Source organism: Eublepharis macularius, chromosome 7 (assembly GCF_028583425.1).
Source record: "Eublepharis macularius isolate TG4126 chromosome 7, MPM_Emac_v1.0, whole genome shotgun sequence".
Classification (NCBI taxonomy): Eukaryota; Metazoa; Chordata; class Lepidosauria; order Squamata; family Eublepharidae; genus Eublepharis; species Eublepharis macularius.
Window position 1 is genome coordinate 1,997,365 of NC_072796.1, and position 142,909 is coordinate 2,140,273.

Below are 142,909 nucleotides of genomic sequence, written 5' to 3' on the forward strand. Positions count from 1 at the left end.
CTGAGCCTGCAGTCATGGGGAGGGTGGAATACAAATCTAATAAATTAAATTAGACAAAAACTGACCCATTGTCATGCCAGGAGAGATTTAGGCAGGTCTTCACAGAAGAAAATGAATTGATTCCACATTAAACTAGCTTCTTTCTGTGGCACTGGCTGCTTTGGGCGCGGTTACAGCTAGTAAAGTCCACTGCTCAGTGGTCAGGAAACAGAATTTCACATTTAGATGTGTTTCAGTTACATCAAGTGTCTCTTTTGGTCCAAAAGCAAGTGAGGAGGGAAGGTCTTGTAAGATCTTGTAACTAAGCAGGGTCAGCACTTGAAGGGGGACTGCCAAGAAAGACCCTGCCGAGGAAGGCACGGGCAAGCCGCCTCTGCCACTCACCTGCCTTGAAAGCCCCTTGCTGGACTTGGCTGTCTTGACGGCACTTCTGTTGCAGACGTAAGAACAAGGCAAGGTCTAAACAACCTTTTCCCCTTTTACAAGTGGGCAAGTAGACGTCCCCAGAAACAGGAGACACGGGCAGTTACTGGAATGTGCGTCATTCCATGCAGGTTCCACTCCTGAGTTCCAGGGGCTTCCATGGCTCAGACTGCGCCCCCCTGCACAAGGAATGTGCAAGGGAATCAGTCAAAGCCCCCCCCCCCGGTCAGGTTGAGAATGAAGTCCCCACCCCAGGGCAGGCCAGGGAGCTTGACGGTGACTTCACAACAGCAGAGCAACACAGGAGCTGGTGAACGGGCTGGCAGTGGCAGGCAAGCAGAGCGCTCTCGGCTGCAGTTCCATACGACTGCAGCTCTCGGCTGCAGTTCCAACGCACCAAAGAGGGGGGCGCAGAAAGCCAATCAGATCCTTGTGGCAACAGAAGACTGGCTTCACAAGGGGGGATTATTATGGTTGTTGTCGTTCATTTACAGTCCACCTTTTTGGCTGAGATTCGAGGCAGGTTACACACTTTAAGTAAATACAATATAATCAATAGCTACAACATCCACAGAGCAAAAATACAACGTGATCAACAGTTGCAGCATTCAGAGAAAACAGATACGGATAGGGAGTGGTAGCAACAAATTTGAAAACTAGCATAAAGTCAAACATATGGATGAAACTTTTCTGAATTAAAGTCTAAGTAATTAAGATGACATCTTTAGCGATGCGGAACTACCCAGAGGAGCACAGACAGTAGCCAATAGCCTGGCCTACAGTCCTTGACCCTTACCAAGGTACCGCTTGGAGCTGTTTATTATGACACAGCCCTACAATCCGAGAAGAAAGCCACCCAAGGATGGCTTGTTAAGCAGTGGGAAGACTGCCTCTTTGAGGGGCCAAGAGTAGGTTCCTTCAGTTAGTGACTGATTTGTGATGGACATCAAGGCCACCTAGTACAACAGGACAAGAAAAGAGCAGGCAGCCCCCCCTCCTTTCCCATGGCTCCGTGCATTGCTCCAGGCCTGTTTAGAGGAGGGGGCCCTGCTCAGCTGATGGGGCCAGCGTGGCCCTGGCTACCTGCCTCCCTGCCGTCCAGGTGACAGGGCTGGCTCACACTCGGCCCATCCTCCAGACTACCCAACAGCCTCTGTTGAGCCTTCAAAGGTTGCTGCCAGCTGGGACTTGCTCATTAACAAGCCTTTGTTTGATTCACAGATTATGAAGTAATCCCTTCAAACACTGGAAAAATGGGAGGGGGGGTTTGGAACACTTCAGATCCTTCTGCACTGTTTTGCACACCCGCCTTCTCCAACTGCATTCACATCACTGTCTCTGTTCCTCTCCCCAACCCATTCACCTCCCACCCCCACCCCCCCCCAAGAAAAAGCTATGAACTTACAGAAGGGATGCTCTTCTTGGTTGACCTGAACCTTTTGGTGTGCATATGTGAAGGACAGCTGTGTGTTTTGCCTCCCTAAAATTGCTGCCTGGCCATTGTGTCGGCCTGATAGCCAAAGCTGAGCTTATGTTTGTATTTATCAAAGTGCTCTAAATTGACTTGCAAATACTTTGGTACTCTTACACTGCTGCCTGGGAACTGTAGTTTTGATCCTTAACACTCACTCACCAATTTCTCACTCTCTCTCTCTCTCACACACACATGCAAACGCATAAACACACAGGCACACACATAGAAAAAGAGAGAGATCCCTCTCGGAACAATGTGCAAATGTGTTCCTATGATGACTACAGGTGATGACTGCACTCAGCTGTGCAGATGCAAAGCAGCGAAGGCAGTCCAGAACCCGCGACGGCCTCATGGCCATGATATCAGAGGACATGGCAACCGTGGCTGCCCAGCCAGCTGCCACAGCGCAAATACCCGCGTAGGTGGAATCCTTCCTGTTGATGGTGGTGCTTCCCCCCCGACAACCAAAACGGCCTTCTGCAGCAAGAGACTCTTCTACAGTGGAAAGCTCTATGTGTAGTAAGAAAGAGTGGCAGTTAGCAGAACAGGTCCACAGGATCTGACTCGCTGTTCACGTGAAGTGCTCAGTTCAAGAGGAAATGGCCAATTTTTGAACACCTTCTCTGTCCTGAGCCAGCTATCCGCTCTGAGCTTGCGGGGAGAGTAGGCTGTCAATCGAATCAGACAAATAAATAAATAAATTGCAAAAAATCAAAGCATCCCTCATCAAAAGGAAAAACGGTCATGTCTATGAAGACCCGTGAGCACTCCTGTAGAATGATAAGAATGATTAAGTAGTATTGTCGTCGTTAACAATCACTGGAACTCTGCATAATTTCCTGGCAAAGAATTTGACTAGTATTGGGTTCAATGCACAACTAACATTCCAACTTGAAGTTTCCTGTGGCCTAGAGGTCTGGACTTTAGAAGGATAAAATAAATCACTGAGCAATATTAGTACAGAGTTGTCAACGAACGGCTCTGTACTGGCACTTTGGCAGAAGTGGGTGGGATCCAGGATTCGGCTGAAATTGTTGCTGTAGAAAGCTACTAAGCTCCATGCAATCTGCTCCTCTGAGTCACCCTCAGCCTGAATTTACCATCTGTAAAATGGAAATAACAGTTAATCAGTCTCACGAGGTTGTTACGAGGTAAGTCACAGTAATAAAATACTAAATAAATGTTAAAGAGTAGATTGCCACACACATGCCCAGGCAAAAAGTGAAAAAAAATCAGCGGTGAAATAATTGATCAGTGGAGTGACAAAGTACTCCAGACGGGGGTCACAGGGGACGGGAAACAGCACGGCGGGCAGGGCTCGGCTTCCGTTGTCCGCAGAATCAGACGGCTGCATTTTACCCCATCTCAAAACTCTTGCCCATGGTGGGCATTGCTTAGCTTCCCGAGCTAGGGTCCTCCGAGGTCTTCCCTGCTGCTCCACCCACAATGCCCTGCTGGCTGCCTCCACCTGGAGATCAGGGGGCGGGGCCACCAGCCATGTGACCATTTTCTCCCGAGGGCAACCCACTGAGTTCCACCTCCTCTTTTCCCAGAAAAAAAGCCCTGGGAACAACCTTCACGCACTTGAACCATCAAAGCTGTCCTTTGGTGTCTCTGGAAGGCATGTGAGTCATCTTTCAAAACCAGCCAGTTTGGCTTTTAAAGAGGTTGGGGCTCTCCGGACCTTCACCTCGGAAATTAGTTCCATTACAATCACTTGCATTTATAGCCAAGAAAATGTATTCCAACTTGAGTTTTGTATACAGTATAGCCAGAGCTCTACAGTATTGACACCTGGGGCAGCCCTGAGTGGGCAAGACCTGAAGAGGCCGAGGCTCCACTCCACCACGGACTCCTTGGGGTTTCAGACAAGCCCCCTCTCAAATTCAGCCCCCCACGAGCAACATAGGGACTGGGAGGCTGCCCGTTTGGCTTGCCCGGGGGGGGGCATCCAAAATGAGTGCTTGCCACCCCCACCAGCAGCCTTTTCTCTGAGGGAGAAGGTGGGGCTACATCTGAGGTATCTGAGCACCTCTGAGGCCCAGCACGACTGTGGGCCCCCACTCTCTGCTCCAGCGCGGGGAGGCCCCCACGCTTCTATGGGCTGAAGGGGTTCGTGGAGACAAAGATTTACAGCACATTTACAGAACCTTCATATGGACAGCAACTTATAGGATTGTTGCAAGGATTCTACACAATAATCATTTAGCACTTGGAAAATTCTAAAGGGCTGCACAATTATTTTTTTTTAAAAAAAATAGTATTATCATACTTGATTAATTCAATTTTGTTGCTGCCCCCAATGAAATAACATTTGTTGTGTGTTTCATCTGTTCTTTTGCCAAGTTGGTCTGGCTGAAAGAGTAGGGAAGAAGAGTAAAACTCCAGAGGAGAGGGAGGGGCCTCCCCCGAGTCACTGGGGCTGAAGCACATTCCCCCCCCCCTCCAGTGCTTGCCAGTCTGCAGGGACAATAAATTAGGTTCGGCCAGAAGGTTTTCACACTTTTATTGTAAAGCTTTGGGAGGGTTAATTACAGTGGAATTCATCATCTGACAGCTCAGCAAACCAACAGAAGGGAAGAGAACGGAACAGGGCTCACGAGGCGTCATGCTCACGGCTCCAAACAGAAAGGATTACAAGGGAATCAATCATTTGTGCTCCTGGGCCCCTGGGAAGGGCCAACCCCACCCCACCCCACCCCACCCCACCCCAGGGCCCAAAGCCTTCCCAGTGGAGAGCAATACAACCATAGTGAGAGAGAGAGAGAGAGAGAGAGAGAGAGAGAGAGAGGCAGCAGCGCCTACACACAGGTCACCATCTGAAAAATAGTTGGGTACTTTGTACTCTGCCGTAGGATTTCTCCTTTTAGAAAAAGCTACACCTGCATGTACATAAAACTGTACAAAAAACAAGGCATCACAAGCAAGGAACTGAAATCTTGTATAAATAGAACCAACACGAAGAGCTACAAAGGGGTTGCTCGGCTCTGTCCCCACACGCAGCTGGCCTTTGGTTTTACCCCGGCTTGTCCTAGTGCAGCACTCAGGTGCCCGTCCGTGTGCTTGTCTAGGCAGGACCCTTCCAGCAGCCCTCCCCCCCACCCCACCCCCACCCCTGTGCATGTAGGATCTCTCCTTCTGGCTTTGAATTGTGCAAAACGAGGCTTCTCTGGGTGGGACCTTGGCCTTTGACGAATGCCCCCCAACCCACCCCATGGCAAAATAGCGGGGGCACCACTGCCACCCACTTCAGAAACCTCTCTTCAGTGGCGTTCTCCCCTCTTTTCTCATACACAGGGGCTGCAATAGCCTGACACACTCTCCTCTGACGAAGCAAGTGCTACAGCCCCTTTCCTCCTTCCAACCACCTTGCTTCTACTCCCGTGGAGCGAGGCTAAATCCAGGGGAAAGTTCCTGAAAGTTTCCTCTCTTTCCTGGGATAGCAGCTAGTATCCAGTACCCTGTGGCTTAACCCAACCTGTCACCCCCTCTCACACCGAGCTTCGCTGGCTGGCTGTGGACTAGCTAGCAGGGGAAGAAGTGTGCCTCACCTGCCTGGGCAACTGCATGGAGGGATGCCCCCCTCCAGGTGGGGTCTGGAGTTCTCCCCGAAATATAACTGATCTCCCAATTATAAAGATCTTTTTCCCGAAGGGAAGGGCAGCTTTAGAGGACAGACTCTGTGGAATCACATCTCTACCTCCCCCCCGCCCCCGGCATTTCCCAAGTCAGAATTGGCAACCTTCCCTGCATGCCCTGTCCCAAGGGGTGTTGGGGCCAAGGCCACCCTCACAGTGCCCAGAGCGATGGGCACGGCTGGGCTGGGCTGGGCCGGGCCTGCCTGGCTGCCACCAGCCCTGTGGCCAACAGGCTTGTGTTAACGCCATCTTTCTTAGGCCTATTCTATGAAACACAAAAGGCTGTGATCCTACCTGGGGTTCAGTTTTGGCCTTTGTCTGCCTTCCTGGCCTTCCGCAGCAGGGAAGGAGCAACAGGCCGGAGGGTCCTGCCCCCCCACCTCACAGTGGCACTTCGAAGTGTCTACATCAGACAGTGTATGACATAGTTTGTAGCCTTATTCCTTAATGGCAGAGCGGATGGAAGCCCCTGACCATCAGGCCAAAGCGTCCACCCCAAAATGAGTGTGGGAAGCACCGGCCGTTAGGAGGCGAGTCCTCCGCAGCTGGCGCGTGCTCACTGGGCTTGCCACCCCCCCCACCCCCCCAAGCTGCAGAGAGTGTCACGGGCAGGAGAGGAAAGCCCTTTGCTCTCACGCACAGTGCAAGACACCGAGGGGGAGACAACTGGGACAGGGATCTGGGCCCTTGATCCTCTGTACCACCGTGGGCACCTGTGCCACCTGTTCTCTGCTGCACCCCAGACCACCCCAGCTGAGAGGGTGCACGGCAGGGGCAGGGGCCGCCAAGTGACAAAACGGGCACGGAGCTTCCAACTCTTGCCTTGGTCTTCTGCAGTTGCTCTGGGATGAGTTGAGCTGTTCCTGGACAGCTCGCCCTCATCCTCCCTCCCCTCCCTCCCCTCCCCTCCCCTCCTGTTTTGCCCACCAGCTGGACTCCAGACCCCCAACACATACTGACACAACTGTATTGCAAGAGGCAAGCAGGAGCACACCTGTTGATACAATGCGCTACGCCCCCTCCCCTCTTCATCAGACCCATGCAACAGAGAAAGCTGAACAGAGACACCGCAGGAAAGCTGATGGCCAACTGCCGGGAAGACCCATGGCAACATAGGGGAAAGGGGCCAGGCCCTACGGGCATCGGAAGAACCAGAGCCAGGGTCTGCTGGCACCTGGAGAAACAGGCTGAGCCTTACCAGCATCAGTTGTCCAGGTGGGTAGAGAGCAGAGCCCTCAGGCTGGAGAGGGTACCAATGGGTCCTGGGGGCGGTGGGAGAGAAATCTGCCTTTTCCAGGGCCACAGGGAATTGGAATGAGGCCCCACAGCACCGCTGGGCAAGGAGGGCAGGCTGCAAGGAAGGGGCCACCACGGGCGCTGGGAGCATGGCATCAGGACAGCTAAGAGTGACGCAAGAAGTAGCTCACTGGGCTGGCCCATCACCGGCCAAAGGAGAAGGAGCCCTGCTGTGCCCGACTTGAGCTGATCACGCCAAGTGCTGCTCTCTTGTTCTCGGGGGCCCTGCTGGAACTGCGACACCCAAAGGCAGCTCCGGAAGTCTGGTACTCTGGCACTGGAAGAGAGTTACTGGAGCCCTTGAGGCTGGCCCTGGCCTCTTCTGGGGGAGGGAGGGAGGGAGGGGGGTGACTCCAGCATACAGAGGCCCTGGGGCCCCAGTGCAACCCTGAGTCAAAGCTCCATTTCACAAAGGCAATGGTGGCTTACAGGCAGACAAATCAAAGGCCAGAATCATGGCACTGGGGCCCAGAGAGGCCCTGGGCATGCCCTGCCCCAGGTGAGATGCCAGGGCTACTGGGGAGCAGGGGGCCGTCTCCTCCCTCTTTCCGACTGACCCAGTTCCACCACCTACGGGGCAGAGGCTCACGAGGACCAGCTGAAAGCCGCCGCAACCCGCTCTAGGGCTCCCCTACACCAGACAAAGAAGAGTTGCTGCAGTCCGGAAAGAGCTCGGGGCTCCCAAGCTCCCGAAGGCCCCCAGTCCCCCCCAGCCAGCGCCCCTTCTCTATTTACACTGTGGAAGGCGAGGGGCGGGGCTGGCTGGCAGCACAGGCTCCCATGTGCTCTTCTGTGTGGCAAACGCTTCCAACTGGAATTGCTCCCTGTGGTTTTTCTTTTGTTTGTTTCAATGTCTTTTTGTTCTCAAGGACGGTAAAAGTTTTGATCAGGCAGGACGCAAACGTCATTCCTAAGTTTCGTATTTACAGGAGTCTACAGTAACGACAGAGGCAGCCCCCCTCCCCCTGTGCCAGGTGCCCCCAGCCCTGCGCCCGACGGACTCCACCCAGCAGTCTGCATGGACCTTTGGTAACTAAGCCCTTCCCCCCCACCCCTGCCCTGAAGCCACGGGCTGCGCCCTCCGCACTCGGGTCCCCCGTTCCAGAGCCGGCTCTTTCGGGATGCTGCCAGTTCTCTTGTCCCAGGAGCAATGTCCTGCCAAGGGGGTCTCTGTGACCAGCGACTGGGCAAGGCCTTCTCACCCAGTAGGCTCAGAACTGCTGACACAAACGATAAAGCATCACAGTTTGACAAATCCCTTCATCTTCCAGACACTGGCCTCAGCGGTATGTTTTGCAGACACCTTTCTTGCCCCACCCCCCCAGTCTCACAGATAGATCTCCCGCTTGACGGTTTGGGAGGAGGGTGTGGTGGCTGCCTGGAAGTCTGAGGTCTGGGTGAGAGGGATTTCCTCCAGCGGGGAGTCCTTGCAGGGCTCATGGCTACTGTTGGAGAAGGCACTGTATGTGGGGAGCAGACGGAGGTTAGCCATTTTGGTGCTGCGCTCTTCTGAGAGTCTGGGGCTGCCGTTCCCGACTTGCTCTTGACTCCCTCGGTCTTGATAAGGCACAAATGTGGAGAGTTTGAGGGCGTTCTTGGGCCTCCGGTTCGGAGAGGACTGTCCTGGCATCCAGCAGGTGTCAGAGTGGCCAAACTCTGTGCATTCCCGCGTGCAGGTTCCTGTCATGGCTACGTCAGGCAAAGGCCGGAGATCTACACATGGCAAAAAGAGGGAAGGGGGAAAGGAGAGCGGTTAAGACACATTGGCACAGGCCGCGGGCATCGACAGTAACTAGGCTAAGCTGGGGGGGGGGGGGTGCTCAAAGCAAAGCATGCTGGGAGAACACACCCTGACAAACTCCCTCGATCTTTCCCCTCTTTGTACTATGGCCAGGCTGCCTTTCCCAACGGAGAGGGACCACGACTGGGCACTAGAGAGACACACAATGCACTAGTCCACAAGAGCAAGGCTGATCTCTGCTGCCCAGTGAAAGAACGGTAGCATAAATAATCCGGTAGGAATGAGGTGCTCGAAGCCTGAGGTGACGGAGTGGACTACAGATGAGGGAACACGTTTTGGAAAACATTCTTCTATGTAAAAACACATCCACAGGCACGGAGCGACCTGGGCGAGAACCCTTCCCCCTCACATGGCCATTTTCCAACGTGTGTGGGGTGGCATTTACGGAGAGGGAACATCACCTCTCTCGGCCTCCCTCTAAACTGGCACCCTCCACTCGGCCACTTCCGGGGCCTGCTGCTTCGTTCTCCTGCATGTGTGAACAGGCCCGAAGCCCAGCCGGGACGACAGAAGCCTGCCTGCCTGTCTTGCTGTGCACAGCAGCTCAGTGCCAACTCTTGCCAGCCTGGAGAGGGCTGCCGTCTCCTGAAACAGACCCGAGCTGGAGAGCCTCAGAGCTCAGGGCAGGGGGCAGGGCCTGGAGCCGCTGGGTCCCGTTCATTTCAGAGCTGCTAAAAAAAAGAAGGGATCTCAACCACCTTTGCAGAGCAAAATGGATGCCCTCTTTCCTGCGTCTTTGCAAAGAGAGTTGTTATGCTTTGGTTGCTATCTCACTCTAAGAGCCAAGCTACAAGTGACACCTGACACAGGTTGGACACTTGTCAGCTTCCCTCAAGTTTTGATGGGAAATGTAGGCATCCTGGTCTTACAGCTGTAATGGAGAGCCAAGCTGTAAAACCAGGACGCCTACATTTCCCATCATAACTTGAGGGAAGCTGACAAGTGTCCAACCTGTGTCAGGCGTCACTTGTAGCTTGGCTCTTGCTTTTCCTCACAGAGAGTGGATAAGACTGAACACGCCTGAAAGAGACTGAAAGGGGTGTCGGTCACTCCTGTGAATGAGGGCTCGGAAGGGGCCCTGCTGGGTTGCCCCTCCTTGCTTCTGGCTGCTCCCCCTGAGACTTAACACTTCCCCCCCCCCGCCCCAAGACCTGAAGATTTTCTGCCCCCAAACTGAGCCAGACCTTGCAGCACCTCCAGTCACACCCTCTGCACTGCCACAGCTCAGGCGAGAGATGCTGTGCGTGGAGGGGAGGGCAGTTTATTAGATTCAGTGTCTGGAATGTCTTCCCTCAGTCCAAGACTTTGAACATATTTACTGCATAATGTCCTCTCTCTCTCTCTCTCTTTAAAAAAACCACAACAGAAAGGTATCACGCAAAAAACCTGACGGATGAGGACATGACAGTGGCAAAGCCAGCGGAAGCCGTTCTTCTGCGTCCTTCCTGGACAAACGCTCTGGCCGCAATGCTATGCCTCCTTCCCGAAATCCTCAGAGGTCAGTTCAGACCTACTGGCAAACTTGGCCTGGCCGCATTATAAGGGGTGAAACCACCAAGAAAAGAAAAGCTTGTCTTTGCCTACCCCAGAGCACCGGGAGCCCAGCCCTCCTGCTTCCATAAATGGGGCTGCTAAGCTGGATTCCGAGCCCGGACTGGGGTGACGGCTGAGAGTACGTGGGAAGGATGCCTCGAGGAACCTGCCCACCACGCACCGTGCTTCTGAGGGGGTGTCTGTGTGCATGGGCGGGGGGTGCCACTTCTTTCGGCTAGTCCTTCCATACCAGGACCCTGCCGGCTCTCAGACTCTGCCTTCCTCTATCTTCATCCCACCAAATTAGCATTTGAGGCACCCCAGACGAATGGGGAGGGGCTTGGGTCCTTTTCACCGATACAGCAGAGTCCTTATCCCCACCCATTTTGCACAGGGGCATCCAAGTTGCTGGGGGAGGGGGCTTGGATTTTCAAGGCCCGTCACATTTCCCACAGCGTCTTTTAGAACTAAGATAGAATCGCCACTGCAGTGATCCTTGATCACCCAACGGACCCTTTACAGGTTTTTAGGCTTAAAAGCAATTGGGGGCGGAAAAATGACACCAAGAAAAGGGTTGATGCCATTTAACCCCTTCCCTCATGTTGTCCACTGTACTTGGAACTGCTCACGTGAACGGCAAAAGGCAGTGGGGTGGTGGTGGTGGTGGTTACCACTGGGAAACCAGCAAGGAGCCGGCTTTAACCTGTCCCCCTACAGCTTAACCCCAGTTTGAATCCCACAGTTGCTTTTAACCAGTCTCCAACCCCAGCGGAGATCCAGGGATAGGCCTGCCGCCATCATGACTAGACAGGTTGTGTGGCCCCGCCGGCCACATAAAAGATCTGCCCACCACCCTATACATGGGCCAGGTCGAAAAGCAGCATTTTATTGTCATTTTATAGTCGCCATCTAAAGAGAATGTTTTATTGTAGAATGTGTTTTAATGTATTATTTATATAACGTTAAGTGTTTAAATTGTATTGTATGTAAATGGAAATGTTGTATTCCGTCCTGAGCCCGCCTGGTGGGGAGGGCAGACTAAAAATCTAATATATAAATAAAAATAAATAAGTAAATGGAACAGGACCAGCTTTCCACCGGAGAACAGCGTCTCCTCCAGATCAAAAGGCAGGAAGGCACCTGAGCAGGAGGCTGCCGAGGTCTTGCCACCCTGTTTCTCACAGCCTGCCTCAGCCACGTCGCTTCTGCTGGCTTTGGAGGGCTGGGGAAGGCAGCCCTGCTGCAGAGGAGAAAGCAGGGCCTGCAAGAGGGAATCCTTGCAAGAGCCAAACTAAGAGCAGCCGTGGCCAGGGATCCACCCTGTGGTGCTGTCGCCATTTTAGAAGGATCTGTGGGTCTCTTAAAGCTCCCGCAAGGCTCGGATCTGGGGCGCCTGAGCTGTGGCCCCAGGAGTCCTTGATTCTCCCCCCCCTGGACATTTTCAGGTGTTTGAACAGCAATGGGGGGGGGGCTGATGGGGGCACTGAAAAGGCATGGGGGCGGGAAGAGCTCTTGGGGCCACTGCACCTGGCACCCGCTCCGGATCAGGGCCTTGCAGCAATTTTAAAAGAACTACAAATGCTTCTCAAATGGCCTCAGTAGCCTAAGATGGACCAGCGGCCCTGTCACTTGAAGTTTGGCTCTAGGAAGAATCGGGTTAGACAAATGCTCTAGTGAAGGAGAAGGAAAATGCAGAACTGAAGAACCCAGTTCAATTAAATGTTCATAAAATGACAGGGTGGCCCAGCCAAGGGCTTTGTGACAAAACCTGCTAAAATCACTCACATTGACTGAGTTATGAAAATGTGCAGAAAACTCGTGGCGAAACACCAAAAGCCAGAAGCGTGGCTGATTTAGGGCCAAGCCAGACTAGACACTGGAAGATCTGGAACCAGATCTCTGCTGTGGTTTTCATTTCTGTAAACAGCATTCCCAGAAGGACCGGCTTGGACCTGGGCTTTCGTGACCGCAAGGCAGTTTTAGGCCTCTCCCGATCCACTGGCACCAAAATGTGTGTTAAAGAAAATGGTGCGCATGTGTGGAAGGGGAAGAGTTAAACTCCCAATTCCTTCACGTGAGGGTCCTGACCTGAGTTAGGGCCTCCTGTACCTAAAACTGTACCTGAAGTTTACCAAAGAAATCGCCGTGGAGAAGCAATCCTGGAGAACGTGTGAGGTTTGGCCCAAAGGGTTCCAACAGCCAAGGCTGGAGCTTCAGTGCCCAAAGACCTCCTTGCTTCCTCCCATCACCCGAGGATGTAGAATTAAGCAAAATAGATGTTTAATTGTTATAAGCTAAAAAATAAACAGATCGGAGTACCCCCTCCCCATTCTGTCAAGTGTGGTCTACACATATTCTCAGGGTAGCCTTATTGGGCAGGGCCTTTTTGTGCTGGACTATAAAACAGGGAGCGTGCAAGCAAGTATGTAAAATGGTCGTAATAAAATAAACCACAAGTCGTTCGGGGGGAGGGGGGGAAGCATTCAGCATGGATCCCTGTTGCACTCCATTCATCTCGAGCAGCTCTTAAAAGAGGGCTTGGCCCCTTGCAAAGCCACTTTTTATGGCCATGAGGGGTGGGTGGGAAGAGCCGCATTTTCCCAGATACAAAAGACGGCTGAGGAACTGCCGCATCTTCAGCAAAGAGGTCCCATCCTGAGGAAAGCCTAAGGGACGGTGCGCATCAGGAGCCAAAGACATGCGCATGTACGCTTCAGGGATGCATCTTCTGCCCCCAAGCAAGCACCAAGTGAAGCCATGTGCAGAACACACAGTTTGGAAACTCATTCTGGCCCCAGATGGGCCTTGGGGCAGGTCAAACTCTCTCCTCCATTGCTGAAACGCGCCCTGTGCTCATTTTCTTTATTCCTCCCCTGCTCTCAAGTCTCTGCCGCACTCCAAGCTCTCACCCCACAGACACCCCATAGACACGGTCTCTGTTTGCGATGAATCCCCAAGTGCCACTCTGGGAAACATCCAGTGGCTCTATTACGCCCCAAAGGTTTGCTCACAAGCGGTGGCAGTTATGCGTACCCTTTTGGAATGCCCAGCTCTGCATGGTCACAGATTCTGTGACCAAGAGGAGCATTATGCCCTCCTGGGCTCAGCCACTGCCTGGGCCTCTCGCTGCCTCTCTTCTGCAGAAGTTTGTTTCAGGACAGAGACTTCCCAACCAAGGGCAAAGGAGCCAATGCCAGGCATGGAGGTAGCAGGGAATAATCAGCCACTCTCTAATTTTCCTTGCAGCACCAGCTCTGCCAGTGTGCATGAACTCCCAAGCTCTCCATGCAGCAATGAAAGCATCTGGATGAGTCTGAGCAGGAGCACCCGCCCCTTGCACGCACTCCCCACCCTTCTCATTAGCTCACCTTCTCACCTGCTCCCAATTTCTCCTGCAATGCTTGACCCCCCACCCATTGCACTCCCCATGCTGCTCAACTGGGGCTCCACCTCCTGAGTCCTCCCTTGCTGCCCCCCCCCAGCCTCCCCCTGTGGGGGAGCTCCTCAGCCCCTGCAGTCCCCTGGGAAGCCGCGCACACATACCTGAGTGCAGAGCCCCCATTCACAGTCTGCTCCGCTCAGGGGACACTAATGAGGAGCAGAAAAAGGAGGAGAGGGTCACTCAGCATGCAGCCCCCCCCAGCCCCCTCGGGGTTCCGTCCACCCATGTCATCCCATCAGGTACCCCGATCCACCCAGCTGTCCCCAAGATCTTGGGCACCACAAGGCCACACAGCAAGGAAAGGGGCTATCCCCTCCCCCCAGATCATCTCTTGGCTGTTCCCAGCAATGCTGACTCCCCACCCCACCCCCTGGCCAGGGGTGCACTGGGACATTCTGGCCTCCGTCTGCCTTTGATAGGTTTCCTTTCCCCTTCACATTCCCTACCGAGGTTTCTCCTCCTCCTTACGCAGCCATCTCTGGACTGGGGAAAGTGGGCTTGAGTTACACAAAAAGTGCCCTAAGAGGCTGGCTCAATTGAAGCTACGAGACAGGAAGAGCCGTGTTCAAAACGTGTCTTTGCTATGATCTCCTGGGGTGGGGGGCGGGGGGGGGCAAGTCATTCTCTCTCCACTTCTGCACCACTCCTGCCAGATGGGGATAGCCACCCTAGCTTCCACTACATCAACACTAAGCACTATTATAATAGACACATCTGCACAGCAGACACCTGGCTTACAAATTGTCCTTTGCCTGGTTGCTAAACCAACTGAGAGAATCACGGAAATAAATCACAGAAGAATTATTTGTTTTGGTTGGGTATACTGCTCTGCTCCTTTAAATGTGTGCAGTAGGGTTTTCCCCACAGCTGGTTTTCTTTAAATTCTGATCACTACTGCTATACTTTGTCAGAAACGCTGCCAGCATATCTGGCATGGGTTATGGATTTCTTGCTGCAGAGTGTAGTGTTCCTCTGAGAACATGCAGAGGGAACCTGTTTTGCTGACTGGTTGTTAGCTGCTTATCTTGCAGGTGTTTTGGTTACCATTTCCTGGGCGGCCTGTGAACACGGCCTTGAAGTTCCTGCAGAGACTGCACCAACCTCCTAAGAGATTGAGCAGAGCTCATCCTTTCCCTCCTCCCCTCTCTCCTGGCTCCCTGGATCAGTGCACCAAAACCCTAATCGACTTTCTTTCCCACTGGGTGGGGCAGGGACTTTGTCCTATAATTAACCTTGCTTTGCTGCCTTGAGTCACTTCAGCCACTTATCCTGTCTGACCATCCTGATACTAGTATTCTTCTTCAATAAAGTAACTTTAACTCATACACATGAGTGATGCAGTGAAGGGCTTGGGGAGAAATACCTGGCAAGACCTGTCATTTTGGCTGAAGTACTAAAAGTAACCTTGGAACCAGAGTCCTGACCTTCACTACCTATGCCATGCCAGATGAAGTGGATAAGGGAGCTCATGAGATGCCAGAGGGACTACCACCCAGCCCAGTGCAACCACGGGGCTCCGGAGGCAAAGTGCCAAAAGGGTTAGGGGCACGTGCCAAGTCGGGGGCCAAATACCTGAACTGGCTGACTACTACCCCCTGGGAATGGGCACTGCTGGGGCCTGACAGCTGCTGAAGCCGAGAGAAGAAAGTGAGGTGAAGGGGTAAGCTGTTCGAACTGAGTGTGAGCAACCCCGCTACCATGCTGGAGGAGGCGCAGACCACCCCAGGAGACGATGAGCTGGGAGGAGACGGTGCTGGCTCAACAAAAGGGGAGCCTGAAGATCTGGATAAGCCTGAGGGCCCCCCCCCCAAGATATTACCAAGGAGATGCGTGCCCTCTTGGGGGAGATAGATGACATTTAAGAAGGACTGGGAGAACTACTGGACGGCTTCCAGGAGATAATGCAAATCCTGCTGCAACCTGGGCTACCTGCGGGACCCCTTCCCGACGGCAGCGTGCCAGGTCCAGTCCCAGGACAACGAGACGTGCCAGTGGCACATGCACCTCAGCCACAGGGGTAGCGTAAGCTGGATGCCTGGTTTCAGGGGGATCCTGAGGAACTAGGTTTCTTCCTAGTCCAGGCAATGGAATTCTTCCGAGAGTGGGGCCCGACCTTCCCCAATGAAGCTAGCTGAGTGAGTTACTTGGGCTTGCGGTTGGGGGGCCCAGCGGCAAAGTGGTATGTGACCCTGTATGGGGCCCGCACCCCAGAACTGTGGAGCTTGGAGGTGCTCATCCGAGCCTTAAGAGAGCAGTTCAAAGACCCACTTGAGGAGAAGAGGGTGAGGACCGAGCAGAAACGGATGTGAGAGGGCACCCGTCCCATGCGAGAATAAGCCATGTAATTCTGACAATATGCAGCCAAAGTGAGAGACTGGACTGAGGGAGGAAATATCGCATTCTTCTGGGCGGGCCTGAATTCAGACTTGGTGGCCAAGGCGTTTGTACAAGATAACCCCTGGACCCTGCTGGGATGGATTCAACTCGATAATCGGGACCAGGTGGTCAAGCTACTGCGGATGCAGCACCAAGTGGGTCAGCGCAGACCCCCCCCCCTCAGATGCTAGGGCACGAGAGAGGAAGCACTCCAGAAGCCTTCTCCCAGCGGCGCTTGAAACGGAGCCTCTGCTTGCAGTTTGCAGGGTCGGGCCATTTTGCCGCTGACTGCCCGGGGCCAAGAGCAGAAGCTCCAGAGAGAGGGCGCAAGGCTCAGAGGAGCCCAGCAGAAGCTTCAAAGGCCCCTAAGACATTTTATGGCTGACAAGATGCTTGCTTGAGATGGACTGGGAACGCTCTTCATTTCTGAATTGTGATTTCTGATGCAAGTCTTTGTAATTTACTTATAGTGGATTTACATTATATTATTGTTTTTTCATATGAATTATTTCTTGTAGTGCAGTAATTGCCAAGAAGAAGGATTACAGAAACGGGACGGAGATACTAGTGTCCCCGTTGCAGCTACTCTTTCAACAACCATGTTGGATTGATGGACATTTCCATATATTTTGTTCTCATTATCATTTTGCATTTTCAAAAATTTCCAATTTTTTTGTAAAATTACTTGGAATTTCTTGTAACTCAAGGCACTGTCACTTAATAATTTATAGCATTGGTCACTTTGTACTATTTACATAACACTTTGCGCTTCGTAATGCGGACTGATAACTGTATGTGACCTCAGTGTTGTTATCTTGGTGACTTTCTGTAGCCTTTGAGTTATTGTTCGGCAGTCTAGTGTATGTCTAATGTATTATATAATTTGAAATTATTTTCACTTTAGTGGCTTTAAGGTTCTCTATATTCCTGTATTAGTTAGTTAATTAGTTAGTTAGTTAGTTTTTCACGGCGCTTTCCTTCTTTGCCTGGTTGCTACAATGCATAAGAATCTCCTCTCTGAAAGGTTGTGTACATCCGCAGGGTGTCGGCCAGGCATTCAATGCGCTAGGCTGAGGAGGCAAGGAGAAACTTGTGCGGGTTTCTTTACACGTTCGGATATATGTGCGCATTCAAGACTTCTGGCTTTTGGTGTTGCAACGTTTTTGTTTACATTTGTTTTTTTAAACCAGGGAGAAAAACTGGACCAAAAAATACAGGAAACACAGGGACTACTGCATAAAATGTCATTCTAAATAGCTTGTGTGGGTGAGAAGATAATTTGCCTCATAGTGCCGAAGTTAGCGTGCACACACAATATGTAACAAACAATGACACCATTATATATATTTTTAAAGGATGAGGGCCGAGGGGGGAGGGAGAAAGGGTGTGGTTACACATTGCTGTCCAACCAATCAGGACACAGGGGGATAAAGGGGAGGGCGAACGGTAGGGCTTAAAATGAAGAAAACCTTCTGTGCTTCAAACAAGTCTTTTGACTTGGCTGTGAAAAAAACATCGGGGTACATGCAAAGGGAGAAAAAACTCAGAAACCTCGGGGGGGGGGGGCGGGGAGAATGGATTCTGCAGTAGATGCCACCTTTCACTGTGCAGAATACGGGAAGCGTATGGGAGGCAATCTGGAGAATGAAGAAAAGTACCATTTATCCCAAAGAAGTGCTGGGGCACTCTGGGCCAGGCCCTCTCAGTTTAACCTACCTGGCACGGTTGTTGTGAGGACCAGCCTCTAGAAGAGACAGCCATATATGCCACCATGAGTTCATTGGAGGACAGGCTGAATGTACAAATGAATTCTGCAACTAAGCTTCCAAATAGGGTTGCCAACTCTGGGTTGAGAAATTCCTGGCGATTTGAGAGTAAAGCCTCGGAAGGACAGAGCTTGGAGAGAGATGGAGCTCACCAAGGGTGTGATGCCACAGAGTTCACCAGACAAAGTGGCCATTTTCTCCAGGGGAATTGATTTCTGCATCAGGCAATAAAGAGGCAAAAGGGAAGACTGCAAAGCTCTACAGAAGCCGGTCCCCCTTGAATAATACTCAATGCAATACTGTATAGTCCACCAAGTAGCAGTTTCTAATTTCATACACTAGAGAAATGCAACGTGCAAGTATGTATATATAGTATTTAACAATAATATAGTAATTCAAGTTTCCACATATAAAGCACACTCCAATCAATATATTGTTGTTACTGTCCTAGAATATTTATATTGATTGGAGTGTGCTTTATATGTGGAAATTTGCAATACTATAATATTGTTAAATACTATACATATACTTGCACGTTGCACTTCTCTAGTGTATGAAATTAGAAACTACTACTTGGTGGACTATACAGTATTGCATTGAGTATTATTCAAGGGGGACCGATTCCTGCAGTCTGGAAATCAGTTGGAATTCTAGGAGAATTCCAGGATCCACCTGGAGATTGGCAAGCCCACTTCTAAACTTCAGTCTGCTCAATACATACTTTAAGCCTATAACTCTTGTCCTTTACCCTGTTGGGGGAAAGGAGTTAAGCATTTCTGACCCTCCCATCTATTTCATCCGGTCATCCCTGTATTTCTTAGATATGCATTTATGCAAGTTCCTGACAATTGTAAAATGACAGGCTTTCCTGCTGCCTTTGGTCATTTGATGGGATCTCGCTTTTTGTCCCATACCATTCAATTCAAATCCTAGAAGCTGTGAGTTGAATATGCATTCGTTCAAGATCTTGTTTTGAACCTAACTCTTTCCAATAGCCCAGGATCACTACTACTTACACAAAAATTCCAGTAATTTCTACCGTCTTCTCTAATACTAGACTCCGGGAGAGGAGGTGGCATGGTACAACCGCATGTCATCACATCTTGGAAGCTACGCAGGGTCAGTAAGTATTGCAATGGGGGACCTCCAAGGAAGACTCTGCAGAGGGAGGCACTGGCAAACCAACCACCCCTGCTTCTCACTTGCCTTGAAAGCCCCTTGCTGGGCTTCCCATAACCCGATGATAGTTTACATACACAATACTCGATGCCAGTCCTTTGTTATCTGGAGGTCTAGCCTCCAAATACATTCATATCATTGTCTTTACATGGATGGGCAGGAAATACCCCACCCCCACCTTTTGTCCCCTGGCCTTGCTCAGCAGTGAAGAAAGAAACGGGGGAGACGAGCTGGGAGCCACTGGAGCATGCAGCAAAATGGTGCATGCACATGCTCCCGAGGCCCTCACGGCACACTTCAGGATGAAAACACTATGCTACGGGGTCTCAGTGGGGCCAAATTGGCCCCAAAGATGGGCTGATTTTGCCCCTGCTGAGACCCCATGGCTTCCGGTTTTCAACCAGAAGTGACTTCATCGGGTCTTCTGGAGCATGTGCAAGAACATGGATTGGGTCCCTGCGGCTGCCAGCAACCCCACCCCCGTCCCCTACTTTTGAGGTAAGGGGGGGCTGGCAATGCTCTACATCAATCAAAATGTTATCTGTTCTACTGGACTTGAACCTTGCTATATCCTCTACTTAAATCCTGATTCAATTTAAACAATTCTCATTATTATTTTATTCACAATAACAATTAGCACCTTACACAGTCCCGAAAGTGTTTTTTCTTTGACCTCAGAGCAATTTCCCCCCCACATTGTTACTCTTCCCTGAAGCAAGCTCCTTTGAGCTTCTTTTGTACCCACTTTCTCTATTGGAAATATTGGAATAAAGGAAATGGATTATTCTTTCTTCTAAATTCCTGAATCTTTACGTAATTCTATCTCCTTCAATTAGATGTTTTAATCTCATTAACTGAAAGAGGCCCCAACTATTTCCAAGATTTATTTATTTTGATCTGTATGAAATGATTCCCAAGGGGTCACTTCAGAGCTTCTCTTCTTCCCATTCCACTGTTGCTAAACAGACCTCACTAGAGCATTATTTAATTGCTGGCTTTAAGAGGGTAGAGAGGCATTAATTTGTGGCTGTTCACAAGCCATCCAAGGTACTGGATCACGCGGCTTACTTCAAGCCTGTATTTGTGCTCCTGCACCACAGAAGGAGTGGGACGTGCTCGGAAGGGTGGCTCCCATTTGGTTCCCTGGACTCTCATCTGAATTCTTGCCGACCTCCCCCTAGAACAGCATTTTTGCCAGGGATTAACATCTTCCCAGCAGCTGATCATCACCTAATACATTGCTGGCAAGTTTTGAAATAAAAGCACTAACTTCAGTCTCAGCTTGTGAAATTTTCATAGCAAGACTCCGTCGTCGCAATTCGTTCGTTTTTCTTAGAAATCTGCCCAAGTCAACCAGCAGCCTCCTGATCCGTTGAATTCCAAATAATTTTAAAATGTGTTTTGTGTTTAAATCAAATCCACTTAAGTTTCATTTCATTTTTTTATCATTCTCAAATGCGGACAGGAGGCTTGAGCTCTGGCTAGGCTCACCACAGGGGTGCAAGCGGGGTTATGTTGTGCCATTCACCCAGCAATGGCTGGGGACCCCCTAAGGATTCTCCCTGCCCCCACCCTCCCTCAAAGGAGCACCGGGGAGGGGGGAAATGAGGAGAAGAGCATGTGGGGGTCACTCCCTGTTTCAGAACAAGATGGGAAGCCCTGTTAGTTTGTCTGTAGCAGCAGAAAAGACCAAGAGTCTAATAGCACTTCTAAGACTAACAAAAATTGTGGTAGGGGATGAGCTTTTGTGAGTCACAGCTCACTTCAGATACAGCTAGAATGTGAGTCCATCTGTCCTTACACCTTGGGGAGTGATTTCAGATGCCACGTACATCTGACATCAGAAACCACAACATTCAAAAACCAGCGGGGGAACTTTTTAACTTCTAGCAGCAGTTATCCTGCAGAGTAATTTCAAAGGGAGATTAGAAAGACTGCTGAATTGCAACTGATAAGGCAACTCAAGGCAATGCATCCACCTGGACTGAATTGAGACCCAGGCTTTCTTTCTTATTACCGATGGTGATTTCTCCACACACCCACCACCCCTCTGCATACCCCACCCTATCCAATTACGGGTGCTATTGTCATTCACTGGGTATTGTCGTTCGGATTCTGTAATCATTCCACTCTCCCAAGATATAAGGACAGATGGGCTTGCATTCTAGCTGTATCTGAAGAAATCTACCACAAATTTTGTTAGTCTCTGCTATTGGACTCTTGCTCTTCTATACTGTTTCAGAGCAGGAAGTGATGACATAACACCATAGTGTTTCTTTCTATTCCTAGAGCTATCCTTTGTTACTTCTGGGTTGTACCCTAAGTGACGTAGTCATGTCGCCAATGTCAAATGCGTACTTCCTTTTCCCAACCCTCCCATTGGCTGCCAGGCTTGACCTATCAACTCTAGTGCCAAGAAATTGCTTGTTCTGCAGAAGGGCACACATTGAGACAGATCTGCATGCAATTCACATAATTTATTTGGTTTTGCTCATCTTAAGGAAGAAGAAAAACTTCACAGGGCATTGAAGCTTCTCCGTAGACCAACAAGCACCTTGTTTAGCAACAGACTTTTGAGGTCCTCCTGTCTTCACAAGCGTAAGGCCAGATACTTTAAAGATAATGGTGAATGTCTGGAGATGCTAAATCCTGGGCCAATAACCACGTTCTGCAGAGTTTCTGATCTCTGTCTGAAGATAGACAAAGGCCATGCTTTGTTATTGCTCCTCCTGGATCTATCTGCAGCCTCTGACACAGTGGACCAGGCCATCCTGTTGAGGCATTTGGAGACAGAAGTGGACATCAAAGATTCTGCCTTGGCCTGGTTTAAATTATTTCTCTTGGAACGGACTCAAAGGGTTGCCGTTGGAGATAAGTTATCTCCAGAATGGGAATTATCTTGCATGGTTCCACACGGCACAATCCTATCTCCCATGTTATTCAACCTCTATGTAAAGACTTTAGGAGAACTTATTCGCAGCTATGTAGTAAGATGCCATCAATATGCAGATGACACCCAAATCTTTATCCCACTATCTAATCCTAGTCTAACCACAGGAGGCTGAGGCCGGCGGATCGCTTGAGCTCGGGAGTTCGGGACCTGCAGACGATTGCTTCTGCATCTAAATCACCACAGGATGCAGTGGTGGTCAAACAGTTATGGTCAAAATGGCCAAAAACAAATTGAAATTGAACCCAGACAAGACGGAAGTGATGCTCGTTGGGAAGGCGGAAATCCTGAAGGACACTGTATCCCCCAATTTCAACGGAGTTCATCTGACCTTTGCAGACTCGGTTAAAAGACTAGGCATTATCCTGGATCCAGTGCTACTGCTAGAAAAGCAAGTTAAGGCAGCTGCAAGAAATGCTTTCTGCGACCTCACTCTAGCCTGGAAGATGGCCCCCTACCTCGCCATGGCGAATCTGGCCACCTGATCTGGTCACTATGGTAACATGAAGACTTGACTATTGTAATGCACTACACATATATCTCCCACCCAGGGCTTTTTTTCTGGGAAAAGAGGTGGCAGAACTCACTGGTTACCATATGTGTGTGCTTTGTGTGCACGCACACTCCCAGGACCATGCAATCCCAGGACCATGCACACTCCCAGGACCATGCAATCATGTCACTTCCAGGAAGTGATGTCATCACGTAGGCTGTGGTGGCCCCAGGAGCTCCCCCACTCCACAGGGTGACTGATTCAGAATGCGCTGCTGCCATGTGGGAGAACACTCCCTTGCCTGGCAGCGGCCTGATTCTGGCCATTTTGGGCCCGAATGGGGCCGAATGGGGCCAGAAACTGCCTGGATTGGGCCCAAATCAGCCTGGAATGGGCCACTGCCACGCAGGGAACCCTGCCCTGCCCAGCAGCAGCCTGCTCCTGGCCATTTTGGGCCCGAACTGGTCCGAAACAGCCTGGATCAGGCTTGAATCAACCTGCAATGGGCCACTGCCATGTGCGAGAAACCTCCCCTGCCCATCAGTGGCCTGATCCTGGCCATTTTGGGCCCACATTGGGCCGAAACAGGCCCCAAATGGCTGAAATGGGCCTGAAACGGCCCAGATTGGGCCACTGCCAAGTGGGGGGGGGGGGTTCCCAGCACTGTTCCCCCACCCTCCCGCTGTGTGCTTCCCCTCCCCAGGAGCAGGCTTACTTAATGGCCATTTGCTTCAGGGGAACTGATCTCCATCTGGAGATCAGGGGGCGAGGCTACCACACAGGGAGAGGTGCCAGAACGCTGTTCCATACCGTTCTGGCAGAAAAAAAGCCCTGCTCTCATCTAAGCCAATTAGGAGAATCCAGCTGGTGCAGAACACTGCACCTCAGCTGTTATTAGGAGCAAGCAGGAGCATGGCTATCACTCCCATTCTGGAGTCTCCATTGCCTACCTATCAGTCACTGGGCTCAGTTCCCGGTACTGAATATCACATACGAAGCTCTTCACAGCCCTGGTCCAGCATGCCTGTGAGACTGCCTCCCTTCCTATGCGCCTCCAACGGCAGCTTCCCTCATTTGAACAGGGCCTTCTGCAGGTGCCACCTTGCACATGGGCCAAGTCAACAGATGCCTGCACACCTGCATTCTCTGGGGAGACCCCTGCCCTATGGAACGGCCTACCCCAAGAGGTCAGAAGAGTTCCCCCTCTCCTGGCTTTCTGCAAATGATGCAAAACTGAATTATCCAAGGGGGCTTTTTACTCAGATAGGAGGGCTGTGCTGTAGGGAGGCGGCCTCCAAGACTTCACCGCTTCACCACAGACTTCACCGCTATGTACTATCTGTTGCTTCGCCAGTCCTGAGTGGGAAAACCCACCCTAGGCTTCTGTCCCTTGCCACTTGCTCTCACATACCCCAAATAAAATACACTTCACACAGTACTGAATTCAACAGGGTTCCCCTCTCAGAGTCCCCAGTCTTGCAAAGACTCATAGATGGTAGCCAAGCCACCCACCACAATTCCTTTCAACTGGTTAAATATTAGTAAGCTTGGACAATTTCACAGTTACCTAAAAGTCTTGTTGACGTCCTGAAAAGAAGGGGATCTACCACTTCCCCATTTTCTAGACACTTTATTGTTGAATAAACTCATAGGGAAGGACCCCACGGCAACCGTTCTGTGGTGGTTCCCAAAAACCTTCTTAACATTCAAACATACATGCAGGCTCAACCAGGTTTGGGACAACTGCTCTACACTACAGCAGAACTCTCTGTACATGACACGACATTTCATAGCAGTCACTTAAAATCCAGCCATATGAGCCTTAACAACAGGCCTGCAAAGTAACAGAATATTGTGGGCTTTTGGTTTGCTGAGTCTCAGACTCTGACCTGCTTTAGCCTTCTTGGAGCCTCCAAGGAAAGGGATGAAACCTCAAGGGGAAGGCCAGGCTGCTCCGCAGGGTTCCTGACCCGACAAAGCTCCAGCTCAGTCTCTCTTTCGCCCTTTTTTGTGGGAGGGAATGACTGAGAGGCAGACGGATCTGTGCTGAATCCTAAGGGGTTAGCAGGAGAGGGCTTGAGATGGCCTTTGAGTGCCAACAGGCTCCGTCTTCGGGTGCAACAGGTGCGGGCAACTCTTTGGGTCACATCTGATGCCCAGGAGACAAGGAGTCTCACAGGGCTATTGAATGAAACAGGAAGGGGGAGGTGACACCAGGCCTCTTGGGTCCAGAGCTCAGAGTTGAACCTGGAGGCAGACGCCAGCCACTACACAAAAATCTTACACTGTGCGAATACCCTGCTAGGCCTTGCCACACTCCCCCTTGTCCTGCATTCTCTAACCCCACCACAGACCTTCTCTCCACTATGAAACCCAACCATCTTGGCTGGGAGCCCTGGCTTGTCATGCCCCCGCTGGTGGGGGGGGGATCCCCTTTGCCAATGGGTGGCTTCCCACCACTGCTCAGCGGGCCAGCAAGGGGTGTGGGGGGGGGGGGAGATGAAGGATTATCATCAGCATTCTGACATGTTGATTTCACTCCCCATCCACCCAGAAGTGTCATATCGCCTGGGGATGCCAGGGACGCTCTGGTATTTGGGCAAACCTCTATGGTTAAACCATAGAGCATTCCCAGTACTGCACTGACATCGCTTCTGGGCACATAGGAAGGGACACCAGTGTGTAACGATGGCACTGCCGATTCCCCCCGGAACCCTGCCAATTGCCAGGTGGGATCTGGCAACCCTGTCACACACTGAGAGGAGGAAGAGGAGGAGAAGCCACAGGCCGCAGCTGGCCATTTGGTTCAAGTCACCTGCTCTAGCAATTTAGCCTTTTGGCATGTGCCAAGGGGCAACGAGTGTGGGAAGACAGATACAGGAAAATGAGACTGTGCCTCCCCTCTCTGGATAAAGCATTCATAAGGACAGATGTTAACACCTGAACTTCATTTTAAAATGTAGTCGGGGGGAATAAGGCTTTAAGATAAGGCTGGTGGGTCTCAGAGCAAATGGGAGGCAAGCCTCAGCAATGCTCCAACCCACTGTTGCCAGAGAGGCATTTCTAGCCGCAACTCAGCTGCACGGATGCTGCAGGCTCCTTTCTCTCCTAGCAACCAAATCGCTGAAACGCTGCAAAGCACAGAAGAATAGTTTTTCTAGGGAGACGAGATGAGGTGTGGACCCATGGACATCCAGCATTCTCCTGAGGCGCGTGACAGCGACTTCCATCTTGGCCCATCGCCCCCTCCCACGAGGGCTGCCTCCTCCCGCTCCGGGCTGACCTCACTCACTGCACAGCCCCCTCCCCTTCTGGCTCTCGGGCACCGTCTCGACCCAGCTCCAGCCAGTTTCCTGATTAGGACTCCAAGCTGTCCTTAACTTGGTTTCTAACCCTTGTCCCACAACTGCAAAATCCCATTCCATGTCACTTGCTGGGCATCAGACCCACCCTTATGGGGGGTGGGGGTGGGGGTGGGGGTAGCATTCAGTGAGTGTGGCATTTGAGTCGCCTGGTTTCAAGCCCAATACATTCAGCTCTGAGCAACGTACTCCGCAGCGATGAGCGGGAAAGGAGAGCAAGTCATTCCCGTTCCTTGGCACAAACTGCCTTCCATTATTCCCCATAGAATAATGCATGTCCTGGAGTAATGAAAACTCAAGCTGGGGGTTGGGCTCCCCCTTCCTGCCGGGTCTCTGCCTCCCACCGACTCACTGAAGCTTCTTCGTACCGTAGGGAGGAGCCATGAAGGGGGAGGAGGAGATATTTCTGTGGTGCCTTAAACAAACTCCTGGTTTTAACACAGCACATTCTTATGAACACAGGGAGAGAAGCTGGCCCGCTCAGGCATCCGAGTGAGCAGCAAGAAGGCCTTGGCTAGCCTGAGGAAGGTCCTGCACAGACGAAGGACCCTGGCTGGGGAATTCTGACCCTCAGGACCCTTCTCCCTCTCTCTCTCTCTTCTTTTTGGGGTTTTTTTTGGGGGGGGGGACGGATTCATAAAGAAAGAAAGATACTATATTATTTGAACATCAAATTAGTTCACAGGAGTAAAAAAAAATAAAATAAAAATGCACTCTTTAAAGTATCTATCCTGTGCGATGTATAATACCTTGCCAAATTAAATCTATACATGAAACATAGAGTGGGAAGACAGACCCCCCCCATGGTCATCTAGTCCAGCCCCCTGCACAATGCAGGAATTTCACAGCTACCTCCCCCCGCCCCAAGACTGCTGCTCTGTGCCCAAAGGAAGGCAAAAACCCTCCAGGGTTCCTGGCCAAACTGGCCTGGAGGGAAATTCCTTCCAGACCCCCCCATGCAGCAATCAGCACATAAGGAAGGGCCACGAGAGCCTGGCATTGCCCCTTCTCTTCATGCCCTCCCACTCCCAACCTGCACACGTTCACACAGGGTCATAGAATCATTACTGCCGTCGGGCGGGGGGGGGGCATCTAGGCTTTTCTTAAATATGTCCAAGGAAGGAGAGCCCACCCCTTCCTTCAGGAAGCCTGTTTCACTGAGGAACTGCTCTATCTGTCAGGAAGTTCTTCCTAATGTTTAGCCCCAAACTCTTATGATTTAATTTTAGGAGCACCAGAAAACAGCTCTGCTCTGCTCCATCCCCTCTGACAATCCTGCAAATATTTGAAGAGAGCTATCATATCACCTCTCAGTTGCCTCCTCTCCAGGGTAAACATACTCAGCTCCTTCAATCTTTCCTCATAAGACTTGGTCTCCAGACCTCTCACCATCTTCATTGCCCTCCTTTGGACATGATCCAGTGAGTCAACATCCTTCTTAAAATGTGGTGCCCCAAACTGAACACAGCTCTCCAAGTGAGGTCTAACCGGAGCAGAGTAAAGAGGTACCATCACTTCTCAACACTGTTGATACAGCCTAAAATCACATTTGCCTTTTTAGCTACAGCATCACACTGTTGACTCATGTTCCAAATATGATCTACTAAGATCTCGAGATCCTTTTCACATGTATTACTTGCCAGGGCTTGTCGCTGCCACCACTGGGCAGGGCCCCAGCTGGGCCAGCCCTGGCATCAGAGGGGCACCAGGGATGCTGCAGGATCCTGCTCTGTGGAAGGAGGGACAGTATACATCACCCAGACTCCCTCTCAGTCCACTCACTGGCCTGCTCAACCTGGCCTGCTTACCCCCTGCGTCCTCCTTCATCTCCTCCTCCCAGAACTCGCCTCCACTCTCACACTACTCTGCTCTCACTCCACACCATCACTCCTCACTCACCCCCCCCCCCCTCAGAGCTCTTCCTAGCCACCTTATATAGGGTTTCCTTCCCCCCCCCCGCCCGCCCTCCTTCTAGGCTTGTGCCCTCTCCTGACTTGGCCCAGCTGTGCCTTCCCTCAGGTGTTTCCCTCCTACCACTAATCCCTTCTTGGCTGCCTTGCCTTGCTGGCAAGGTGGGATTGAATGCGAGCCATCCCCGGCTGAGGTCTCCTTAGCCTTGCTCACGAGGAGTCACCTCAGTAGGCCTTTGAACTGCTGAGCTTGCCTGGCCTTGCTCATGAGGAGTTGCCCCAGCCGGCTTCTGTGCTGCTGAGCATGCCTGGCCTTGCTCGCGAGGAGCTGCCCTGGCCAGCTTCTGGGCTGCCTGCTCCTTGATGCCGGGTGGGGCTGCCCATCTCCTCCCCCAGAATGCCTGTGGCAGCTCCACCTGGAGGGGCTTGGCTCCCAGCACCTCCTGAGCCAGGCTGCTGTCCTCTAGCCGGGGTGTGGCTCTGGGCTGTAGAGGCTGCTTCTCCTCCTTGGCTGGTAAGGGCTCTGTTTGGGCTGCTGCTGGGCCCTTATTCCCCCTGCCTTGGCCCTTTGCCTCTGTCCTGCTTAGCCCCCTCTCCTCCCCCTGGGGGGTGGGACTGGCTGGTCTCCCCCTGCTCCCCCCAGCCCTCTGAGGCTTGGGCCTTTCGCCTCTTCCCCCTGGAGTGGGCAGGTTCTGGACCTGGCTGCTGGCTGGGGTGGTAGGGCTGCTGCCTCCTGGTTGCCTCCCACTGCTCCCTCCTACCAAGTCTGGGGGCTGGGACCCAGACCCCGGACACCACTGCCAAGACAAGTTTCCCTCGTCCTATAATTACACCTTTGATTTTTTCTGTCTAAATGCAGAGCTTTACATTTCTCTCTGCTGAAATTCATTTTGTTATTTTTAGCCCAGTTTTCCAGACTTTCAAGATCATCCTGAATCTTGCTTCTGTCTTCTGCCGTAATTTAGTAGCACCTGCATATTGAATGAGCATCCCCTCAGTTCCTTCACCCAAGTCATTTATAAAGATGTTGAGCACAAAACCCAGGACAGATCTGTGAGGCACTCCACTTATCACTCCATGAGGACGAGAAATCTTTTTTTTTAAAACAGCTGATCATTTCAAATTTAAATAAAAGTCCTTAACTTTATCCACAAGGGATCTTCTCATGGGAATAATGTTTTAGTTTCCATATGTACGCTGATATTAGTCTAGTAGCAGGTAGGATATACAAAGTGGGGACTCAAAACTTCCTTGGCACACAGACAACCTAGTTAAACAATAACAACAACAATAAAAATCTGTGGAGCTCTCAACAATATAACCAAGTCCTTTCGATAACATAATAGAGGCCATCCCTACAGCTTTATGCCCTAGGGCATTCCTACCACACGGAGGTAATCCACACGTGGTTCTTTACAATCTCAGCAGTGGCTGCTTGCTCCTTGCTCCTCCCTTGCTAACCCAGCTAGGGGGAAGTGCCTCTGAGGACGCATCTTAGTGGCATTCGGGATAGGCTGAGAATAAGTCCGTTGAGAAAAGAAACCTCCATACGTAAGTATCCAATTCGTAGCCTAAGGTCTGTTGCCATTTCTTGACATAAGTCTGGCCAACACCCCATACACAAGTACATAGTAATGTATAATACACAGATAATGATCAATTGTTCTCTGAAGGAAGGAGAGCCTCAAAAGGGGGCCATTCCTTCCCCAGCTCCTACGGTTGCCAGGTCCTCTTATTCTCCTGGCAGTTGGGGGGGGGGATGGGGACGGGGACACCTGGTATTTACCTTGAAGATGTTTCTTGCTTACATGCTCCCGGTGCCGACACAATGATGTCACTTCCAGGAGTAATGCCATTGAGCTGGCCATGGGAACGCCCCAAGTGAAGCATGGGAGCATTCCCGCGGCCAGCCGGATCACGGCGAGTGACACTGTCGCACCCTGCTGGGAGCAGGCCCGCTGCGGGATCTCCCAGGAGGAATTTTCCCCATGCCTCCCCCCCGCCAATGCTAGCCAGGTGAGGGGGGGGTGGAGGCTGGGCGCAAGGGATCTCCTGCTCCCACCGGGGGGCTGCCAGTCCCGCCAGCCCCTTTATGAATGCTTCCAAGAAGCGAGCTTTTCATGGGAAGAAACTGAAATACTGCTACATTCAGATACTATAATATGAACTATTTTCTTACTTTTTATTAAATCAGAACTGGTCTATTTCCCAGTGGATATGGGTACTAGTTCTTTTACTATTGAAACTAATGGGGAAAACTGTGGAGACAGTTTACTGCTAAACTTATCCCAAATTTCTGGTATGCAATTAATTAATTAATAATACCATTTTTAAAGCATCAATTCTGTCTAGGAAGTACAAGCTTAAAATTTCTCATATGGATATCTTTAATTTTTTTCAGTACTGGGCCATAATTAGCAGCAAATACTTTTCTCTTATTCAGAGACACATAAATACTTAACTATATATCTACGCTGTGGTTTACTTACAAGACCCAACTGCTACTGTGTAAGTCAGAGCATCCAGGATTTACTAACAACACTTCAGATTTCTGAATATTTATATATATCCAGAAACATGCTTTTATAACTAGCTCCAATGCTCTGCACTTGCCTGAACACTGTCTGCATGTAGACCTACTTTATACTGATAAGAACTGACTTCAATTACTTTAATTTCCGAGTGATCTCTGATGAGGGTAGCAAGAGATTCCAAAGGAGCTAAAGTACAACCCTCCCTCATCCCCCTTTCAATCCTGCCATCCTGCCTCTCACCCAGCTTTAATAATTTCAACCCATTGCATAAAATATTTGCTAAAATTGATTGCTTTTAAGAAAGCTAGTGAAAATCGACTCTCTAGTATATTAAAGGCTTTTTCCACGTCAAGGAAAATAAAGACGCTCTGTCTATTACACTAAATACTTTTCCAGCATTAGCTGCTGCCTGGCAGCCCAATATCCCTGTGCATCATCAACTGCAGCCTTCACGTAGCCCTCTCCGTCTTGGGGTGGCCCGTCTGCATCAACTGGACTTCAGGCTTTTTGGATTGTGCCTCTGCTCTATGGATTGGCCTCCCCGAGGAGGTGAAGGGCGCTCCCACTGTGGAGTTCTTCAGGAGGCGCTACACGGCTTGTCTCTTTGCCAGGGCTTTTGAGAGGGTTTGAATGGCAGGCATCTTATAAGGGGAGGTGGGATTGGGGGGTTGTTATTTTATTTTGGTAAACGACTTTAATCTACTATTGTGAACCATGAGGAAAGGCAGGGTCAGGGGTCATTTCGTAGAAAAAGAGCTGGAGGAACTCATTAGCATAACTCATTAGCGTATGCCACACCCCTTGACATCACTGGAAGTGTGTCATTGGCATAACTGATTTGCATATGCCACACTCCCTGGCATCACCTATCCTGGCTGTTTTGGACCCAATCTTGGTCACTCAGGGCCGAAATTGGGCTCAAAATGGCAAAAAGGGCCCCTAAATGATCGAAAGTGGCGATTTTGGGCCTGGTTTGGGGCCAAAACAGCCCAGATCTGGTCAGTGCTGGGCAGCGGAAGGTTCCATTGTTATTTCTTTGTTGAAATTTATGGCCCATTTCACCATTTGTCCTTTAACTATTTCATCCTCAGTATACCATTTCAGCAGTGCTTGGTATACCTTAGATATTCTTTTCTTGTCCTCTTTAAGAAGGGTCTGCTCTAGTTCCGAGTTTTCTGTTCGTATACCTCCCTTTACAGAGTCCGAGTTATATAAATCTCTAATCTGTCTATACTGGAACCAATCATAATAAAACCCACATTCTTTATATATATATATATATATATATATATATAAAAATCACTTTTATGTTTTGTAGAGGCATAACAGAGAGGATCTAAGCTATGCATGATCTGAGGAAGAGAGCTGTGGTTCTCGAAAGCTGATGCTACACTAAAGTGGGTTAGTCTTAAAGGTGCTACTGGACTCTATTATTTTGCTACTACAGACTAACACGGCGAACTCCTCTGGATCTAAGCTCTGGCGCTTAAGAAGTTTACTCTGAGACTTTTTTGTGTGGGTTTCCTGTAATAGCACAAAATCCTCTTTTTAAGAAGTGAATAAAACAGTTTCCGCCTTTTACATGGTTCACTGATTCTGTTTACATCTTGAAAAATAATCTTTAATTTGTTGAAATTAGTATTGCGTGCCATTACTCAAGTTTTTGACTTAAGCTGATTCCTAACTTAACTTGTTTCACCTAACTATACAATACTGCTACTTAATTAAGTTAAACTATATCTAATTCTGCTTATTATTATCTAAGAACGATTATTTCAACTCCTTCCTCTGTTTAGTACCTGTATTAAACAATAATCTCAAACGCTCTTCACTTTCCTCCAGTGTTTTTAACAAGTAAGATTTCCCCTGGTACTTGAAGAAAAGCCGAAAAGGAGAGTCCCATTTAGCAATAACGCCCTAGGACTGCAATCTTTCTGTAAAGAATCTTAAATTTTTGCATTTATGTAATGTCAAGGGTGAGACATCTGAAAATAAGCGAACAGCTTCTCCATCAACCTTTAAAGGGTCATTTTGCACGGTTTCCACTCCACTTGAAGCCAGCTGGGTGACCTTGGGTCAGTCACAGCTCTCTCAGAGCTCTCTCAGCCACGCCCACCTCACAGGGTGTTTTGTTGTGGGGATAATAATGACATACTTTGTAAACCGCTCTGAGTGGGCATTAAATTGTCCTGAAGGGGGGGTATATAAATTGAATGTTATTGTTGTTATTGTTATTATCATCTTAATGCTGGCCCCACAGCTCATTATTCAAATCTTCAATCTTCTCTTCCTGTATCTTATCTTCATTTTCTGTTATGGAAATCTTACTAGCCTTGTTAGTTTGTGCTACCAATTCCATTCTTTTTTCTACCTCAAGTTAAGCTACTTTACCTCTTTCTTATTTTTAAAAAATGTTTATGGTAATCATCTCTCTCATAAGCCTGTTTTATTGTCTATTTTCTTCTAGATTCCTTGAGTTTAGACAGGATATAGTTTAGACTCTCGACAACTGAGCGCCTGGAGTTAATCCATAACACAACCTGTGCTGTTCAAGCCATACAGAATGATGAAAAAACAGAGTAGGGTCTCCCAGTGAGCTCAGCAGTGCCACCGATTGCCAAAACACCAACATCCCAAATGGGGATAGAGCAGCTAAACTTTCACGGGTCGAAAAACCATTTCCCTTTCTCTCCCTCACGTCCAAAGAACAACTTCCGGGACAGAAAGAAGCAACAACATCCCTTCAGGCACGACCCCTGCTGTGGGCCACACCTTACCAAAGCCCCCCCCCCCTCAAATCTAAAAACCTGCAACTATACAGAGACCTCAGATGGGGAAATCTTGACAACTGCTCTGCAAGCTTTCCCTGTATTATCCTTGACCCACACGGCTACGGTTCCCTTCTGGCCCAAGGATCCCTCCTTGAAAGAGACGTGAATGTCTGCCTAATACCCGGAGCACCGGGAGGTTCTTCTTCCATACAGCTGATGGAATGCATTAAAACAAAGGACAGAAAAGCTAGTCCTTGCGACCTATGAAAGGCAGAATTTATCTTTGTCATAAAAGATAGATCTAACCATACCGCCACCCTTTCCCAATGAACCAAAGATCTCTAGTAGCTGACAGCCCCCCCCCCCTCCACTCCACTCCAAAACACTCTGCTTTAACAGCCACCACAAAACTACATGGCCTCAAATGTGGCTAGACTAGAAACCAGAAAGTCTCTGACTTACATATGCCTGAGTTTAAAAATTGGGTTGCCAGCCCCCGCCCCTTGCAACCAGGCGGATGCGCTGACACTTCTGGCATGACCTGGAAGCGACGGCATCATGCCAGGGCTGATTCTTTAACACGTGGCCCAAAACACAGCTTTGGGTCGAGTGTTAAAGAATTGGCCTTGGCGCATTGCTGTTGCATCCGGGTCACACTGTCAGTGATGACATCAGCCAGGGAAGCAATTGCAGGCACATCCATCCCCCCAACCTGCCTCCTCCCTAACCCTGCCAGTCAGTGGGCAGAGGCATATATTGCCAGGGGTTTGCCCGTCATAAGCAGGCACCTGGCAAGGCCAGTTATAAATATCTTGCAAACACGGTGCAGAGCAGGAAGTGACTGGCCCGCAGTGGGGGAGTGAGACCGGGGGTGGGTGAGAAATGAACAGCTAAGGGGGAACAAGGGGAACCTGGGAATGTTGTGAAGGGAGGAGGAAGCAAATGGAGCGGGGGGGAGGGCAGGCAAGCCTTTGATTTGTGTTTAATTGCCCATCTCCCCCGGTTTAAAGCACTTTTGTTAGCTACTGCTGAAAGAATCCAAAGGCTTGATGCATTTTAACTTCAGACATGTTAAAGGACTGTGCGCACCTTTCCCTAAAGTGTGACCTGTGATATGCATCCTTCCTTAGCAGGGCTTTTTTTCTGGGAAAAGAGGTGGTGGCACTCAGTGGGTTGGTCACATGGCTGGTGGCCCCGCCCCCTGATCTCCAGACAGAGGGGAGTTGAGATTGCCCTCTGCGCCGCTGAGCGATGCGTAGGGCCATCTCAACTCCCCTCTGTCTGGAGATCAGGGGGCGGGGCCACCAGCCATGTGACCATTTTCAAGAGGTGCTGGAACTCCGTTCCCCCGCGTTCCAGCTGAAAAAAAGCCCTGTTCCTTAGCCTTCTCCAATGAAGAGTTCTTCCTGCTAGCAATGCAGGACCAGCATAAAAAGCCACCGTGAGGAGAGGCTGCCATCCACGGCCCAAGACTTCAGCAGAGGAAGCCACACCTTCCACACCCCACCCTACATACCCTTTCCCTGCTCACAGACTGCCTCCCACTGAACCACTGCAGGCCAGAAAATCATTTCCAGCATGTCGTTGCACCCACTAATCACGTACTACAGCCTCCACTCTCTAACTACCCACTTTTATCCCATCCACCCTGCAAAGAGCTTAGGGCAGCAGATATGGCTCCATGCTTTATCATACAACAACCCTATAATGTAGGGCAGACTGAGACACAACGATCTGCCCAAGGTACCCAGTGAGTTTTATGGCCAAGTGGGAATTTGAACATGGCTCTCTCAGCTCATAGCCCAAAACACTAACCGCCACTGTTTGCATCCTTTCCTCCTTCTAAACTGCCACATATACTAACAACCAAGTGGCCTGAACCTGTGGATATTTAAATCCGGAGATTGGAACCATGAATGGACAAGATAGATCTTCCTACACACCTAAAAAATGCCCCAGGTTTGCAGAAAAACAAACATGTTTTTTTTTTAAAAAAAAACCCAAATGATAAAAAGAGTGCCTGTAGATTTAACCAGATGCCTTCAGGGGCTGTTGCTGGGCAGCCATGACAGTTTAGCCAGCATTCCAGGCTTGGCCGCTGTCAGTAAAGGGCAGAAGAAGGGGCAGGGTGCTTTTCAGAGCTGTTTTGTCCTTTGAAGGAGGACTCACTGGGGCCAGGCCCAGAAGCAACCACTGGGCAACTTGATACTACATGACTTGCGTGAATTACCCCTGGGCCTGGCTGCTTGCAACTGTTCAACAGCAGACTCCCACCCTACAAAATCCAATGTGGTGTAGTGGTTAGAGTTTAAGAGTAGGATCTGGGAGACCCACGTTTGAACTACCACTCTGCTCCAGAAGCTCACTGAATGATTTTGATCTCGTCACCTACTCTCAGCCGAAACAACCTCTCTGCCTTGTTGTGCGGATGATATGGAGGCAGAGAGAATGAGGCCAGCTGCTGAGGGTCCCCGTTGTGCAGAAAAGCGGGACATAAATGGAGTAAATTAAGAAATACAGGAGAAAAGAGGAAATCGGGGAGGGGGAGATAAAAGTTGTTTAGTAGGTTTGAAAGAGAGAAGGATGTGAGGAAAGGTGAGCGTGTTGCTTTTTCCTCTGGATGTGATCCAAGTATAAAAGAACAGAGCCAGGATCAGAGCCTCTCACCTCCCACTGTGCCAGCCACACCAGGGCTTGTGCATCGAGAAGGCGTAAGGGCTCAACCCCCTTGGATCCAGTCCTTGGATCAAGGTCTTACGGCAGTCAGCCCACCGAGGGTTAAACACTGGGAGTGAAACTTGGCAAATACCGAGGCGGAGGTAGAGAGGATCTAGGAAAGCTCGTGTGAGTTTAAACAGGATCTCTTCTCTCTATGGGGATTTTTCAACCAAATTCGGAAGGAACCTACTCCCGTCCTCTAAAGGCTCCTCAAGTTTCATGAAGATTGAACCCCAGGGGCCAATTTTGTGGGCCCTCAAACAAGATGCCTCCAGACACTCTCCATTATTCCTTATGGGGAAAATATCTGGGGACTTTCGCGGGGTGGGGCTGGGGGACAGCATTTTTCCAGCAAACTCCACCAAATTTGCAGGGGACCATTCATTCATTGTCCATGAATGGACAAGAAAACTGTTGTACATGGCCGAAATGGATAAAATAACTAGAAATCTGAATGAGCAAGATCCAGAAACTTTTTTGGAGGACTGGAAGAAACTTAAGAAATATTTGGAAAAGAAATGCGATGTTAAAGGACAATTGTGGTCTTTGGAGGGATTTTAAATTTTATATAAAAAGACTCTAATGAAAGAAAAATATATTAAGATCTTTACCATGGTAAAAGTAATAGCAATATAGTGTAATAATAATATCTATGAATAAATGGGGGGTTCGAGTGTTGTTGGAAGTCAACAAAGAAAAGGGAGAGGGGAGTGGGTGGGGTATATATCTAAGTAGAAGGGTTAATTTGGATAAGTTTAATGTATTAATCAATTATTGTATATTGCCTCATCCAATAAAAATTATTTAAAAAAAACACCAAATTTGCAGGGGACCTACTCCTGACTGACCCCTACCAAGTATCAGGAGGACTGGACCCAGGGGGGTGATTCTATGGGCCTCCAAATAAGGTGCCCCCAGCCATTTCATTGTTCTCTAAGGAACAAAAGTCGAAAAGGACTCCTACTGCAGAAACACACTAGGGCAAGGCTGGCATGGCCAAGGGACACTCCAAAATGCAAACAGTGTCATTCACAGCAGCCGGGCACTGGGTTCACCACAGAACAGAACCAAGCAGTAGCCAGGCACAAGCACAAGGCATTCTCTTGCTTCAGTTTGCTTCTGTGGGCTAAGGTGCAACACAGTATCTCTTACTTCAGTTTGTTTTGGTTGGAAAGGATGTGATTCTCTGGTTTGAAGTGGGTCCCCTTGCTTCACTTTGGTTCTGGGAGGGATTCCATTCCTGTGCTTCAGTTTGGTTCTGTTGGGCTTTCTCTGGGATGAGCTCAGTTTGCACCTGGGAGTGTGCCTTGGCCACGGCAGCCTTGCCCCTGTGCTTCTGCAGTGGAAGTCACTTTGACTTTTCCCCATAGGAAACAGTGGAGTGGGTGGGGGCACCTTATTCAAGGGCTCAGAGAACTGGCCCCTGGGTCCAATCTTCCTGAAACTTAGGGAGTCTTTAAAGGACAGTCAGGAGTAGGTCCCCACAAATTTAGTGCTGTTTGCTTGAAAAACAATTCCCCCTTGCCCCCAGCCCACCAGATAGCCTCCGGAGTGATTCCCCATAGGAAATAATGGCTACATAATACCAATTTATTTTTGAAATAGATGAACCAAATTAGATATTCAATTTGGAATTCAGGGAATTCTGAATTTTTTTTCAGATTTGAGAAACAAATTTGGATTTACCGAATATTGTTCGTGCACACTCCTAGTTAGAACAGTTTTCTTCCCTTTAGAAATCCAAAGAGCGGTTTGGGATTGTCCAGACACTGGATGTATTTGACGGAGATGCACAAAATGACAGGTGCTTCCTTTCTAAAGGAAATAGACACGCACGATTATGCTGATTCTGGCCCCAACTAGGCTTGTTAAGAAAAATTCTCTCAATTCCTCTTTACCCAGTTTCTCTCTTAAATTCAGCAATCTTTCTCTTTCCCTTTTTTAAGGAATCTGGAATCGGTCTCTAATTAGCTCCTTTTTGATCAAAGGGATATTTTGGAAATTTTGGAAATTCACTCTGTAGATGCTCAGAGGCAGGCAATGTCTTCCCGAGCCTTCCTGTCTTCACACTACAGCACCGCGCTGGGGTGGATAACATAAAATAACCACAACGGCTGAAGTTACAAATCGGCAGCTTGATTTCTCTTTGACAGAAAATCCTGCTCTTAAAAGAGAATTAGAGGAATCAATCGCTATATCTAAAAAACTGAATTTTGGAAAAAGAAATTCCCCACCCTATAACAACCCTAGCCCCACCTGGCTTCCACACCCACCATCCCTCCCTCATTCTCACGGCAGGTTCCCCGGACCTGCCCTTTCTGCCAGTCTTCTAGATAGACCCTGCCTCGCCCGTAGGACTGTCGAAGGAGGCAGCCGGGCACACCCACCCAAACAACAGCCTCCTGCATGCGAGCCAAGCTGACGGTGTTTCTTGTATGTGCGTGACGAGGAACAGAAGCCAAGAGGCTGGACGGAAAAGTTCTTCCTTTCTGGCCGAGGGGGGAAGAGGCGCTGATGAAGCCTAACTCGATTTATGGCTGGAACGCAATATGCAGCTGAAGCCGTCCCTGGGCTGGCCGGGCCTGGGCTCCTTCATTGCTCAGCAGACAATTTGATTTGTGAAGATTGCGGGAGAGGAGATTGCCTCTTTCGGTGCCCTCCTCCTCCCCCCCATATTCTTAGCACTGTGTTCTTGGGGGCAGGGAGGAAAGGAAGTCTGTCCCTAGAGTGATGTCCACACTTAGGGGGCTTCAGCCACAGGCATCCACACCGTTCCCAGCAAGCCACGACCACGTTCCCCAGCCGCGAGGCCAAGGCAGAGGAGGTGCAAAAGAAATTTGGGAAACGGGAGACAAGAGATTTCCCCATCAGGAGAACCCAGGAGAACTGGCGGGCACAGCTAGCAGGAGGAATGTAGCCCAACCGCTCCGCCACGGCCATTCACTGCACTCCCATTCCGTTCCCTTGTCCCAAGCAAAAACCTGGCCCAGGGAAGAAGAACCGGCTTCGTTCGAGGGGTCTGGCTGGGTAGGACATCCCTGCTCCCTTTCTTTTCTCCAGGCCAGACAGACTTCCAGGCCAGGGCCCAACAGAAGAGCCAAGAAGGCAGTTCTGGGTCTGCTTCTGAGAGCGTCTGGTTCAATGAACCTCCAGTTTTCTGAAGAAGAGTCAAGACTGAGGCACAAATGGATGGAAAAGGTGCTTGATGGGGGACTTGGAGGCCTCATCCAGATCTTCCTCCCAGGTGTCGAGGGACAGAGGTGACATCGCCAGGGAGACATGAGGGAGAGCAGCGGAAGGGAGTGAAGCCAGTAGAGGTGCGGGGACGCCTCATACAAATGGTAGACCATTGAGGCATGTGTGATGGGGGTGGGGGGTCAGGACGGCAAGCCACCAGCCTTCCCGCATTCGTTGGGATTGCACACGGGCAGATGTCGGCACCACCCCCACCTTCCCGAGCAATCGGGAACTGGGTCTGCCGTCCTGCGGAGAGGACCCAACCCACAGGGCTCTCGAGGCCTGCCTATCTCTGAAGCCATGGCGGTGGGTGGGAGTGCAGCCTGCTGGATCCCTAAGAGACAGAAGGGGGGGCAAGTCTTCCCTCCCTCTGTGAAGGAGTTTTGTGTGTGTGTGTGTTGTCTGTGTACGACAGATTGAAACATCTACATCTGAAGATATCCACTGTGGGAGGAATGGTTTATCCACAGAGAGGACCTCCTAGATATAAAGGGCTACATAATCTTGCAATAAGGGGAAGGAGGACCAAGAGTTCCTGGGTAGAAGTTCAATTGATATTGCAGAATATAAACCACTGGAGCAACCAGCCCATGAAACAGATCATCTCTCTGCCACAGAAAAGTAGAGACTTTTGTACATTATACACTTTAGCCAAGTTCAAGTAAGCGGGGCTGAATACAGGAAACAACACAGGGAGGACACACAACACTCCCCTACGCCTCAAAGTGTCCGTGTCCACGAGATCCCTTCTTGCACATCGTGAAGATTGAAGACTTTTTGTTTGTAACAACCTACAATTTGTCGCGCTATCCAAATCAGGTGAAACGGGAAATGGGGTTTCTATCCTGCTGCCAAACCAGGGAGTCTTCCGTTGACCGGCTTCACGGGAGAGCTGGTGCGGGCGCGCACGCTTGAGCATTTCCAAGGCTGGTCCTCAGGCTAAACGTATCGCAGCTGGCCAGCCAGTGTGTGCTCAGTTGTTTGACAGTCACCACTCGCCTTTCCCACACAGTTTTCAGCAGGCGCCAAAGTCCTGTGGAGTTCCACGGCAGCGAAGTATTTCTTGCAGCACACAAATGCCTCCATTTTGCTAGATTTGTTGCTTTAAACATATGCTATTTATTCCCGCTTCCTATATATTTTCAGTTCATCACCTGGCATAAAAGCTTCCATCCCACAATTCTGGAGACATTAGTGAACGAAATAGCAGAGCAATTTGTAGGAAAATGCTGGTAAATCCATTGTAATATAGTTAGGAACAAGAACTGACACATACTTAGAAGACAAGGGCCACACAGCCATCATTTTGCGTGCGGAGGAGCATCATGAGAACGCATCATAATGACAGAGACGAGAGGGACGGTTGACGTAATCTATATGGACTTGAAAGACTCTTGTACAGGAAGCTACCAAGGAAATTAAATTAACATAACAGCAGATGGGGAATCTATCGGCCGGATCACAAAGCAAAACGGAACGCAATGAGAAACTGAGGCGCTGGTCTATACCTGGTGACAGAGTCTTGGGCGGCAGCTACAGGTGACTAACAAACCCAGCATTGGGCGTAGAGTTGTTACATAATGCAAAAGTGTGTGTGTGTGTGTGGGGGGGGGTGGCATTTGCAGGAGCCATTCGGCAGGGAGAAGAAGGGTGTTCAGCCCCTCCTCTGCCGGCATATTCCCTTTCCCCTTGACTGTTTTTCACCTGCCCCCAGCTGAGCTCCAAGAGCAGAAATACGCAACTGGGAGTGTGTGGCTTACAGGGGAGGTTTTGCGGAGGAGACACAGGAGCCCCTACTCACGTATCATGGGATGAATCCTTCCGCCATGGGGTAGCAGAGAAAGGGGTTGACTATCAGTCTCCCTACACATTACAAAGTACCGAGGGATGCTCAAGCGAACCTCATTTCATGCGTCCCCCTCCAACTTCCCACGCACTCGCTTGCACAGTCACACTTCAGTTTGCTTCACATGAGTACGTTCATGCGTTCGATATCAGTTCCTCCTCAACTGCTAAGTTTCCCCCACATCCATTCATTGAAATGCAGAACTTGACACTTTCTCACACTTCAAGAATGCAAACTGGCAAGTAGAGATGGGCCCGATCTGAATTACGATTTCAACCCCCCCCCCCCCGATTTTGGCATTTTCACCATCGTGACTCAGCTAATCGGTTCTGTCCATGGCAACCGATCCAGCGGTCGGGAGTTTGCTTGTTCGGGATTTGATCAGATGGGTCAGTTTCAGTTCACAATTGCAGACTTTCCGGCGCTAGTATTTTATTTCCGGGGCAACTGAGTCAGGGAAATGAGCTGTCTTTGCCCTCCTCCTGTTGCCCTCGAAACACGAATGGAAGCCCAGCTTTCCTTGATTAGCAGGCTTCCTTCCAACCATGGAGCAGCAACCTAGGGGAGGGAGGGGGAAGGGGGTGGGCACAGAGGAAAGGCAAAAGGCAGCGCGGGAGGCTGGGAGGCCGCCCGCACCGTTTGCCTTTCCCCAGGACAAGGGGCATGTGGGCAAGCCAGCTGCCCCTTGTCCTGGGGAAAGGCAAAAGGCAGCGCGGGAGGCTGGGAGGCCGCCTGCGCCGTTCGCCTTTCCCCAGGACAAGGGGCGTGTAGGCAAGCCAGCCGCCCCTTGTCCTGGGGAAAGGCAAAAGGCAGCGCGGGAGGCTGGGAGGCCACCTGCGCCGTTCGCCTTACCCCAGGACAAGGGGCGCGTGGGCAAGCCAGCTGCCCCTTGTCCTGGGGAAAGGCAAAAGGCAACATGGGAGGCTGGGAGGCCGCCTGCGCCGTTTGCCTTTCCCCAGGACAAGGGGCGCGCGGACAAGCCGGCCGCCCCTTGTCTTGCGGGGCAGGTGAACGGCACGGGCAGCCTCTGAGCCACTCGCGCTGCTGCCAGCTCCACAGCACACTGGGACAGCCGGCTTGCTGTGTGGGCAGGGGCGACTCAGGAGCGTGTGCACGTGCAACAGCCTGACTACGGTTGCCCTGGGCGCTGGCCTCCCCGATTCCCGATTTTGGACCGGAAACGAGACTTGATCGGTTAGAATCAGGAACCTGCGTTCGGCGGCAGCCCAAATCCACGATCGGCCTAATTGGGATTTATTTTTGGACATGCCCATGTCTACTGGCAAGTCAAAGGAGCGTACAGTACTTGTTCTCCCAGTGAAAACAGAACTGAATTGGTGCTCTGAACTCAAAGATGCACTCACACAAAGATGCAGCCACATTTTGCAACTACAGACTAACACGGCTAACTTCTCCAGATCACACAAAGGGAGCTCCCATAAAAGTGGCATGTACGTGTGCTGAGAGAGATGCAGCCTGCACGGGAACTGAGGACCACACATAAAATCCTGCACTTGAGCATCCCCTGGTAATTCGTAACACGTGTATCACGGACCCATCGTGGATCCAAGTGGCTTGAAGGGCTTCCAAACATTTGGCTACCTAATTGTTTGGATAAATAACACTGTTCCTGTCCCTGACAGTCACCAGTGCGTTATCTTTTGGGGTGATGGTAGACATTACAGCCTCTTACTCGTCCCCACTATCTCTCTAGTGTCAGCTTGAAAGAAAAAAATGAGTTTTCTATTATTTGTTGCATCGTTGTCCAGCACCCAAAATTTGTGGTGCTTGTACTTGGTTTGTAGTCTTGAAATTTTTGAGGTGTGGTCTGGGAATTGTCAGGGTGGCCCCTGCCATACTTTGGGGGTTTGGGGGGGGGGTTCACTTTTGGGCTGCAGGCCTGGTCTCCTGTGCCCTGCTTTAAGAGTGCTATTGAGTGCTACATGTCAGAGAAGCTGTGAGAAGGAACGTTATCAGCGGGAATGTTATCAACGTTACCAGGGAGACACAGCCCGTTGGCGGAAGAAGGGGGGGGTAGTCAAAACAACAACTTTGTTTACTTTCACTTTACCTTCTTCAGCTAATTAGATGGGAACTTAGAACTTAGGGCCAAGCTACAAGTGACGAGTGACACTTGAACGGCAAGTGTATTTCTCCCTGTTCGCTTGCCCTCCACTTGTGCTCCACTCGATCCACTTGCCATTCAAGTGTCATTCGTCACTTGTAGCTTGGCCCTTAGCTTAGAGCGTAACTAAGGGGGGAGTAGAATGGGTTGGGCTTGAGGAGTTTACGGCTTAGCAGGGGGAGGGAATGGTTATTTCTGTCAATGAAACGCCTACTGTACTGAGCTCTTGGATTGTCAATAAATCTTTAATTCATGCATCCTTGGATTCGTGCAGTGAAGTTACTTGAAATGTCTAAGCTGTCAGTCTCTGACAGGAATCAAGAAGTGTAGTTAGATTGGGGTTCAGCAGATAAACTAAAGCTGCAATCTCAGGCAGGTTTTCCTGGGACTAAATTCCATATAACAAAATGGGACTTACTTCTGAGTAGACCTGCTTAGGCTGGCTCCTTGAAGGTCTGTCCTATGAAGCAACAGTTGCTATTCTGCCTCAAGTCAGGACACTTGACCCCTCAGTGCGAGGCAGCTTAATCGGCAAAATATTTGGTGTCCTGGGAGGGTCAGTAATAGCACCACCCTGGCACGACCATTTACTCAACTGCCTGTCAGACTTTTGACAAACGGCAGGGCACATATTTAACTGTAACTTCCAGCCAGCAAACTCAGGGTTTACGTCATGAAGAGCCAGCAGAATTAAGTACAAAAATAAAGCACCTGATGATCAACAAGCAGATTGCCCAGTTCCTTTCTATTGGCAAGCATGAGGCAAACTGACAATTTCTAATATACCAGAGATTCGTGTAAATTGTAGTCAGGCTAAATCTCTCTGTTGCTGAACGACTCAATTTTAACCTGAATCTCAGCCGCAGTTCCTAAGGTAGTTAACCATAAAAATGTTTTACAATAACCTATTTAAATTTTTTAAAAAATAATCAAGGGCACTGTCATTAACTCAGAAATATAAGGGAACAGTTGCTGGATTTTGACCAAGATCACAGAAGATGTCTGTGTACAGAGGAACAGAGTCTGCCTGGCCCCACAGCTAGACAGTGCCACGAAGGGAGTCTAGAGGAACAGGACAGAACAACCTCGAAGGGGGGCAAGAGACACACAATCGTATGGCCTCGTGTAAATCAGAAGAGCTGTTTAACCCATATCAATCGATCCTATATGTTGAAGCCCAAGTTTAGAGAGCATCCGAGAAGGACAAGAATGTTCAACTTCACAGAAGTAAACACATGATTCAAGGATGGGTGTACTGGTTGAGGGCCAAACTATGTATGAGAAACTCGTAATCACTAATTTTACATAGACTTTGTTAAGATAACGAATAGCAAGAACGAACGAACCATTTCCATTAGATTTTTTAAAAGATGTACTACAACAACAACATCCGATTTACATATTGCCCTTCAAGACAGCTTGATGCCTACTCAGAGTGGTTTACAAAGTATGCTATCATTATCCCCACAACAACAATCACCCTGTGAGGTGGGTGGGGCTGAGAGAGCTCTGAGAGAGCTGTGACTAGCCCAAAGTATATAGAACCTTGAATGGTTTTGAAATTATAAGGTAGTTAGCCAGGAATGTCCACACTTATCAAGCAGGACCGGTGGCGATTGTTAGGAGAGGATGCCAAAATCCTATAAATATGAGATGCTGAAAGAGTCCCGAGCTTGGGGCTTCTTGTCTGTGTCCTGGTTATCTTCGAGGTAAGATACTTACTTGGACTCCTATAATGGCTCTTCTTTAATGAACAATTTAGCAAGGATGGATGGTATGATTTTAGTGTTGATTTCACTAACATTAAAAACATTAAGAATCATGTTATAATGAAGGCTTAGAATGGCAACAGAGATTCTGAAATAGTATTCCTTGTGTACTATATCTGGTAACAAACCTAAAATGTTACTGAGGAGTGCCTAGGGTTTCCAAGTACCCACCGGTGGCAGGCAAACTTGCCAGCCATCAGCAGGAGTTGCCAAACTGCCCGATGACCCCCCGCCACTGGCAGGCATCCTGGGCAAACGTGTGGCATGCACGCTCCTTGTCAGTGCGATGATGTTAATTCCAGAAGTGATATCATTCGTCACGCGCGAAGAGGAAGCCCCGTAAGTACCGCTCCCTGCCCAATGCCTGGGACCCCTGGGCGTACCTCTGGCCAGGAGTTAAGTGGTCTTATAGAGGAATGCTAACCAGACGCTCAGAGCTTCTTAGGTGCACGCCTGTGTCTGAATTAGGCCTGACCAGAGGCACCCAGGAGAGGCCAGAAGGCTGACTGCAAATAAATCAATGCAGGAAGAGAATGAAAACAATACAAAGATTGCAAACTCAAACTAACCAACGGCTCGAATGTTTTTAAACTTGAGAGCTAAATTTTAGCAGCCTAAATGCCAGCCAAAGAGATCCACAATGTGGGTGCCACTACGGAAAAGCTTCCTGTAGCCACCCACGTGGCCTCGGAAAGCGGAGCTGCAATAAGAACGGCCTCTTAACCGCCGCGCAAGCAAGCACTCTCCGGTCCCAGGACGTTTAAAGCTTTACTAGGCCTTGAGTTGGGCCTGGCAGCCGTGTAATTCTTTGAAGACTGGAGAAATACCTTCCCCGTTATCAATGCCATCATCAGTTCTGCCAGAACGTTTTATACCAATGGAAAGTCTTATTAACCAAACTATGCCCAAAACATTTAAATGTTTTTTAAGAAGCAAAATCACCAACAAGCTGGAAACACTGATTCATCAACTGCGCAACAAGGCAAACTATGAGAGTCAGGGACCGGGTCGCCATGTCATTTCAGCCTCCTTGGGCCTAGCTCAGCCAAAGCTCTGCCTCCCTCCCATTACTGAGCTGACCTGAAGGACGAAGGGGGTGAGTAGGACGGAAGAACAGGCAGGGCCAGGCCGCCTGACAGGGCTGGATTTTGTCCGTGGGATACACCCGGGAAAGGCAAGGCTTGGCTCAGTGAAAAACCCAGGGAGAAATTGGCCCCATCAGGCACAGCTGCCTCTGCAACGATTATTCTCAGCATTTTGATCCAGTCAAGATGCTTTTGGGCACAACGCTCTGTTGATCTGCTTAACAAAAAAGACCCCTGGTGCTATTAGCTTATCTGAACCGCCTCCTTCCTGCAGAAGCTTTCTGACCACCTCTTTGCAACCCGTCTCCATCCCAAAGCCTTCCCCTTTCTTGAGAAGTTCCCACAGGCTCTATCCCATGAAATCCAGGCCGTTGCCTCGGACTCCACCTGACCCCCTCCGCCTCCCCGCATGCCACTTGGCTTCTCTTATTCCCAGGCTCATCTCTTTAGAGCTGTTCTCCTTATTCTAACATGCTCAGAGTTGGACCGGGACTGTGTATCCTGAGGGTCTACCTTATCCACCGCCCCCAGTTATGCCCCGAGTGGTTTTCCTCTCTCCATCTGCTTTGGATTATTGTCAAATTGCAGCTCAGATTTTGTGCTTTTGTGTACTTTGACTAAATGCATGCATTTCTTTCCCCCTTCAATAAACAGTCTCTGATTATTCTGGTCAATTCCAGTCTCCATTTTCATTTTAAAGTCTGCCTTTGAGCTTCACCCCTTGAAAGGTGTCATTGCCTTTACACCAGGGCCGATTCCAGACGACTAACCTGAAGGTGCTGCATGCCACCATGTTCCGGATCGCAACGGGGAAAACGCGAAATATCACGTTTTCTCGTGCGAGTTTGGCGCGATGTCGCGCCAAACTCGCACGAGAAAACGCGATATTTCGCGTTTTCCCCGTCGCGATCCGGAACATGGCGGCATGCAGCGCCTTCAGGTTAGTCGTCTGGAATTAGCCTGTAAGAACCTAAATCTATTGCGCCTTTAGGGCAGAATGGAGAGCTTTCCCAGAGTGAATTTGGGCCCAAGCAGGAGGCAGGCCTCGTTCACCCAGGTGCGTGGCTCGGGTAAAGGTGCCTTCCTGAGCACGCTCAGTAAGACTCACTCGGGCAGCCTATCTTAGGGGTCTGGTTGGAAACGCAGCTAAAGGCAGCGCCGATCTCGCTGCGTCACTTTCCTCAGGTTCTCACTTCTGCGTCCCCCATGTTAGGAGCTGAGAATGAACTGACATTACCGAAAATGATTAGACAGTTTGCAGCGCTTGGAATTTTTCAATCTGTCAGGCCGGGAGGGTTGATGGGGGTGCAGGTGGGACAATTCCTGTTCCCAGTAGGGTTGCCAGATCCAGGCTGGGGAATTCCTGGAGATTCATGGGGGGGGTGGAGCCTGGAGAAGCCGGGGTTTGGCGAGGGGCCTCAGAATGGTATAATGCCATAGAGTCCACCCTCCAAAGCAGCCATTTCCTCCGGGGAAACTGAACTCTGTCACTTGGAGATCAGTCGTAATCCCGGGAGATCTCCAGTCACCACCTGGAGGCTGGCAACCCTAGCTCCCAGCCTGAAGAAGCCACCCTCAGCCCTGAATGGTTGGAAGCAAAATGCTCGGCCAGATCCTGACTCTGAAGATTCTAGGCTTGCCTGGAGGATTACCTAGACTTATTTCAATTCTGGGTTTTAGACCTGGTTTTGGAACTGAAGGGGTGCTTGGTGGGTTATCTGGGGATCTGGAGCGGCCAGCCCTTACTCCGCCGATGAAACCCTTTCTCCACTTCAGCAGAGTCAGGAGAAACAGGGCTTCTGTTGCTTCTTCCTCCACCAACCGCACCCAAGGCAGCTTACAGCCAATTGTAACAATATAAACAATTCAAAAATGCCGGCATAAAACAATCATATATTAAAACAGCAGCAGTAAAATAAACATCACACACACTGAAACAGCAACATCAACAGGAAATTTCTGAGCCTCTTCAGAACAACAGAAGCAATAAAAATAAAATTCAAAAGAAAATAGCAAAAACAGCAATAAAATTGAAAATTGAAATTAACGGGCACTGAAATAATCAGCAGCAGCATTTTAAAACAGACGTTGAATTTGAAACACGAGAGCATAAAGATTTAAAGGTGTTAAAAATGTGCAGGAGGATAATGCAAAAATATAAATATACACAGAGACTTATACTGAATCAGGCCGTGCACCTATCGAGGTCAATGCCATCTACCCTCCCGAGCCTGAACCTTTAAAGTGGAGGTGCTGAGGAATCGAACCTGGGACCTTCCGCATGCAAAGCACAGGCTCTGCCACTGAGCCACGGTCCATGAATTCACAGGAAGCTGCGCTGGTCCATCAAGGACAGTATTGTCTAATCTGACTGTCAGTGGTTTTCCAGTGACACTCTGGTCTTTCACCAAAGCTGCTACTTAATGTTTTTACTGGATTAAAACTGGGACCTCCTGCGTGCACACCAAACAGTCTGTCACTGTGCCACATCCCCTCCCTTGAACATCTGCCAACAAGAAACCTGGGTTAGCAGTTACATCTTGCGGCTAAGTTTTGAACTAGCTGAAGTTTTCGAACTGTCTTCAAAGGCAGCTCCATACAGAATAGCTAGCAGTAGTCTATCTTGGATGCAATTAGAACATGGATAACTGTAGTCAGGGCTTTTTTTCAGCTGGAACGCGGTGGAACGGAGTTCCGGAACCTCTTGAAAATGGTCACATGGCTGGTGGCCCCGCCCCCTGATCTCCAGACAGAGGGGAGTTTAGATTTTCCTCTGTGCTGCTGAGCGGCGCGGAGGGCAATCTCAACTCCCCTCTGAATGGAGATCAGGGGGCGGGGCCACCAGCCATGTGACCATTTTCTCCGAGGGCAACCCACTGAGTTCCACCACCTCTTTTCCCAGAAAAAAAGCCCTGACTGTAGTCAACTCACCAGATGAAGCTGGTCAAAAGTGAGACATGCCACAGAAAAAAATTCAGTCCTAGTTGTATCCCAGAACTGCACACAAGCTCTTTCAGGGAAATTGCATTCCTAAACTGGAATTTAATCACATCATGGTATAAAAATTATGGTTCCTCATGATGTCTAAATGGAGCCATCAGGCTGAACGGGCTGAAGGACTGTACCACGTAAGATGGTCGGAAGTGGATTATGTTTTGAATACTCCTTCACCTGCAGAGAGGCAGCTACGTTAAAACCTTTTCCTCTGATGTGCTTGCTTACTAAATGCAGAGATTTATTTACTGGGGGGAGGGGGGGCGGTATTCAAAAGTAGAAACTCTACCCCTACATGCAGTGTGAGCCCTGACCTGGATGGTCCAGCTGGCCCAATCTTGTCAGATCACGAAAGCTAAGCAGGGTTGGTCCTGGTTAGTACCTGGATGGGAGCAAGCCCAGGATAGCTATGCAGAGGCAGGCAATGGCAAACCACCTCTCTTCATCTCTTGCCTTGAAAACCCCAGCAGGGGTCACCAGAAGTCAGCTGCAACTGGGGGGCACCACACACACACTCACACACCCTGCAGTCCGAAGCTGTCAAGTTCAGAGTTCTGCCACTCTAACACCAAGTTTTGAGCCGTGTGCGCTCCTGATTTCTGAGGCTAATCAGAATAAATTGTGGCTTCACGGTCAACAGGAATGGTGAGGGCTCGCCAAGTGAATGAAATCGTCAAGGAGGGACTTGTCTTTTTTGCACCGATGAATAAATTCAACTATAATACCTCAAGAGAGTAGAGGTGCTTTTCTATGACTATTTCAGAGTAAGGAGTTTGGGGAAAGTGTCTCGTATAACTGGCTCTCGTCAACCCCTTCCTGCCGGCTGCGTTGCTGTGATGCCTTAGGATGCCTGCCCACGGGCTCAAGGGAACGTTAATATGCCTGAATTCCTTCTGCAACGGAAGTGAAATGCCACTTTGATTGGGGAAAGACACACGCAGGATACAGGGACAGATGGGGTTGTGCGACAGAAGCTGTGTGGGAAGGAAACTAAGAGTGAGGGGACACCTAAAAAGGGAGAGGCTGGAGTGGTCAGTGGGTAGAGGGAGAGGAATGCATGTCTCAGCACCCTCAGGGAAAACACCGGCTGAGGAGGCAGGGACTTGAGGAAAGTAAAGCCTGGGGAAAAACAGCATCCAGGCTTGAAAGAGGGGCAGCCACTCAGCTCTGGAGTACTCTGGCGTGGCTAAGGGTCCCGGGGACTGCAGGCTACTCCTTCACCAGAGCATCCCCCTGCTCTTTCGCTTTCGTGCAGAGGCCCCGTTTCCACCTCCAGCTGGACCAGGGAGGCCTTCAGCCTCAACCACCTTCTCAGAGATTTACAAGCAAGGTCTGCTGACTCCCTTCTCTAATCTATTCTAGATTTTTCAGAGAGAGTTGGCAGACGGCCAGGCAACAACACCCCCCACCCCCCCTCGCCCGCTTTCATATTGCTACTGAGAGTCAACTAGTCTGTTCTGGGAATCCTGCAATTAGGAGTTCAGTTTACTATCTGAATATTTATTCATGATGCTTATGAAATTCTCCCTACGTAATTTCCTCCCCTGGAAATTTGTTCTCGAGCTATACTTATGCATTAGCAATCCCCCGTTCTTCCATTTTTGATTCTAGCTTTGTTCACGCCAATATCCATGGGCAGAGTGTTAAATCTTTCAAAGGACACCTTGTTGTTGTTCTTTTTTTTTTTAAACAGGTTATCACTGCATGATTAATTCAGCACAAAAAGAATCTTGGTGCGATCATAACAAGATTTCTCTTTACTCTGCAATCGAAGTGCGTGCAGGTGATGGTGCGTGTTGGCCAAAACCGGAACGCTCTTGCAGGTGGTTCTGGGCCCAATTCCCATACTCATTTTCGAAAACTCCCAAGTTAAGCAGAAGGCAAATGGGGCTCAGTGCAGGCTCAAGCAGATCTACACAAAAGGACTACGTCAACTGCTCACCACACCTGAATCCTCTGCTGCAGACTCAAATGCAAGCACAGACCCTGAGGGACCCACCACATCTGCCTCCCCTCTGCCCGACATAATTTCCCTTTCTTCCCCTCCATTGCTACTTCCCCACTGTTTGGCCCCAACTGCTCCCCTACCTGTTCCCTGCTTTGGAAGGTGCCCCACGAGCCCTGAGTGTGCTCACCCTGAGAAGCTTAGCAAGCAAAGCGGGTCCCTTACCGTTCTCGGGGTGCTCCATCTCCCCAATGCTGCCATCGGGCGTGGTGCGCTCGTAGTGGTCCTCGGGCAGAGCCAGGGGTCCGATGCGGGGCCCTGAGGAGGATTTGCTGCTCGGCGTTTCGGATTCCTCAAGGCCACTGTCATAGTAACTGTGTTGGGATGGATCCTGCAGGTCTTGAGCCTGATTGGCTGCAGAGAACGTCACTCGACGATGAGGTAACTGCGCAACAAACAGCACAGAGGAACATCATCATGAAAAGTACTCCACGTGGGATCTGTAAACATTCGTGGCATGCTGAATACAAAAGCACTGAACGTCCAGTCAGTGAAACACCTTTCCACAGAAAGAGCCTTTCCAGATCTCAGCATGGGTTGGACATTCAAGATCTATTAGCTACTAATAGCAGACTATTACTTGTTAAGAGGAGATGACAACGCTGATGGCACAACCACTGATGTGGTCACTGATAGCTGACATCCGTCTCTAACTGACGGCAAGGATTCACTTGCCAATGTGGGTGGATCTCTATACCTTTCTCTGTTTAGGAACTAAGGAGAGCCATTTTCCATCCTCTTTATGGCTTCCTGCAACAGAGGGATGGAGACCTGGGGGATGGAGAGAGGGGCTACTTCAGCAGCAGCAGATTGTTGGATGCAAGCTGCCCCTAATCTGGGGCCAGGAGACGCATGCAGAGACTTTCTTCCCCGCAAATCCCTTGTCACTGCCAGAGGCAGTAGAGAGAGACAAAAGCTCTCTGTTGGACAAGATGGAGACGGGGAGATAAAATCCCAAGGAACTCTGTATCCATAGCCATTTCACACATTACAAAGCAACAACCCCAAGTTTGCTGCCGAGGAAGCCACAGCTAACCCCAGCTGTCCAATAAATGTAGCAATCTGACACATATTTTCAAAAACTCATTTGTCTGCCCCGTCCCCTCACAATGCTCCCTCCGAAAGTGGCCATTCCACCCGGCAGCATCAGAGGGAGAGGTAGAAAAGCAGGTGATAAATGTATCAAATAGATGAATAATTGAAGCGCACCTTGCACATCCTGCGTATTACAGGGGGACATACTCAGGCAGAAGTTGTCTGCATAAGGAAATGAGCAAAACACATGTAGGAGACACTCTCCAAAAGTAAGATGGAGCAGCGAGGTCAATAAGGCTACTCATCAGTAAATTTGGATAGCTGCATCTCTATGGTAAAGGACCAGCCTCACTTGGAAGAACTGAATGGGCCTGTCTCAGACGGATCCCATTAAGGACCTCCGCTTCAAACGTGAGCACCAGCTCTCAGCCAATTATCTCCACCAAGGCCCGGGATCAACGCAAGATCTCCTTCGATGAGCGGGGCTGGTGCAGATTTATTTATTCCAGTTATGTAGCCAAATTCCTTTGGAAGAAGTATATGAATAACCCAGGCTTGAGAGTTTACCCAGAGATGCAAATTTACTTCTAAGTAGCCCCATTAACACCTGTGTGCCCTATCTGCTCCAGCTAGGTGGTCTGAAAGTGTGCCTACCAGGTGCTTTGCAGACACAACTTGCACCTGTGACCCCCAGAAGTAATATACTTTTGTACTAAAGTCCACTATCAGGCTTCCAGAGTGTGTCTCAGCTACAGATCCCATTACCCCAAGAGGGGGCAATGGATCCCCCCGCTCCCAGCCTCTGTCCCCCTCTCCCACGCCTGCCCCCTCAGACGGCAGGCGTGGTGACAGCAGGGCTGTACTAACCCCTGGCTGGGCCCCGAGGCTTTCAGGTATTTCGGGCCCCTCTGGCACTTCAATCTTTCACCCCATGACAACTGACAGCCTGACCCTGGGTATGGTAGGTACTAGACCGCAGTACATAGCCCTATATCCATCTTGAGAGTCTCCTGAAGAATTCTATCCACAATTTTAAAAATATTTTTATTGCACGAGTAGAACTCTTCAAGAAAGCACATTTTGGAGGTATAATTGTTCAATATTGTAATATTTTGAAGTGAATAATTTTTTATTATTTATTAAATATATATATAATGTATGGATAATTGTTTTAATATAAGTGACAATTTGTTTCACTTCAATAAGGAAGCAGTTAATTATCTTATTAATAGAGGTTATATAAGAGAATCAATTCATTGTAATTTACGTGGAGGTGCGCCTCAGGAAAAAAATTGATGGGCCCCTAGTCCCTGTGGGGCCCCTGGGCCTCGGCCTAGTCAGCTGTAGGAATAATACAGCCCCGGGTAACTGGCCAAAAACCTCCAGGGCAAGTGCGCAGCAGGTGCGCTTCCAGCGGGGTGTGCCAATGTCCGTTCTTTAAGTGACATCTTTGTGCTGGCAGCAGGCATGCTCCCGCGTTTCACAGGGGCCAATTTTGGCCCCATGCGGGCTGAACTGGCCCTGCGCAAAGTGCAGGAGCACTCCCACTGTTGGTGTGATGACATCACACCTGGAAGTGACGCCATTGCATTGGTGCCAGGAGCACGGGCGCGCTTTGGGCACATGCAAGGAAGATCCTCCTGGTAAGGGCCAGGTCCCCCCTTCCGCTAGGAGGGTACAGGGTCTGGTAACCCTAGTCTCACCCCAGTGTTGGGGGAGAGGCTGATTCCTCCCCCTGCTACCCATGCCAGGGACAAGTAATGGCTGGCTATTAAAGGCAGCCCGAATGAGAGAGAGACAGGGTCAGCTGTGAACAGCAATAACGATCACAGTGATTAGCCTGCCCTGTTAAATTGCGCACTTAGACTAGGAATGAAAAGGCCACGGCGCGGCCATTTTATCCACCACAACACAAAATATTAACAAAAGTCAGAGTACTGTTTTGCTGTAGCACAGCAATTGGACAGAGGATGGAGACTATCCAATGGGGGTGGAGACGATCTTCCATCTCAAACCCCTCCCCGCAATCTACCTCAGAATCCTCCACATTAATCGTGCCGTTCACCTCCAACCCACCACTTTCCTACTGGGCATCAACCCCATATCCAGCATTTGCCCTTTTCACCCTTTAGACGATTCAAGTTCCTCTTTGTACCTCAAGGCTTATCCTCTGTCCAAAGCTCACACTTCTCATGACCTGTACCAGGTACTTGACCTCCCATCTCCACCAGAACATTCATAACAGACTGACACCATCAGTCTCTGCACTGCAGCATCTCCTCATAAATGAGTGCCATTTCTCAGCTCACAGCATCTCCCACTTGGAGCTCACCTCACAGGTACAACCCTAAACCTTCCTCCATCTGCTCTGCTCACTTCCAGGTCTCCCAAGACACCCCAAACTAAATATGCCGGAGTGTCTCTTGACTGGCTGCCCTCAACTCCATACCTGATATTCTAGGATCAAAAAGGGTTTATCTTAGGATGCTTCCAAATGAGCTCATGCACCACAAAGCAATAACATGGGGAGTCAACGTGCTCGCCTTACCTTCTGCACTGTGTAAGCAACAAACATGGTCTATAACACGGTCTAATGCAGTCCTAACCTACAAATTCTTCCATTTGTAGGTCTGGACTGTATTAAAACCTTTGCGCGTGCACATGTGCGCACTTTGTCTCTTGCACACACTCCATTTCAAAAGTGGCTCTTAACTGAGAACTGGTGTGGGGGTAGCCAAATGCTCTCTAAGCCACACCCAAGATCTTCCGTTATGCAGATTCCCCACCAGGCTGAAGACAAAGGAGTGGCCAGAAAACTTTCTCCCAAAAGCACACCCTTCCAGGTGTGTGCGTGTGTGGCGGGGAACAGAGATCTGGAAGACTACAATACCAGAGTGGCTTCTTCCTGGAACCTCCAGGGAAAGCCCCTCTGACCTGCCCCAGGGTCTGGGAAAGGGGGAGGATATAACCCCCTGGCACAGGAGGAGGGATCTTTTTGGCTGGCCTGAGTTGGAAGTCGGGGAAGCTGCGAGCTGGTTCCTTGCAAGCAGTGCCCGTGGGCCATGAGGAGGCTGGAGGCCTGAGCCAAGAAAGCCACGAGGACTTCTCAGTAAGCTGGAGCTTTCCAAGACAGCGAGCCCTCCAAACAGGAGAGTCAAGTTAGGCATGTGCAGAGGGAAGGGCAGAGAAATTATGGTTTTACCCACTCCTTTTGAATTTCCTCACTTGCTTTGGTGCTGTGCCTAGAAGTGTGACTCTGAACATTTCTTTCCTTTCTTTAAATAAGTGCTTTTAAAATTCTTAATCGCTGGTAGCTGTTCTCTGTGCCAAACAGACTCACACTGCTATCTAAAGCAGGTGTCATGGGCAGAGGGTGGCCTGTTGGCAATTGGCTGATCCCCTCAGTGGCGCAAAAGGGCAGCCAGCCATCTCTGGGGTAACCAGGTGCTGGTTAGCAAGAGACGGGGCACCAGACAGGGCTCAGAGAGCCAAGCTACAAGTGACACCTTACACAGGTTGGATGCTTGTCAGCTTCCCTCAAGTTTTGATGAGAAATGTAGGCGTCCTGGTTTCACAGCTTGGCTTCCCATTACAGCTGCAAGACCAGGATGCCTACATTTCCCATCAAAACTTGAGGGAAGCTGACAAGTGTCCAACCTGTGTCAGGCGTCACTTTTAGCTTAGCTCAGAGTGGCAGGCCCGTCCAGGGGAGTGGGGAGGAGCCTTGGCCCTTCTTGTGGGCAATTCCCGCAAAGGCCAGTGGTGGCAGTGAGTACACGGGGGAAGGAGCAAAGGCCCCTCTGAGCATGGGGGGAGGCACTGGTTGAACCTAGACACCCCAGAGGGCAAGAAGGGGCCTTGCTCACGAGCTCACCGGAGCTGTCCTGCCACCGTCCCACACGCTGCATTCCCTTACCGCGGTCTCCCTGCAGCCACCCTTTCTTTCGGTCTTCTGGCCCCAATTTCTCCCTCTACGGTTTGAGACGGCAAGATTTTACAAGATAAACTTTTAATTCTGACAACCAGCCTCTCGTAAAGTTCATCTCGGACTACAGAGTGCAATCTTCTCCATGTTTAATCAAAAGTAAAATCAGCACAGCAGCCGTTCAGGCTGAGAGGCAGAGGACAGGCAAACGCAAGACTCGCTCCGTTCGGCTTGCAGCTGCTAAACGTTCATTCTAAACATCCTGCAGCTTATAAACTTATAAACGCAGGAGATTTCCTACATTTTGCCTCATAATGATCAAAGGCCTCAGAGCCCCCCACCCCCAAGGTTTGTATCCCTCTCTGCACACTGTCTTATGGATCTTCCTCGTCCTGTGCCTGCCACATATCGCTTATTACTGAAAGAAGAGGTCTCCACCTCTATACTGTCCTCATCCCCAGCGAGAGGAAAAGGATAACAGCTGAAAAATCAAGGGGACACGGGGGGGGGGGTACACAGCGGCTCTCGCTGCTCCCACACGGGGCTTCATGGGGCTTTACTGCCACGGCAGGCGCAGAGGAGTTTGCAGCGGCCGTGCAGCAATACTGCCTGCCTTGCTTCAGCCCTCCATGTCTCCATCAGTAATTGACATCTCTCTGTAATGTTAAAAACTCATAATGATCCCTCTAGTATGTCCTCCGAACGCCCAGCTTTCGTTCTTTAAAAACAGCCTCTAGCCACTTTCCTTGCAGAGATATAAGGGAGAAGATGTATCTCTGCAAGGAAAAGGGACGGAGACTTACTTTAGTGTTATGCTAAATGCCCATTTTTAAAGCCTTTAAAAGCCCTCTGGCAGCAGGGGGATATGATACCCGGGGGGGTGGGGGCTGAGTCCAAGAAAATGGTACCAATCAGGGCAGGATGTGGAAAAAATGCACACCTTCCTGCCAACGTGGCGCACAAACACACATTGACTGCCACCCCCCCCCCCCAAAGATTATACCAAACCAGGCTTGGGGAAGCAGGGGGGAACTCAGAAATAGGACAATTAGGGGGTGGTGTGTGTACGCTCTAGAAAACTTGCTCTGGTTTGGAAACCAAACTACTTAACATCGTACGGATGTAAAGGAAGAGTCTTAACTTAGAATATTCTAGAATTGTCCCTCCCTTCCTCATACCCGGCTCTCCCCAGGCTCCACCCCCAAATCCCCAAGGATTTCCCAACCCAGAGTTGGCAACCCTATGAAGGGATAAAGCTCCGAGAGACGGGCTTATTATGACAGCCTTGGAATGTAGCCGAGTGTCATCCCAGGCAGCAAATCAAACGGCCGCTGGTTTTTTTAAAAAAACCACAAAATGTAGACATGCATAAATTACAGATAAAAAAGTACACAGAATCACAAGGCACCCTTAATTAAAATCACACAATTAAACACACACAGAAGTAAAAACACTTAAAATTAGAAACACGCAAAAATAAAAAATGCAGTATAAACAGAACACAGCCAACGGGCTCAAACGGTTTGTCCTCCTCCATCAAACGCCCCCTGGGATAAAAATGTCTCCCCCCCCCCCGCCCTCTTGCATGCAGAGACCAAAGGCATCCTCCGCATTTGCTCTGGAAGCCATTTCCACAGGACTGGACCCACCACAGAAAAGGCCTGTGAGCCAGAGAGGCCAGTCCTAAGGGAAGGCACCGGAAGAAGGCAGGCTGAAGAGCGCTGCTGGTGCGCGGGAACATCACCGGGAGATTCAGTTCCGCAAGTGGGAGGGCCCGAGGCCACGAAGGGCTTTCGAGGTAATAACCAGCACCTTGAATTGGTTCCTCTTTCCCTCTCACAGAGCAGGACATCATGCACAAGCATGCACAGTGACCCATCACACAGCAACACATGCAAACTCCTGCAGCACTCCTTCGTACAGAGAGACATTTCACATGCAAACAAGCTCCATAACCTTCCGCCCATGACCTCGTAGATGGGCAGCAGCACTTCTCAAATGCCCACAGATGCAGCTGTTCCTCTTCCCTCACCCACGGGCTGTCAGAACTGCAACTTGCTCATTCCAGTAGCCCTCATTTTACTATTTGCCGATTGGCAAGCCTTGCCCTTAATGAAATCACTAATTAAAATGAGAATACCGAACCCCCACTGTATTCCTACATAGATTTTCAGAGAAAAATATTTTTTTACAAAACCAGCAAAAGGTAGACAATATCCTTGATTCCTTTATATGCTCAAAATTCCCAAAAGAATAAACAAATTGGAGGTAAATTTTGAGGGGATGTAAACGAAATGGTTGGAAGCTCGAGACCCCTGCCCTCCAATGCAAACTGTGAAATACCTTTGCCCCAGCCCTTCCTTCATCAGCGTGTTCAGGCTCTCCTGTGCAATGGGGGGGGGGGTTCTCTGTGCCATGATGAGTCACACTGGACGGGCCTGGGTTTTATGGCGAGCAGAATCTGCAGGCCTTATAACGGCAGAGTGCTGACAGACCAGCTGCATTAACTCCTAGGCTGTATAATCAGCCCTCTGAAGGCAACCAAGCTGGGCAGAAATGGACATGGGGGGGAGGGGGGGATGGTGCCTGCGTGCCCTGCACCTCCCCAGGTTGGCCGACTTGCACACAAAAGCCTAACCAGAGCATAGGCTCTGAACTCAAGGGAGAAGTTATGGTTGGCTCATGGAGGCGACTTGTGGGGCCAGAAGGCATGACTCTGATTCCCCCACCACAAGGATATTTCTACCCAGTCTGAGCATCTGTAGAGAGAGACGCCTCAACCATCATTTCACATCTTAGTCCTAAGTTGTCCTCTGATACCAGTTGCCTCCACTCAACCTTCCGAGAGCTCCACTCAAGCCAATCCAGATGGGGAACCAGCTCCTCTGCAGGGAAACACACCGTGGAACCCATGTTTGAAAAGCTTAAGATCCGCACGGACGCATGAGCCTGCCTCCACTGGGCCAGACCTTTGCTCCGTCCAGACTGCCCCTTCTGGCCGGCAGCACCTCTTACTCCCTAACCCTTTTTAATTAGAGGTGCCACGGTGGGACTGGCTGTGGGATCTTCTCTGCATGCGCAGCTGGTGTTGTACCCCTGAATCATGGGCACCCCAAGGCCCACCATGGCCAGAAGTAGGCGATCGGGGTGACACGTGGGTGTGTGTTGTGAGCAAAGGCGTCCCCCACATCTACTCTGGAAGGCCAACGTGATAGAGCATCTGGTGCTTGCATTTTTGTGACCAAGAATCTGGAGAAAAAGGTGTTTTGACACTGAGGCTGGGAGAAAAGAGACCCCAACTGGGATTCCCCCCGTGGTTGTCAATGAACAGAAACTCCTCCTTATAACCACTGATCTTCATTTGGGTATTCTTGCCTCAGCTAATCTGACTGAATGTTTAGAGGTTCCAGAAATGCTTGGCCGAGATGGAGGTCAGATTGCTCTCTGTTCAGTCTTGGAGAAGCTCTTCCAATAGATCTCTTGTCATAGTTGTGACACTGTTTGCGCCACATGAGCCCATAGCTCCACATTCCCAGTGGGAGAGTTCTGCAGGAGAATATCTGGAGTAACAGCCAAACTGTACTCAGCTCCTACTAAACGGTGTAGCCAATTGTCGCCCAGTTTCTGGGCAAGGGGACTGAGAGAGCAGTCGCTGACCAACACCAGGCCTTCTTGGACAAGTCTGGTGCTTTGCGTCCTTTTCGGTCTGGTTTTAGGCCAGGCTATGGGATGGAGATGGCTCTGGTGGCTCTGGTTGATGACCTCCGCCTGAATGTAGACAAAGGCCTTGCTTCATCATTGCTCCCCCTGGATCTATCTGCAGCCTTTGATACAGTAGACCACACCACCCTGTTGAGGCATTTGGAGGCAGACGTGGGTATTGGGGGATGTGCGTTGAACTGGAATGGACTCAGAGGGTCGCTGTTGGAGACCAGCTATCCTCAGAGTGGGAGTTATTTTGTGGGGTTCCACAAGGAGCAATCTTATCCCCCCCTCCCCCCGTTATTCAACCTCTATGTAAAGGAGAACTCATTTGTAACTATGGAATTAGATGCTGTCAATATGCAGATGATACTCCACTCTATATTTTATTATCCAACCCCCCAGCGATGCAGTAGAGGTACAGAGTCCCTGTTTGACAGCTATTGTCAAAGGGCTGAAAGCAAACAAATTGAAACTGAACCCAGACAAGATGGAAGAGATGCTGGTTGGAAAAGCAGGGCTCTTGAAGGCTATTTCACCTACAACCTTTGAAGGGGTTCAGTTGACCCTGCTGACTCAGTTACAAGCCTAAGGGTTAGACTGGACCCAGCACTACTGCTAGAGAAGCAAGTCATTATAGCTGCAAAAAAGGCGTTCTCCCAACTGAGACTAGCCTGGAAGATGGTCCCCTTCCATGACACAGCCAATCCGGCCACTTGGATTCATACCACAGTAACATCGACGCTAGACTACTGCAATACACTCTACATAGGTCTCCCCTTAAGTCAACTCAGACGGCAGCTGGTGTAGAACTCTGCAGTCTGCAACTCATTTGCTCTCAGAAGCCAGATGGAGCTTCTGCAGTCGCTCCATTGGCTGCCCATCACAAACTGGGCTCAATTCAAGGTCATCATGACTATCACATTCAAAAGCCTTCATGGCCTCAGCCCCTCATACCTGTGAGACCGCCTCTCCCCCTACGTTCCACCACGGCAGCTTTGCTCCGCCGGACAGGGCCTTCTGCAGTTGGGCAAAATCAGCAGCTGCCTGCAAATGGGCTTCCTCTGTGGTAGCCCCCATCTTTTGGAACAGGCTGCCTCAGGAGGTCAGGAAAGCGCCTGGCGTTCTGCCAACTGTGCAAAACTGGATTATTCAGGAGGGCCTTCTGCCCAGATTATAGGACCGTGTCATAAGAAATACCTCCGAGAGATGCCTTGGTAGGGCCAGGGACTATATGCTACACTATCGAGTACTGTCTACTGATGCAGATATGCCCCTGCTAGGGAGTTTCCATGCTGCTAAACATGCCATGTTAATTAGTTATGCCTGTTTCAGAAAGATTTCATCTCTGTGCTTGGCTTTATGCTTGTTTCACATTCTCCGCTACCATTCCCTACTGTATCTGCTCAATGAACATCCTATCTGCTGTTCGTTACTGTATTTTGCTCAGTAAGTGTACCAGCTGCGGAATATATGGTATTTCTCTTGCACTGTGTAATCTACCTTGAATCTCAGGGAGAAAGGCAGACAATAAATAAATGACTTTTTTTTTTTGGTCCTATGAAGTTCATTCTCCCTGGGCCATAAGCTCCTGATACAGCCCCATCGATCAGTTCTGTCTGCTTCTGTTGTGATCTGGAGTCTTACTGGGATATTTACAGGGAGTTCCCTACGAGGCTTTTCCAGTGAGTCCTCCAAAAGAGGGTCTAGCATCTCTTTGGCAGGACTGGAGATCGCTTCTGGGGAATTGGGTCGCGGTAGGTACAGCTGCAGTCTGTGTCTTGATTAACCCACCTGAGGAAAGGAATCTTGACAGACCTACATCAAGATCCTTTTGGGTCTGGTCTGAATCGAAGTGTGCCTCCATCTGGGTGCATCACGGGGCAGGGGCGGGGGGCGGGAACAAAATGAACACTGCAGCAAATGGCACACAGGAACTGGGATGAGCAACATCGAGAGACCAAACATGAAATCCTGGGAAATTGCTGCCGTGCTCGTGCCACCCTTCGAGCAAGATAATGCAGCACCAAAGAATCTGGGGAGAAATTCAGATGGTGACAATAAAATAAAATAATTGTATCTTTAAAAAAATCTGAAATTGAGGTACGGGATCATGGTACCATATAACACAATAAACAAACTTGGTAAAATATTCATGTTAACAGATGCAACTATCCCGTTCTGGAATGTCTTTAATTCTACCTATCTATCACCCAGACCTGGACAACCCAGGTGAGCCAGATCTCGTCATTTCTTGGAAGCTAAGCAGGGTCAGCCTTGGTTAGTAATTGGAGGGGAAGCCTTCAACAAAGACCAGGGTTACTGCACAGAGGCAGGCAATGGCAAACCACCTCTCATAGTCTCTTGCCATGAAAACCCCACCAGGGGTCACTATAAGTCAGCTATGACTTGAGGGCATGACACACACACACACTGTTATATAATTTAAAAGTGGAACATAATTAGATTTAAACAAACCTTCAGTTTTAACTGTTAAGTAAATCTTAACCAATGAATAAACAACATCATTTCCATATCCAACATGAAAGGTAACTAAGGATAAAAAGGGTTTCTTCTTTCAGCCTTCTGCTGTTTCCCTTCTTTTTAACAAGTAGGTACATAGTTAATATGAATGCAGATTTAAATGAATTAATCAAGATTCGCTACAAAATTAATAAACTAAAGTTTCAATTGATTAATTGGTTAGGGCAATTTTAATTAGCAGAGCAAAAAATTAAGGGAATACTTGCTTATTCTTTGAAGCTAGTCTGATTCTTGTGTTCTGTTGTAGGAAAACAAAAATGGGAGTATTAAAACGGTATTTCCTTTCAAAAATGAGTGATAGCTTCCATTGATTAAACTGAAAGTCCTAACACAATCAATTAATTAGTTAAAAACAGATTCATCAATAAACTGTCCTTAACCTGAGAATAGGTTAGCAATTACACATTTGTGTATCTAGATTGTCTTTCTTTCTGTGTTTTATTTCCTATCAAAGGGCCTAATTAGGTTCATTGGAGAATTAAGTATATTCCAGAATTATTTTTAATGAAAATGACACAACTCATCCATCAATGGGGGCAAGAAAAATGAGACAGTCAGAGGCTCTGTCTGCAGCCAAGAATTGAAATCAATGGGCTTAGGCTGGAGTAATTCTGCTTACAGTTGCACTGTTTAGACACTGAATAGTTCTTTGTTTGAATCCTTGTTTGAATCCTGGCATCTATGATTAATACCCAACAGGAAAAATACACCCGCTTGCTCACAGGTATGCCAAGCTTGACAGCTATCTGGATATAACCATTCTATCACAGTTTTGATGCGCTGTGCCTCTCCTTTTTGCATATCTGCTTTTATTGTATGTTGGACCCACTACTCCTCAGAAGGGGAGGAGACACCACTTGGAGAGGAATCAGCTGACGGAAAGGAGCGTAAAGAGGGACCCAGCCTCACCTGTCGGAGGAACTCTCTACAGAAAGCTGTAGTGAGGCTGCAGCCAGCGTGGGATCAACTAGGCTCTACTTTAGCTGGCCAGACCGCAAGTTGCTTGAGCTGCTTGTGGGTGACTCCTGGAAGCTGAGTGCCTCACCCTGGACTGCCTTTTGGACTTGTCTTTGGGTTACGCTACCTGACCCTGACTGTAAAATGAGAACCACAGATGTTGGGAGGCCCTGTAAGTTGCTAGGGCTTGTCTCTTGGCGGGCAAGCAGGACATCCACCCGATGCTTCCGGAAAGTGGGCCCAGTGGGGTTTGTGGCTGGCAGAGGAACAGGTTAGGCTGTGAGGCTTCCTGAGGTGCAGGCCTCATGCTGGGGATGGAGATAAATGTGGCTCTTTTGGTTGATGGTAATTGCAAACAGCAAGATTTGAGTCCAGTGGTACCTCAGAGACCGACAAGATTTCCAGGGTGTGAGCTTTTGAGAGTCAGAGCTCTCTTCTTCAGATTCAAGAAGAAGTAGAGATCCCTTTATATCCCAATCAGCAGATGGGGGTGGGGACGAGAAAAAAGAAGGGAGTCAGGATGTAAAGGTACAATGCAGCATGATGTGGGCAGAAATTAGCCTCTGCAGTGAGATAAGAATCCTGTGCCTCTATTCAGTCCCAGAGGTTCCATTGTTCTGAACTTGCAAATGAACTCCAGTTCAGCAATCTCACACTGCAATCTGCTCTTGAAGCTTCTTTGTTTGAGGACTGCCACTCTTAGGTCAGCAATGGAATAGCCTGAAGATTAAAATGTTCTCCCGCTGGTTTTTCAGCGTTGTGATTTTTAATGTCAGATTTGTATCCATTTATTCTTTTGCATAGGGACTGACCTGTTTATCCATTGCTGACACCTGATAGCATATTTATAACACTGGAAGATGAACAAGTGAATGAACCTGAGATGATACAGCAGTGTTGCTAGTCCAGCGATTGTGTTGTTGGTTGGAATGAACATGGGGAAAGAGTTGGCTTATGGGAGCATCGTGGGAGGTGTGGCAACAAGGCAGGGCCTCTGAACGGCAAGGCAGGGACAGAGTGTCAGACGACGACCTCGTCTGGCGGGAGACACACCTGAGCATCATTGGAGGCAGTCGGTGGTTACCCAGTTTGGAACTGGCCCTCTTGGGGAGCACGGGAAGGGAAACGTTGCCAAACAGAGACTCGAGGTGGCCATGAGGCACTTCCAGCCTCCTGGGGGGTCCAATCAGAAGAAACGGGGAAGGGCTTGTTCCTTCACAGTATCAATGATTCAAAATTAAAATCGACCGGTTGTGTTGATAAATACATACACAACACATAACTTTCCATTCCCCCCCCCCACAAATATAAAGATTCTAATCATTTTTTTCATGACTTTGCAAATTAATGCATAAAAATGAGTTTCATTCATGTAGATTACACTTTGAGACCAAAGGGTACACCTGTGTTCAATCTACCATCTTTACCTGAAAGGAAGATGACCCTGTATGTAAGATGACGCCCTAAAAAAAGAGGCAGCTGTACATGATGGCCCTGAATATAAAATGCCCCCTCCTTTAAAAAAAAAAAAAGGTAACAGTATAGACGAAGTCTTTTATTGCATAGTCAGTCATTCACAATAAACAATATAGCCTACAGAAGAAAATAATTATTTTCACTTTCTACAGCTCTTTGCCTCCACAAGCAGTATTGGATTCGTCTGTTTTAAATTTTAAAATGCAAGAGACTGTCTCTCTCTCCCCCCCCCCCGCCCGCCCCCCACTAAGAACAAACTACTAGGCCAAGGCTGAGATGATGCCTGTCCAACTTGCAGTGCAACCTAAACAGATTACACCCCATCTAGTCCACTGGAATCGATAATTTAAAATGGTATGACTTTGGTGGGAATGCACTATTCAATTTTATTTTATTTATTTCAAATTTGTATTCTGCCCTCCCTGCGAGCAGGCTCAGGGCAGATAACAACATATTAAAAATACAATTAAAATACAACTAAAAATTCATGTTCATTAAAAACAACACATTTAAAATAGGATGGTGGACAGCCTTCACAGGGAGGGTTAAGATTTTATACCCCTTTTTTCAGGCCAGCGGAGGCCCAGCCTCAGCCATATGCCTGGTGGAACAACTCTGTCTTGCAGGCCCAGTGAAAAGACAGTAGGTCCTGCCGGGCCCTAATTTCAGCAGACGGAGCGTTTCACCAGGTGGAAGCCAGGACCAAAAAGGCCCTGGCTCTAGTCGAGGCTAGGCGGGCATCCTTGGGGCCAGGGACCACCAACAGCTGTTTGTTCCCCGATCAGAGTGTCCTCTGGGGAATATATAGGGAGAGATGGTCCCATAGATACGCTGGTCCCAGTCCGCACAGGGCCTTATAGGCCAATACCAGAACCTTGAATCTGATCCGGTACTCCACTGGCAACCAATGCAGCTCGCGTAAGAACGGTGTTATATGCGCCTTATTTGGCACTCCCGTAATAACACGTGCCGCTGCATTTTGTACCAGCTGTAATCTCCGGGTCAGGCTCAAGGGCAGCCCTGCGTAGAGCGAGTTACAGTAATCTAGCCTAGAGATGACCATTGCTTAGATCACTGTAGTTAAGTCACGGGTTGACAGGTAAGGGACAAGTTGCCTGGCCTGCCGCAGATGGAAAAAAGAGGACCTGACAACCGCTGTGACCTGTGCCTCCATTTTCCAGGAGGCATCCAAGATCACCCCCAGGCTCTTAACCCTCGGAACTGGCACTATCGGTGCCCCATCGAGGGCCGGGAGCTGGAGCGAGATAAATGGCTTCCCCCAGCCCTTTCCCAATGCTTTCCGTAAGCTGGGAAGTCACTCTTTCCCAAGAGACTGTATTAGGGACGTCTTTATCCTTCCCTGTCTAAAACATCCCCAAACTCATGTCCATTAACTCAAAAACGTCCACTAACAGCTATGGCTAATTTTGGGCTAAACTGCTGTGAAACCTACCGGCTTTGGGAGCTTCTCTCTCCTGGAAAAAAAAATATAGAGCTGATCTACTAGGCAACTCCTGCTTGGAGAGAAGAAGCAACCGCTGGTGGGTGGTAAAATTCTGAGCCAGATACATGCGTCAGTAGTACTAGCAGAGGGGCAACTTTCCCCCCGCGGTTCCATTTGCCAGGCAAGGAGCTGCAGTTTCCAAAGCGGGTGAGTCTAGTCAAAGCAGCCCCAAAGGCAGTATTTGTCAGATGTTGCGTTGTTTCCAGGGCCACTCCGCTCTGCTAGCGAAGGTGTTTGCATGCTTTCTCCAGCGCTCTCCACATGTGCAGTAAAATCACCTGTCACATCAACTACTCGCCGTCTCTGTGTAGCAGATACGTATACTCAAGTGGAAGGCAGCCCTCCTTTATTAGAGGCCCTCAAGTAAATACGGTAAGGCAAAAAGCACTGAAATTTCTGATTATGCAACTGGCACAATAACAGTATCTGCATAGAGAGAAATTTTCTGTTGAAAGGCTCAGGGCTTTTTTTCAGCAGGAACGCGGTGGAACAGAGTTCTGGAACCTCTTGAAAATGATCACATGGCTGGTGGCCCCGCCCCCTGATCTCCAGACAGAGGGGAGTTGAGATGGCCCTCCACGCCGCTGCGGAAGGCAATCTCAACTCCCCTCTGTCTGGAGATCAGGGGGTGGGGCCACCAGCCATGTGACCATTTTCTCCGAGGGCAACCCACTGAGTCCCACCACCTCTTTCCCCAGAAAAAAAGCCCTGGAAAGGCTAATGCCTACAACGCTAAATCAAAAAGAGTCCAGTAGCACCTTTAAGACTAACCAACTTTATTGTAGCATAAGCTTTCGAGAATCTGCACCTACAATGCTGTCATCCTTCCTGAAAGAAATTGGTAAGCTCTCCATAAATATGACAAATTATACTGTTGGTAAAGAACCCTGTCAGATTCCCCTAAGCATTACTTTTATTAGTGAACAAGACGAAGTTTGGCTGTAGTATTCTGATAAATTGTCAAGCAACACAAAACTCCCCCAAACGGAATTTATAAAAGGGTGCAAATCACAGGTCCTACTCTACCCTATTAAATACTTTTTTGGCATGAAAATCAAGACCTGTTTTCCTGAATTCTTCTGTACCATTATGACACAGTCTATGGACACAAATAAACCCTGATTAACTTAGTATAAGTAGAAACCAACTTTATAATTCAATTTGCCGTAACAGAAGCACTATTTTGATGGTAAAATGGTTGTTAGTTCTTCAACATCTGACACAGATATTTAGAAGTCTAAGAAAGTCTGGCTGAAAGATATGGACATGGAATCTGTTTTCAGAAGAATGAAACTTCAAGGTTTGGGATACGGGGACAAACTATCTAAAGATTATTTGGAAACCTCATCCGGACTGAATTATTTTGTGAAAAGCTTTAGCCAAACAGCTCCTTTTTTCTGGAATTTTCCAACTATTGCTTGACATGAGGAAAATGGGCAAAAAAATCAATGTTGAGGAGCTGTGAAGGGAAGCGATGTGTCTGCCTTGGCATGTAAAGGTTGAAGGGCCAGAGAATCAGGGGTGGTGGCGGTAAAAAGCAAACAACCATCAGAATATTTAGAATATTCTGCCAGTTTGCCAGTGCCTTCCTCTGCAGAGTCTTCCTTGGTCAAGGTCCCCCCACCAAGTACTGACCCTGTGTAGCTTCCGAGATCTGACGAGATCGGCTATGCCATGCCACCGTCTCTCTTGAAGCTGTAACACTGGCTCTTAAAATTAGGAGAAATTTGTAGTAATCTAAGGTCTGTCCCTGGAGCTTACAAACGGGCTTATAAATGTTTTTAAATATTTTAAAAATCACCATTAGGGTTAAGAAACACATCAGGACCAGTGTTAGTACTCTATTTCCCTTTGAGCCCCCTGAAACGAGGAGTAGCGAGACAAACTGGCAGGCAGAGCCAGGACTGGGCCTAGGGGTCCCAGGTGCCTGCCAGTAGCGGGCAATCTCCTGGTGGGTTGCTCGCTTGCCTGCTAGTCACTGGTTACTGGCGGGAGGTTTCAAGCCACCCAGCGATTGCCCACCACCAGCAGGCACCCGGGGCACAAGAGCAGGGAGCGCTCCCAACAAACGCAATTGCGCAGGCTGTGGGAGGGCTCTCGCGTCCGGCTTGGGGCCGATTCTTTGAGAGCCAAGAGCGCACACGAGGATGAACATCCCAGTGAGAAGCGGGTGCCGCCTCCCACCAGGAGGGGTCAGGGACCTGGCAACGCAAGCTGGACCATCCTCGGGGGGAGGGGGGGTCAAGCAGGAGCCTGCCAAGTGGCCACACAGACTCTGGAGCTGAGGCCAGAATTTTTTCGTGTTCCCTTGGACCTGGAGTCCCCCCTTGCTGCCGGGTGAACGGAGAAAGCTCTTTATGCCAAGTTCATGGAGCTTCCTGAAAGAAGAGGCAGAGCCCTAGGCGGGGGCGGGGGCAGGGAGATGATACGGGAAAAGGAAGGCTGGCTATGAGAAGGGGAGGGAAAGGACCTTTGTTTAAAGGCGGCATAAAATCAGCTGGTTTTGGCTGATGAAAAAAACAATCCCTTTATTTTGCCCAAGGGTGGCTAGGTCACAACCAAGCTTATTTATTTATTTCGCAAATGTATATGCTGCCTCTCCAGAGACAGACTGAAGGCAGCCTAATTTTCACCTCTGGCTACTATTTAAGAGGATCCCCCCCCCCCCGCCCCCAGCTTGCTCATATTGCTCCTCTGACGTCCTTTTGTAAAGACTGGCAGCAGGTTCGTGATGCAGAAGCTAGACTTGTTATGATACGCATATAGGCAAAGGAATGTTAATAAAAACGAAGGGACAGGAGGCAGTGTGGGATTCTGTTGGTATCGCAGAGTTCAACAATTAGTTTATGCACCAGAAAATTGCAAAGGTTAGTTTAAAAAACAACAACCATTCAAGCACACAGTATGAAATTATTCTATCCTAGGAGGAAAGTCTCCTGCTATTAGTGGCCAGAGGGGGGAAAACAGACGCCCCAGACATCCCGAAAGGCCTCTGGGAAAGTAACCAAGTCGTTAATAAAATAATCTGACGAACTGGATTCTAGACATGATCCCCATTTCAAACTCGGGCTCTCTTTCCTGCAGAATTGCAGTGCAGAATTGCACTGTAAGGAAAGAGCAGGATTTACTCTTTACAAAATCTGTCTAAAGTGGTTCAATGCGTCTGAACCGGTTAATGAAAAACTTAAAAGTTGGGGTCTGAACAAATTTTAATGGTCCACAGGGTCACCCACAAGCCTGGAGAAAAATGTCTTCTCCCTTTAAAAGAAGCTAAATGTGTGGAAAAGGACAGCTGAAATTTTTCATAGCAGGGAGGTAAATAACATCCCACTAAGCCTGCATAAAAGGGAGGGAACAATTTTTGTTCTCCAGGCCGTTGGCAACCCTTAGTTCCACTTCCTTCTCTGCTTACATTCACCCCTTGTTCTCGCCTGCCTTTAAGCATTCAAATATTTAGTTCAGTTTCCCAGTTTGTTCTTACTGTCGCTATAAAAGCTCTCTTCGTCTTTGAACAACTTCTGAGCTTCATTCAAATCAAGTACCGACAGAGCTCTCTCCACCTGTGGCCCTCCCTGGCTGCTGCTCTTTCCTTACTCCTGGCTCCTCCCAGGAAGAGTAACACACAACCAGTCTTTTCTTTCCTGTATTGCTACAATATTATATTTTTCCAGTTCAGTTCAAGGCAACTTGCAACAATTACCAGAGCAATAGAGTTTTAAAAAATTCTGTTGCAAAAACCAACTATTTTTAAATAGCAGAATAAAAGAATTACTCAGTAGCACCTCAGGGTCAACAACAAGAAGACCCCACGCCCTGAGGATGGCAAGAGGCTTACCCCAAATCAGGGAGCAGCAGCCAAGCCAACCCACCTGCACAAAGGACTGAAGCAAAACAGATCCATGAATCCCTTTGTAGACTGCCCTTCCTCTAAGGCGCTCAGGGCAGCATGCACGGAAGAGTCCTTTTTATCTTCCCAACAACTATGGTTGCTAGACCCCACGTGGGGCGGGGGCTCCTCCCGGAATCACAGCTGCCCTCCAGATGAGTAGAGATCAGTAGTACCCTTGGAGGAAATGGCAGCTTCGCAAGCAGGCTTGATGGCGCCACGTCTCGCCCGAGCTCCCTCCCCCCTCCCCCGGCTCCACCCCTCCCAGGCGCCACCCTCAAATCGCCAGGAATTCCCCAGGACAGAGTTGTAACCCGAGCCACAACCCTGTGCGATAGGTTAGGCTGGGAGACACTGACCTTGGTTTGAATGTGGGGTTGGGCTGAAGGCTGTGGCCAAAAGAGCTGTGTTAGGAAAGGGAAAGGAAGGCGTGGCCTTGGCCCAGTAAGCTTTCTAAGCAAGGGGGGCACTGAACCCAGGCCGCCTCCTCCATCCCAGTCCAGCACTGTCACCCCGACACGACCCGGGTCAACTGAATTTTATCAGGTGTCTCCATCCGGCCTCTGAGTGCAGCAGGGAAGGCTGTTACGCAGGTGTCACTCGGCCATGCCAAGGCCCAGTTAGGACCACCTGGTAGAAGACACCCTGACCCCAGGCAGTTTAGGACTTTATGGGTCAGGACCAGCATTTTAAACTCCGCTCAGAAAAGTACCGGAAGCCAACTGAGATCTGGCTGAACTGGTGTGATATGATTAGCATGGTGTATTCTTGTTAACACTCTTGCTGCAGCTGGCCTTTCCAAGATAGGCTAGGCATTAGTCCAGCCTTGGTGTGACCACTGCACCATGGGCAACTTCTCTTCCAGAAAGGACACAGCTGGGACACCAAATTCAGTCAGCAAAGGGCACTTTGAGCCCCAGTTGCTTCTCAGGCAGCCAGAGTGAAATCCAGAAGCTGCACACCGAGTTCCTCCAGGGAGTGCAAGCCCCTTCCTGGACTGAGAAGAACCCCAGGATCGCCCCAACAGCTTCAATGAACCCTGATCCCAACAGATACCTAATTCAGCAGATCCATCACCCCATCTAAAAAGAAAAAGTATGGCTGGTTGTCATGAGCACACGCTTGACATCTCATCCCTGGAGGCCACGTAGATGTTTAAAGGTAGGGGACAGAACAGATCCAAATCCAGGTCTGAAGCTCAATGGAAATGAGCCCAGATAACTGAGTTCAACAGCTTGGATCCGATCAACCACCTTTCTCAAAAGGGGAGGTTTGCAACCACTCAATGGTTCAAACGGTCCTTGGATCCAGCAAAACATTTTTTGAGAAGGGGTTTCATGGGTTGTGACTGTTTCCTTCAAGGCAGCGAGGACTGCCCCCCCCCTCTTAAGAAGATGCCTCCCTGAGCCCAGTCAGCCATTCCCCACTGCCAAGAGGTAGTCAGTCAAGAGGGACAAGGACAGAGAGGGCAAGTTGTAGGCTGCGTCCCATGGCCAGGGCAATGCTCTGTACACTGGAAAGAGGGAGCCAGCGCGGCTTGGGTTGCCCTTGAAGATAACCTAGAAACTGCAGGTGGTTCTGAATGGGGGCAGCCCAATTACTGTCAAGGGCTGATGGGAACACAGCTCAGCCAGCTTAAAAACTGCATTGGCTGCCAATTTGTTTCTGAGTTATATTCAAGGTGCAGTTTATGGCCTTTAAAGTCCTTCGTGACTTAGGAGTAGAGATGGGCACGAACCAGGAAAAATTGTTCGTCACATTTCACGAACCACGATCTTTCACAAACTTGCCCCGGTTCACGAATCGGTTTGTTTTCGTTCATGAAAAAGTCACTTCCAGGCCAGCAAATCACCACTTCCAGGTCAGCAGTAGGTCACTTCCAGGTCAGCAGAAGGTCACTTCCGGGTCAGCAGGTCTGCAGGAAGTCCATCCCCTGTTGCCTAGGAAACTGATTGATCGGTGCCAGGCTGTCTGCAGTGATGAACTGAAAAACGAACCAAATGAACCAGACTAAAGTTCATGGTGGTTCATCAGAAATGGGAGCTGACAAACCACTGGTTCATGAACCACGAACCGACTTGGTTCGTCATGAATTTTGGTTCGTATTTTGGTTCATGCCCATCTCTACTCAGGAGCCACATGCTTGATGACAGCCTCTCCCCATATGTCCTCATGTGCCTCCTACGGACCCCTAGTGACCACCAACTGCTTTCTTGCTTAAGGTAGCCCACCTGGCATCAATCCCAGCCCGCTCTACAGCAAGGGCTCCCCAAGGAAGGCAGGAGGGCAGAGTCTCTGGAAGTGGTCAAGGGCATTTTATTTGCCAGGGCTTTTATGGGGCATAGGCTGCTGGCATTTCGGGGGGGGGGTGTGTGTGTGAAGGGTTTACTGAGCTTTGTATGTTTCCATTTGGGATTTGTGAGATGCCTTGAGTCATGGGGAAAGACTTGAAGACATCACGATGGCACAAGAGGAGGGCCCCCGCTTCACTTGTCTCACCAATGCAGGGCTCCAGGAGGGGCTGCGAAGCTGCTCTGCAGCTCACTCTGGAGCCGGTGGGGTGATGCAGAAGGGCACTTGGGGAGGCAAATTAGGCTGAGCCGGCCCTGCCAAACTTCCCAAGGCAACTGGACTCTCTCCATTGTCTCTGCTCTGTTGAAATTCAGATCCTAAACCTCTTGAGGCAACTGCTGTGTCATTTTGTAAAACTGGACTATGTGCAGAGTAACTGATCCACCAAAGAATGAATGACAAAATCAAAGCCAAACCCAGTGGGCGGCTTCTTTCGCATCTTGTCAGCCCAGACACAGAATGACCAGGAATAGTTCCAGGCACCTGCTGCCTGCCTTGGGGCTTGAAGGGGTCAGCCTTTGATGGAGGAAAGAGGGGAAAGAGAAGCACCAGAAATGCTTCTGGGTTCCTACGGGGAGCACCTGTCGCAGCGGGAGCTACCCCGGCCAAGGCAGCACTGGTTTTGCTCTGTCTTCCCTGGATGTGAACTGTGGGCCAGCTGGGGTGTGTGAGGAAGCAGCCGAGTGGGCAGCGGCTGCAGAAATGAGGCGGAGGGCCTGGAGGGAGATTTGAGCTGAGCGGCTTGTGCCGGATGCTGAGAACGCTGCACTGAGGGCCAGGGTCCAAAACCTTCAGCACGAGGGGCATGGAGCCTGGCTAGAGCAACATCCTCCTTCTGACTGTGGAGGCCACAGTGACTAGAGAGCCTGGGAACCCTGGGCCAGAGTGTGTGCCAGAGTTACCGGACAGCAGGCTCTCAACAGCGGCTGAAGGACCTCCAAGCAGCTGAGCTTCTATGCATGCCCTGCTGTCACCACAGGAGCATTAATTCTGCACTGCTATGAGAAAGCTAAGCAAAGTGAGATCCGTGTGCAGAGCACAGGAACACACACCACTCTGGACTTCTTAGTGCAAGCTGGGATAACAGGCAGGGAGAGCTCAATGACTTTCTACAGGCAGTTTTTAAAAAAAACAACTGCAGATTAGGGACCGAGGACGTATTCAGTGATCCTCCTGGTCTACAGTCCTTCTAGTTGCCCAGAAGGCAGAGGTGTTCTTGGATGTGACACTGCAGACCCCAGACTGATTATTCCGAGGGACTGCAACATTCATGCGGAGGAGACATAGCTGGCACCAGCCCGGGGCTTTATAGTTCCTTTCACTGTCTTGGGCCTCTCTCCAATCCTGATGGGCCCAACCAATGAAAGAGGTCACAATTTGGACTTTTTCTTTTTGCATGCAGCCTTTGAGGGAAGGCTTGGCCTCAGTGTTGGATTCAGCCTGAACTCCTTTCTACTCAGGGCCAGGGGGTGACTGTGGCTCCACAACCCCAAAGGGTGTGTGTGTGCATTTTAATATGGTCCACCCAGGGAGGCTCATGGAGCCGACTGGATTCCAAAATGCTCTGGCAGCTTTTAGGATTCCAAACACAGGCTCAGTTGAGTTTGCAGTATGACTGTGGACCAGGTAGCTCCTTGAAGCTATCGAGAAGGTTGCCCCTCCTCAATCGCTCCCATCCTTTGGGGGAATCTGGTTTACCGTAGAGCTGAGCAACCTGAGGAGGACCAAGAGATGTCTGGAGCACTGCTAGCAGAGAGCTCCTACTGAATCTGCTCAAGCGTGCTCCAGAGCCCCCTGCAAGGCCTATGAAGCGGCCCCTCACCCTGGCGTGCCAGCCGGGGAGAAAGAAGGATTGCCCCTCAACCCTCTGCCTAGCTGCGAGAGCGGGAAGGAGAGAGCAGCCTGCTGCAGCAGGCTGTGTGGACTCACCAGGCAGGCCGTCCTCCTTCTACTGCCTAAGGAGGAGACAGCAGGAGGTCCCTGCAGCCCTACAAGCACGCACACGCCCTCCACAGCGCTGCCACCTGGAGGGGGGGCAGCAGGGGTGGCAGATAACAACATCCCAGGATGGGAGATTTGGGAACTGTGCTAGAAAAACTGCGACGCTGTTAAAGCCCCTTCTGGCCATGTCCAATGGCTCTGGTTAGAATGATGGTTTCTGGGGGCTGCTCTTGCCCTTTGAGGAAGGCTGTGAAGACCTAGCTCGGGCATGAAAAGCAGCAAGGTGATGCCTGAATTTATGACGAATGAACAAATCTTTAAAAATATGTGGACTCTGCTTCCTCCTTTCACAGCCAGGTGGAGAGCTGAGGGGCAATCCACCCCCCCCCTCTCCCACCTGGCATTCCAGAGCAAAGAGGTGAGACGGCACCTGGGGGTGAGCTGGTCGGCCAGCGAGCTCTCGCGCCAGGGCTGCCTTGCTCTGTACCTGTTCTGGATGGGGCCTCGTGGCTCTGTGTTTAAAAACTAAATAGCAATTAAAAATGGCACCCACCAACACAGTACAAACCTGTACCAGAAATAGCATCTAGCTCAGTTCCAAGTCTGGGCTACCCAAAGCCCTTTACGGCCTTGGCCTCTCGCGTTTGTGGGACTGCCTCTCCTGCTACGCTCCAACATTACAGCTTCACTCATCTGAATCTGGACTTCTGCAGGTGCCAACCTGAACGTGGGCAAAATCAGCCACTTGCCACCTACATGCTTTCTCTGTTACCTTATGGGACGGCCTGCCTGAGGTGGTCGGGAAAGCCCCCCCTCTCCTGGCTTTCTGCAAACTATGCAAAACCGAATTATTCCGGAGTCTCTTCTACCCAGGCAATAGGACTGCACTGTTCAGAATAGTTTAGAAAGCTACTTCAGCGCAATTTTAGAGACTATGGTCTATACCACGGCGTATCCCTCAAACTGGCCTGTTGCTGTAAGGAGGATCCTAGGAGGTCATTTATGTGCTGTTCACAGCATCATGTTAATACTTATGCTTTGCCTCAGTTCTGTACTCAGATTCCTGGTCGGCTCCAAATTTTTCCTATATAAATACTAGTGCATTGTCTATTGGATGCTGAGTGTATTAAGTTACTGCGTAATCCACCCTGAGCCCTATTGAGAAAGGGGTATTATAAATCATGCAAATAAAATAAGTAAATATGCTGCTGGGGCTGCAATTTCAGGGGGGAGCCTGGTGCCAGGAATAGGGAACATTTCATTCTCTTCCCATTTTGCGCGGGGGGGGGAGGGGTCCTGATGAAAATGCCCCCCCCCGGCTGTTTTCATCACTGCAGGCACCCAATGATTCAAGCCACCTCCCCCTCCGGTGGCTGCATTGGGTAGAAAGGAAATGGTTCTTTAAAAGGCCAGGGCTCGATGTGCGCTAGCCGCTCTTGCCTTCAGGCAAAAAGGCAGCAATTAGCATATTAAGGGGAGACTTAAGAGTCCTGAAAAGCAGCCAGAGGCAACAGCGACCTGTATATGCTTCATTCAGATATAACCCAAACAACTAGAAAACGGACGGGGGGGTTAGAAATGGGCAAAGTTTTATAGCATGATATAAGAAGAAAAATAACGGAGTTGCAGGACTGTATGTCGTGTTTCCATGAGAACGCAAGACAGGATGGGGCTGAGGAAGCACCAGCACCTCATTCAGCTGCTTCTTTTAAAACAAGACTGAGTCTAGAAGGGGGCCCAGTTAAGAGGAGGAGCCTAGAAACGGCCAGACTGAAAGCGCCATCCGAAGAAGATCAATGGAATCAATGGACTTAAGACGGGAGTAACCCAGCAGGACTAACCAGATTAAATTATGCACAATGGTTACACACTGCACAATGAACTATGCAAAATAAGGGGATATTATGCACATTCCCTCGACAAACATAATTTACACACAAGACACAAAAGCCAAGTTTCCAAAATAAATTTGGCAGAGAACCTCCCACCGTCACTGTTCATCATAATGCAGCGCTCAAAGATTGCTAGCGAAAGGGACCTCTGTTTCTTCTGTTATTTCATGCTGCGGTGTGGATTTTAGTCTACCATGCTGATTGTTAAGGAGGGAAATCACTCAGTGTTAGGTGGACTCAGGATGCAACGTTTCAAATGGCCCTACCCTTGGGCTTCCGTTCTGCCATAGGCCCGTTACAAAGACCTCACATCTCTCTTGCTATGAAAAAATGCGATGGGCCCGCTAATTTGTAGGGGGAAAGTCAGGAGCACTTCTACTGTTCTGCCGTCAGAACTTCTTTAAGCCTTCAAAAAGTCAAAGGTTCAAGATCGCACATTATGATGCAGAAGATGGCCATTTTTTTTCCAGGGGAACTGATGCCCAGGCCCTGCCTGGAGGTTGGCAACCCTATCCACAAGATCCTTCCCCTCCCCCCCCCCACGGACTCAGTGCTGCAGCACCACCTCCACCCTCTCCCCTCCCTCATATCTGCAGACCAAAAGCGCGCCCGTGCACAGCACAGCTCACCCTTAGGACCTGTGGTTACCACCCTAGGCTGTGCTTCTAACGCCTGCGCTCTGCCAGGAATCAGGCTCAGCAATAGAGTGCCTCTGAGCAGGTACAGAGTACTGATTAACCTCCATACCCCCCTGGTCATGCGTCCTCCTCCCCCAGTCAAAGCAGAAGCTGCCAGAAAAGCCAGCCCTCAAAAGTCCCCACAGCACTGCAGAAATGAAGCACTTCACAGCCCTTAATTCCTTCGTTCTCTTGGAACTTGCAGTACAATCTCCCATTTATTCCCTAGATATGCCTGTTACATTTCATTTAATTATGTATCTCTGAAATACCTTGATCTTGTGAGCCACAATCTGGGCCCTGTTAACATTAAGGCTAACTAGCTATTACACCTGTGGAACTCACTGCCACAGGATGCAGTGATGGCCAGCAGTATAGCTGGACAAATACATGGATAGGTCCAATAATGGCGATTAGCCTCAGCAGATAATGGAACCTCCATGCTCAGAGGTAGTCACCCTTTGGAAAAATCAGTTCCCCTGGAGGAAATTACTTCTCTTAGATGCTTCTGTTCTTTTGCATTTACTTAAAAATATTTCTACACGTGCCTTTCTCCCAAACACCCTCAGGACCCAGTGAGGGCAACAACCGTAAAACACTTTCTTCCCCGGCACAAGCAGGCGATTTCCCCCTCTGCCCAGGCTCCAGCTCCCCCCGAAGCTCTCCGGAGCAACCTACTCTGCAGCTATGCAGGAAACCCAGGAGGGGGGAGGCCCCCCCCGCCCCGCCCAGCTCTTCCAGGAACTTGTTCCACAAGCAAGGGGCCTCCACTGCAAAAATGCAAGCCCAGACCGTGGCAGAATGGACCTGGGGGGGGGGGCTTCACTGGCATCAGCCCTTGCCGGGGAGCTGCCCTGGAAGACCATGCAGGGAGAGGCGGTTCTTGACGAATGGGAGTCCCAAGCCAGGGAGGGTTTTCAAACTGAGCACTGAGAAATAGATCCGGACAGGGCTTTTTTCCTAGGAAAAGAGGTGGTGGAACTCAGCGGTGGACCTCAGGACCGCACAGTGACAGTCACTCTGGGTCAGCTGGAACAAGGGGGGAGTTTTTTGAAGTTTAAATCACCCTTGGTGAAAATGGACACATGGCTGGTGGCCCCGCCCCTTGATCTCCAGAGATTGGGGGGGGAGCCCACTGGCGATGTGACTATTTTCAGGAGGTGCCGGAACTCCGTTCCACCGTATTCCAGCCGAAAAAAGCCCTGGATCCGAAAACAAATCAGCAGCCAGTCAAGATCCCTCTTAATAGGACCATCTAGCAAGTTTTATATGCAATATAAAGCCCTCTTGTATGAGTGCCAACCTCCAGGTGAGGCCTGGAGATCTGAGAGGCAGTGTTGTGTAGCGGTGTCAGACTAGGGTCTGGGAGACCCAGGTTCGAATCCCCACTCTGCCATGGAAATTTGGTGGGTGAACTTGGACCAGTCACACACTTTGAGCCCAACTGACCTCACAGGGTTGCTGTGAGGATAAAATGAAAGAGAGGGGAACAATGGAAGCCACTTTGGGTTCCTATTGCAGAGAAAGGTGGGATATATATGAAGGAAATAAATACATTTCCAGAATGACAACTGACTTCCAGACAAGGAAAATCAGTTCCCCTAGAGAAAATGACTGGACTCCGTGGCATCATACCTTGTTGAGGCCCCTCCCCAAACTCTGCCCTCCCCTTGGCTCCACCCCAAAATCTTTTAGGAATCTTCCAACCTGGAGTTGGCAACCCCTGCCTCTTGTGCATCATGGGCATTTCAACTTTTCTCCCCCCCCCATTTTGTTCTATCCTTATTCTTTCTTATTCTGTCCTAATTCTTTCCTCACATTTCCTGTTTTAAGTTGAGCACGAGAGCCAACAACCATGAAATGTGGGAGAAACTTTGCAGCCATTTTTCTGCTGCTGGGAAATCCTCCTCCTCATAAAGAGCAGCAGAAAAGGGCAGAAAATTGAGGGGGCTGCCGAGGGGAGGGACTCACCCACTTCCTCAAAGGGCTGAGCCCCCCCGTCCCAACCCATGGCTGTGCTGGGCTCAGCGCAACTCTCTTGGAAGCCAGTGTGTGGAAATTCAGTGCGGCCCGGAAATTGCAAGCCAGAACGTGAGTGGCGGGGGGCGGGGGGGGGTGTTCTGGCCAACTCCCCCTCCCCACCAGAGTAGCAGAGGAGGGGAGGAGGGTCCCTGCTTCTGGGTGGAGTGGACCGTAGGAAGGGCTAAGCATGGTTTGCAAGACCCTGCAGATGAGGAGGAGACAGCAGAGACACGCCCCCTCTTTCAACTTCTGGAGGGGTAAAGGGCAGAAGGGCTCCCTGGGCTAAGAGGAGGGGTCATCATGAACAGAGCTCCCCTTTCCTACCATTCCCATTTCAAGGGTCTGAGCAAAACACTGTGGCAACGGAGCAGGGCCAGCCCCCAATTTGGGGGTCCTCCCTCCCAGAGGCATCTCCTCCCCCATCCAGTCTGCCGGCCATCTCAGCTCACGCACCCATGCAAGCAGGCAGGTGACGGCAAGGGCCCAAGGCGGAAGAGGATCAGCGGAGGAGGGGTCTGCACCTCCTCCCTCCTAAAACAAGGGTTCCAAACTGTGACTCTGGAAACCCTGGCGAGGCGACCCCATAGAGGGAGATGTTCAGCCAGAGGCGGGAATGCCAAGAGGGAGCCTCAGCATGTAAGGGTGGCAGAGAGGGAGAGGGCCAGATCTCCACCAGTGGGGCACAATGCACCAGGAATTGCTCTTCCACCCGTCCCATTGCAAGAGCCCAGGAACCCCGAGAGAGATTTGCCAGGCCTTTCCTTCAGGCAAGGAAGGGACAGAAGAGCATGATCAGCATGAAGCTTGCCCTTGGAGCTGAAAGCACAGTGAGAGCCAAGCCTGCAGCACAGCCCTCCGCTGCACTGGGCCGCTCCGCATGAAGGAAGAAAAGCCAGTGTGAGCGCCGGGGACAGGCGAGGACCCATGCCCACCGTACCGCCAGCAACCCACCACAAGATGGAGCCAGCAGGTCAGAGAGAAGATTCCATCTTCCCCAAGCAAAACCCATCTGGAGAAAAGGCCACTAATCTTCTGGGCTTTCAGCTGAAGGCTGGGAGGCTCTTGCTAGACTCTCAGTATTATTCTCGCACTTTGCACAATACGCAGCTTGTCAGAGAGTTCCTATCCTTTCACATATATGCCCTTACTGGGGGCTTTACACCACCCCTGCAAAGGAAGTCTCTGTACAGTGGAAACTGCTCGACACTTGAGTAATTCCACAGGCACAGCCAAGGCCCTCCCTTAACCACTGCGCTATACGCCAACTCTCCGTGACAATGGCTATCTTCAAACTGCATCCCCTTCTGACTAAGATGGCCTGAGAGAAATGTTTGGTGTACCCTTTTTCCCCTTGGAGGAACAGCAACGACCACGTTGTCATGCCTGCACCGAAATATGATCGCGACCGCTTCACTACATAGCACAGAGATGGTCAAGAGACCCAGGAGCAAAAGAACCGACACCCCTCCAGAACAGTTCAATGATGGCACCTGACATAATCATTTGTTTACTTCATTTGTATGCCTCACTTTCCTACACAACAGGGCCAAAGACCAGCTTACAAGGGACTTTTCTCCTCTCTTTTATTCTCACAACTGCCCTGTCAGATAAAGTTGTTCTGGGAACGTGCGACTGGCCCCAGAACACCCAGCAAGCTTCCAGAGCAGAGCCAGGATTTGAACTTGGATCCCCCAGATCCCAGCCCGACACTCCCTGGATGGGCAGAGATGGCCACTACACCCCACTCTCTCTCACTGGATTAAGCTCTGTCCATTTCCAGCTCCAGGCCAGATCCAGGAGCGCACTTTCACACGACAGAGAAAATGCTCGCCAGGCGCCTTCTTTCAGGGCTTCTGTGTCACGTGAAATCAGCTTCAGAGGACGTGTGACGGAAAGCCAGATGGGAGCTGTGGCTGCTGAGATGCAGGACTGAACTCCAGGCTCCTTTCTTCTTTGGAAATCTTCCACCATTCCATATAAATTATACGTTACAACAGTCTTTGGCTTAGCATGTCTTGCTGAAACGCAGGTTTACAATCTAATGTAAGAACCTGGCAAAAACATATATTGTATTGCTATGCAGGTTCGAGTGATTTTTTGCATTTGCACTCCGTTCAAAGGGCTTGGGGTGGAAAACAAAACGTTGCTTATTCTATCCTATGTCACCAAAAACAGTAATATATATACCGTTATATATATAAAAAACCTTACCAGAAAACAGGCAGGCTCTAGCTTTGAGAAGTCTCCAAGAAAGAGCCTCTCCGATTTGGGAGCCAGCCAAGGGCCTCTGTGTTCCACTGCAGTCCTGACAGCGGAGACAAGCCATCCCTGGAAGAGCCCTTTCAGTCAATAGGAACGACTGCAGTGAAACCGAGAAGGCAGCGGCAGCCGGGGAGGGGGGGGGGGAGTGCTCTCTCGGTTCTGCTGCAGGCCAGGCCAGGCCGCTGTCAGATTTATGGGCAGGGCCACGGCCTGGTGTGTGCTGCAGCTCCAGGATAGCACAGAAAAAGCCTAGAACGGGTTCTGAATCTCCCTGGTTGTTTCTTCCCAGGTTCTAGCCAGCAGCTGGGGGTGTGGATGACGAGAACTCCAGTGGGTGCGGGCAAGGATTCGTGTGCCTCCCATTCACATCCTTGCACCTGCCCATGACTAGCAAAAGTAGAATAAGCTATGCAAGGTAAGAGAAATTACAGACATTTATCTATCGGCATTATTTATTAGGGATTCCCCCCCCCCTTTGAGTTCATTATTGTTTTGAAATACTTGATTCAGATTCTTTATAACCAATATTAAAAGTATGGATTTAGTTCTTGCATTCAGTTTTTGTTTCCACTTCCTTCAATAGGAAACTCATTTCCAGCTGTAATCCCTTTAATTCCCCTCCCCCTTCGGCTGGGATCAAATCCCAGGACTGTACAGCCGCCGTCTTCCCACACTCCACACTGACTCCATTCACCGCTCTGAGTGGGGCACTAATCTGTCTAGAAGAGCGATATTGAGCGCAGTTATTGTTGTTATTTCATCATCGTCATCATCATCATCATCATCCTGGCTTATGGAGAGCAAACTAACTCCAGTTCTCCTGCATTTGTATGCTGCAAACTCAAGAGTTGGCTTCGAACAAGGAATCCTTAATTGCACTTTGCCTGATAAGAGAAGGGGGGAGGGCGAAGCATGAACACAGCAAGATGCACACACACACCAGCTGCACCGGAGCTCGCTGGGATGCCTGCAGGCAGCCGAAAGAGGAACCGCTCTGGTCCTTCATCCTCACCGCTCTCGCCTCTCTCGGCTTTGCTGTTCATGCGCCAGGGAATTTGCCTGAATCTCCCTCCAGTCGGCTCTGCAGCAGAGGGCCGGCTTCCCTGGAAGGGCCTCTGCCTCTATTGCTCCTCTGCCCATGTGCAGCACTGACCTTCCAGACAATACAAGCAGAGGATCTGCCCCTATAAATAGGTGCAGGTGCAGCCCCATGACAGAGAACTGGGTGCAAGCAAGCAGGACCTTGCCGTTTCTATCGTCAACAAAGCCCTCCCCAGACCACTGAAATGACTCTGCAGATGGCAGAAAGTGGAGACGCTGCACAAAGAACCACCTGCTGGAAGGAGCCTTTCCAGTGGGAACACTGGCTCTTGCCTCTGCTTGGCCTTTAGATTATTTGCTGAGACAAGTCTTTCCTCTCACTGCCTATGCTGCTCAACATGACTGGGGAAAGAAGGCAGAGCAAGCACCAGATGTTGAAATGGACATTTCCAAAGATTTCCAAGGGTTACCACCAGGGCTTTTTTTCAGGGGGAACGCGGGGAACAGAGTTCCGGAACCTCTTGAAAATGGTCCAATGTGACCAATCTCAACTCCCCTCTGTCTGGAGATCAGGGGGCGGGGCCACCAGCCATGTGACCATTTTCTCTGAGGGCAACCCACTGAGTTCCACCACCTCTTTTCCCAGAAAAAAAGCCCTGGTTACCACAAAGCTCCACAAAACCCAGGCACCAGGGTGCCATGGCACCTAAGAATTCCATTGTGGCACCTAGTAGTATTTTCATCTGTTGTTTATTATGATTGCTTCTTGGTGATTCTCAGTAGAAGTACGAAACTTATTTAGGTGAAAGACAGAGGTTATCATTTTTTCATGATGATCGCCCCATGCACGCTTTTGTTACAGCTTTAACAAAATGACAAGCAACTGTGAAGAGTTTAGGATTAAGTTTTGTGATAACAATAATGAAAAGGTATGGTCATTAAACACAAAAGCCCGAGGCTGAAAGAATAAGTCTGGTTCTTAAAGTTCAGGGGTGGCTCCAAACGTCAAAAGAAAATTTATCAAGCCCTGGGATACCAACTGTCACAAATATTAGCAACTGCATGCAAAACATTGACTATTAAAAGAAGTAGGGGCTTTGGTTTGGGGTGGATTTCCTAATGCACATCTGGATTACTTATTTAACTCATAATAATCAGCTTTTCTGGGTACAGAAGTGGGAATGACGGAGTGCAAATTTAAAAAATTTTTAGTATCTGATATATATAGCCCTGCTTATGTCTCATCACTAGAAGTTTGAATGGAGCCTGGAAGGCAACTGGAAGCCAGTGCAGACAACGGAGTGCTCAGCATTCTTAATGATCAGAAATTGGGCTGCAAACCTTTGAGCTGTCACTGAGTCCTACACAAAACACACATGACAACAGTCGAGCCGAGAAGTTATGAGGCACGAGTGATGGACATCCCACATGTGGTGGCTTGTAGGAGGTCCTCCTCCCCTCTCCTTCACAGAACATCACTCAAGAACTGTGCACAATGCCTCTCCTTATGCCACCTGTCCATTTTACAGGTGAAATCAATGGGCTGAGCCTGGAGTAAGTTTGCACAGATTCATTAACTATGTCCACACAGGAGACAAATGCAAAGGTCCGTTTAGATAGGTGACTTGGAGGGGGTTTTGGTACAGAAGCAACCAGGATAAACTGCAACCATCTGATCGTCCAGCCAGCGGACTCCAAAACAGAGCAGGCAGGTTACATTTTTTTTGTCCCCAAGTAAATCTATATGGTGCAAATCCGGAGATTTGAATATGTAAAAAGGCCTGACATACAAATGAGAGAAGTGAGCATTCAAACATCGGTGTCAAACAGACAAAGAAATGCCGCTAGATATACTCTGCAAGACACCATCCTCTTTAACCGAGATTGGTGAATATGGCGCCCCTGCGTCCAATTTTTGGCTGAGCCAGGACTTCTTTCCCTTTGCAATTTCTAAGGGGAAGTTGTGTCAAAGATCGCCTTGTGCATTGCCTTCCATTCCAAAATTATGCAAATCTCTAAGGGTGCTGGACACACAGGAAGCTGCCCAGGTCAAAGGATCTGGCATCACATCTGCACCGTATGTACTCTGGCATCCAGGGGCCTTCCTGAGCCACTTGCAAGCCAAACTGGATTGTCAGTGGATGCCTGCAGAAGCCTCGCTGGGCAGGTTCAAGGAATCAGACCCAGCTGGACATTTATGCATTTCAGGAGCCTGCAGATACAGCACGTTAATTTAACAGGCTGGTACACCAAGTTCCTGGAGTCTGGTCCAGGTTTCAAAATGGGTAGGTCCATAACGGTTTGCCACAAAATCTGCCAGACTCAATCGGCAGGAATTCAAAGATGGCACTGGAGGGATACCATGGCATTCACAATGGGTACCAGGCTGTTTGATGGCGGTGTTGCCAGGAGAGCGCAAAGCCATGTGTAAGACTAGCAGCAGATAGATGGTATGTGTCTTATTGGCAGGAGTCAAAGCAGACTAGAAAAAGCTTAGAGTGAACCGATAGGAATGCAGCCAGATGGCTAGCAAAACTGAAAATATGTGAGAACGACACAGACCGCAAGCCCGCCACTTCCTACCAATGCAAGGCACGAGACACAGCACCCAGCACCGTTCCCATTTTCATTCCGATCTACGCTTTGGTCCTTTCAGGTACAGAATGGATCTGGGAGTTGCTTTGGCTTCAGTGACAGCCCAAATGAGCAGCCACAGGAACCAACGCCAGCAGAGGAGACCCCAATGGGAGGCTCCCCGAGTCCCCGTCACTCCTTGCAGTTTGACAGCACCACTTAGATTCCACCAAGGCCAAAGCAGGCCCTCGCTGACCCCTGGGGCACAGATGCCACGGCTGCCTGGATCACAAGCCCATCATTTCACCAAGAATGTATGGCCTTGGTCTTCTACCCCTTGGGTGCCATCGCCACCTTCCAATGAGTGCGTGGGTAGCCATGTTGGTCTGCAGTAGAACAGCAGGATTTCTGCCCAGAGAGGCCAACCAGATTTTCAGCTTTTGAGAGTCAGGGAGCGCTGACTCTCAAAAAATCACACTTTGAAAACCTTGTTGGTCTCTCAGGTGCCACTGGACAAAAATCCTGGTGTGGGACTTGGTTAGGCATGAGATCCCACCGGGGGCGTTCAACAAATACTATTATAATCCCAACATCAGTCCTTGTGGTGGTGGGGCATGCCCTCAAGTCACAGCTGACTTACAGCGAGCCCTGGCAGAGTTTTTATGGCAAGAGACTAACAGAGGTGGTTTGCCATTGCCTGCCTCTGCAACCCTGGGCTTCCTTGGAGGTCTCCCATCCAATTACTAACCAAGGCCAACCCTGCTTAGCTTCCAAGACCTGGTGAGATCAGGCCTGCCTGGGCTATCTAGGTCAAGGCAACAACAGCCACTGGGGTTGGTCAATTCCAGGTGGAGAGCCAAGACTGGGGAGTCTTAAGGCTACCTAATGGCTTTCCGGCTGGGATGAGATTTGAACATGCCATCTCCCAGGTCATAATGCTACACCAGCACCCACCAGAAGAACGGCGTAATCCGTCTTGAGGCTCAATGAGAAAGGTGGACTATGAACAGTTGATCCCAAAGCCTATAATGCCTACCCAAGTTGCCAAAGAACTAAAATGGCAAGACACCATGTTCCGGTCAGGTTTTCCAGCAAAGCTATCATTAACATGCCCTCTTAGGAGAGCACAAACCCACCACTGATTGCTGGGATGTAGGGAAACCATCCTGGCTTCCCTTATGGAGGACTTGTTATCAGTGCCATGGGTGAAAACATTACAGTTTCGAACCAGGGTTATTAGAATAATCACCTTTCCAAACACAGGGCCTTCATTAGCCATCTCTCTCCCTAGGACAGAATGGTCTCTGAAGGAATGTATCTGTACTCCAGGCAGAAGACAATGCTGAGGTAGATCTACTTTGAGGCAGAGATCTGTGATTCTAGGTCATGCAGGAATCTGGTATTGTGACAGCTCTATCTATTAAACCCTTTGCATACACACTGGCAAGCTGGTAAAATGACAAGTTGGTAATATCTGGTTTGGATGCTACTGTTCTTTGATGGGTTTGGAATTGGTGGACAGATCATACACAAGGCATGCTTGTAAATGGTTCCTCATCCTCTTGGAGAGCTGTGACAAGAATCTGTCCTGGGCCCTGTATTGTTTCAATATCTTTATAAACGACTTGGATGAAGGCATAGAGGGGACGCTCCTTAAATCTGCAGATGATACTAAATTGGAAGGGGCAGCTAATATAGTAGAAAACTGGGCTGAAACTAATATAATGAATTTCAACAGAGAGAAATGTTAAGTTCTGCATTTAGGTAGAAAAAAAATTCAAGGCATAATTATAAGATGGGTGAGACTTGCCTTTGCAGTGGTACATGTGAAAAGGATCCAGGGGATTTAGTAGACCGTATACTGAACACGTGATGCTGTAGCTAAAAAGGCAAATGCAATCTTAGGTTGTATCAACAGAAGTATAGTGGCCAGATGACACGAAGTGATGGTACTGCTTTACTCTGCTCTGGTTAGACCTCACTTGGAGTACTGCATTGAGTTTTGGGCATCACAGTTTAAGAAGGATGTCGACAAGCTGTTCGTGTCCAAAGGAGGGCAACGAAGATGGTGAAGGGTCTGGAGACCAAGTCCTGTGAGTATGTTTACCCTGGAGAGGAGGCAACTGAGAGGTGATATGGTAGCTCTCTTCAAGTCACGTAGAGGACGGAGCTGCCCCAGCAGGTTTGGCCACAACCAATGGATTAAATTTAAAGCAAAAACGTTTTCGGCGAAACATTAGGAAGAACTTCCTGACGGTCAGAGTGGGTCCCCAGTGGAAAAGGCTTCCCCAGGAAGGGGTGGGTTTTCCTTCCTTGGGGGAATTTAAGAAAAGGCTAGATGGCCACCTGACAGCAATGATGAGTCTATGACTCAGTACGAATGTATGCCCATCTGGAGGTGGCGGACACGAAGGGGTGAACCAGCGCCGTTTCTTACATGACGGGGTAATGCCGATCGCCACTTGGGAGCCAGGAAGGAATATTCCTCCTCCAGGCCAGACCAGCCAGGGACCCTGGAGGTGTCTTGCCTTCCTCAGTCTAGGTGGCAAGCAGGGGGTCGCTGGCCACTGAGCAGGAGGAGTTGGGGGTAGCTGAGAATTTCCTGCATTGGGGGTTGGACTCGATGGGGGTCCCTCCCAGCTCTCTGATTCCATGAGTGTGTTCCATGAGGCCCCAGCTCTCCTTTACCCGTTTCATCCTCCCAACAACCTTGTGAGGTAGGTTGGGTGGCGTGTGCACAACTGGGCCAAGGTCAACCCCGGGCGGGGGGGGGGGGGGGTCATGTCAGTGCAGGGTCGCCCAGACCCTCACCCAGCATGCACAACCACTGGTTCCAGTTCCATGGGATGACTTCTGCCAGTTATGGAAAAGGCCTTATACTACTTACACAGAGGATAGTTTGCAAGTAGCCAGAGGCACCCATTCAATTGTCCATGTCTTCAGTATCCCCCCCCCCCCCCCGAATTGCCCCTGGGAAAATGGCCTCCTCTACATCCCTCTTTGGTTTTGCTTTTCCTGTTCTCAGCAGCCTCCATTTCTCTGGAGCTGTTTAAGGGAGATTTATCAGTACTAGATAAACCCCAGAACGACTCCTGCTTTTCGGGAGAGAGCGTCATCCACTAAGGGATTCTTTGATGGGTACTGAAAAAACAGCCTCTCCTACCCTTGCATCCAAATGGCTGCAAGAGGCCATTTGGGGAGAGGACAGCTTGTGAGCCCTGGGAAAACGCTTTTCCCTGCCTCAACTCGCTTGGATTTCCCTCCTAGTCTGCCACTGAGTACAGGGCCTAGAATATGCCAGAGAGCAGCCACTGCCGCTCACACAGCATGGTACCTTTGTTCACCCATCTAGTACGCCCAGCATCAGTGCCAGAGCCAGGCTCTGAGAGCCCTAGGCAGACAGTGTCCAAGGAACCTCTTCTGCCCACCACCAGAGCCCCCCTCATGCCTCCCTTTCCACCCACCCACCTGCATGTCTCCCCACATTTGTGCTTCAACTGTGGTCACCAGGAGTACAGTGACTCCACCCACATGCACTTCCCCATCAAAGCTGAAAAGCTGGGAGCATGAGGGCTGGAGTACTTGCAAACAAATGGGCAGGGCAGAGCACACAGACAGGTAGCAAGGGAGGGGGGCAGTAACAGTGGGCCCCACCTAAAGCCCTGGCCCCAGGCGCTGCATACCTCAGGATACGCTGAAGTCAGCCCTGTCCACCTTGGTCCCTTGCTCCACTCTGAGCACATGTCAGGTAGCCAGAGACCACCCAAACTACTGGCCCTTGGAACAATGGCAGGGGGCTAGGGAGACACAGCCAAATAGGATACGTAAACAGCCAGCTACAAAAGAGTTCAGTGACTCAGACAAACTGAACTCCTCGTATCCTCATAAGCTAAGAATGTTTTTTTTCTAAGCAATCCCAAATGTCTAAAAACTATGGCCAGGGTCTGCAAAGTGTGGGGAACCAATGAGGAGGTGCCGGCAGCCCATGGGGCCAGCACCACAGCTCAGGGCGAGGGGCTGGTAACTGGCTGCCTGCTTTGGTGGAAGGAGGACTGAGCCTCTTCTCTTCTTCTGGAGGCCGCTAAGAGGAGTGGTGGCAGAAATGGCAATGGCGCCTGCTCACTCTGGAGTGTTCAAAGTATTTTCTATCCAGACTGAGATTCCTCTGTGTGAGGAAGAAAAAGTTTGCCCTAACTGGGACCAGTTAAGGTTGATGAAAAGCTTTTAGTTGATGAACTAAAGTGGGAAAGCCAGCACTAATATTACTCAGGCAGGACAGAACTGGGAGCATGTGGTTGGTAGCAGAAGTGGGTAGCAAGGAGATTCCCCTTCAGCCAAGAGATCAGGTCTTTAGTGGAAGAGTAAGTCCTGCCCAGTGTCTGGAAAGGGTTTTTTTTTGGCTCTGTGGAGTACCCTGGGTCTGCAGTAAAAGGAAAAGAGGGGTGCGTTGAAGTCAGAACACCTAAGCTGTGAAGTGAAATCTATGAAGGAACTTTGTTTTAAGTTGAAACTACCAACCTCTCACTTCTAAGATCCGTTATCGCTGAAAATAAGCTTTAAGAAGACTAATGTGCCTAGTGCTTGTGAAGCATTCTGTTAAACAAACAAAATTTACCTCAGCTATCCTTTCGCTGCCTATCTACGTACCAACCCTGCCTGTTGAATAAACCTACTGTTATGTATTTGAACTTTACTTAGCCTCTACTGCCATTTCAGTTTAAAGAAGATGTGGGCTTCGGCTTTTCCCCCACTTAAGTTTGGGCTGGGATATAAACCAAATATATAGACATTCTTGAAGTGTGGGACAAAAGGAATTTTAAGTCACACCCATATACACGCTAACAGAGGCATCCCAGCCCCAGCAAACAACCTCATCAGTTTGGGAGGGAAAAGCTCCATCACAGTGGGGGAGTGAGAGGGCCAACATGCTACAGTGCCTTACAACAGTCCAGTAAGGCAGGGCAGCGCTGCCATATTTCAAACAGAATCCTGAAGCTGAAAATGCTGCTCAGAGGGTTTATTTATTTCCTCTTTGCCTCCCTGAAGGCTCTGTCAGTTTCACCTCCCCTTCTCTGAGGCAAAGAGGAAATAAACAAACCCTCTGAGCAGTGATCCCCCTGGCTCTGTAGAGATGGGAAACTGACAAAGCCTTCCGATCTCTTTTAAAACTCAACTTCCCGGCTAACACTGCGACTCCCTTCAGGTGCTCCTCCTCGTGTAATTCGTCTCCTGTAGCTTGGCTCTACGTTCAAGTACCCTGGATCTTGCCCTTGAGTATTTTTAAAATCAGCTGAGGGAAGGTCATGGAAAGAGAGGCACTACTACTTCAACCATTTTCAGTGGACAAACACAGAAAGGGAAAGCGTTAAGTTAAGCGGCCCCTTTTCTCCTCCCTGCCCGAGTGCTTTATTCTAGGTTGTGACCTTACATGGCTGCTTTTCAGGGGCCTGAATCCACAACCACCACCTATGTTCTCAGCTCACACAAAATCTGAACCAAGGTCTTGCTTAGCCAAGAAGGAGGTCTGTACCTCCGTGGCAGCATGGATGATGTGCGACGCCCTCCTGGCCACCCGGGCATGGGGAGCAACCCAAACACACAGTCTCCTGCTGGCACTCCAGTAACACCCATGGAAAAGGCAGTGCTCTGGCAGAGACCCAGAAGGACTCGTGTTCCCTGTGTCACTGTCCTGTTCCTGGGAGCAGCCAGACTTGTGAAGGTCACTTAAACATAGTCTTATCTACATAAAGTTAATAATAAACTTACATTTGACTTTTGCCATACACGCCTATTAAATGCCATACTCTGAATGGATGCAAAGACCGTGGTGAAATCAAATTGTTTATGAGTCGTAAGACAACAGCAAAGTCCAGCCTGATAAGCCCTTGGGGGAGCTGCCCCCAATGGCTCCCGTCCATCTCTCTGAGAGCAGAGATCCCTGCTGCAGCTGTGCTGTACAGAGGAGGACACTGTACCACAACTTGATGTCCTGAGAAAGTGGTGTGAAGAATGAGCACCCTGTATCTCAAGTGAAACACAGTGACATGCCCTGGAGTAGACTACAGTTTATCATCCTTGGGGCCTCGACCAGGAAACAGCCCTTCTCCTTCGGGTTGCTTTGTGGGATGTAGCTCCATCTGCTGGCAACGCCCAACTGTCACCCGGGGCAACTAAGGAGAGGCCGCACCCCCTCTCCAATGGCGTCTTTTGACTCTTCCACAGAAGTTAAAAGCAGCCTTCAGGGCTGAGGGTTGTTGGGGATGGTGGACTTTGAAGAAATGGGGTTGTGCAAACCGTCCTACTATATAAAAGGCTATGCGTGTTCCAGACAACTTATTTCTTACCCTGGTGCGCTGTGCCACCAGAGGGAGTTGCCGGGGAGGGAAGATCAGGCGAGGCAGCCCGTCCCTCCAGAGAGCATGCAATGGCGGGAAGCCCAGGATGGGATCAGGTGTGGAGCAGGTGGCAATGCCCCCCCCCCCGCCTTCACCCAGCTGGGATCAGGAGCGGAGCAGGTGGCAATGCCGGCCCCGTTCACCCGGCTGGAATCAGGTGCAAAGCAGGTGGTAATGCCAACCCTCTGCCTTAACCTGGTCGGTATCAGGTGCAGAGCAGCTGGTAATGCTTGCCCCCACTTCACCCAGCTAGTATCAGGAGGGGAGCAGGAGGCGATGACGCCCCCCTGCCTTCACCCAGCTGGGATCAGGAGTGGAGCAGGTGGCAATGCCCACCCCCTGCATTCACCCAGCCAGGATCAGGTGAGAAGCAGGAGGTGATGCACACCCTCATTTTACCCTGCTGGAATCAAGAGTGGAGCAGGTGGCATTGCCCGCTCCCCCTTTCACCTGGCCGGGTCCAGGCGAGGAGCCTGAGGCAATGCCGGCCCCCCTTCACCCAGCTGGGATCAGCCACGGAGGAGGCAATGCTCGCTTGCCCGCCCACCCCTTTCTAGAGCCCATTGTATTTTCCCCCACAACAGGCTTTGTTACTAGTAGAACATACTTTATTCCGTCTGTCCTGAACCTAGTGCCTTGAGCGAATAGCAGGAGGAAGAAAAACCTCTCACTCCCTGCCCCTCTCGTGCTCTTCGGCCTCCTGTCAACCTCTCGTGCCCCCCTTCTCCAGGGTCTTTTTTCGTAAGTCCAGGATACTTCTTCAGACGAGGAGAATGCCCGAGGAGCCCCCTACAGCTGAGGGGGGCTTCCCAAACCAGAAGGGAACAAAGAGCTGGAGGCAAGAGCCCCCCACCCCTGCATGAAGGATCTTGATTTCCTCTTCTCCTGCTTCTCCAAAAAGGGTGCGGAAGAGCCTTGCCCCCCCCTCTTCTGGCTCGGCTTTTCCTCCCCCCTCAGCACAGGCTGTGCACAGCCAGTCACTCACACACAACAACATGCTGACCAGCAATGGAGACGTTTATTGGAGTCCACTGGAAAACGCCTTTCCCTGAAAGGGTTGGGAAGCACACTCAGGGCATACAAGCACCAGGGAGGGAAAACCGAGGTTACACAACAAGGGGGGCCAGCCCCCTCCGCTGACGCCTCTGGATCTGGTGCCACAGCCTCCCCTGGCACTCCCCACAGCAGAACGGCTAGAGGCACGCACCCAAGCGCCCGCAAAGCCTCCAGGAGCCCCACAGCCGGCAAACCTTCCCAGCATGCTCCCCCGAGCGTGCAAGCTGGTTCAGAGGCTCTGTGAGCAGGCGCTGCTCCCTCCGCCCACTTCACGCCACAGCGGAAGTAACCTGTACCATGCACGTGCTCAATGTGACTTCTGAAGCATTCCACCACGGTAGCTCTTGGCATGCACAGAAAGCCCTTGGAGCCCAGGAACACCCAAGGCAGCAGAGACCCCTTGCATAGGTATGCAGAAACCTGACTGACACCTGTGGCCCACCCCTTCTCCCCATGCGCCCCTGCAAAGCCCTGTGGCTCCAGAGATATCAGGCTGCGGCAGCAGGATGGGGAAGGCCGTTGCCACCTCTTGCCTGGGTTTCAGACGTTCCAATGGAACTCGGGACACAGAGTCAAAGACCCGGCAGCCTGCCTTCCAAGCCCTTTTTATTGCAATGAAGACCGACTACAGGGGCCTGCACTGAGCGTACCCTGCCGCCAAGGGCTGCGGAACACCCACGAAGGCCAGAGGCACCCCCTGCCCTGGAGAAGCACCAGGGTTCTAACTGGCTTCCTTACAGCCAAGATCCCCCTCGCCACCCCCACACAGTTACTCGTTGGGCTGGCCAGCCGCCTCTTTCCTGAGCAGTCCTGTGGTGCAGCTCGCACCCGGACATTGCGCCAAGAGGTCAAGGTCCATTCATGCAGGGCGGGCCACGTCCAGGTCACTCCCACACCTCTGTCCATATGGCCCTGGCGTGGCGGGAGGGAGTGACGGGAGGATGCAGCACGAGCTCTCCTACCTGCTTACTGGTGTATTTCTGGGGGTTGGTGCGGTAGCTGTAGTCTGAATACTGCTCGGAGCCCGTGGAATTGCTGTCCCCCGTGCCCACAAAGGTGTTGGTGGCGGGCAAGTCCTGCACAACCTGGTGCTTCTTGGAGGCGGAGGGTGACTGGGGCTGCAGCTGGATGGAAGGCAGGGGAGAGTTGGACCGGTAGTGCCGGCCCAGGTCGGGGCTGCCTGGGGGGTAGTTCAGGGGCAGGTGGATCCGGGGGCTGTCACTGACCGAGTCGTTCATGAGGTTGAATTTGAGGGACTTCTGCAGGCCCGTCTCTTCCTCGTCCTCGGCAGGTTTGGGGGGCTTGGGAGATTTGCTCTTTTTCACCTTGCCTTTGGCTTTGCCGCCTTTGCCCCCTTGCTTGGGAGCGTACAGGTCCTTCGTCTCCTTCTTGCCCGCTTGGTAGCCGCTCTTCGCCTCCTTCTGACGGCAGTAGCGCACGAGCACGACGAGCACGATCACCAGGATGACCGCAACGATGCCCGCGATGACACCGAAGAGGATGTTGCTGCGCTGCTTGCTGCGCTCGTACTCCGGGTCACCCGCAATGTCGATGTCCAGGGGCGTGTCCAAGCTGTGCCCCACCAGGGTCTCCAGCAGGGTGCGGTTGGCCAAGGTCTCGTTGACGTAGAAGTGGACCAGGGCTGTGCCGTGGCGGGAGGGCTTGCCCTTGTCGTTGACTCGCACCACCAAGCGGTGAAGTCCATGGTGCTTACGGAGGATCTCCTTCTCGAGAGTGATGTTTCCACTGTGGGGCGAAATCTTGAAGAGCTCGAAGGGGTTTCCGCCAGTGATGCTATACTGCAGCTCCGCATTGACCCCGGAGTCGATGTCTTCAGCCCCAACACTCATGACCTGCTGCCCCGGACTGGTATGGGGCAGAATGTGCTTGTAGGAGGCGTTGGATGGAGAAATGATCACGGGGGCATTGTCATTCTCATCTAAGACATTGATGGTTACCCCAACATAAGCAGAGCGGGGTGGGTCACCGCCATCCACAGCTTTGAGCCGGAAGGTGTAGGTGCTCTGCCGCTCGCGGTCGAAGGAGATGCTGGAGAGGATGGTGCCGGTGCCGTTCTGTATGACGAAGTCCCCGTTGTCCTGCTCCACAGAGAGATGAATGCGAGCGTTCTCCCCTTTGTCCGCGTCAATAACGGTCACCATGCCGACTGGGCTCAAGGGCGGCATGTTTTCCATGACAGAGAAATTGTAGCCACTGAGCATAAATTTGGGGTCGTTGTCATTGCGGTCCATAACGTTGATGGCAACTGATGCGGTGCCTTTACGGCTGGGGCTGCCCTTGTCTGCGGCAACTACCAAGAATTCATAGCGCTCTCGCTGTTCCCGGTCCAGCACGGTCTTTACCCGGATCTCGCCAGACTCTGGATCGATGGAGAAAATGCCTTGGGGCAAAGTCTCTTTGTCTAGGGAGTACACTAAGTGAGCGTTGGACCCACTGTCTGCATCAGTGGCAGTCACTTCCACGACCAAATCATCCGGGGAGTTGTTTTCGGGAAACGCCACCTCTGTGGAGCTCTGACTGAAGACGGGGTCGTTGTCATTGACATCTACCACCTGGACCTTGAGGGAGTTGGTGCTGGAGAGGGGTGGATTGCCTGAGTCCACGGCTACAATCTCAATGGTGTACTCCTTCACAGCCTCATAGTCAAGGGGCGTCGTGGTCTGCAAGAAATACTTCTTTTTGCTGTCGCTGCCGGTGTCGCTGGCTTGTCGCAACTGGAAGGGCACATCGCCAGCAACGACACAAGTCACAACAGCATTTTCACCCTCGTCCCGATCAGACACCTGCACGAGAGCCACGGGAGTTTCTACCGGCACGTCTTCTGATATATTGGCCATCCCATCCTGATGGGTGACCAAGCCAATACCTCGGATTTCGATGGAGGGGGCATTGTCGTTCATGTCCCTGATGCTGATCACGACCTGGGCACGGGCCGTTTTGGGGTTGGCCCCCTTATCCTTTGCCATCACTGAGAACTTGAGCACATTGACATCCTCACGGTCAACAGGACCCTGTACGGTGATAAGTCCCGAGGCTCGATCTAACCGCAGAAGCCGGCGTACGACATCTGAGGCCTGGTGGAAGGAATAATCTATCTCAGCGTTGGCCCCCTGGTCAGAATCATTAGCCTTGACCTGCAAGGAGAGAATGAGAAGATAACTAGGTGGGTACGTTACTTCTAGGAATAATGCTCATCACATAACTGCAGTATCCTATTTCGTGACCCCTAACCACAACAACTGCAGAAACGTCAGCGGCCATGGGAAACAGAGAATGATGGGCTTCTACTACTCCAAACCAGTCTTCTGTATACCTCCCCTACACATACACAATTACCACCCCTTCTCCTGAAGGTGGCCCCCCCAGCAGACAAGAGAGGCTCTCTTAGAAGCACTGAATAAGCCGGTGTGGGATAATGGGAAGAACGTCAGGCTCCAACCAGTTCAAATCGGTCATAACAACACTCGGAATAGTTTGCCACGGTGACCTTTCAGACGCTTCCAGGAAGTCCAGAAGTGGGACACCAGGGCAACATGCCTTCTTTGGCATCGAGAGATATACTGCCTCTGAACCTGGAGGTTCTATTCATCTCCATAAATTAGTCTATTCCCACTTTCAAACCACTTAAGTCAGTGCCAACAAATTCCACAGCCAAAGTATGTGTTTTTACACTCTGGCTGGGTTTCTAATGCTGAGTTTTAATTAACAGCTTCTGTGATATATTTTCATTTGTAAGCCACCTTGCGCAGGTTTCTTGAAGACGTCGCACAGAAACTAGATACATAAATAACTGTGCTTTCAATGGGCTTAAACTATAATAGGATTGCACTGTAAAAAACATTGTGCCTCCCATGAAGAACTATGTTCTTTATTGTGTTCTGAATTTACTGAATTTAAATGTCGCTGGGAGACCCCCCAAGCGCTAATGTATTAAGAAAGGGGGGGGGATGGTTAATTCTCTGCCTTTCCTTTCCAATTTATACACCGTTCTACAAATTTCTATGCACCGCTATAACACCCTCCTTAAATCCATTTTCTTCTCAAGTAAACATTCTCAACCCTCTTTAGCTTTCCTCCTAGGAGGACAATTGTTCTGAGAGGGAAATGGGACCGTCCTTGCAGGACTGGCGCAGTATGAACCTAAGAACCGAAGAGAAGCCATGTTGGATCCGGCCAATGGCCCATCCGGTCCAACACTCTGTGTCACACAGTGGCCAAAAAATCCCCCAGGTGTCCTCGGGAGGTCTGTCAGTGGGGGAGGGACACTAGAAGCCCTCCCACTGATTGCCCCCCCCCCCGACGACCAAGAACGCAGAGCCTCACTGCCCTAGACAGAGAGTCCCATCTGTACCTTGAGGCTAATAGCCACTGATGGACCTCTGCTCCCTATGTTGATCCAATCCCCTCTTGAAGCTGGCTATGCTTGAAGCTGCCACCACCTCCTGTGGCAGTGAATTCCATGGGAGAGTAATATGGCTATTATACAGTTCATTTTATTCATTTACTTTCTCCCCAGTGGGGAATCAAAGTGGCTTACATCTTCCTCCTCTCCTCACAACCCTGTGAGGTAGGCTAGGCAAGAGTCTGTGATTGGCCCAGGTCACCCAGTGAGTTTCCATGGCAGAGAAGAGATTCGAACCTGGGCCTCTCAGACCCTCGTCTGCCACTCCAACCACTGCACCACGCCAGCTCACTATACAGTAACAACTCTGCGCTCCCCACTCAAATTCTCCAACAGCTCACTAGTCCAAACGCATACAGACACCACACTGACAACGCCGGTGTCCCTCCTCAGGCCGAGGCGGCAGGAGCCCTGCGAAGTCAGCAAGGCTCCGGAGTTCCTCCTGCTCTTGGCCCGCAGCCCAGGCGGTGCCTGAGAGACGCCTGTCCCTTTCCTCGATTTTCTAGTGGAACTGGCTTGGCCGGTCAAGACCAGAGGCACCCTCTCCCACTCTGGTATGCAAGGTATTTGCCAAGGGAGCCAGCCCCAAAACTCAGCAAGCAGGTTCCTGACTCCCAGCAACAGGAAGGAAGTGGGGCCGTGCAAAGCTTCACTCCTGGGCTGGGTGCTGATGCTCAAGTCGCACGCCCAAGAAACGCCCTGCTTTTACGTGGTTCGTTGGCCAGGGTCACTGCAGGGAGCATTTCAAAAACCGATGGTCCCACCCGGCTCTGCTTCGAAGATGCCTCTGCTGAGCTAGCGAGAGACGCAGCAGTGCAAAGCCTCTGGCTCCCTTCAGAGGTCAGCTTCTTTCTGCCTCCCTTTGGGGCACAGCAGGGTCTGAAAGTCAGGAATTCGGGGGGCCAGCAACGGAGGAAAGGGGCAGCCCAGAGATGGGCAAGCATGACAGACTTCAGCAAGGCTGGGGCATGACAACCTGCCCCTCACAAGAGACTGCCCTGAAGGTGAGTCACTGCAGGATCAGAGCCCTGCGAGGCCCGCAATCTCACTCCGGCATGCAAGGAAGGATTCGCCATGACAGCCAGTACCTGATTTCGGACTGCAAACCTCCACAGGGGGGGCTGGAGTTCTCTGGAATTACCGCTGATCTCCAGACCAGCAAGACCAGTTTCCCTGGAGGAAATGCAGCTTCAAGGAGCAAAGGCATCCCCCTCCCCAAATCTCCCGGAACCTCCCTAGCCGGGGCTGGCTACTCTGACCTAATTCTTCCACTGCTGGGATCAAAAGGGAGCTCCAAACAAGTGCCGGCCCCTCCTGTCCCTCCAGATGGCTTGTGGCGAGGCCTACCCGGGGGCAGGGGGCGGGGGGGCGGGGGGGGACAGCCAGCTCCTCCAGAGGTCTCCGAGTGGTAGGCGCCAGGGAGGAGGAAGAGGCCGGCCTGTTCTTGCCTAGGAAACTGCTGAGCCCCTTTGCCGGCACGAGTGGTCAGGCTTCCCTGGCCCCCTCCACTGGGCCTCCCCTCCCCCTCCCCTGCCCAGTGGCCTCAGAGGGAGAGGAGGGCTTCTTCTTCTGTGCTGGCTCTGCCCCCTGCCCCCTGCCTCAGCCTGTCTTAGCCCCTTCTGCAACTGGCACACTCTTGCCTGGGGCACCAGACTCCCTGCAAGAGGATGGGAGCCGGCTTGCCAGCCAAGGGCCACCCATCGCTGAGGGCCACGCAGGGCCTTAAAGGCAGCTTTTCCTCCAACCCACGGAGGCTGGTCCCTGATCGAAGCTGAGGAGCCCGCCCTGGCCCATCTGGCTAGTTCTTATATCGGGATCCCCTTTCCTCGTCTCAACGAACCATCCGCAAGAGCCACCCCCAGAGCAAGGAGAAAGGGCCGGAAACGCTCTCCTTCTAATTCAGTCCAGGGCAAACGAGGGCTGCATTAGCAACCTGGGTTGCTGGGGAAGGAATCCAAGATAAGGGGAGCGGAACTGCAACAGGAACCAAAGAGGAGCGGCAGCCTGGGGGGGGGGGGGAACAATGCTGGCCTTCTTGGCCAAGCTGCTGCAAGGGATAGGGAGACAAGGTGCTGTGCACATGTGCAAAGTGCCATTTAAATGATAAATATCCTCACAGCAGTTAGCAGTTAGCCAGAGAGCAAGGCACCACGTGGACAGAGGCTGCAAACAAGCAAAGCAACGCCCTCCCCCCGCATCCAGGCTAGCCTCTGGTGACTTGCTCCTCCAAGCCCTCCCTTGCTCCAAAAATCCCCCCTCCCTTGCTCTTGGAAAAGGCTGCCCTGCATGGGCTTTTCTACCACGTTCTTCTCTGCACACTCACCCCTCTTACCTGGTGTCCTGCCAGTCAGGATAGATGGCTGTTAAAATGCAAACTTCACCTTCTCCACCCCCTCCCCCCAAAGTGGGAAAGCCTTTTTCTTCCCTGCTCAGCAGGCAGCAGCAAGACAATGGGGTGGCCGCGGCACACCACACACACACACACAAGGGGTCTGGGCTGCAGCCTTATCAGCTGCAGCTGCACAAGAGCGAAACGAGATTATGTAAAAGCCACAGCAGAAGAAGCCAACAGAGGAGAACCCCTTATTAAAACAGGCCACTGCTGATAAGCAGGCATCACCCCCTGCTCTCCCCGCACGAGGGAGGGCCTGCTCCCTCCGCTGGCAAGAGGGGTCCAGGGCTCAGCTGCACGCATGGCGCTCATGGTTTCCAGGCAGTTGGTATCAGTGCCGGACAAGCCTCGCAGGCCCCCTCTGCCTGTGCCCAGCCTCAAAACCACTCACCCCCTGAAGCACACACACACACACACACACACACCCTCCCTGCCAGCCACCCCCCCCCTTCAGCTTCAGGCCCCGTATCGGCCACTGTCCAAGGGCTGGCTGCAGCCTACGTGCCAGCCGGGCTCCCCGCCTCCTCCAGCTAGCTTCACGCATCAGGCAGAGTTTGCCCGGGGTGGTCACGGAAGAGCCTGGCTGCTGCTAGCTGGCTGTTCCATTCGTGATTATTTATAACCGCTTTAATTGAAGCTGCCTCAGAACCTACCAGGTGAGAGTCCTAGAAGGTATATTTCTAATGAATAAATAACTACACACGTGCTTGGCTTCTACATGAAGGGACTTTCTTGTGGTGGGATTGTCCTGAGATTCGCCACCTGTGTGTGGAACCTGTACAGTCCGGCCAGGGATGTGTCCAACCAGCGTGTAGGACGGCCCGAGTCTGAGCCGGAGCCCCCCCACCAAACATCTTCCCCCACCCCTCTGCCAACACCAGCAGGCCTTCTGTCCAATCTGAAAGCCCTGGCCACTCCACGTCGAAGTCTCCCACACCCTTTCCCCTTTCTGTCTTGCCAAATATCAGGATTTACCTGCAGAAGGCAGCACCGTACCTCCCTGGCCAGCCCCCACCCCCACCCCCACCCCCACCCCCAGCAGGACCCAGCAGCACCCTTTCCAACTTAGCAGGCTGCGGTGGGGCACACAGGGCTTTACGGGTCCTGCCAAGAAGAGGCTCACCTGCAGCACGGAGTGACCCATGGGGCTGTTCTCTGACAGCTCTGCCTCATACAGGGGCTTCTCGAACTTGGGCGGGTTGTCATTCATGTCCAGGATGGTGATGCGCAGCAGGGCACTGCTGGCCCGCGGGGGGCTGCCCCCGTCCTGCACTTTGATGGTGAGGTCATAGGACTCGGACTGCTCCCGGTCCAGGTTCCCCATGACAATCAATTGCGGCTGCTTCTCGTCTTGGTCCTCGGCCACCTGCAAGCCAAAAAGCTTCTGGGCATCCGAACCAGGCATCAGCTCATAGGAAGCAACCCCGTTGGCGCCAGTGTCGCGGTCCATGGCCAGGGGGATGGGGAAGAGAGACCCGATATTGGTGTTTTCAGGGATAGCCAGGGTGATGACGGGGGAGGCGAAGTTGGGGGTGTTGTCGTTGATATCCAGCACCTCGATCTGTCCCTCCAGCAGGCGCGGGCTGTTACTCAGCAGGTCCGTGATAGAGACTTCGAACTCGAGGAAGCAGGGGTCCCCAGGAAAGAGCTGCTGGCACTCCCGCAGGCTCTCCCGGTCGATGGAGGTCTCGGTGGTGTAGATGTCGCCCGTCTTGCCGTCCACACGCAGGTAGGGGGCCCCCACCTCCAGCTTATACAAGTGCCCCATGTCCGGGAAGCCGTAGTCTGCTGCCAAGCTGCCGATGAGGGTGTTGGGCGGCTGCTCTTCCTGCACCTTGTATACCACCCGTGTCCCAGAGCCCAGGCAGGGGAGCTGGAGGAAGAGCCACAGGCCCAGGCACGAAGCCAGCTGCTGCATGCCGAAGCGCGGCAGGGCTGAAAGAAAGCAGAGAGAGAGGAGGCTGTGAGGAAGAGCACTGCTCGCTGCCCGCCCGGATCCTTCTCCACAGCAGCAAGTTGGAGGCTCAGGGCTACGGCTGGGTTCTCAGCAAAGCAGGAAAGCACTGGCCTGGGCCCAGCTGCCTCCTGGGGACAGGTGAGCTGTTCCAGCCTTCGAGTGCCTGAGCAATAATAACCCCAGCCCCGATACCATCTTGGCCCCGCCTGCCTGTCACCTCCCGCTGCTCTGCACCTTAGTCATACCAGGAAGGTTTGCAACCCCTGGCAGAGAGGCAGAGAGGGAGGAGTCCGTCTGCAAAGGCCCTGCCGGCAGCAAGCCAGGCGGCCCCGTCTCAGGGACAAAGGTGAACTGATCTACGGGAGGCTTTTGCTTTTCAGAAAAAGTCACCGGCAAACCCCTAAGCAAGCACACTCACTTCCTTATTACACACTTCCCCTCTCACACACAGACAAATGCACACACATGCCCACATACATCCTACACAGCACCACAAAAGTCCTTCGCATGTTGCCTACCATGAGACACAAAATTAGTAAATTAAGTAGACAATGAATTGCTAAAAGGCCCCTCCGGGAAGGTGGCACTGTGAGCCCCCTGTGGAGTGGCGGGCGGAGCAACGGCAGAGCTCCTGGCACACGGGCAGCCGGGGCCAGCCTGGGCAAACTACTAGAGTGCGCTTTCTGGAGTTTCTTCTAATTTCTATTCTTTAATTGATTTTATTGTCTATTTTAATTTCCATTTGTTATAATGCTTTAAGCAGCATATGTCAGCCACCTTAAGGCCTCATATAGGCAGAAAGGAGGGCCTACAAGCTTCCGGAACCACCAATCCAGGTGTCACTTATTCCCTCCTGAGAAACAGCAGCCGGCTTCATTCTCTAAAAGGGAATCAGAACTCGCACCCAGCACAGGGGGACCCAAAGAGACAGAAGACTCCAGAAAGGGAAGAAGGGAAAGCGCATGTAGCCAAGAGGAGAGGCCGGACGCCAGGCCAGCCACTTGTGGCATTCCCGCCCCCCGCCCCCCGCCCCCGGTGCCTTCAGAAGGCAGGGCTGTCCCTTGCAGCTCCCTGTTGGAGGCGGTAGATCCTCTGCCCCCCCCCGGCCCCCCGCAGCACTCCCTGCCGCCCCTCAGCTGGCCAGTGGCCTTGCCCTTGACAAGACATCCGTCTCCTGGACACCTGGAAGGGACATCTTCATGCTGCTGCACACCTGAACAGAAGGCTCCCCCCCCCAGCACCAGCCACCTCCCCCTGTCACCCATTGGTTAGCAGGAGCAAGCTGGCACTCCTGCCTGGGAAGAGAGTTCCCGCCCCACACGCATGTCCTAAGGACGCCGCCCACCTTCGTGCCACCAGCTGCACACGGAGCCCACCAGCTCCCCCATCAGAGACACTGGGGGGGGGGGAGGGAATCACTTTGCTTCCCCACTTCAGGCACTGATGCCGCTTTGTCCACCATGACCCTCTCCCTCCGCAGTGTGATTTCTTCCCTGGCTTACATTCCCTTCGCCCACCTTTCAGGGCATCAAGTAAGGAGGGAAAGCTCTGGAGTGGATGTTGACAGGCGCGGCATCTCTGGCACTGGCACAGCACTTCTAAGGGTTTCGTGTATTATTTCAATACACTTCACAACAATCTTGTGAAGCAGGTCCATGTTATCATCTAAGCTTGCCTAGTGGGTTCATGGCACGTACAGGGTTCAGACGTGGCACTGCTTGGCTTACAGCTCCATCTCTTAGCCTCTGCAATACAGCAGCTGTTCATACAGGCAGAGGCTGACCCACCGGGTTATTGTTCATGTCCTTGAACGCAGGTCAGTTGCCAAACCCACTCTATTCCCTGGGCTACCGTTTAGAGGGGAAAGTAAATCTCTGTCCAGTTAGCCCGATTACTCTCCCTGCCGGAGCCTCCATTTAGTACAGCTCAGATGACACTAGCTGTGGTCTGTCATTACCTGAACAAGCCGGGAGGGCTTCAGCGCAGAAGTCCCCTGCCCCACAGACAGCTCAGTAATTAAAACCCGTCACTGTGAGGGCAAACCGTACCAGAATCCCAAACCGTGGTTTCTTCTCTTGGCTCCAAACCAAAACTGTGGTTCTGATCTGGTGACAAACTGGTTTCCCCCCAAAGCCACTGTCTTCAATTACTAGAAAGAAAAGTGGAAGGGGGGAGCAATGGACCAATGCAACGATCCCCCCCCCCAACTCATTAATATAACCAACCTGGGAGGGTTGCCACAGCTGAAGCATGGCTCATCCTACAGCCTGAGCTTCCAGAGCAACTTCACGGACAGAGGCGCTGCACAGAGCTCACGACATTGCTGCGCACGAGCAGTCATGCGACTGGTGGCTGCAGACTGAATTCTATTCCCCTCAGTTCTTGCCCATGCCTTATTTTCCCCTTTCTAGTCTGGGAGTGTCACAGCAGCAAACACGGCACTGTCCTTGCTCCATTTTACAGAGGAAGTTGTGGGAGCAAAAACGAGAGTCGTGAAGCGACATTCACTCAAATGGAATGCTCTTTGCTAAATGGCACACCACACCTCACTGTGGACTAAGTAATCTTGACACGGTATTGCTGGGAAGTGCAAATTACTCAACGCGGCTCAGCTGAACCTCTCCTCCAATTCAAGTACCTGTGAAGCACAGCACATTTTCTATTCGCTGAACGAGGTGGAAATAAGCACCTCCCTGGCTAGCTGGAGACACCCTTCCAGCAGTCGCTAACCCTGGTTACACCAGCTTCCCAATCAATATGTGCTAAAGAACTCAGAGCACACTCCAACACCTTGCAACACTGGCCACTGCTTGAAACAGGCAACTGGTCTGGCTTCTTAACACTAGAACCCAGGGATTTTTTTCTGGGAAAAGAGGTGGTGGAACTCAGTGGGTTGCCCTCGGAGAAAATGGTCACATGGCTGGTGGCCCTGCGCCCTGATCTCCAGACAGAGGGGAGTTTAGATTGGCCTCCGCGCCGCTGAGGAGGGCAATCTCAACTCCCCTCTGTCTGGAGATCAGGGGTCGGGGCCACCAGCCATGTGACCATTTTCAAGAGGTGCTGGAACTCCGTTCCCCCGTGTTCCTGCTGAAAGAAAGCCCTGCTAGAACCACAAAGAGAAATGTGCTGTCTTGCTAGATAACTACTCACAGTCATGAACGTCAAACGAAAATGTACATTTTCTAAACTTAACAGTACCTTTAGAAAAAGTTGTAAGTGCAAGATAAGAGTTGTATTCTCTTGTTAAATTGTAAGTGAAGGGTATAGTCTAACAGCTCCCCTTTTATCTTTCATTATATTGATCTGGAACCCAAAAAGAGCTTTCAAAAATCCATCCAAGGCTGACCATAATTCAGGCTCCTTGGAATGAAAATGGGCTGCCATCAATTCACACCGGCACACCACTGATCAGGCGGAAAGGCCGCGCCCTGAGCCCGCTGATGTGGGGAGGGCGGAGTATAAATCCAATACATTAAATTAAATGATCCAATCAGATCTCGGAAGCTAAGCAGGGTCAGTGCTGGGATGGGGGATCACCAAGAGAGACGCTGCAGAGGAAGGCTCTGGCAAACCCCCTCTGCTTCCCACTCGCCTCAAAATCCCCAGCAGGGGTCGCTATAAGTCAGTTGTGACTTAACGGCACTTTACACACACACACTGCCACTGCATTCATTCACTGCCATTGTAGCCGACTGAAGTCTCTCCCTCATCTTACTGAATGCTAACAGGGCGCTGTGCCTTGGGTACCAGACCTGCAGCATTCATTTAACTGGTTAGACAAGGCAGCTAAAAACCTTCTGGAGCCCTGCTTACTCACAGGGCAGCATTTTTTTTTAAGTACAAGTACTTCCCAAATGTTCAGGTACTATACATAAATAACTCAACTGCAATGTAAAATAATGTCAGAACCCAACCCCATCCCAACACACCTTCACTGCCTGCTGCACAAGGCCCTAATTCCAGCCCTGTACACCCTCCCACCACCTGCTGCCCTCCAGGCCCTCCCCTGCAGCCTCCAAACAAAGTGCCTTCCTTCCGCAAGGGCCATTCAGGCCCCATCCTGTTTACACCGCAAGCTGTTTACACTGCCCCCAAACCTCCCCAGCGCTCACTTCCTGTCCCCAGGGCACCTCCCAGCAAGGAACAGGCGACTCCCTCCCATCTCACTCACCTGCCTCGCAGCGCCCCATCCCCCCTCCTGCTCCTACTCGAAATACATCCACCTCACCTAGACGGTATGTCTCAAGCCACCTGTGGCTTAAAACCAATATTCCAAAGGCTTGCTCTAGCACACCTCCACCTTGTATCAACAGACACACAACCGACAGAGGCAGGAAAAGGGTGTGTGTGTGTGGGGGGGGGGGGGGGCTGCTTCAGCCAGTGGAATTTGGATGCAGCAGAACAGGAAACCGATCTGAGCCACAGGACACGCCATCTGCCAGGAAGACCTCCTGCGCAAGGTCCACTGAAGCCAGCAGTTCCCATCCATTGCACCCGGCGGATGGTGCCCCTGTGACCGAGTGGGAGACGCTGGGCCTCCACGGCTTGGGACAGGACTCATTCTGCTAATCCAGCCCCTCCAGCACTTCCTCTTAGAAGACAGAGCTGCCCAGGGGTAATTGCGGGGGCTGGTGCAGAACGTACACCCCACAAGTATCCGGGAAGCTGCTGCCCGCACAACTTGCATTTCTGTTCTCTGATCCCTCAATATAAACAAAGGACATTTTGCAAAGACTGGCCATTTGAGAGCGCTTTCTGATTCCCTACATCTGCAAACAGAGCAGAGGAGCCATGCGGGCCAGGGCAGACATTCGACATCCAAGTGGGTCTCTTCCAGTTTTCTATTTTCTGTCTCAGCTCAGCCCGTTCCTCTGTTCCGTCTGTCATCCCTTGAGATGAGTCACACGGCTTCTGCTGTGCCTCTTGAACAAGGGACACGCACAAGTGCACATCACAGCCAAGGAGCACTGAACCTCCACATTTCCTGCTCTGCGCCACAAAATCCCCAAATCTTGGCATACAACACCCACCTCTCCAGCCTTCTCAAGGGCCATGAAGATGGGGAACCAGGAGATGGTACCCCTGATACCCCCATGAATTGTTCACTGGGCCCACTGGGTGGGGGAGTCTATTTTATTCACACTGAGCTCTCCACTTTGCATTCTTCTCAAATTTTAATTTTATGGATTTATTTAAAATATTTATACCCCAGCTTAACTCCACCAACTCAAGGAGAATAGATCTATGACTTTACTGATTAACTATCAGGGACATTTATTTTCCAGAATATCACTATTTGGCCCAGTCTTGCTTCTGAAATGTTCTGGAGACTTCTCAGTAACAAAAACGCACAGGATTGAGCGGTAAGTCCTGCTTTGTGCCCTGGGACTTCCAAATACGCATTCAGAGCATTTCGACCATGAGCAATCTTGCGGAGTTCCCCGGAATGCATAAGGGCTGCAGAGGTAGCCCAACAGACATCTCTGCCTCTGTATAGAATAATTCCTACAGAGCAAAAGGCATGTGCATTGCTTCCCCAAAGGTATCGGATTAGACTCCCAGGTTGTGTAAAGTTGTAAACTTTGGGATGTCGCTTTAATTGTTACAGCACCTTGTTAGTATGCATGATTGTTCACAGTATAGCCTTGGTTTAAATCAATCTGCCTTGATTGTGAGTGCTACTACTGTGGACTGCATAAGAATTCAAGTAAGTGAATTTTCTATAAACAACAGAGGTAACATCTGGATGGACGGCAAGAGGGGAGCGAACAGCAAGGTAGATAAATGGAATAGGAGAAGGAAAGGAACATAGAAGAGATTTGTGACTCAGTGATAGGCAAGAATCTCTCAATGGATGTTATGCAATGCAACATTTAGCAGCTTGCAGAAACGCCCTGTAATTAGTATCTGATACTTCAAAACTCGGCCAGTTCAAAAGCAAGAACCCTCGATTAAACGCAGAGTTCATCTTACCGACCGTTAAAAATCCAGAATACAGAAGGTGAGCAACTCCCAACAGCTAAGAGAGTCGTAGAATATCCTGTACTAAAAGGAACAGATACCACGGCCAAGCCAGAGCCAGACAACTACATCAGTGTAATAATACCCCCTTAGTAAGATTCCTTTTGAGAGTTTACATTTTATTACCTGGTGTACCAGAGAATATTCACTGCATTGTGTCACCACAGGGGGCCGCAACACAAGGAAGTAAGATGGGGGCTGCACAGCTCCCACTTCCAGGAAGAACTGCCACGTGGTCTGGGCTCCAGGGTGATGTCGAAGATGGAGTCACCACCTGAACTTTCTGCCACATCTTGGACCGGCCCTAATAGGAAAGGAGTGAGCCGACCCCACTCGTCTCTGTCCTAGGAACCCTATACAAACTAGCCTAGCTTTGATACATCCAAAAGATAAGCCAATGAGTTGCATCTTCTAGACTGTGACAGTCAATATGACAGATGCAGCCCTGTTTGCCATCTCTTCATGTCTAGAGGTTGAGCGACAGCAAATAAATTCAGACTTGTAAGAATGTGTGTCTACCATGCTTGGCATATGCTTACAGGCGGGCACTGGGAGGGAACATGAGATACACAAGAGACGCATCACATTTGGTTTCTGCGCCGCTTTTTCCTATGAGAAATGTGCCGGTCCTCATCCTAGGAACATGCATGTAATCCATACAACTCCCTCCCCTATGTGTATCCCTATGTCACCCGAGCACACGTGTCCATTTCACGTCCAAGTCTCTGCAGTGGACCTGTAGATGCTCAGCAATGCACCTGTACAATGCCTCCATGCCGTTCTTAGAGAAACAATATTGCATCCAGAGAAAGAGAACAGGCCAACATCAAGAACTGCAGCTCAACAATCTAATGTGACACATGCCAACACCGGCTTCTATAGTGCTATGAGACTAGAGTCGCATCTGTGCAGGGCCCTTTGCCTGAACCTCTTTATGCTCCAGTTGTGGTTTGTCTCAGGACTGACTTTTTCCAAGGGCTTGTTCACAGAGTTTTTTAGGGCCTACCAAGACAAAAGCCTGCTGATTCACTGATCTTGAATCTCTTTCCTCCTCTTCTTAAAATTGGTTTTAAGGGACTAATTCTTAACTCAGATCAATCTAAACACGGCAGCACAAATAAAAACACGGACAGTGCTTAAGGTCCCCCTGCTCTGATAGCTGGCTACTGCCACAAGCCATTCTACCTGCAGGAGTAGGCAAGCCGCACATTGCACAAGTTTTGAATTTCACACGCTACAGAAGATCACCCTTAAGATGTCACAGACAGCAGTGCAGATTTCTGCGAGCTGCACATTTTGGAACTCCTCGGGATCCCCAACGCACAGCAACAGCATCCAACCGCCAACTCCCCTGCCAAGGCACGGAATGTGCTAGAAGTCTAGAATTGTGCATCAACTGAAAGCATCGTGCAGAATCCTCAGGATACATCCCGGGCTCTCTGGCTAGCAATGCACAGCCAGGAGCTCTCAGTGAAGCAAAGGAAGAGCTGACGAGCCCTTCGAAGAGCAAGCGCCCAGTTCACACTGGAGCTGAAAGCCAAGACTGATTGACTCGCCGCTCTTGACCATTAGCATGCTGGAATGAGAGTCCAGTTTGTTTTAATGATCGGGGGTTACACAAAGGCTTCTTCTAGTGCCACCCTAAGAACAGCTCCTTGGGCGTAAGCCCCATTGAATTGATTTGAGTGGGATGAACAGCACCACTTAGGATTGCTGTCTTAATAGGAAATGCACAGCACTAGCTCTGGGGAAAGGAGAAAGTGCAGGCTGCGGAGTACATCGGCTAAAACGCTGGGAATTTACAGCGACCACAAATGGACAGAGGAAAATCAAACTGGCGTAATCTGCCTCCCCGTCCAGATCACAGAACCACCAGCTGCAAAGGGGACTTAGCAAAGCCCCTCCCCCCAGCAGATCCCGGCATTACATTATCTCCAAGCCTCGGGTGGGCAGAGTTCAGAGGCGCTCGCCCAGATGAAACAGCACCAGTCTTCTGCCCAAGAGTCAAAGCACGATGCTCCCCTCGCGCACAGCGCACGCCCGGCACATCCTCCTTCGCTTCTAGGCACAGCACCGAGGGCCCCTCTGCCCCCAGCAGGCTCCGGCGCGCTCCTGCGCATTCGCAGCATGCCCCCTCTCCCGCCTTTAGCCCCAGGGCCACCGGCAGCCCCACACCCCGCCCTCCTCCCACTGCCCACATCATACTGCATGTTCCTGCTGGGCACGGGCACCTTGCGAGAGAAGCTCCGCCAGCCATGTGCACCCACCAAGAATTCTCACCCAAGACCCCCGGCAAGGGTCCTCCACACCCGCCCGGGCACGAGCGCCCCTCGGCCCCGTCTCCCCCCGCCGCCCGAGACTCACCCGGGGCCACCGCCACGGCGCACCTCCCGCGGCCAAGACCCTCCGCGCGACTCTTCACGCCCCCCCGGAGCCTGCCCGCCTGCCCGCGGGAGCCCATCGCCAGCCACGGCGCTGCAGGGGCCCGAAGGCGGCGGCGGCGGCGGCGGCCAGGGAGGGCTCGCAGCACGGCGCCCGCTCCCCCCGGCCCGAGCCCGGCTCCGGCGCTCCTCGCTCGCAAGCGCAGCCCTCGAAAGCCAGCCCGCGCGCGCGCGCACAGGCACGCGGCCGCGCGCGCACGGCGAGGCTTGCGCGGCTCTGCCCCCCCCCCCGCGCTTGCACGCACGAAACTCGGCAGGCTGGCCCGCGGCGGGGGCGACCCGGAGCCCGAGCCCGGCTCCACGCCCTGGGCTGGGGGCTCCGCCAGCGCCGCGCCCGCCCGCCCAACAAGTGGCCGCAGCCGGCCAGGCGGGCGCTGCACCGCGGCGCGGGGGCGCGCACAGCGGCTGCGATGCCCGCGAGCAGGGGGAGCGTCCCCCAAGCCGCCCCGGCGCCCCCCGGCCCGCCCCGCCCGCGGAAGGGGCCCCGGCCGGCCAGCCGAGCCGAGCCGGCATTCCGACGCAGCAGCTCTGCTTACTGAAGGGGCGGCAGCCCGGCGGCGCCCGCGGCCGGCTCCCCGCGCGCCGCTCCTCGGCAGGCATCTCCTCCGGCAGGCAGCGCCGAGCGGCTGGGCCGGGCCGGGCCGGGCCGGGCTGGCGGCGGCGGGCGCGGGGCGGCGAGCGCGCGGTGTCCGAGCCCGAGCGCGTCTGGCGGCGTGTGTGAGGCGAGGGCTGTGCAGAGGCAGCGCCGCCCGCCCGCCCGGCAGGCCCCCTCCCCCTCGCCCGCCCCGCCCGCCCCCGCCGCCGCTGCCAGGGGAGGGAGAGGTGGAGCTCCGGCGCCTCGCGCAGCCTGCGCCAGCCAGCCGCCCGGGCAGCTGCTGCTGCTGCTGCTGCAGCGCCGAGCCGGGCCGGGCCGAGCCACGCCGCCGCGCCCAGGACGCCTCCTCGGGCAGGGCGCCGGGCACGCAGCTCGCCCACCCGGCCGCCTTTCCGGCCACTCAACGCTGGCCGGCCGGGGCTGCTGCTGCCGCTGCCGCTGCTCTCCGCCGCGGCGAGCACGGGCGCCCACGAGATCGCGCGCTCGCACCCGCCGGCGGCCGGCTCGGAGCAGGCGGAGCCCCGCTGCTCCCCGCTCGGGCGCCGCCGCTAGGGGCGAGCCGAGGCCGCTCCCCAAGGTCGCCCTCCGGCCCTGACCTTGGCCGGCCCCTTCGCCCGCGGGGACGGCCCCGCGGATGCTCGGGCTCGCCGGGGCGGCGAGGGCACCTGTTCGGCGGCGGGGCCGGGCAGGATCCGGGCGCGCCCCCACCTGTTGCGCCGCCTCCCGGCTCGGCTCTCCGCGCAGCTCCAGCTAGAGGCCGCCTCGTCGCCGGGAAGGGCACCAGCCCTGCCACGGCCTTCCCAAGCCAGAGCGGCGGCTGCTCCTGCTCAGCGATCCCGCGGCTGGAGAGCTGCCCTGGCCGCCCGCCTGCCCGCTCCCCGGCTCCTTCCTGTGCTTTCTCGGCGCCCCGAAGCTGAACGCAGCCGCGAACACGGCACGGGGGGGGGGGGGGCTGCAGCGGGCCGGCCTCCCTCGTGCCCGGGGGGGGGGGGTGGAAGAGTCCCCGTGGGCGGCTGACCTGCCCCCCCCGAGGGCGCGTGGTGCCCGCGGGCGCGCCGTCTCGTGGCAGCTCCTGCCGTGGAGCCGGGGCGGGCGGGAAGGGCCCGCTGCTGGCCCCGAATGCTGCCCGCTGCAGCTGCCAACCCGGGCGGCCCCGCAGGGCCTGCGCTCCTTTCGCGCCCGCCCCCTGCCGCCGCCTTTCCCCCACGGTTGGCTGCGCGAGGGCCTCGGGCTCCTCCCGGAGGCTCAGCAAAGGCTGCCCTGCGCGCCCGCCCGGGGCTCGGACAAAGCCCCGAGGAGAGAGGAGGCCTGGCCGGCGCCCCCTGCCTGGCTTGCCGGCCCTGGGAAGGAGGTGCCGCCCCTGGCCTGGGAGTGCGCCCGCCCTGCGGCTCCGGGGCTCGTGCGGCGGGGGCGGGAGCCCCCTGCCCGCCTGCCCCTTGCGCTCTGCTGCCTTGGCGGAAAGGAGGCAAAGCAGCGCGGGGCCCGCCTGGCCCTCGGCGGCTCTGGGGCACCCGGGCGGGGGCGCGGGCGCGGGCCGGCCTGGCTGTGCCTCGGCGGGCGGGGAGCGGCTCCCGGGGCGGCGGGCCTTGCCGGGAGAGGGCGGCCCGCGCGAGGAGCGCATCCGAGGCGTCTCTGCGAAGGCGAGAAGCGAAACGCGCGGCGGGCCCGGAGAGCCTGTCCCGAGACGCCCGCCCGCCCGCCTTGTGCGGCCGAGGGGCCCGGCCTGGGCTCTCGCGGGCGAAGAGGAGGCGCAGCGCCGGGCGGGCGCTTCGCCTTGAGCCCCGTGGCCAGCGCCCTCGCCGGGCCCCGGAGGGAGAGGCGGCCGGTCGCCCCGCAGCATCTTCCCGACGGGCGAGGAGCGCGAGCCAGGCGCCGGGCCTGGCGGGGCCCCCGCTCGGGGTCGGGGCCTGGCGGGTGTCCCTTCCCGGAAAGGTGCCCCCGGCTGCTGCTCTCGCCCGCGGGGTGGCTCTTCTGACGGGTTTAACTCTTTTTTTAACCTTGTTTTCCTCTCCGCTGCGCTTCCCCTCGCTCATTAATTTTGGTATTTTTCTCACGGTATATAACCCCTGTCATGGCTGCCATGGCAACCGGAGGGAATGCGTTCCGCGCTAAAATATCCTCTCAAAAATAACAAAAATAAGCAAACACGGGCAGCTTGTCTCGGCCCCTGCGAAGGCCGGGCTCTGCATTGGGGGTGGGGGGGGAGAAGGGGAGGCCGCCAGCGGGGGGGGGCCTGTCTTTGCAGCACCCACAGGCTGCAGGCACCCCCCCCCCCCCCGCTGGTGTTTCTGGCCTGCGGCTGCAGGTGACCAGCCGCTGCTCCCCCGAGGAAGCCATCGTGGGGGGGGGGGGGTGGCCACAGCATCTCCTCCTCAGACATCCCTGTTGCCGGGTCCTGGGGGCTGGCTCCCCACCGCAGCAAGACATCTCCAAGAAAGGTGCCGCTGTCTTGCTTACATCCTTCAGGCTCCAGTTTTCTGATGGCCAGATTCTGGCCCACGGCCTTGGTCCCCTTTGGATCCCTTCCCTCCCTGTGGCGCTGTTCAGTTGGGCTTGTTGCTCTTCAAACAAACTCCCCCCCCAGGCATTCCAGCTGACTCCTCTCCCTTCTCCTTACAGCTTGGCATTGGGGGCCGGCCCTGAGAGCAAAGCTCTCTGACAGAACAGAAGAAGACAGGCGGGGAAGGGCCACGCATCTACTGTCTCTTCGGGGCATTCATTTGCACCTTGCCTCTTCCCCACCTAGCATGTGTCCTCAAGTATAATCAAAGGAAGAGGCGCTGGTCGAAGGGCCCAAGAGAAAGGCTGTGGCGCCACAGCAGGAGGAAATGTGAACACAAACATTGAAGCAAGCCTCAGGCCAGGTACCTTCCGACAGGCAGCACACACGGACAGCTGACCACCGTCCATTTCTTTCAGCTCATTTCCTGCATCGGAGTCTGGCTGAGAGAAACCCCACTTCAAACAGCGGAGTGTAGGGAAGCAAGGGGGGCGGGGGGGGGACAAGATGAGCTCCCCTCACGCATCCTCCTGCCATTTTTTAAAAATATACCCCACTTCAGAGGAGGATGTGTGTGTCAGTTCCCCCAGGGCAGCACTGCTGCTAAAAAACACAGGTCTGAAAACATACAGGCTTATTGGCAGAGGTGAGCTGAGCCTTTACTGCCGCTGATTTCTCCCCCTCCTTGCCTGGGCCCCAGAGGAGCGGTGGAACAATGAGCAGAAAATAGAAATACTGTGCACAGAAATGCCAATCGGGACAATCCTTTTTAGTAAAAAGATTAGCAAATTGCTCTGATTGGATAACATCCCTGTCAGGCACATGGAAGCTGAGTTCCTCACTTTTCTCCCTGCCTATAGAAATGAAACCAGACAGTAAAGCACTGGGATAACTGTCAGCTCAGAAGGTTCCTAACTACTTTCAGTGTTGGACAGAATTCTGTTTGGAATTCTACCATTTACAGGACTGTCTTTGCATATGAGTGTAGTTCAGACTCGATAAATTTCTGGCATGCAGATGGAGAGGGGAGGAGCAGTGTCTGTTTGCAAGCAGAGACTGTGGGTATGGCATTGATTTCATTCCCCAAACTGGCATTTGGGGAGCTCTGAAAGTCCACAACTATACTCCAGGGTCCCTCGATGGAAGGCAGGCCTTCTGGTGAACGGCAAGGAGCCCTCTCAGTTCCCTAGGAATGGTGATCCAGGTGGAATTGGCTTCCGCCTCTTGAGTAGAGCAGGAGCTATCCAAGGACAGAGGCTGAGCTTCTGGGTCGCTTCAGAGTGTTGGCACGTAAGGAGCCAGAATCCAGTCGCTCACCTCTCAGAGCTCTGGTTAGTGGAGTGGGGCCAGGACGATCCTTCACAGTTTCTTTGGGCCTAAAACTGAACTGGGTTTAACTCTTATTTTCCAGTGCAAAGGATTTCACCACAGAGGGAGGGAGGGAGGGAGGGAGAGGCAATAATAATAGACAATAATAGCCAAGGGCGGTTTTCAGTTGAATACTGGATGATCTGGTTTTGTGTGACGCTAGTGTGCTGCTGTTTCCATCTGCTGCTCTGAACATTTCCCCCAGCCCTTTCCCCCACCCCTGTTCAGCCCGCCTCTGTTAACCAATAAGGAATTTGCTTGCAGCTTCCAGTCCAAGAGTCCCTTCCGGAGAAGGGTGAGACTGCTTAGAACGGGGGGCAGGGCCTTTGGAGTTGTGGCCCTGTGCAGTCGGCTATCTTGGAGACCATGGGCGGGATAGACAATGCAAACAGCGCAGTAGATGTGGTTCTTGCTCTATTGAGAGTGGGCGGAGGCCCCTGTAGGGCGGGCACAGATTGTCTCACACACTTCTAAAAGGAGCTGACCAGAGTATGGCAAAAACAGTGGGGGGGGGGGCTTTGGGGGGGGGTCCATGAAAGCCTTTCAATCAAAATGGAGGCGCGTGGGTTGCTGGATCTAAGAGCCACTGGCGTGGAGAGTAGCTGGAAAAATAGCAAGTCCGACCGTCGATGGATACAGTCCATGGCTGTCTACTCTAGCTGGAATAAGCTATTCCAGGCCCCAGGACTAAGCTTGGTGCGGCAGAGGAGGCACAAGGCCTGGGAACTCCCCACCACAGTTTTTAGCTGAAATGTAGGTTGTGGGTTTCATCAGTACTCCAAGGGCTGCTTAACTCCATCTTCTTCCAATCTACAGGGGTGGGAGGGGGGGCAGTAATGAGAAGGCCGGTAGGAAAGAGGGGAGGGGAATACTGTGCCCAGGACCGTCTCTAATTTAGTATCTTTGAATCTCATTAAATGCACTATTTACTCTCTCTGCAAGATCATTAGGGGAAGGTGGTTAAATAAGATCACAGCAGTTCACAAACAGACACCTCCCCGCCTCTTGAAATGCTGACACTTCTCATTACCTTTTATTCAAGGTGCTTCAGCCAGCTTTCTGTCCAACTGACAGCAACACATCCAAGCCAATAGAATTAATTTTCTGAGCAGGACTTAATGAGACAGGGGCTCAGGATCTGGCCTGGCGGGGAGAGAGCTGCCGTCCCCTTTCCTTTGCTCAGCCAATCAGGTGAACTCGACTAGAATTGTTCTCCAGTCTGTGTCTTGTTTTGTAAGGGCTCAGTGCAGTTTATTACTCAGAGTTCCGTTTAACCCAGAGACACTCCTCAAGAGCTTGCGTCCACCTCGTGGTCTGTGCCAGAGAAAGAAGAGATCCCCACCTAACCCATTGCAATGGCGGGCCCTTCCCAAAGTACTCCCAACTCCGCAGTTTAGATGCTTCACCTCTCTCTGCAGCAGGGCCAGACCCAAGACAGGTGTCTACGGCAGAAAAACCCAACCCTGCTCTTCATACCAATTAACTAGAGTTGCAAAAGCCTGTAAAGTCTCTCTGAAGTAAAAGACTGGCCTTTTCAGTGGGGTTTGTGCAAGAGATCTGCCCCATGAATCTGTCTTCTTATTTTTATTTGTTTTATTTCATACAATCCTAGAGTTGAAAGGGGCCTTAGAGACCAATGCCGGAACAGCCTACAGCATCTCGGACAAGTATTCGTCCAGCTGCTCCTTGAAGACTGCCAGTGAGGGGGAACCCCCCCACACACACATCCCCAGGCAGCTCATTCTACTGCTGGATTGCTCTTAATGCAAAGAAGTTTCCCCTAATGTCCAGACAGTACCTTCCCCACTGTTGCTTAAACCCACTGTTTCAAGTCCTATCCTGTGTTGCCAACAGGAACAGCAACCTGTTGAAAGTGACAGCCTTTCAAATACGTAAAGAGAGCAACCCTGTCTCCCCTCCACCTCCTCCAGACTGAACATTCCCAGCTCCCTCAGTCTCCCCTCGCAGGGCTTGGTCTCCAGGCCCCTGATTGTCCTCCTCACTCTCCTCTGCGCCCCTTCCAATTTGTCCACATCCTTTTTGAAGTGAGGCCTCCAGAACTGCACATAATACTCCCAAGTGGGTCCTGACCAATGCAGTATACAGTGGGACAATGACATCCTGTGATTTGGATGTTATGCCTTTGTTGAAATACTCCAAGACTGCATTTGCCTTTTTTGCTGCTGCACCACACTGACTGCTCATATTTAGCTTCCTATCCACCCATATCCCAAGATCTTGTTCACACACACTGCCATCCAGAAGCATCTAGTATGCATTTTTTGCATTTTTGTTACCCAGGTGGAGAACCCAGCACTTATCCATGTTAAATTGCATTGTGAGGAACCTTGTCAAATGCATTACTGAAATCCAGAGAAACTGCATTGACGGCATTCCTGCGATCCAGTACGCCTGTCAATGGGTCATAGAAGGAGATGAAGTTAGTCTAGCAGGACCTGTTGGGAACAAATCGCTGCTGAGTTCCCCATATCACATGTTGTCCATCAGATGTTTGCAAATTAACATCTTTAATACCTGCTCCAGTATCTTCCCTCGGACAGAAGTCAGGCTGGCTGGCCTCTAGTTCCCTGGATTGTCCTTCCTCCCCTTCTTAAAGACTGGCATAACATTTGCCTTCCTCCAGTCTTCTGGCACATCACCTGTCCTCTAAGAGGCCTGGAAGATGAGTGACCAAGGGTCGGCAAGCTCTTTTGAAAGATCTTTAAAGCACTCTAGGGTGCACCCCATCTGGCCCATTCATTTATACACCACCATTCTCCCCAATGGGACACAAAGGGGCTTACATCATTCTCTATCTTCACAACTATCCTGCAACTTAAGTTAGGCTGACAGCAGGGCTTTTTTTCAGCTGGAACGCAGTGGAATGGAGTTCCGGAACCTCTTGAAAATGGTCACATGGCCGGTGGCCCCGCCCCCTGATCTCCAGACAGAGGGGAGTTCAGATTGCCCTCCATGCCGCTTTGCGTTGCGGAGGGCAATCTCAGCTCCCCTCTGTCTGGAGATCAGGGGGCGGGACCACCAGCCATGTGACCATTTTCTCCGAGGGCAACCCACTGAGTTCCACCACCTCTTGTCCCAGAAAAAACACCCTGGCTGGTAGCATGATTGGCCCAAGGGCACCCAACAAGCTTCTATGGTGAGGGAGTTTGAACCTAGCTCTCCCGTGTCCTTGTCCGACACTCCTTGATGGTGTATAAAATCTGCAGATGGGGCAGCTGCCCGCTTTTGTTTCATGGAAGGCGCCTGCTTTTCACTTCAAAAGGGCGGGGGTGGGGTAACGGTTGCCAACCTTCTGATGGGGCCTCCCAAAATTTCAGTTGAACGCCAGACTACACAGATGGAGAATATGGCAGCTTCCGAGGGTGGACTCTACCTTGCAGAGCATCTCATCTTTGCTGAGCCTCCTCCCTTCCCACACTCCACCCCAAATCTCCAGAAATTTCACAACCTGGAGCAGGCAACCTTACTGCACCCCCAAATCTCCAGGCATTTACCAACCCAGAGTTGGCTACTCTAGTGGGGCAGGAGGAGTCTTGCTTGAAGCAAGGAGCCTTGCTGCCATCTTGCAGGAGGGGTGTTCTAAATCACGCAGTTATCCAGAAAGGATCTTCTGGTTAATCTGGGACAATCAGCAAAATTTTAGGCCCAACCCAAACATACAGAATCTAAAACTGAAACTATTTGATAAGTGTGGTAAACCTTAGCGGAAATTGCCATTTTTGAAAATAGAAGATTTCTCATGGTTTAACTAAAAGCACCCATACCTCTGAAACTAATGAGGCAAACAGGGCATGCGGTGCCCAAAATAATAAGAAAATTGTGCAGGACCATTTTGGAAAGGACTTCAAAATGTAGGATTTCGGGGGACTTCCTTTCCTTATGTTAATCGTGGCTATCAAAAACATACACCCCACCATTTTCAGCTCTTTATTATAAACGTCTAGGTCAAATGTTAATTTCAGTGGACCTTGCAACGACTTTTACTTGGAAAACAAATTGAGCATTATTGTTGTTAAAGTACCAGTTTCTGTTTCAAGTGCCTACAATGAATAGTAAAATAAAACAACATTTTGCTCCTAAGCATAGCATTGCACGAGTCCCAGCAAGCTGAAAGCTGAGCGCCAATTTTACTGTTGTGCTATGATTGGACTATAACCATGCATTTTCCTGCTCTGTACATTCTCTGTCTCACTGTACGAAAAGTCATCCATTTCTCTCGCTGTTCACAGAGGCCAGCGTCGCTGGTTCGCATGCATCAGAAGGTTGTCAGCATCATCTTACTATACTGGGTGAGTCAACCGCCAGCGCTTGTGTTGTTCACAGCGCTCCCCCTCCAAGATGGTTCATATCCACAGGTGAGTGGTTGCTACAGTGATGTTCAATGCAGAAGCCGCTCGTGGAGAAAGTGGGCAAAGCAACCCTCAAAGCACACTTGGGGTCCTCCTTGCAGCCAGACTAACAATTGCATGTGACAAGGTGCAGAAGGTTTCTGCCTTGCGAGCAGTCGGGGGCTTGAGGCTCTCCCCACCAGGGCTATGGCCCTCCATACCCCTCTGTTCTGGAACCCAATGAAAGACTTGGAAGAAGCATCATCTTGCTGCCGTAGAGCTGCTTGGTCACACTGGGCGTGCACTGTCCCACGGGGACAGTTGTTGCCCACATGTCAGTCTTCTTACTGCCCCACATTACTAGGAGTAAAGCCTCCCCTGCCGCAGCCATATCCCTCCCCCCCCCGAGAGGAATCTGCATGTTTGACAATGTCAGTCCATTTGCAACATTTTTTGTCATCCTGGGGGATTCTTGAAGGGTAGTTTTTGCCTTGCCTGGTGCTGCAGTAGAATCGTGCCCAGTCACTGCACACAAGAGGAGGCTGTGGGGTGCCTGTCTCCATCCTGCCGCTGGTGTCATGCCCCTGCCTAGGGAAGGAGTTTCCAGACATGAGAGGCGTGATCAGTGGGGTCGGGAGGCGTCTCCACAGGTCCTGCATCTCCACTCGCATTTTGATCCTGTATCAGCTTCACCAGGTGCTCGGCACCTACGTGGCAGTCCCTGAACCTATGAGAGGCACTGGCAGAAGATCGGTGCATCTCCTTTGGTGGCCTTCGCAAAGGACAGCTGCTTTGTGGGGGCTCACAGATTTGAGCAAACATTCCAGGTTGAACCCACGCCTGAGGATGAAGGAGTAATGCATCATCAAGAACAAAGGCTTGGGTCAGCAGAAAAGTTGCTTTCACAGGTAACAAAAGTCTCCAGGACAGTATCCAGGGAGCCCTGGTTTTCCTTTTGCATCGCCGCCTTGCCAGACGGGGTGCGCGACTGGGCAGCCAGTTCACTCCTGAAGTGTTCCATCTTCATGCCAGTGTGGAGGAAGAATTGACTGGGATGCCCCTTGACTAGCCCCACCTCTTACTTGGACATCTCTTGCTACCGAATTAATTTCCTCTTTCCTTTGGCGGTAGCTATCTTGAAGGCTTGCCTTCCCTTAACTTCATTGAACATGGCCACAGTGTAGAGTGCCACTGGCTGCTCTGGCAGAGCTCGGCAATGACAGACGGAGTGGTAAGGGCCAGTGACGTGGATAGTGAAGAAGCAGCAGGCAACGGTCATCATGGTGTTGGAGTGGTCCCACAACATCCAAATCTCCCCCACCTTGAATATGCAACTCCACTGAAAACTTCCCCCATATCAATGACTTTCACCGAAGCAGGCACAGCGTGGATTCAGCAAGGGATCATTACCTTCCGAGTCCTCCGCAGTATTTTGCACCAGGACCAGTTCAAAGACTGGGGTAGAATCTTGTCTTGCCACCAGGTTGTGACACGCATCCCTGATACGCAGACCAAATGAGCCCAGAAGTAAGAGCTGTTTTTTCCAGAGACTTTTATTTGCTGTCGGCACACTTACGCTGACAGGATGAAGCGGCCAGCTGCACGCAGCACAAGTGCTGGTCCCAGTCTCCTCAGTCATCTGCCATAACAAACAAACACGCACCTGGCGTCACCTTCTCAGTAAACTTCTTGGAAGCAGTTTCTTCCAGCTTCTGGTCAAGCAGAAAGTCGCTGACGAGCACGTGTAGATTTGAATGTCAGCTTGGATTACTTCAGTAGGCAGCAGTGCATCATAGAAACTCTTCAGTTCGTGAACCAGATACGAGTCGTTAGTGCTCGAGAGAGATGGTAATGAAGTGGGCGCACGGCGCTCTGGCATAAGCAGGGTCGCTTGCCAGATGCACCGCGCTGCTCTTTCCCATACCTCCTTCAGTCCACTTGCAGCCGCAATGAAAGGCGTCCGAAGGCGAAATCCTTCAGGGTGCACAACTCATGGGCAGGGTGAGGGCTTGTTCCCAGCTGACAAAACGATGTCACTTGCAAACAGTGTGGGGACTGTGATGGGTCCCGTTCTTGCATTGTAGCCATCAGTTCGTGTGCTGTGTGCCAGCATTCCTTGTTACTTTCAAGGTGTGTGTGTAGCGTGGGAGGGATTCAGTGCCTTGCCTGGCTGATCATGTTGCCCTTGATTATGGGCTAAGGCAGGTGAAGATGAAGCAGGGCCGCTGAAGGTCACCCTGAAGGCTGGCTGCAGCGCCCTTCACCTGCAGCCAAGTCCACTCTGCTGCCTATCCAGGTTTAGGCAGGGCATCCCCACCTGTCAGCCCACCTCTCGGCCGTATCAAGGCAGGTGCTGCAGTCGTCACAGAATTTCTGGAGGTCTGTACAAGCCTTTGTCAGTTACTGCCCCTCCCCCTCACAAAAGTATCACTGTTTCTTAAAGTCAAAATCGCTCAGCTCTTTTCACGGACGCTTTGGGGTCGAGCATGATGGTTTTGTTACACCTGATCAGGGGTTATTCTTGTGGCAGCTGACGTGGACTCAAACACTCTCTTTTCCTTGCGGTAGGTTCTGAATGCCCTCTGTTCTGGACTGACTGAAATTATTCAGATGTTTTAGTTCTCTTTTAACTGTTTTGCCATCTTCAGGCTGATCCCCCCCCCCCCCCGCGCATAAAGCATGCATAGTAGGAACTGTGGTGGTGAATGATGGATGAATGGTTAGATCAGTGTCTCTTGAGCTGTCTTTCTCCACTAAAGCATGAAACTTCCACAAAGAAGTAGAACCATCTTTGCTGCCTGGTTCATAACATTATGAACACATCCTACTATATAAAGGCTAAGCGTGGTTCAGACAACTCACTTCCTACCCTGGTGTGCCTCCAGAGGGTGCTGTCATGGAGGGAAGCCCAGAAAAAGCAGCCCATCCCTCCGAGACCGCTTCCCGGCAGGAAGCCCAGGCCAGGATCAGGTGTGGAGCAGGCAGCAATGCTTGCTCCCCGCCTTCACCGAGCTGGAATCAGAAGCAGAGCAGGTGGCAATCCCCCCCCCCCCGTCTTCACTCAGTTGGGATCAGAAGAGCAGCTGGTGGCAATGCCCGTCCCCACCTTCACCCAGCAGGGGTCAGGAGAAGAGCCACAGATGGCAATGCCCACCCCCCTTCACCCAACTGGGATCAGGAGTGAAGCAGGTGGCAATGCCTACCTGGCGACTCCACCCAGATGAGATCAGGTGCAGAGCAGGTGGGAATGCCCATCCCCCACCTTCACACAGCTGGGATCAGGAGCGGAGCAGGTGGCAGTGCCCGCCCCCTGCCTTTACCCAACTGGGATCAGGAGCAGAACAGGTGGCAATGCCTGCCCCCGCCTTCACCAGCTGGGATCAGGAGCAGAGCAGCTGGCAATGCCCATCCCCCAACTTCAAGCAGGATCAGGAGCGGAGCAGGTGGAATACCTACCCCCCACCTTCACCCAGCTGGGATCAGGAGCAAAGCAGGTGGCTATGCCTGACCCCCATCTTCACCCAGCAGGGATCAGTACTGGAGCAGGTGGCAATGTCCGCTCCCCCTTCACCTGGCCAGGAGCAGTCACGGAGGAGGAGGCAATGCCCACCCCACCGCCTTCACCCTGCTGGGATCAGGAGCAGAGCCCCTCTGTGAAGGAAGGTCTTAATAGCACGGTTTCTGCAGATGTTTATGATAACAAAAAGGTTCTTGGAAAAAATGGAACATCCCTGTGGGAACACTTTATGGAACAGTGTATTTCCGCATCAAGCAAGCCTGTGTTGTTTATTTTTCTTGTACTTGGCTATTCCTCTCACTGCATTTTTCATTCCACACATACGTTTTATTTACAGGGGAGGGGGGAACCCAAATTTTATTTTGAGTTTTCAACTGTTAAAGGAGCCAGCATTCAAAGTGATGTTCCTATTTTCTGCATGCAGAAAGAGAGCAAGCCTATTTGGGGGGGGGGGAGTTGCGATGTTTGCTGGACGCTTTGGAAAACAGACCCATGCATCACGGGAGATGTGCTCTCCCCTGCAATGGGGAAGGGCCCACGGAGCCCCAAGCGACAACCCCAAGGAAGAAGAAACAAAGGAAAAGGTTAAGGCAGGGCCAGATCTGAGAGACAAGTGAAAGATGCCCTCCTGGCTGTGCCCCTCTCCTTCCGATGGGTTTATCCCCTTAGAGTATGTCTCTAACCTGCCTTGTTCCAGGCATGCTGGTGCCCCAGCTGGTTCCCTCCTGGACCCCATTGAGCAGAAGCAGCCCCAGCCATTTTGGCGCCTGCCCTGAGACAGAAGTCCAAACTCTTGGGTCGCCCCGGCGCAGGCTGCCCCTACTGCCTTTTTTACTCCTCTGAGGACGGACAGGAGGAAGGGGCCCAGTGGCGCCAAAGGAAGGCAAGGCGGTCCTTCCCATTCCCAAGCCACTGCAAGGCCTCTAGAGGTAAACTCCAGTTCTTTGAATTGTGCCCAAAACCAGATGGGCAGGCAGTGCCGGTCTTTTAGCACAAGGGTCGTATTCTCCCCCTGCAATCCCCCCAACAATGACCGGTCTGCCCCATTTTCATAAGTTTTCTACAGAATATGCGGGCATACAAGCTTTCTATTGGGAACTGTTCTTCTGTATTCTTTTAAAGCATGTGATCACTGGTTCCTTTTTGTCCCCTCTGGATATCAATTGCATCTTGTTTTGTGTGGGATTTCTAATTTCTATTGTTGCCGAGAATAATAAATGTTAATGACTTTAATGTGGCACCTTTGTGGATGGTGGGATAAATTCACACATAGGGTGAGAGAGCTTCTCCTGGGGCCCTTCTTTTGAGGCAGATTTCTGAAAATCAATGGAAGCATTTAAGCATCTGAATACCTGTAAAAGCCCCTTCTTTGTGCTTCTTTGCCTGGGGGCTTTCTCTGCTTCCCTTTGCATACCCATCCCTCCCTTCTTAGAATCACGGAGTCCAGTGCTATCAAGACAAGAGCCAGGCGTGCCTTAAGGCCATTCATTCCAGTTGTTTTACCTGCCTGCATAAGGTTCAGCTGCCTCTTAGCTGGGGCTGGGGGTAAGCCCCCCTCTTCACTTGGAGGAGGGGAATCCATGGAGGATGGTATCAGCTGCATGCATTTTCACCAGGGCCCTGCCCTGCCCTGCCCTGCCCTGCCCTGCCCTGCCCTGCCCTGCCCTGCCGGGACTGGGTGCTCTTTTACAGGAACTCTTTTGGATGCTCTGAGAGGAAATGCTGTCAAAAAGAGGCAAACCCAAACCAGCAGCTGCCCACGTACTCGCAAAGCCCCACTGGGGTTTTTCAAAACAAAACTTTGGGAGACGGAGGGCTGCAGTTTTGAGGAGTAGAACGGGGAGCAGTTTTCCTGCTGTCCATTTTCAACTCCGAAGCACCTCTCCCCAGCAGCTCCAAGTCACAAGGCGCTGGTGTGTATTTACGAGAGGTAAAGCACGCACACACACACACTCCTGGAGTCCCTGCCTGTGGGAGAAGGGCAGGAAATGCTTAAAGGAAGAACTGCACACACAAGGTCCCCCCCCCTCCCCTCTCCCACCTTTCAAACTGCAGAGGTTGGAAGTGGGGATTGACTAGCAAAACCACGTTTAGCTAGATCAAGATGGGTAGCCCTGTTAGTCTGTCTGCAGCAGTGGAAAAGAGCGAGAGTCCAGCAGCACCTGTAAGACTCACAATATTAGCGGTAGGCTATGAGCTTTTTTGAGTCGCAGCTCACTTCTTCAGATGCAGCTAGAATGTGAGTCCATCTGTCCTCCTATCTTGGAGAGTGGAGTGATTACAGAAGTGGAGTGATTACGCAGAGCTAGCACACGTTTACCCCCCTGAGAGTTCACAGCTGTATATCTTGTCCTCTCTGCCATGTTTATCTTCACAACAGCCTTGTGAGGTAGTTAGGCTGAGAGCCTATGACTGGCCCAAGGCCACCCACTGAGCTTGTGTGGCAGAGTGGACATCTAAACTGTGTTCTCCCAGATTCTAGTCTGATACTCTAACCACTACACCACACTGGCTCTACAAATGTTACGTAAAGTAGTAAAAGTTGGGCAAGGAATCATGCAAAATGAAAAAATGGAGGGAAACCGCCTTATGACCTTCGCAATGGCTTGCATCCTCCCACTTCCAAAGGGTGAAACCTCCCTCCAGCCCGAGGTGTCTCCCTCCCAGATAGGTGACTCTTCATTGGGAGGAACTTCCCTCCACCTAAGATAGGACACCACACTCTCCCACACGTAGTGCCCTGCTGTCTTCTGGTGTTGGTGCTTTTAAAAAAACAGTGTTAGGGCCCTCAAAAATTTAGAAAGCGGTAATCTGCACCAGTAAATTAATTATTCAGATTTGCATATGCATGGCACCAAAAGTTCCGGAGGAAATTTCCAAATAGATGATTGGTATCGCAGCTCTCTGTGTGCAGTGAGATGAACTGCCGAGAAAGGGTTAAGATTTGGCAACCTTTCTTTCTTTCTTTCTTTCTTTCTTTCTTTCTTTCTTTCTTTCTTTCTTTCTTTCTTTCTTTCTTTCTTTCTTTCTTTCTTTCTTTCTTTCTTTCTTTCTTTCTTTCTTTCTTTCTTTTAGAGGAATACTGCATCTGAACATGGAGGCTCTACTGCTATCGCAGCATGGTCAGAGCGCTCAAAAATACACCCGGCACAACCTCTCCCCAGCAGTGGTCTATCCAGAAAGGTCCGCCGCCCTCCACCTAATTTTGCCAGGGCAGGCAGCACCTTCCTTGGGCTCCCAAGGCGACCAGGCAGACCAGAAATGGACCTGCAGATACACTCACCAGCCCCCCCCCCCCTGCCGCATGCTCACACAAGGAAGAAGGGAGCTCATCAGAACACGAGAGAGAGAGAGAGAGAGAGAGACGGAGGCATGAGAAGTGAGCCCCCACCCCACCCCCAGCCACAAGAGCCTGTTTCTGGGCCCCAGACTTCCCAGGTGCTTTTTCAAGGCTTGCAAGCGGAGGCTGCCTCCAGCATGGCCGTGGTCCAGCAGTGCCTGCCACAACCAATTCCTGCCCTGGGTTCCGTGGCCGCTGGCCTCCCCAGACGACCAGCCCTCTCTGGGAGATGCCCCCCTTGCTGCCCTCCTCCTTCATCGTTGCTTCCTGGGGCGGGGGGGAAGCAGACATGCGGGCAGGCCTCGCTTTGTGCACCTGCCATCCAGATGCCAACCCAGCATATGAGGCACAGCCAGAAACATACCCAGTGCACGCTTGCACAGTAATATCCAAATCTGCTTACTGTCTGCCACTGTGATTGAAGAAGTTTCTGTAATAATGTATTAGCTAAAGCTTCCAGATTATCCCCGAAACATCAGCTTGAACAAAGGGGTAATGCCGCTTTAATCCTGGCACGATGCAGGTTCCAGTCTCGGCAGGACATTAATTCAGGGCTAATACACAGATTCCCCCGCAGTCTTGGCTCGTGTGCTCCTAGGAGAGCCCTTGGCCAGCCCGGATCCCTCCCCACCCCCGCCCATGTCTTCCAGCCAAGAAAGGCCTCCTCCCACACTGGCCATCTGAGAAGCACTGCGAGTAAGACAGGGAGGCCGAGTAGCGGCTGTGCAGCCAATTCCTGTGCCCCCCCCTCACCACACCAACACACACTGGCTGCAGAAAACCTGTCTGTTAGTCCTCAAGGTCTCTGTGGCCATGTGCATCCTTGGGCGGGGACAGAGAAGTGAGTCTTTTGCTACCCACCTGCTTTGGACTGCATACTTACGCATGCCCTGGCACTTTTGCATTGCGCACGCAGACACAAAACGCATGTATACAAGTCATACCACTGAAACATCAGGGCCCAGATTCCATGCTGGAAGCTTTTGTTCTCTGGAGCTGCAGCCCCTCTGCAGAGGCGTCCCCCAAGGCATAGAGGTAAGGTGAGGCACCAGGGTCAGCAGGTAATCCTTGCCCTCCTGGACAGCCATACAGGCTCAGCCACCCCCACAGTATCCATCCCTTCTGCTCCTGTGCTATCCTCGGTGGCAAATATTGCCAGTCTCCCTTCCCTTTGTCCTTCACCAACATCCTTCCCCACTGGTCTTATGTTCTGATGCCTCCTTGAATGAGAAATGTTTTCCTAAAACCTCACTGTAGAATGGCTCGTACTGGAGTTTCCCTCCAGTGTTTTTTTTTCTGGCTGCCACAGCTGCCAGTTCAACCAGGATACTGGCATGGAGGTTATGTAGCCCTGCTAAAATGAGCCTTGCCAAACAGCTTCTTACATGGGCTGAGGAAACTTCAGCCTCTCCCATGGCTGCCTGTTGTGAAAGAAGGAAGGGGGGGGCAGAATCACGGAGCGGTGCAGAGCTCCATGCCTAAGGAAGCCTCTTTCTCAGGGAAGGTTCCCTACTTCCATTAGAGCCGTCCTCCAGAGCCGATCAAAATCCTAATCTTAAAACATTCAATTATAACAAGACAAACCGTGGCACTGTAAGGTTTGACAAAAGGGGGGATTCTTTGTATTGGTCTCCTGGCTGACACAAAGCCCAGCTTTCTATTTTCATGTCTCTCAGAATCCTGCTTTAAAAGTTAACAAAGAGGAGAGGATAAATGCCTCCCAGGTGGTGGTCTGCTCTGGTTCTGAGGCACACAAGGCAGCCAGGAGGAACGGGGACCCTTCTGTTCTGCTGCCCCAGCGCTTGCCCACGACCCCACACTGAACATCATGGCTATACTGGGACTCGAACCCAGTTCTTGCTTTCTGTCCAATGCATCACTTAAGTTGTCTGAAGTATTTAGAGATATATGAAGTCCATACTGGCTTGTTGTGAGAATAAAATGAAGGAAAGGAGAATTATGTGTGTCCCTAAAGATTTGTTTGTTTGTTTATAGTCCACCTTTCTTACTGAGACTCAAGGCGGATTACACAGTATGAGATTAGTACAATCTGTATCAAGTACATTTCCATACAGTATCAAGGACATTTCCATAAGCAATGCCTTAGGGTAAATAGATACAAGTTTAAAAAGATGTAGCATTAGCAAGGATCCAGTTCAGAAATGCTGAAAGAGAACACAATGAATTCTAAGGCTGACATTGGACAACATGAAGCACAGGTAGCTGATAGGAGCCCATATTTAAAACAACAGATAATAGTGGTGAAGTCTATAGTTTCTTACTCATTAGCGAAGCATCTGAGACCCCCTCCCTACAATGCTAGTCTCCTATCTGAGTAAAAAAACCTTTTTTGAATAATTCAATTTTATATTGTTTGCAGAAAGCCAGGAGGGTGGGGGCTCTCCTGACCTCCTCAGGCAGGCCGTTCCACAGGGTGGGGGCCACCACAGAGAAGGCCTGTGTACGGGCAGCTGTTGATTTCGCCCATGTGCAGCCTGGCACCTGCAAGAGACACTGATCAGATGAGCGAAGCTACCGTGGAGGAACATAGGGAGGGAGGCGGTCCTGTAGGTATGCCGGACCAAGGCCATGAAGAGCTTTGTACATAATAACCAATATACAAGATGGGGTATAATGAAGTAAATAACAGAATAAATAGTTCAGTTCAAGGTCCAAGTTGTCACTCCCGAAGCCCTTTGTAGCTGCAGGACTGCCTGTCCTCCTCTGCTCCACTACTGCAGCTTCAGCCATCTGAGCAAGTCTTTCTGAAGGTGCCACCCTGCAAAGGGGCACAGTTGGCAACGGCCCTTTTGCACGCATTCTCTGCAGTGGCCCCCACCTTACGGAACAGCCCACCTGTGGAGGCTCCCACACTTCTATCCTTCCACAAATGTGCAAAACAGAAATGCTCAGAAGGGCGTTTTTATAAAGGGATTGGAAGTGTCGTAGAATGGAACAGCTCAGGGTCTCCCTTACGAGGGAGAGGGTTGTAGCCTGTCGCAGTGCTTGGCGTGTGTACTGCCTTGCTTTGGGGGCACTGTCTTCTCCCTTCGTAACTCAGCTTTTGCATTAGGGAATGCCACGCTTTAGTCCGTTCCTTTGCAATCCTGGCCCTACTGCATTGTTTATTGGATACCTTTGTCATTTAGCATCCAGCCTGTAAATAAGAAGGAAAAGCGTTCTCCCAGGGGTGGCTTTTGCTTGCTGAGTTTTTAAATATATTTTGGTAATCCCCCTTGAGTCTCAGCCTTTAAAAAATAAAGAAATAAAGAAAGAAAACTTTAAATGACATATTCCTGGGAGTAAACCCTATTAAATAATAATATGGGGCTTGCTACTGAGTATCTTGCTTGGGGTTGCTCCCTAAAATACTCGCACTTGGTAGAGCGGTCAGTAGCAAAGCTCATGGCTTGTGCAATGAAGTGCTTTTTGGTGTCTCTGTCGTAAGACCGTGGAAGGCAATCGGCCACAAACGCCCTGCAATCCATTGCTTTTCATATGTTTACTTACAAGCAGCAGCTCTCGCACATTTCTGGAAATCCGAAAATAGTCCCCCTGCCTACGGCATCTCGGCAGGGCCAGTCTTTCCTCTTCCTACTGCCTGTAGGACCAAATAGATCCACAGATGAATGTTCGTTCCTGTTACTGGTAGATGACCCTGCGGTGCTGGAACAAGCAAAAGCCACCACTGGGCAAATGCTTTCCTGTCTCATCTACAGGCTGGATGTTAAGTGACATCCAAAGCCCTCCAGCTCCAGTCCCAGAATGCACTGCTTGGTTGTCTGAACTCTCTCACCCCCAAGCCCGGGCTGACTGCAAGAAGGGTTCCCAGCTAGCCCTTTCTTTATAAACACCTGCAATGCCAAAACAACACACATCCCCGAAGCCCAGCAGCTCCGGCATCACCAGATGGCCTGCACACCAACCTTAAAAAGGGGCCCATAAGCCAATATCTTGTTTTATTTAACCTATGTATGTTTAGGGGAAGGGATGTGTGGCTCCGCGACAGAACATCCACTTGGCACGCAGAAGGTCCCCAGGGGTTACCTGGCGTCTCCAGCTAAAAGGTCCAGGCAGGAGGTGATGTCAGAGACCCCTCCCTGAGGCCCCGGGGGAGCTGCTGCCCTACGGAATGGACCATACGGACCTTGATGGACCAAGAGTCCAAACCAGCAGAAGGCAGCTTCCTGTGTGAACACATGCACACATCATCATCATCATTTTTGTTTGTTTGTAATCCACCTTTCTTGCCGAGACTCAAGGCAGACTACGCAGGGTAGGTCAATATGATAAGGGTAAAGGTTGCAAATATTTGGAAACTAATCAAGATTTGATACAGAGCTGAAAGAAATGCTGAGACAAAACATTAGCAAATTGACATATATTGCACGATATGTAACTATTCAGTAGGAGCGTACTTACATTCTCTGTCCCTTCCCAACACGTCTCTTGGAACCCAGCAGAGTCCTATTGCCTATCTAAGAAACCCCTCCTGAATAAATCAGTATTGTACAGTTTGCAGAAAGCCAAGAAAGCAGGAGTTTTCCTGACCTCTTCAGGCACTCTAGTCCATAAGGTGGGAGCCACCACAGAGAATGCCCTTGCACGGGCAGTTGTTAATTCTGCCCATTTGCAGGGTGGCACCTGCAAGAAGGCCCTGTTCAGATGAGCAAAGCGGTGGTAGTGGCGCACAGGGAGGAGCGGCAGCCCTGTAGATAAGAAGGACCGAGGCCTCAAAGGGCTTAGTATGCAATGGCCAAAACCTTGAACCGAGTCTGGTAACTCATTGCCAACCCATGGATTGGCTGCAGAATAGGAACAGCATGCATGCTTCGCCTCTCTCCTGATCGTAATCGAGCTGTGGCGTCCTGCACCAACTGGTGTCTTTGAGTTGACTTTTGAAGGGCAGCCTATGTAGAGTGCATCACAGATGAGTCCAGGTGGCCCGACTGGCCATTTCAAAGTAGCGGGCATCTTCCAGGCCGAACTAAGTTTGGAGAAGGCATTTTTCGCAACCGCATTAACTTGCTTCTCTATAAGGAATGCTGGATCCAGGATAACCCCCTGGCTCATAACCAAGTCTGCAAGGGTCAAATGAACCTGTTTACTGTTTACTGCTCTGACCATCCTTTGATATGCAGATTGCTATTCTCAGGATTTCCTCCTCCTGACTTCCTCCCTCTCATCTCTTCTCTTCCTGGCTTTGTTCCAGGCAACACTTCCTCCTCCTCCCTCCATCTTGGCCGCATGGATGCAGGCCTTGCCCTGCCATCCATGTCCATCTTTAGACTAGATAGGTAGTTAGGATCTGTCTCTCCTCCTTTCCTATCAGAGTATGGAGTTCCTACAATAAAGAACTCTCATTTCTTTTCTAAAGATAAAGCAAGTGTATGATTTGTTACTTTCTCTCCTGCGCACACACCAGCCAGCAGAACCAGCTCACAGCCACCTATAATCAAACAATAGACTCTGCTAACGGCCCAAACATGGAATCCTTTCATTAGGTTTCTGGGGCCAACATAGGATTTATTCATCACTTGCCTTACCTCACCCCAGCTGGGTTTGCATTGGGTTTGCCCTGCCAGAGACCCTTGCTGCCCAGCCAACGAATGCCTGGGCCAGCACATCTCCTGTCCCTGTTGCGAGGGGCCAGTGGGGGGTGGAGACCCTTCTGCAGGCAGGGGCCATCACGCTGCAACCGCCTTCCAGAGTGGTGCCCCACACTGTCCCAGAGCATCTGCTTCTTGGCCAAATAGGTTGGGCCCTCCTCTGGCCTCTGCTGCCAATTCTGTGCCACAGTGGCATGGCAAAACCCTCAAGAAAAATAAAAACGCTGGTGGTTCCCTACAAAACGTTTCACTGAAGTCCCAATTCCACATTGCATTGGGCATGTGATTGCCACAGGGACTTGAAGCCATATGGGAGCTGAGTGCTCCCTGTGTCAACTCAATTTAGAAGTGCTGCAGGATCCGAATTCGAATTGGGAACGTGGTATGGGGGAAGGGGGGGTCCTGCCCACCCACCCCTGCCATTTTCCAGGCCTGAAACAGCCCAGGGGAGGGGGTGGGGTATTCGCCTTGTGAGAGGCTGCAGGTACCCCAGCAAAGCATAACCACTACCCGGGGCCATTTTGGTTCAGGAAAGCAGCCTTTGAGGAGGGAAGGGGCCTCAGCGGGGTCTGTGAGGCCATACAGCCCACCCTTCACAGTATCCTCATGAAGAGAGGGTGGGTGGGATCAGAATAGTGGAACGAAGTCAGACCAATCGGAAAAGGGCTACGGACCTTGAAGGACCTGCTGGCGTCTCTGAGGAATGGCACCGCGTTCGCTTGGTGGAAGAGAAGCCTAGAAGTCCCAGTGGGGCGCAAGCAAAGCGCATCACATGACCATGGGGGGAGGGGGGGTCTGTGCTGATGGGAATGTCTGTGTCCGGTTGGAGAGTTCAGTCCTTGCTCCTGGCATGCCCAGCAGGCCTTTGTTTTTCAATCGACAGTGACCTTTTACTCTGAGAAAGAAAGGGCTTTTGATGGTTAGACATGCCCCCATTGCATGCTTCTGCCTTGGGTCAGGGTCCCGAACCTTTTCAAGTCTCAGCCACTTGAGGTATTTTGAGAAACAGTAGGGGGCAATATTACAAAATGGCTGCCCCGAGACTTGCCACGTGCCCACCTGTGGCAGGCAAACTGCTGCCCCAACCATAGCTCCCTTGAGGGGCAGGAGAAAAGGGAGGAGGTGGGAGGACAAAGGACAGAGTCTTCGATGCTTTAGGAATTTCCCCAAATCTCTGTAACCTTCTTTACACTGAAGTCGACGGGGTTCAAAGGGTGTAACTATAATCTGCGTACCTTGGCCCTGTCAGTCTCCCCCTTTAAGTATGGCTGCAACAAAACACGAAGACAAACTATGGGGAAGAAAAGGCAAGAAGAGGGAAATAACAATGATCTATACTTTACTCAGACTTTTCCGGAGGGGAGAAGAAGTGATACCCCCCTGCCCGGGAGGACTCCAAAGAAGTTTGGAAAATGGGGCCGGCAGAGGTGCAGAAAATCCAACAAGATCCCTCTGGGTTACTTCCTTCCTTGCTTGCTTTCAGTGAGGTGAGGAGAGGGTTGCTAACTCCAGTTTGGGAAATGCATGGAGAGCTGGGGGCAGTTTGGGGAGGGGAAAGAAGGCCCTGAAGGGGAGCTGATCTATGTAGGCTGGAGACAGGGTTCCCAGTTGCCTGCCGGTGGGCAGTCTCCCAAGGGTTTGCCCCACTGCCTGCTGATCGCTGGCAATTGGCGGGAGGTGGCAAACCGCTCAGGCAACCCAGGCCAGCGTGCAGTGGGGGCTCTCCTGCCAGGGCTTGACAATGTCACATCCTCGAGTGACAACATGACGCCAGTGCTGGGCATGCTCTTGTTCTTCACAGGGGCCAATTTTGTCCCCAAAAGGGCTGAATTTGCCCCACACAAAGTGAGGGAGCGCGCCCGCTGCAATGGCATCCTTTCCAGAAGTGACACCCATTTGCATGCGTGAGGATCATCCTCCCCATAAGTGCTGAGTTCTGCCTCTCATGGGGAGGGTCTAATCTGGAGATTAGCTGTTATCCCAGGAGAACTCCAGGCTCCACCTGGAGGTTGGCTACCCTAGGTGAGGAGTGGGGTCCACTGACACCCTGACGGGGCAACGGGGCAAAGTGCAGGGCAAGAAAGAAGTTGTGGGCAGCCTGTTCCTCTTCCTGGGCAGGCAAGCTGGTGAGCAGCCCCAGAGGCACTGCCAGGCAGGCCAGGCGGCCTCGGAGGGAGCACAGCTGGCAGCCCAGAGCCCCAGGAAAGGGCTCTTCCTGAGCGCTGGCAGCCCGTGGCAGCATCTCCCTTCATGCCTGGCAAGGGTGGTGCTGGAAAGGGCACAGGCGGGAGCCACATTGGCGGTGGGGATGCTAGCCAGTGAGAGGGAGGGTGGCCAGGGCCCCGGGCCTGAACGAGGCTCTGGAGGGTGGGGGTGGGAGCCTGGTCAGGAGACTTTGGGTGCGACACGGAAGTGACGGGTTGCACCAGAGGCCGATTGGGTAAAAACTGCCCCCCAATCTAACATTTAGGGCCAATTTTTACCCAGTCATGCCCTGGCTCTACCTAGCGCTTCCGCATTGCACTGGTAGTGACATCAGTCCCAGCACAACACGGGAGCGTTCTGGGGAGCCTGGGAGCGTGCTCAGGGTGTTTGTGTGTGTGTGTGCGTGTGTGTGTGCGTGCGCCTCCTTCCTGCACCTTTCCTCCCTCCATCCTGTGAGAGGCGGCAGGAGCAGAGGCCAGGAGTGGGGAATTCCCGCCCCCTGTCCCCCCCCCCCCCACAGCAGGAGAATGGGATGCCCAGCGGGAGGTGATGCTGTTGGGCCGGATCTTGTGATGTTGCCTCAGGGACAGTCGTGGGTGGGCCAGCCTAGTCGCCTGCTCCAGCCCCGGGCATTGCTGGTTGAAAGGCACCCAAGGAGGAGGGCTGGGGGAAGCCTCAGTCTGGGACTTTGGAGAGCCGTTTCCAGTCCGAGGGGCCGGCACTGGGCTGACAGCCTGACTCCAGAGAAGGCCGCTTCAGGCGTGCGATGGATCTGGCCTTCTCTGCCGCGCCTGTGATGCCAGGAAAGAGAGAGAGAGAGAGAGAGAGAGTCCCTTTTCACTGTGCTGCATCCGAGTGGTGCTGTGGGAGCCACACAGCTCCCTAATTAGCTTCCTGGTGTGATTTGAGATGTTGGTTTTAATTTTATAAAGCTTTGAATGGTTTTCCTTGGAGGCCCACACCTCTCCTTTTGGTGCGATACTCTGGCTGCCTAATGACTCTCAGGCCCTTAGGTCTGTTTAGAAGAAGAAGGAAACGGGGAACGGGGGGGGGGGTTGTTTGTTTTATTAAGCTAACATTTTCTATTAGCAAAATTGTAGAATTCTGATGTAGACATGCAAAGCTGACCGTGATAGTGCTCAGGTTCCCTTTCATCAGCACATGTGCTCAACCCAGTCAGATCTGTAGGTGGTTGAACTGGGCCTGGAAGCAAACTGGGAGCCAGCGCAAAGGGGAAGAGACGGGAGTGATACGGTCCCTATGCAGTCTGGCAGTTGACGGTTGGGTTGGAATGTGTGGCCATGGTGGGAGGCAGCGTAAGCGGCTTGTCGACATCACACGTCCCGGGAAAACCCAGAAATGATGGTGGGTATTTCTAGGAATCGCTGGAAACTCTATGGTAAAATCCTGGAGGTTACATAGTCATGCTTATGAAGACACCTTTTTAAATTCCCCCCCCCACTGCCATTTGGAGCAGTGGCGGGCAAGGAGAGCTTGGGGTGGGGGATCCCCCACTTCTCCTAGGAGTTTGGCAGCCGCATGACACACTCCAGGCACCATTCTCACTGCAGCATTCTGTAGTTTGTAGACTACTTCAAGGGCAGTCCCAGGGAGCATGCACTGCAGTAATCTAATCTAGATGTTACCAGGACATGCGTCCCAGTGGCTGCATATCTGCTGGTTCACTTTGTCCTCACCCGCCCCCCAGGAGAGCAGGGGACTTGGGGTTCATTAATGTCTGACTCCACCACTATAGAGGAAGCCCTTTTGTGATTTGGAAAGTTGCCGCTTACATTTTTGGCAAAATGAGGATTGGGGGGATGGTGGAAAGCAGGACATCTGATAGATTGCCATCCTCCTGGCAGGGCCTGGAGATCTCCCAGAATCACGACCGATCTCCAGACCACAGAGGTCAGTCCCCCTGCGAGGTGGGCTCTCAGGCATCACACCCCGCTGAGCTCCCTCCCCTCCCCAAACTCTGTTCCCTCCAGGCTTAATCCTCAAATCTCCAGGAATTTCTCAACCCAGAATTGGCATCCCTGGGACTGATAGCGATTGGGGGGATGCAGGTAAGAGTCGGAAGGAGTCCCCTTCCCAGTGGCCTGTCTGGCCTTGGCTTTTAGACCAAGGGGGCTGCTTGGTATCATTAGCAGCTCCAAGCGGTCAAGAAAGAGCCACTTGGGTTCTGCCATGAAATAGGAAAGAGGCACAACAACGGAGAGGTGGTACGATAACCGTCTTCAAGTACTTGAAGGGCTGCCATAGAGAGGATGGCGCGGAGTTGTTTCTCGTTGCCCCAGAAGGTCGGACCAGAACCAATGGCTTGAAATTAAATCAAAAGAGCTTTTGGCTAAACATTAGGAAGAACTTCCTGACAGAGCGGTCCCTCAGTGGAACAGGCTTCCTCGGGAGGTGGTGGGCTGTCCTTCTTTGGAGGTTTTTAAGCAGAGGCAGGATGGCATCTGACAGCAATGCTGATTCTGTGGACCTGGGCAGATCATGAGAGGGAGGGCAGGAGGGGTTGCACCAGTGCTTAGTTCTTGTGGCCCCTTCTTACATGCCCAGGGTGGTATCGATCGCCATCTTGGGGTCAGTTGGCAATTTTCCCCAGGCCAGTTCAGCTAGGGATCCTGACAGCGTTTTGCCATCTTCTGAGAATGGAGCATCACAGGTGTGTGTGAGGGAAGGGGAGGTAGTTGTGAATTTCCTGCATTGTTCAGGGGGGTTGACTAGATGACCCTGGAGGTCCCTTCCAACCCTATGTGTCTATGATTCGGAATCAAACTCTCATGCTGGTAGGCAGGACAGGTGGAACCCTTTTCTTTGACGAGCTAGTTTTCCTCAGGCAGGGAGTCTTTACATGGAGAATTTCTTGTCAGAAGACATGGCCTAGAAAGCTATGACAGTTGAACGGAGCCTTTCTGAGTGGAGGCAGCGTGTCGCTGAATGCTTGGAGAGAAAAAGGGGCCTGGGTGTTAAAAGAGGGTGTGTGTGTTGTGTTCATGTCCTGTTGCTGTGTATTTGGCTAGGAAGTGTTGGAAACCAGATGCTGAGGTAGGTGGCCTGGGCTAGCGAGGAGGAGCTGCCCGGAGTGGTATAACCCAAGAAGGTCTCCAGGCGAGAGAAGCCCTCAGTGCCTTGGGGCCAGGCTTTCCGTGCCCTCCTTCCGATGCTCAGAAGAGATGGGGCAAGACAGCGGTTGCTGGGGCAGGCTCTGGGCTGAGCGAGGTGCCAGGCCTCCAGTGCCCCAATCCTGTAAAAAATAAACCCGGCGCTCTGTTCACAAGCGGGTTTTGATTCGGGTTTTTTGCATTATCTCCTTCCTGTACCAGCGGAGCTCTCCATTCGAGCTATTCCTGTTCCATCCCTCTAAATGCTGCTGCCGCCTCGAGAACCGGCGTGATTTCTTGGAGGCGCTTTTCCCCATTGTTTGTCATTAAAAGAAATATCAAGTTCTTCTCCCCATCTACATTTTAATGGCACCATAGGAGGCGACTGTGTATTTTCATTCGTAGCTGAGTAAACAAAAGAAATAAAGGCTGCGATGATTAAACTGCCAGAGAAAAGGGCCATTTTCAAAAGGCAATAGCTTTCCCCTGCTGATCAACAGAGAGGGGCTGCTCAGAAAGGCACCAGTAGAGGGGGGGGGGGCGCTCTGAGCTGCACCAAGAGCCCCCCCTTTGCCCCGGGTGTGTGTGTGTGTGTGGCCAAACAGACATGCAAATTACAGAGCTGGGGGTGGGGGGCAGGACCAGGCAGGGATCTCCATACCTTTTTGCACTGTGCAGGTCACATCTGGCAACAGCTTCTCTGGAAAGAGCAATCCCACAGAGCAGCGGCTGATTCAAGTGACTTCCATGTGTAGGTGTTTTACTTTGCAGGCTGCAGGGCTGAGCACCATAATCAAATGTCTTTTACAAAGCCAGCGCCTTAGTTAAAAGGGAATCGCAGGACGCAGGGAAGGGCCGCCTGGCCCCAGAATGGCCCCCTCCTTGCCCTGTTGGATCCCCCTCTCCGTTCTGATTGACAGGAGAGCAAGATGGGCAGGAGCCACAGGGCGGGCCAGCCCTCTGCAATGTCCCGCCTTTTCATTGGTTGCAAAGAGCCCCAGAGGCTAAACAGGGGTTGTTTAGGGTAACGCATTTGTGCAATGAGCAAAGCCGTGAGCAACTTAGGCCAGTGTTTCTCTCTCTCTCTCTCACACACACACACTTGCTGCATTGTGACTGGCTACAACTCTCCCAAAGTACAGGCCATGTTTCTTGCTGCGGAGAGGGGGGGGTATCGATTTTGTCACATTCTGGAGAGGTGGCCCTTGGGCAGCCAGGAGCATCTCCCTCGGAATCTTCAGCATCGGCGCTTCAGAGGCAGAGGGAGAAAGACCAGGATCATGACTAATACTCGACAAACATACTGCTGAAAATGACCCTCCAACCGTCCTTATGGAAACCGTGTTTCCAGCAGAGTGAAAAGGGGCCTCTACCAGGCCCATCGGCCGAGGAGCAGAGCGCTCTGGTTTAAATGTGCTACCAGGAGAAGAGATTGAAAAAATATTCCCTTTGGACTGATGTATTCCCTTTCTTTCAGATGCGGTTAAAGGTACTATCCTGTCTTTATTTCTTTGTGTTTTGCTGCGCAATCACCACGTATGGCTAGAAAATGGCAGCCTTACGTGGCCCCTAGTAGCACAGAGACTCTAATTTTCCTAAACGTGGGAAGGAAAGAGGGTGGCCAACCTCCAGGAGGGGGCTGGAGAGCTTCCGGAATGAAAACGGAGCTCCTCCAGACTACAGAGATCAGTTCCGTGGGAGAAAACAGCAGCTTTGGACGGCTGACTCCAGGGCATTATCCTCTGCTGGGGTTCCTCCCCAACCCCCAGGCTCCACCCCCAAATCTCCAGGAACATCCCAGTCCAGAGCTGGCAACCCTCAGTGGAATGGGGGGGGGCTTGACGTGCCCCCTCTGCCCCCTCTTCAAACCCAAGCCCTCCTTACCGTGGGCCTTTTGCTCTTGCTTTCCTGCCAGTTGCTCTCACATAATTCAGGCCAGCTTGTGGCAGATCCGGTCAGCTGCTGCTCAGAATACGGTTTCCAGGCCCCCCAGTGGGAGTGGGGGACCCCCCCCCCGCTCGCTCGCCCCCTCCGGCCCCTGCTCCCACTCTCCTGGCCTCCCGGGCGTGCTCCTGGCGCGCTCCCAGAAGTGATGTCATTGCACCGTGGTGGGAGCGCTTGAGCACTTTGTTCACATGCAAGGAGGAGAAAAAGGTGAGTGCCGAGCCCCCCCTCCCACCAGGAGAGTAAGGGGACCGGGCAAACTTACCGGCTCAGAACCTTCTATGCACATTTATTAAACAAACACACAAATGCAGAAAAGGGTTCCCAGCACACCCCGTTCAGCTCGGTGGAGGGAGACACAGCATTCTCCTGTCTTCTTGGCCACCTCTTTCCAGGATCCTCCCCCTGCAACAGCCATGGCTGGGACCATCTACTCCGTAAAGGAGCTTGAAGCTTGCCGTGCTGCGGTCCTATTCCTGCTGGGTCAATGTGGAGAAGGCCTCAGGCCCGAGCCCAGCTTTTTTTCCTGGCCGAGAAGTTGAGGCATTTCTTTTACTCTCACCTGGAGGTCTCCCACCGGAAGCCGCAGTGCTCCTCAGTGCAGGAGGAGGAAGCCTCACCCCTTGGCTGCTCCTGGGCCCGCCAGGGCAAGTACAGCCGCTTCCGAGTCCCCAGGTTTAGGGTGGCTGCTTTGGGAAGAAAGGGTCTGTTTGCATTTCTGATGGACTTTGCGGTTTTGGTCAGGCGCCTTCTGCCCTTCTCTCCTGTCCCTTTCTGCCAAGCCCAAGGGACAGGCGTCGAGATCCTTTGCCCCGACTGTCACAGGAGGCCAGCCCTGGCTCGAAAGTCTGATTGGATCAGAACAAAATCCATCTTGTCCTGCATCCCATTTGCCCAGTAAATGAGTCTGGGAAGGTCTCCAGCGCGGCATGGAAGCAACACGTGCAGGGATCCGTGACCCAGATTCAAATCCTCACCGGGTGACCTTGCGCCGGTCAGTCTCTCTCGGCCTAACCTTCCCTTTCGGGGTGACACGACCAGGGGCAGGGGGTGGGGGGAAGGAAAGGAAAACGTCCGCCTCCCTGAACTCCTTGCAAGAAGGGCAGGATTAAAATCTAGTCAACCAACCAACCAACCAACCAACCAACCAAGAGCTGGCTGCTTCAAGGCACCTGGAAGGCAGGCAGTCTGGTGTCCTGCCCTTAAGCAACATCTTTCGCACCAACTCTGACACTCACACCTCGAACACAGACATCAACAATCAGCCAACAGATGCACAACATGACAGCACCCCCACAGAGAGAGGGAGAGACAGAAAGAGCAGGGGAGAGCGCAAGATTGTGCAGGTTAAGGAAAAAAACTGACAAAAATGCAGAAAACCATGCTGAGCCAAAATTCAGCATACAACAGGGAAAACGCTGCTGTTACCATGGTAACACCTCACAAATTACAACATCGCTGTGGACACGCTGCGAGTGGAGATGTTAATTGCAATGAAATGAATCCTGCAGAAATTAAGTGACCCCCGTCTCTGGGGCTGTGTAACGGAGCTCCGTCCTGTGCACCCAGAGCCCTCGGGACAGGAAGAGGGAGGGCAGAGGAGTGGGGTGAGCGGGGCCCCACGGGGGGATGCACAGTCTTCCCAGGTGGGAGATGTGCACAGTCCCGCCTGCCATGGGTTCTGCACTGTGAAGTTATACCACCCAAACGATGCTTGCCAGCCTCCCGGTGGTGCCTGGAGATCACCCAAGATTAGAACAGCCGATTTCCAGAGCACAGAGATGAGTTCCCCTGGAGAAAATGGCTGCTTTGGAGGGGGGGAGTCTCTGGCACGATGCCCTGCTGAGGTCTCTCACCTCCCCAAACCCCAACTTCTCCATGGCCAGCCCCCCAAATCTCCAGGAATTTCCCAGTCTGGAGTTGGCAACCTGAAACACAACACAGGACTTCGGTTACCTGCGAGTCTCCCCTTCTGATCCTAAGTCGTGCCAAGACTCCGTTTTCTGGCCCTGGAAAGAAATCTTATTCTAAGTGGGGACAGTATTTAAAAGCAAAGAAAAGCACGTAAAAGAACTCCTGGGGGATCCTGTAGAGCATAAACATGAATCTAGCGAGCTGTGTGCCTGGAAAGCTCCCCTCTCACTTTTATTATTATGGTTTATCATTTTGCAACACCCTGAAGTGTGCTAGGCATTTTACAGAGATAGCAAGGCAGAGAAGCTGAGCTGCAAAGAGCTTAAAGCTAAACGTTGGCGATGGGGGAAGGGAAGAGTGGCGAGCATTGTTCTCCCCATAGAGGCCTGGAGGGTTACAGTGACACACTCCCCATTGCCAGGGCACTGCAGTGCTCAGGGCACCAGCAAGGCCAATAACAGTGAGGCACTCTGGCCATGGGCAGGTGCCCGACTGCAGACGCAAAGAAGAGAGCAGGCCGAGTACATCCGAGGAGGATGGGGTCTTGGGCTGGAAATGGAGCCAGAAGCCACTGGGATGTAATGGTGAGCATGTCCACCTAAGATCTGGGAGACCAAGGTTTGCATCTCTGGCCTACTATGGAAACCCCCGGGGTGTCCTCCTGAGGCCAGTCACCCACTCAGCCTGGCCTGCCTGGGGCGGCTGAAAAGATAAATTGGAGGACGGAGGCTGCTTTTGGTCCCCACCGCTGAGATAGGCAGGGTATATACACGAAGTCAACAAAATAAAATAAATAATAAAAATAGCAAGAATCCATGGGTGAAAAGCAGGGCACAGCAAAGTGTCGATGGAGCAGGTGGGCTGGGAGTCCTTCCGCACCTGCCCCGTCAGCTCTTGGGCACAATGAAGCAAAGTCAAGGCTCTGGGCTGCTACAAGAGCCTGGCTGTTGCTCTGGGCTGGTGAAGGTGGCCAGAGGCCCTCCAAGGCCACAGCCGTGGCCCCAGAGCCAGCAGCAAGTGCGCGCGCACTCTCTCTCTCTCTCTCTCTCTCTCTCACACACACACACACACACACACAGCCATCCTTTGCACCGGTGAAATGATGCATATGCAGCGGTCATTTTGAGGGACTGCCCAACAGTATGGGTGCCTAATGTGCCCAGACCAAACAAATTTTAAAAATGGCAGAATGCAACAAAAGACAGTGCATTGGGCAGCCAATCAGAAAGCCGCAGCAGAAAGAGCCCAGAGGCCCCCAGCAACCGCCTGCAGCCCCACTGAAGGGCGCCCTTCTCCAGGGTGGCTGCTCCCCGTCCATCACGTCCCTGGTGGAGGACAACAGACAACAGGCAGATTTGCTTTTTTATTCGAAGGAAGGACTCTTCAGAAGCTGAAAATGCAAGGATCAGCACTTGATGAGGTTTGTTAGACGCTCCATGATAAAGGCACTCCCTTTGTGCTGCCTGAACAGCCATTCCGAAGCTCTTTGAGGTGACTACACATTTACACTTCAAACAGAGGAAGCTGAAAACATTTTGCTCAGGAAAACTGCTTATGAGGAGTCTCCCTCCCCACTCCAGGGGCCCCGGCCAGATGGCTGCATCCTGCCCTGTTGCCGTGCTTTGGTGCCCACCCGAAAGGAGGACACACAGACACAACAAGCAGCCCCCGCAGGTGAGTGTGGGAGAGGCCCTCAGCGCATGAGCAACATCTGTGCCCAGGAGGCTCAGAGTCTGGGGAGGGGGGGGTCGCATGGAATGCATCTCTGTGCCGGCCCCAGAGAAGGCTTGCCAGCCTCCAGGTGGGGCCGAAAGTTCACCCAGAGTGACAACTGGTCTCCAGACCACAGAGATCAAGTCCCCTTTGGGGAGGCGGCTGTGTGGCATTATACCCTCCAGGGCATGATACCTGCCCTCCCTAAACTCTGCCCTCCCCAAGCTCCACCCCCAAATCTCCAGGAATTTCCTAACCCAGCCTTGGTAAAACTTGGTGCCTCTGAGAGCCAGCCAGGCCCGCTTGAGGAATGTCCCATGGGATCTTCCCAAGGAATCTGGTTCCTGGAAAGAGGCTATGGCTACTCTGGACCAGGGGCTGCATTCTTAGCTTCAGCGGGGGCTACAGATAGCAGAGTTGGAAGCACAAGCTGCCGAGAGACATGGGGGGGAGAACATTTGGCCAGGGCCTCAGAGAGGGGGGTGGGTGGCAGCAGCAGCCATTCCTGTGCCTGATTCAGATCTGCCTGCTGTCGGTTGCTTGATGCAGTCCCATGCCCATAAACCCGGACTACCATCACCAGCCTAGGGCTGCCGGGTACTCACACACACGTACACTCCCATGCCTGCGTGATGATGTCATTTACGGTGATGTCACTGGGGGATGTCATCATGCAGGCACGGGAGCATGCACGCGCTTTGCAGTGGGCCAATTTGGGCCTCCATCTGGCATCTCTCTGAAATCTCTGGGATCGCCTCTTAATTGATCTCCGGCAAATACCTAAAGATTGAGGCAGTCTTTCAGAAACTCTTTAGCAGTGATCCCTAGCACTTCGAGCCCTGCTCCCAAACAAGCTGTAAGCCAGCACTCTTGCCGTAAAATAGTTATGTGCTCCATCCAAGAAACCCCCGTTAGCATTCTGAACCAGTCAGGTTTTCTGGGCTGTCTTCAAAGGCTGCCCTGTGGCTCTTGCCAAGGGCCTACGCAACCCTGGGCATGTCCAGACGCTGAAGTGCCCAAATCTTTCAGTGGTTTTGTGTAGATGATGAAGATGGGTGAGGGGTAGAAGTCAGCCAGCACCGCCTTCTGGGACCTGCCCTCTAGGGAGTCCCTGAGCCACTGCAGCACCTAGCAGCCGAGCCTTTCTTACCTTTCAACTCAGAAGGATACCATGGCAACCTTCTGGACAAGGTGTTAAAATGTAGGCTGGGTGATACTGTTGCTCGGTGGATTGGGGGTTGATTGGACAACTGGACCCAACGAGTGCTCATTAATGGCTTCGTGGAGGGTGATCTAAGGCAGGGGCTGCAGTTTACAGTTTTTATAAAAGCATTGGATGAAGGCAGAGAGGAGCCTTTTATCAAATACGCAGATGACACAGAGCTGGGAGGAAGAGCTAACATCAAAGAAAGCAGGAGTCAAAATTATCTTGACAGGCTGCAACACGGAGCTCAGACCAGCCAATGAGTTTCATCATAAAATCAAACAGGTTCCAAATGACCAAGGGTCAAGTATAGGACAGGGGAGATACGGCGTGGCAGGA

The 142,909-nt window shown here is 51.5% G+C and overlaps 1 protein-coding gene across 3 annotated transcripts; it reads right to left on the bottom strand.

Annotated features, from left to right (window-relative positions):
* Positions 1–4,397: 4,397 nt before the first annotated feature.
* Positions 4,398–109,888, bottom strand: PCDH1 (protocadherin 1). Of its 3 annotated transcripts, XM_054985155.1 has the most exons (6): positions 109,739–109,888; positions 99,907–100,718; positions 92,931–95,123; positions 50,893–51,112; positions 13,709–13,753; positions 8,464–8,544 (listed from the first exon to the last, which is right to left on the bottom strand). In XM_054985155.1, exons 1-5 carry the CDS (start codon positions 109,800–109,802, stop codon positions 13,728–13,730), a joined length of 3,315 nt encoding a protein of 1,104 aa, XP_054841130.1. In that variant the 5' UTR covers positions 109,803–109,888; the 3' UTR covers positions 8,464–8,544; positions 13,709–13,727. The 3 variants fall into 3 exon arrangements, with proteins under 3 accessions (XP_054841128.1, XP_054841129.1, XP_054841130.1); XM_054985153.1 differs by lacking the exon at positions 13,709–13,753 and having other exon boundaries at positions 4,398–8,544; XM_054985154.1 differs by lacking the exons at positions 13,709–13,753; positions 109,739–109,888 and adding an exon at positions 109,126–109,180 and having other exon boundaries at positions 4,398–8,544.
* Positions 109,889–142,909: the final 33,021 nt, after the last annotated feature.

Bases quoted from the DNA above. Each gene is read 5' to 3' on its own strand.
- PCDH1 (XM_054985153.1), bottom strand. From the start codon at position 109,802: ATGCCTGCCGAGGAGCGGCGCGCGGGGAGCCGGCCGCGGGCGCCGCCG. The intron at 100,719-109,738 runs GTAAGCAGAGCT...GCTTTCTTTCAG, and splicing joins GCCGGGCTGCCGCCCCTTCA to CCCTGCCGCGCTTCGGCATG. The intron at 51,113-92,930 runs GTAGGAGAGCTC...TTTGTTGCGCAG, and splicing joins AGAAATACACCAGTAAGCAG to TTACCTCATCGTCGAGTGAC.